We start from the raw sequence: 144179 nt of genomic DNA, 5'->3' as shown, positions 1-144179 counted from the left end.
TGAACACCGCCGCCTCCTCAGCTCATATGCCTCGGCAAACGTATCTTTTACTGCAGAGGAGAAATCTCGTCTTGCAGCGCCGCATACACCGACTTGTGTGTAATCTGACAGCAGCGCAATGCTTCTGTCAGAATGCACATCAGTGCTGCAGCTAGTCGATCGCTTGGTCCACCTAGAAGGTAAAAAAAAATAAAAAAAATAAAAACCAGGCCGCAACGCAATAAATTTATTAACATTAACTTTAGAGAACATTAACTTTTATAAACTTTTGAAACAGAACAATAACTTTTTTGCTTACCGGTGATTTTTTTTTTGTTTTTTTTGTTTTTTTACCTTTATAGGACAAACCTCTCCTTCCCCATGGGACAATGTGCAAAGCGCAAATCGCCCAGAGATGTGGCGAAGTACATTATGCACTTTGTCCCAGGTGAAAGGAGAGGTTTGTAGCAGCTCTGTGTGAAAGGGCCCTAATAGCCCTGTGTGCCTGTCCTGTGTGACGCAATCCCTACACTAATAGTGTACCTGAGTGTGGAACTTGCGGAAACACTCCCCTATGCATAGGGCAGGCTGGTCAGGACAGTCAGGACAAAAAAAGGTGGTGTCACGGCCTTATTCCACCCCTGCTGCAGACACGACATCTTTTTCTTGGGGAACGTTGAGTTGGGGTACCAGGATAGACAGACGGGAAGTGTCTGCCATGTAGCCGGCTCACTACATCAGGGCCTTGGGGCACGGACCCTCCTGGATACAGGAGTTCCGAAATGATCTCTTCCTGGAATTTTAGGAAGGATCCTGTTCTCCCAGCCTTACTGTAGAGAACAAAACTATTATACATCGCCAATTGAATTAAATAAACAGACACCTTTTTATACCAGCGTCTGGTGCGTCGGGAAACTAAATAGGGAGCCAACATCTGGTCATTGAAGTCCACCCCTCCCATGTAAAGGTTATAGTCATGGACAGAGAGGGGTTTCACAATGACTCCAGTTGCCCGTTCAATTTGGACAGTCGTGTCTGCGTGAATGGTGGACAGAAGGTAAACGTCCCTCTTGTCCCTCCACTTCACCGCGAGCAGTTCTTGGTCACACAAGGCAGCCCTTTCCCCCCGTGCAAGTCGGGTACTAACGAGCCGTTGGGGGAAGCCCCAGCGACTAGGTCGCGCGGTGCCACAGCATTGAATTCCGACTAGATGTAAGTGCCGAAAGAGGGCCACGCTTGAGTAAAAATTGTCCACGTATAAGTGGTACCCCTTGTGGAGTAAGGGTGACACCAAGTCCCAGACAATCTTGCCACTGCTCCCCAGGTAGTCAGGACATCCGACCGGCTCCAGTTTTGAGTCTTTTCCCTCATAGACCCTAAAACGATATGTATAGCCTGTGGCCCTTTCACAGAGCTTATACAGTTTGACCCCATAACGGGCGCGCTTGCTGGGGATGTACTGTTTTATGCCAAGGCGCCCGGTAAAATGTACTAGGGACTCGTCTATGCAGATGTTTTGATTAGGGGTATACGCATCTGCAAATCTGGATGACAAATGGTCTATGAGGGGCCGAATTTTATGGAGCCGGTCATAAGCAGGGTGGCCTCTTGGATGACAGGTGCTATTGTCCGTAAAATGCATAAAGCACATGATGGCCTCAAAACGTGCCCTAGACATTGCAGCAGAGAACATGGGCATGTAATGTATTGAGTCTTTAGACCAATATGACCGCAATACATTTTTTTTTGTTAGACCCATGCTGAGGAGAAGGCCCAAAAAATTTTTTAACTCAGAAACGGTGACTGGTTTCCACCGGAAAGGCTGGGCATAGAAGCTTTCCGGATTGGCGGTAATAAACTGTGTGGCGTAGCGGTTGGTTTCTGCCACAACTAGGTCATAGAGATCCGCGGTGAAGAACAGCTCAAAAAACTGAAGGGCCGATCCTAAATGAGCCGTCTCCACGCGAACTCCAGACTGGGCGGTGAAAGGGGGCAATACGGGTGCGGCGGAAGCAGGGGAGTGCCAATTGGGATTTGCCAGCACCTCTGGGAGACTAAGGGTTCTACGGGCCTGTGAACGCGGTGGCTGCGACAGGGGAGTTACTGCACGTGCCACCGTACCAGCTGGAACTGCCCTTCTGGTGCTCGCCACTTCACCAGGGAATACGGCAGTGCTGGTAGAAGGTCCAGGATGTGCTGCGCTGCTGGTGTATGCCGCACCATAAACAAGATCAGCGCTAGCACCACTCTGCTGCAAATGAGGGTCATCATGCAGGGTAGGCAGAACCCTGACATGGGATCGAGTACGTCTGGCCGTAGCAGGGACCTCTATCTCGTCATCCTCACTAGCGGTTAGAGTGCCACTGCTGTCTACAGGTTCATATTCTGAACCACTGCATTCAGCGGGTGAGTCGTCCCCATCGCTTTCATCCATCAGGGCCAGAATCCTGTAGGCCTCTTCAGCGGAATACCCCTTGTTTGACATTTTGGGTTCACTAAATTTAGGGGGTATTCCTCTGAGACTACCCAGGAAAAAGAGCAAACCTACCTAGTAAAAAGGAGTGCTTGCGAAGTAAAGCTGCAACCGCTAATAAAGATCCAAAAAGCTCAAAAGTGATCTTTATAGCGGCGCAGCGATTTTACGGTGTTTTTGCAGTGATCAGAAAAAAAAAATTCTGTCACTGCGGCGGGGCGGACTGAACGCAAGTGTGCGCACAAGATCAGGCCTGATCAGGCGAACACTGCGTTTTTTGTAGAACCTAAGGTGACCCTAATGTACTTATATAGATCTGATTGCGATCAGTATTGATCACTTACAGATACTATATAGTACTAGTGCTGATTAGCGACAGCGATGACGCTAATCAGCGACTAATCGGTGACTGCGGTGCGGTGCGGTGGGCGCTAAACTACCTAACAAGTGGCTAACTAACTGGCGGTGATGAGGGACCCTTACAGGGGGGGTGATCAGTGACAGGGGGTGGACAAGGGGGTGATCAGGGTGATCAGGGAGTCTAATATGGGCGATCAGGTGCTAAATAAGAGGTTAAATAAATGACAGGGTAATGTCTAATGTGTAGTGTGGTGATTTGGTGCTACTTACTGAGCTGCCTGTGTCCTCTGGTGGTCGATCCAAGCGAAAGGGACCACCAGAGGACCAGGCAGCACTTATATCAGACGCTATTTTCAAAATAGCTTCTGATATAAGCATTTCATTTGTCCATTCAAAAATCTACAGCCTGCCAGCCAATGATCGCGGCCGGCAGGCTGCAGAAGAACTTGTGCACTATGCGTTCCTGTGAACGCGCGCTCCTGTGTGCGCGCGTTCACAGGAAATCTCGGCTCACGCGAGATAACGCCAATCGGCGTTAGCGTAGCCTGGGGGAGCCGCCGCAATGACGCCTTTCGGCGTTACAGTTGCGGCAACTGGTTAAAGGGTTTCTACCACCAGAAATACTGTTGTGTAGCTGACTGATATAGCGATGCGCTAATGTCAGCACTACATAACAGTATGCTTCTAACATTTGTCCCTGCAGCCGTTTTTGTAAAAAAAAAGCACTTTTGTTATATGCTAATGAGCCTCTAGGTGCTATGTGGGCGTAAAATCAGCACCTAGAGGTGACGTCCACTCACCCATTATCCCGCCCAGGTCCCCTGTTCTGCCCGCCCCGCTCTCTTGATTGATGCCACGGTCCACCGCTTCATTGACGAAATCCCCCGCCTGCGCCGTTCACTTCTGTCTTTGGCGCAGGCGCAGTGAGTGAATGATGCGCTCCTGGTGCCGGATTCCTCACTGCGCCTGCGCCGACTACGTCACAGTGAGGAAGCCGGCATCAGGAGAGCGGCCTTCACTCATTGCGCCTGCGCTGAAGACAGAAGTGAACAGCGCAGGCGCGGGATTTCGTCAATGATACAGTGGGGCGTGCAGGGGACCTGGGCAGGATAAAGCGTGAGTGGACGGAGCCTCTAGGTGCTGATTTTACGCCCACATAGCATCTAGAGGCTCATTAGCATATAATAAAAGTGTTTTTTTTACAAAAACGGCTGCAGGGACTAATGTTAGAAACATACTGTGCGAATCGCTATATCAGTCAGCTACATAACAGTATTTCTGGTGGTAGAAACCCTTTAAACACTGTTACATTTACACACTTCAAATGTATTATATACCTTTTTAGAAGTGAATATCTAGGACAGGTGTCAGGACTTTCTTGGTCACACACAGGTTGAAAAAACACTCTGCAGGCAGGGCACAGTGGGCACTGGGCTGGGCACTACTTGGGCAGGCTGCTGGAGCTGGACTGGAGAAGAAGAATGATTTCTCCCACGGAGCTCCCTGCCTCTCTCTCTCTGATGTCACTTCCTGTGGACCTGACTTTCTTATCAGAGAGAAGGAGGGAGGGACTAGGAGGAAGGGAGGCAGGCAGAGGAGGAGCGAGGAGGAGTGAGGGAGACCGGAGACTGAACAGTGAGTGAGCACAGCGCTCTCCTCTGACTCTGAGGCTGCGCTGCCTGGCATCACATTCACTGTAGAGGAGGGAGGGACAGCTGATCGCTGCGCTCAGCTGATCACCCGGCCGCCGCAGTGACAGCTTATGCTATCGGAGTCTTGGTCGGACGTGCACACTGCAGTTTAGATTAATCCTGTGCCCGGGTCTAAGAAAAGCTTGTACCCGGGCACAGGATTACAAACCCGGACAGTCCGGGTCAATCCCGTACGGGTGGCAACCCTAACTCCAGGACCCTTCCTCATTCAATCCTCTTTTTTTAATTTTACCATTATATTGCGGGGCAACCCAAAGTTGAATGAACCTCTCCTCTGTCTGGGTGCCGGGGCCTAAAAATATCTGACAGTGGCCTGTTCCAGTGTTGGGTGACATGAAGCCTGAATCTCTCCTCTATGACATGAAGCCTGAATCTCTGCTATGGGACCTCTCTCCTCTGTCTGGGTGCCGGGGCCTAAAAATATCTGACAGTGGCCTGTTCCAGTGGTGCGTGACATGAAGCCTGATTCTCTGCTATGACATGAAGCCTGATTCTCTGCTATGGGACCTCTCTCCTCTGTCTGGGTGCCGGGGCCTAAAAATATCTGACAGTGGCCTGTTCCAGTGTTGGGTGACATGAAGCCTGATTCTCTGCTATGGGACCTCTGTCTGGGTGCCGGGGCCTAAAAATATCTGACAGTGGCCTGTTCCAGTGGTGGGTGACATGAAGCCCGATTCTCTGCTATGACATGAAGCCTGAATCTCTGCTATGGGACCTCTCTCCTCTGTCTGGGTGCCGGGGTCTAAAAATATCTGACAATGGCCTGTTCCAGTGGTGGGTGACATGAAGCCTGATTCTCTGCTATGACATGAAGCCTGAATCTATGCTATGGGACCTCTCTCCTCTGTCTGGGTGCCGGGGCCTAAAAATATCTGACAGTGGCCTGTTCCAGTGGTGGGTGACATGAAGCCTGATTCTCTGCTATGACATGAAGCCTGATTCTCTGCTATGGGACCTCTCTCCTCTGTCTGGGTGCCGGGGCCTAAAAATATCTGACAATGGCCTGTTCCAGTGGTGGGTGACATGAAGCCTGATTCTCTGCTATGACATGAAGCCTGAATCTCTGCTATGGGACCTCTCTCCTCTGTCTGGGTGCCTGGGCCTAAAAATATCTGACAGTGGCCTGTTCCAGTGGTGGGTGACATGAAGCCTGATTCTCTGCTATGACATGAAGCCTGAATCTCTGCTATGGGGCCTCTCTCCTCTGTCTGGGTGCCGGGGCCTAAAAATATCTTACAGTGGCCTGTTCCAGTGGTGGGTGACATGAAGCCTGATTCTCTGCTATGACATGAAGCCTGAATCTCTGCTATGGGGCCTCTCTCCTCTGTCTGGGTGCCGGGGCCTAAAAATATCTGACAGTGGCCTGTTCCAGTGTTGGGTGACATGAAGCCTGATTCTCTGCTATGACATGAAGCCTGATTCTCTGCTATGGGACCTCTCTCTGTCTGGGTGCCGGGGCCTAAAAATATCTGACAGTGGCCTGTTCCAGTGTTGGGTGACATGAAGCCTGAATCTCTCCTCTATGACATGAAGCCTGAATCTCTGCTATGGGACCTCTCTCCTCTGTCTGGGTGCCGGGGCCTAAAAATATCTGACAGTGGCCTGTTCCAGTGGTGCGTGACATGAAGCCTGATTCTCTGCTATGACATGAAGCCTGATTCTCTGCTATGGGACCTCTCTCCTCTGTCTGGGTGCCTGTCAGGGAACCATGAACCAGACGTACAACAAGAGATAAGTGAAAATAGAAGGCTTTATTGAAAATAAAGCTGTAAAGCAAAAGTCCAAACGGATGGTGAAACCGAGCAGAGTCTTTGCGAAGCCAGAGGTCAGGAACCAGAAGGGTAGTCAGACGAAGCCAGGATCAGGAACCAGCAGGGTAGTCAGACGAAGCCAGGATCAGGAACCAGCAGGGTAGTCAGACGAAGCCAGGATCAGGAACCAGCAGGGTAGTCAGACGAAGCCAGGATCAGGAACCAGAAGCAGCAGCAGTCTTAGAAGCATGTGAACACAAGAGGACCAAGCAAGGAACTGAAGCCACAGACCTCCTATATATATGAGCTAGGCATCCAGCTCCTCCCAGGGGAAGGAGGAGCCGCAGGGTGGAAGGCTACAAGAAACCCAGGACCCAAGATGGCCGCCAGCACATGTCAAACGAAGGAGAGCAGCAAGCAGGTAAGACCATGACAGTACCTCCCCCTCAAGGGCCCCTCCTCCGCGGAGCACAAAACGGTTTCTGAGGGAAGCGTGCGTGGAAGGCTCGGAGCAAGGCAGGAGCATGGACATCTGCGGAGGGAACCCAGGAACGCTCCTCTGGACCATAACCACGCCAATGGACCAAAAACTGCAACCGACCGCGGACCAGGCGTGAGTCCAGGATATTGCTCACCTCATATTCCTCACGATTGCCCACTTGGACCGGACGAGGCCGAGGAACCGAGGAAGTGAAACGATTACACACCAGTGGCTTCAACAGGGAGACATGAAACACGTTGGAGATCCGCATGCCAGGAGGAAGCGCAAGGGCATAGGCTACCGGGTTTACCCTGCGAAGCACTCGGAAGGGACCAACAAAGCGAGGCGCCAGCTTGGGAGTGGGCACTCGAAGGTTGAGGTTGCGGGTGGACAACCATACACGGTCTCCGACCTGGTAGGAAGGAGCAGGCGCTCGTCTGCGATCAGCCTGGAATCTCTGGCGCTGCGCAGAGACCTCAAGGGACTTCTGGATCTGTACCCAAGAAGCACGTAGGACGGAAAGGTGATCCTCCACAGCCGGAATATCCTGGGGAGAGAATACCTCCGGTAACACGGCAGGTTGGAACCCATAATTGGCCATGAAGGGAGACGTCCCAGAGGAAGAGTTCACCGCCGTGTTCCTGGCAAACTCAGCCCAAGGCAGGAGGTCAACCCAATTGTCTTGGTGATCGGAGACATAGCAACGAAGGAATTGCTCCAAGGCCTGATTGGATCGTTCTGCGGCCCCATTGGACTGAGGGTGGTAGGCCGAGGAGAAGGAGAGATGAATCCCCAACTGGGAGCAAAAGGCGCGCCAGAACCTGGACACAAACTGACTCCCCCGATCCGACACAATCTCCTTAGGCAAACCGTGCAACCGGAAGACCTCCCTGGCAAAAATCGTGGCCAACTCTTGTGCAGAGGGTAACTTCTTGAGAGGAACACAGTGGCACATTTTGGAAAACCGATCCACAATCATGAGAATGACCGTATGGCCTCGGGATGCAGGGAGGTCCACAATGAAATCCATCCCCAGGTGTGACCATGGGCGCTCCCCGGTGGCTATGGGTTGCAGAAGGCCCAACGGAAGGTGCCGAGGGGACTTACTCTGGGCACAAACGGAGCATGCCGCTACATATGCGGCGATGTCGGAACGTAGGGAAGGCCACCAGAACAGACGTGAAACAGCCCAGGACAGCTGATTCTTTCCAGGATGCCCCGCGGTCTTGGAGTTATGGTAGGTTCGCAACAACCGAGTGCGCAACTCCTCAGGCACAAAACATCTGCCGTTGGGTCTCCCAGAGGGAGCACCAGATTGAGCCGCCAAAATCTGCTCACCCAGGGGAGAGGTCAGGCTGGTGCGAATGGCGGCCAGGATCTGATTCGGAGGTATGACCGAAGTCGGAATCGACTCCTCCCTGGACAGCTCGGAGTACTGCCGTGATAAGGCATCCGCCCTGATGTTCTTGGAACCGGGTAGGTAGGAGACCACGTAATTAAAACGTGACAAGAACAGAGCCCATCTGGCCTGACGTGGTGTCAATCTCTTGGCCTCAGAAAGGTAGGTCAGATTCTTGTGGTCCGTCAGGATGAGAACCGGAACCACCGAACCCTCGAGCAAGTGCCTCCATTCTTTAAGGGCCTGCACGATGGCCAATAACTCCCTGTCACCAATCTGATAGTTGCACTCCGCGGAAGACAGTTTCCGGGAGTAAAACCCACAAGGAAGCAGAGGACCCTCTGGTGTTCTACGCTGAGACAGAAGGGCGCCTACTCCCGTCTCAGACGCGTCCACCTCGAGGACAAAGGGCAACCCAGGGTTGGGATGCGACAGAATCGGAGCCGACACAAAGGCGGACTTTAGGGCCTCAAAAGCTCGGATGGCCTCGAGCGGCCAGACCTGGGAATTACTGCCCTTCCTGGTCAGATCCGTGAGAGGCTTGGCCAGCATGGAAAAGTCCCTGATGAACTTCCGATAATAATTGGCGAAGCCCAAAAAGCGCTGCAGGGAACGAAGACCACTGGGCTGGGGCCACTGTAAGACAGCCGAAACCTTCTCAGGATCCATGGAGAACCCCTCAGCGGAAATGATGTAACCTAAGAAGGTTACCTGGGATCGGTGAAATTCGCATTTCTCAAGCTTACCGAACAGCTTGTTCTCTCGTAACCGTTGCAACACTCGTCTGACATCCAGAATGTGGGCCTCCATGGATTCAGAATATACCAAGATGTCATCCAAATAGACCACCACACACTGCTGCAACAGGTCACGGAAAACATCGTTGATGAATTCCTGAAAGACTGCGGGCGCATTGCACAACCCAAAGGGCATAACCAAGGATTCGTAATGACCGGTCCTGGTGTTAAACGCGGTCTTCCACTCATCGCCCGCCTTGATCCTTACCAGGTTATATGCCGCCCTCAGGTCGAGTTTGGTAAAGACCGTGGCCCCTTTAAGGCGATCGAACAGCTCGGAAATCAAGGGTATCGGGTAAGCGTTCTTGATCGTGATGCGATTGAGACCCCTGTAATCGATGCAAGGCCTCAACTCACCGCCCTTCTTTTTCACAAAGAAAAATCCAGCCCCTGCCGGGGACGAAGATTTGCGAATGTGTCCGCGTGAAAGCGCCTCCCTCACGTACTCCTCCATGGCCTCATTCTCCGCTACCGACAGTGGATAGACTTTGCCACGAGGAGGAACGGCACCAGATTGTAACTCTATGGCACAATCGTATGGGCGGTGCGGAGGTAGGGCAACCGCGCGCACCTTATCGAATACATCCCGGTACTCCTCGTATTCAGGAGGCAACAGAGAGTCCGAGGAAGTACACAGCAACTTGACAGACCCATGGATGCAACTAGCCCCACACTGCGGTGACCACGAGAGGATCTCGACCGATCTCCAATCGAAAGTCGGATTATGTTTCTGGAGCCAGGGGTACCCCAAGACCACCGAGTAGTGTGGAGACGAAATAACCTGGAGGCAGACCGACTCTCTGTGAACGGCACCAATGGCTATCCCCACTGGAAGGGTCTCATGAGTCACGTGTGGCGGCAGAAGGGGTCTGCCGTCTATCGCCTCAAGAGCCAGTGGGGAACCTCGAGCCTGCAGAGGAATGGAATTGGCGGCAGCGAACACACTATCAATGAACAAACCACCAGCACCAGAGTCCACCAACGCCTGGGTCGTCACCGAGCCCCCGACCCAGGAGAGGACAACAGTGATCAGTGGTTTGTCAACACGGGAAACCGGGGACGAGGAGACTCCACCCAAGATCTGCCCCCGACAGGATCTCAGGGTACGAGCGTTTCCCGGACGGTTCGGACATGCCAACCGAAAATGCCCACCGAGACCACAGTACATGCATCGGCCCTCGCGTCTCCGGAGTGCCCTCTCCCCCTCGGACAGGCGAGCAAACCCCAGCTGCATGGGTTCACCCCCAGACAAGTCATCCCCAGGAGGCGTGGGAGGAGAGGGAGGCACGGGTGGGACAGCAAACGTAGGCACCAATCTGTTAGAAGACCTCCGCAGGTTCTCCTTAAAGGAAGGTCTCTCCCTGAGTCTGGTGTCAATCAAAATCAGGAAAGAAATAAGAGACTCGAGCTCAACTGGTAGGTCCTTAGCTGCAACCTCATCCTTCAAGGCATCCGAGAGACCATGAGAGAAAGCAGCGACCAGAGCCTCATTATTCCAGCCCACCTCTGCTGCCAGGGTACGAAACTCAATGGCGTATTCAGCTACGGATCGTGAACCCTGTCTGATGGACATAAGGAGCTTCGCAGCAGAGGCAGCACGAGCCGGCACATCGAATACCTTCCGAAGAGAAGCAACAAAACCGGAAAACTCGGCAACCACCGGATTGTTGTTCTCCCATAAAGGGCTGGCCCAGGCCAAGGCCTTGTCCGAGAGCAGCGAGATCAAGAAGCCCACCTTTGATCTCTCAGTAGGAAAGGCATGTGGCAGCAACTCGAAATAAATGCCCACCTGGTTAAGGAAACCTCGGCACTGAGTTGGCTCTCCCCCAAAGCGCTGTGGAAGAGGGGCAGAACCGGTCATACCCCGAAACACCACAGGCGCAACAACAGGTGTCGGGGTAGACTCTGGCGCAACAACCGGAGCGGCAGTAGGAGCGAGCCCAGGAGCGACAACCGACCCATCGGCAACGGGAGCGAAATGAGCCGTGCGTTCAAGCAGGGTTTGCAACGCCACAGCGAACCGACCCAACAGGTGATCCTGCTGATCAAGTCTGGCAACCAGCGTGGGTAGCGAGGATGGCCCTGTACCGTCAGAATTCATGGCTTGGTCCTAATGTCAGGGAACCATGAACCAGACGTACAACAAGAGATAAGTGAAAATAGAAGGCTTTATTGAAAATAAAGCTGTAAAGCAAAAGTCCAAACGGATGGTGAAACCGAGCAGAGTCTTTGCGAAGCCAGAGGTCAGGAACCAGAAGGGTAGTCAGACGAAGCCAGGATCAGGAACCAGCAGGGTAGTCAGACGAAGCCAGGATCAGGAACCAGCAGGGTAGTCAGACGAAGCCAGGATCAGGAACCAGCAGGGTAGTCAGACGAAGCCAGGATCAGGAACCAGAAGCAGCAGCAGTCTTAGAAGCATGTGAACACAAGAGGACCAAGCAAGGAACTGAAGCCACAGACCTCCTATATATATGAGCTAGGCATCCAGCTCCTCCCAGGGGAAGGAGGAGCCGCAGGGTGGAAGGCTACAAGAAACCCAGGACCCAAGATGGCCGCCAGCACATGTCAAACGAAGGAGAGCAGCAAGCAGGTAAGACCATGACAGTGCCGGGGCCTAAAAATATCTGACAGTGGCCTGTTCCAGTGTTGGGTGACATGAAGCCTGATTCTCTGCTATGGGACCTCTGTCTGGGTGCCGGGGCCTAAAAATATCTGACAGTGGCCTGTTCCAGTGGTGGGTGACATGAAGCCCGATTCTCTGCTATGACATGAAGTCTGAATCTCTGCTATGGGACCTCTCTCCTCTGTCTGGGTGCCGGGGTCTAAAAATATCTGACAATGGCCTGTTCCAGTGGTGGGTGACATGAAGCCTGATTCTCTGCTATGACATGAAGCCTGAATCTATGCTATGGGACCTCTCTCCTCTGTCTGGGTGCCGGGGCCTAAAAATATCTGACAGTGGCCTGTTCCAGTGGTGGGTGACATGAAGCCTGATTCTCTGCTATGACATGAAGCCTGATTCTCTGCTATGGGACCTCTCTCCTCTGTCTGGGTGCCGGGGCCTAAAAATATCTGACAATGGCCTGTTCCAGTGGTGGGTGACATGAAGCCTGATTCTCTGCTATGACATGAAGCCTGAATCTCTGCTATGGGACCTCTCTCCTCTGTCTGGGTGCCTGGGCCTAAAAATATCTGACAGTGGCCTGTTCCAGTGGTGGGTGACATGAAGCCTGATTCTCTGCTATGACATGAAGCCTGAATCTCTGCTATGGGGCCTCTCTCCTCTGTCTGGGTGACGGGGCCTAAAAATATCTGACAGTGGCCTGTTCCAGTGGTGGGTGACATGAAGCCTGATTCTCTGCTATGACATGAAGCCTGAATCTCTGCTATGGGGCCTCTCTCCTCTGTCTGGGTGCCGGGGCCTAAAAATATCTGACAGTGGCCTGTTCCAGTGTTGGGTGACATGAAGCCTGATTCTCTGCTATGACATGAAGCCTGATTCTCTGCTATGGGACCTCTCTCTGTCTGGGTGCCGGGGCCTAAAAATATCTGACAGTGGCCTGTTCCAGTGTTGGGTGACATGAAGCCTGATTCTCTGCTATGACATGAAGCCTGATTCTCTGCTATGGGACCTCTCTCCAATTGATATTGGTTAATATTTTTATTTTTTATTTTTTATTCATTTCCCTATCCACATTTGTTTGCAGGGGATTTACCTACATTTTGCTTTTGCAGCCCTCTAGCCCTTTCCTGGGCTATTTTACAGCCTTTTTAGTGCCGAAAAGTTCTGGTCCCCATTGACTTCAATGGGGTTCGGGGCAAAGTTCGGGTCGAGTTCGGATCCCGAACCCGAACATTTTCAGGAAGTTCGGCCGAACTTCTCGAACCTGAACATCCAGGTGTTCGCTCAACTCTAGTCTCCTCGGCTCCCAGCTCTCTGAAGCTTCACGGCCCAGAGAAGCCATCATACACCTCAGGATCTAAACCAGGAAGACAGGAGGAGGGAAGTCTACCTTTATTCTTCAGGAGCAACAATTGAATTTCTTGTATTTAGTGGATTGAGACAAAGGAAGGACAAAGCCATTGTTATAGGCTCTAGGCGCCTTTGTAATTTGGTGAAGGACTTAATAGCTTCAGGCAGCCTCACCGTATTTCTTAAGACAGATAAGGATTCTGTCATGTCACTTGTGTAGAATATCAAGTTTGGGACTACCTCAACTAAGACTGAAGCAAGGCCAAGAGCTTATTCCCAGTGAGTACATAACTTATCACCCTTGCCTGACACAGTATCATCAGCACAGCCTGTTACTAGGATTTAACAGTTTACATCCAGCAATAAGACAGTCTCTGATACACATGCAAGTTGGATGTGTATCAGAGACTGTCTTATTGCTGGATGTAAACTCTTATCAAGAACCTGGTTTTAGTAAAGTTTTCCGTTGGATTTAAACCTGCCTCATTACTCTAATTCCATACCACTACCACTCCCAACATTTTGCACCACCAAGGTGGTGGCATCACGACATTACTTGAACCAGAGGCCCAGCCGCACAAGCACTCAGCATCCATCCACCATCAAGGGCACCTCAATCTCCACCTGGCCGGTGTCCCCTGTAATCGAGAGTGCCCCGGAGAATCCAGTGCTGTTCTCCCCTTCACTGCACTGCTGGTCCAGGGAGGCGACTGCTAAACCGTGAGTAACCGATGAACTGTATGTACATTCCGGCCCACCGTGCACCTCATGTGTTCTACCCCGGCGGACTGGCACGTTGCACATTACTATACCCATGTTAGTTAATGCATTTCCTTGCAAAAACTGCATTATTATACATGTGAACATATTGTATTACTTCACAATAACTTTCAGTTACAGCAAAAGCATTTTACTGCAAAAACTGCATTGCCATTGTAAATTGTTACCAATGGGCAGTGTGTTTGTAGAAGGTAAGGGACATTCAATTACTCCTCTGTCTTTAAATTACAGAAAAAAAACACTTGCAAACACACGCAACTGCTACGGGGCCCGTGGCAGAGGGGGGCCCAGAGTGGATGGAAGGCTCCGCCCCCTACAATGTATGCTGTATGGCTCTTCATCCGTCCCAAGTCCCTATCTGGGCCATGGGTGGGCCCTGCTTCTCCTGTGCTCAGACCCCCCTCCCCTCTTCTTTTACATACATTTTGTTGTGTGCAATGGAAACACAGTGCACGGACCGGGGGCCATGTCTTCAGCCAGGTGAGCATGACACTCGCTCTCCTCTGTCTGCTGGGCGTTGCACTGGCCAATCAGCTTTTAGCAGTGCTAGGCTCCTGCTGCTGATTGGCTAGTGTATCGCAGCAGCAGGAGAAAGAAGTGAGCTGGCGGGATGTGCTCACTGCCTGGCTCAGTCAGCCATCCGACTCCAGCCCCCCACAGAGAGAGTGAGTAACTCCTGGGCTGCAAATTCATGATCTGGTGGTGGGGGAGGAGGGGGACAGCGATTCCACAGTAGCAGGAATAGAGTTTATTTGGGTGAGGGGGAGGCACACTGTTCTCCATATAAGCATCAGCAGCAAGCAGAGTTCACAGAGTTCATGTTGCTGCTAATACATAGCATAGAGAGAACAGTGTGCCCAAGGACACCCCCCATAAACTCTGATTGCTGCTTATATAGAGGACAGTGTGTGCCCTAGGCAGCCCCCCAAGCAACAGAAGCAAGCAGAGTTCATATATAAGTATATATGTGTGTGTATGTATATATATATATATATATATATATATATAATATTACTTAAATTGTGCTTTATATTTGTGTGGGGAGGGAGGCTCCAAGATTTCTATGTACGCCCCTGGATGCTGCAGAAACGTTGTAATTATTAGAATTCTGTTAGTATAGTGCGGAAGTATTGCCGTATAGGAATAACGAATCAAACCATTAGTTTCGATTTCCCCCCGCTTGGTGGTGGGCCATATTTGTCTATGATTACAGGTCCTTCTAAAAAAATTTACATATTGTGATAAAGTTCATTATTTTCTGTAATGTACTGATAAACATTAGACTTTAATATATTTTAGATTCATTACACACAACTGAAGTAGTTCAAGCCTTTTCTTGTTTTAATATTGATGATTTTGGCATACAGCTCATGAAAACCCAAAATTCCTATCTCCAAAAATTAGCATATCATGAAAAGGTTCTCTAAACGAACTATTAACCTAATCATCTGAATCAACTAATTAACTCTAAACACCTGCAAAAGATTCCTGAGGCTTTTAAAAACTCCCAGCCTGGTTCATTACTTGTGGCGAAACCAACCTCGCCACTGGGTTTTGGAGAGGCCTGTTTACCAGCCTCTTGCCTCAGGATTATGGCCCATACTAACTTTTAAACCCCTGAACCTATTCAAGTGAATTTTGGATAGGTTTGTCCCCAAGTTATACTGTTTAAATTGATGTAAGTTATATGTATGGACAATGTAAACTCACAAAGTTGTAACAATTTATAATAAGTGTAACTTGTCAGCTTGGGAGGAATATGCTGGGTGTGTTTCTATTGTGCCATTGTCCCATTGTGTGTTTAAATGGTGATGTCTGTCCTGTTGTATCCACATGTGTATTGGCGATTTCCCTTTGTCCTGAGAGATAATTGGATTGCTCCTCGGTTGTCTCCGGGACAGAGAGGAGGAAACCATGATGCATTGTGGGGATATGTTGTATCTGTCCTGTGTTGCAGTCTCACTTCTGGTCCTCTGGGGGCGTGAACGATTGGTTGCTGTACTTACATTGTATGTGTTGTAAATTACTGACTGGTTGTATTTCAAAACCCTGTGGGCAGTACTATGTTTTTGGTTTGTGAATAAAAGAGGCTGTACGTGAAGTACAGTCAGACCACTGCTTGACCCTCAACACGGAGCCTTGTCTCGTTATTGGGGGGATCCGCTGTATGCGGTTAGAGACTGATTGCCAGGGGTGTAAGCTGATTCCTGTTCGTCTGCTAGCAGCTATTCGTGAGGTTCCAGTTTGGAGTGCTATTTTGTATCCAGTTCGGGAGGTTGGTGTTCTGCAGTAGCTGTGCCTGTCTCTCAGAAAGGGGCATATCGCCTAAACGGATTTTAACCCCTTGTCTGCTGAAACGGTCCGTTACATTGGTGGCAAGCAGCGGGATCGTTCCTACAGCCAGAAGGACAGCTACAGGAGACACCATTTCTTTGGATTTTACAACTTAAGGGCAACGCATGTCTCAGTACAGCGACCCTAAAAGCACCAGGATGGAACCAGCAGTGGAGTACAGATACTCTGTTGAGGAATTTGACCGTATGATGTGGTTGCGGCTGAACTTCTTCGGACCCAATCCAGCTGAGAAATACGTGAAGTTCGTGAGGAGTCTAGTGTTCAAGACCCTACTATACCGGGCAGAAGGTGATGGTCAGCTGCCACGTTGGGTGGACCTCCATCGGAAGTTACAGTTGCGGGACAGAGAGAGCTCAGTCTCCTCTCCCCAGCGGCAGAGTGTCCAGCAGGGAATTGGGAGCCCAGTCTCCATTCCCCAGCGGCAGTGTGAATTGCAGGGAATTGGGAGCCCAGTCTCCATTCCCCAGCGGCAGGCTGAGTTACAGGGGGAAGAGGTAGTTGTTCCTGCCCCCCAGCAGCAGAGTGATATGCCGGGAAGGCAGTGTGAAGTGCAGGGAGAGGAGAGCAGCGTCCTCCCTCCCCAGCGGCAGGCTGAGTTACAGGGGGCAGAGGTAGTTGTTCCTGCCCCCCAGCAGCAGGGTGATATGCCGGGAAGGCAGTGTGAAATGCAGGGAGAGGAGAGCAGCGTCCTCCCTCCCCAGCGGCAGGCTGAGTTACAGGGGGCAGAGGTAGTTGTTCCTGACCCCCAGCAGCAGCATGATTTTTTGGGAATTGGGAGCCCAGTCTCCATTCCCCAGCGGCCGAGTGACGTACACGGAATTGGGAGCCCAGTCTCCATTCCCCAGCGGCCGTGTGATTTATTGGGAATTGGGAGCCCAGTCTCCATTCCCCAGCGGCAGGCGGAGTTACAGGGGGCAGAGACAGTCGGTCCTGTCCCCCAGCGGCAGAGTGTCCAGCAGGGAATAGAGAGTCCAGTCTCCTTTCCCCAGCAGCAGGACACTGTATTGGGAGCGGAGACGGTCGGTCGCCCTCCCCAGCGGCTGGAAGTATGTATGGGAGAGGAGCTTGTTACCCCCTCTCCCCAGCGGCAGCTTAACGCACCAGGGGGAGACAGTAAGCCCCACAATAGTGCAGATGGGACCGTGGTCTCTGCACTTACAGCACAGGGGGTAGGGACAGTCGGTTTCCCCCTCCAACAACCAGACTCCAAGCCAGGGAGCAACACAGAGACCGGGAGTACCAGCTTCCAACATAACCTTGGTGGACTCACTGGACAGAGACAGGCTACCAAATTCAACAGGTCCAGTATTGGGTTGTGGGTGGACTGCCAGACTAACTCAGGTACCGACCGGCGTGAGGTCGGGTATCTGGTTAGTCTTCCCTGGGGGAGGGGGGGGGAGATGTGTGGCAAAACCAACCTCGCCACTGGGTTTTGGAGAGGCCTGTTTACCAGCCTCTTGCCTCAGGATTATGGCCCATACTAACTTTTAAACCCCTGAACCTATTCAAGTGAATTTTGGATAGGTTTGTCCCCAAGTTATACTCTTTAAATTGATGTAAGTTATATGTATGGACAATGTAAACTCACAAAGTTGTAACAATTTATAATAAGTGTAACTTGTCAGCTTGGGAGGAATATGCTGGGTGTGTTTCTATTGTGCCATTGTCCCATTGTGTGTTTAAATGGTGATGTCTGTCCTGTTGTCTGCACATGTGTATTGGCGATTTCCCTTTGTCCTGAGAGATAATTGGATTGCTCCTCGGTTGTCTCCGGGACAGAGAGGAGAAAACCATGATGCATTGTGGGGATGTGTTGTATCTGTCCTGTGTCGCAGTCTCCCTTCTGGTCCTCTGGGGGCATGAACGATTGGTTGCTGTACTTACATTGTATGTGTTGTAAATTACTGATTGGTTGTATTTCAAAACCCTGTGGGCAGTACTATGTTTTTGGTTTGTGAATAAAAGAGGCTGTACGTGAAGTACAGTCAGACCACTGCTTGACCCTCAACATGGAGCCTTGTCTCGTTATTGGGGGGATCCGCTGTATGCTGTTAGAGACTGATTGCCAGCGGTGTAAGCTGATTCCTGTTCGTCTGCTAGCAGCTATTCGTGAGGTTCCAGTTTGGAGTGCTATTTTGTATCCAGTTCGGGAGGTTGGTGTTCTGCAGTAGCTGTGCCTGTCTCTCAGAAAGGGGCATATCGCCTAAACAGATTTTAACCCCTTGTCTGCTGAAACGGTCCGTTACATTACTCAAAACCACAATCATGGGTAAGACTGCCGACCTGACTGCTGTCCAGAAGGCCATCATTGACACCCTCAAGCAAGAGGGTAAGACACAGAAAGAAATTTCTGAACGAATAGGCTGTTCCCAGAGTGCTGTATCAAGGCACCTCAGTGGGAAGTCTGTGGGAAGGAAAAAGTGTGGCAGAAAACACTGCACAACGAGAAGAGGTGACCGGACCCTGAGGAAGATTGTGGAGAAGGACCGATTCCAGACCTTGGGGGACCTGCGGAAGCAGTGGACTGAGTCTGGAGGAAGACTGGGGAGAGGGAAATGCCAAAATGCCTGAAGTCCAGTGTCAAGTACCCACAGTCAGTGATGGTCTGGGGTGCCATGTCAGCTGCTGGTGTTGGTCCACTGTGTTTTATCAAGGGCAGGGACAATGCAGCTAGCTTTTAGGAGATTTTGGAGCACTTCATGCTTCCATCTGCTGAAAAGCTTTATGGAGATGAAGATTTCATTTTTCAGCACGACCTGGCACCTGCTCACAGTGCCAAAACCACTGGTAAATGGTTTACTGACCATGGTATTACTGTGCTCAATTGGCCTGCCAACTCTCCTGACCTGAACCCCATAGAGAATCTGTGGGATATTGGGAAGAGAAAGTTGAGAGACGCAAGACCCAACACTCTGGATGAGCTTAAGGCCGCTATCGAAGCATCCTGGGCCTCCATAACACCTCAGCAGTGCCACAGGCTGATTGCCTCCATGCCACGCCGCATTGAAGCAGTCATTTCTGCAAAAGGATTCCCGACCAAGTATTGAGTGCATAACTGAACTTAATTATTTGAAGGTTGACTTTTTTTGTATTAAAAACACTTTTCTTTTATTGGTCGGATGAAATATGCTATTTTTTGGAGATAGAAATTTTGGGTTTTCATGAGCTGTATGCCAAAATCATCAATATTAAAACAAGAAAAGGCTTGAACTACTTCAGTTGTGTGTAATGAATCTAAAATATATGAAAGTCTAATGTTTATCAGTACATTACAGAAAATAATGAACTTTATCACAATATGCAAATTTTTTGAGAAGGACCTGTATATGTAGTGTTATAAAGATGTATAAGTGTGTGGAATAGAGGAAAAAATCTGATTAAGCAGTGTATCTGTGTCAGCTCTCTGAGTGCTCATAAGGACACTTCAATTGGGACACCGACAATTATAGAGGTAGGGGGTTTTGCCTCAACAAAACTTGGCGCCCAACGTCATGCTTGACTAAAGGACACTTCATTGATCTCCCGACAACTTAGATAATCCGGACCTGGACGGACAGATATAAAAGACAGCGCTGCAAGGTAAGAGACTTTATCTTACATTATATCTATGCCTCCCTGACCGGTTGCCTGGTTCGAGGGATTGTTGAAGGAACGTACGTATAAAGTCCTTTTACAGTCGAGTCCATATTGATAAAGAATATTGTTTGTCGAGCATCAAAGTGCTCGGGTGCTCTACTGAGCACCCAAGAACAATGGAAGTCAATGGGAGAACCCGAGCATTAAACCAGGCACCTCCTGCTCTGAAGAGGGGAGGGTTTCTGGTTCATAGGAAAATTTCTGAAATTGATGGAAACACCACTGAAATGGTTCGGGAACAGCATGGGGTGGATGTCTGGATGCATCTTGGACTCCCAGGTCGCTGTTGGGAATGATCTTGTCTGAGTAGTACGCCACTTTTACAGACTGACAATAATACGCACCAAACCAAAGATAAAATCTATTTTAGAGGAAAAATTGTTAGGAAACATTCTTTCCTGTATATTTACTTGTATATAAAGTGCAAGTGCTACCAAAAATTACAAGTAAGAGGCGCTCCAATACAACCTGTATATCACATAAAGGAGGGCCTCATTCACATTGTGATACAATTGTTCAGGTAGTGAGACTCCTACACTCATAAAGCCTATGTATTAAGGGAAAGGGCTGCCAAAAATTACAAGGAACCAGCCCTCCAATACATCCTTTATTACACAAAGGAGGCCATCATACACACCCTTGAAAAATTATGATTGATGGCCTGCTGGTGACCCTCACAAACATTAGGAGCAAGGGCCTGCTGGTGACCCTCTAAAACATTAGGGGCGAGGGCCTGCTGCTGAATTGACAATTGTGGAGATTTGCTCTGGTATGCAGGTTAGCGGACGCAGTATATAGGCAACCACAAAGTCTTTAACTTAAACGGTTCAGTGTTTATTCACACAAAAGGCAAGGCAAAATGACAGTTTGAAGTCTTGGTGTTCGTTCACACCACGGAAAGTCCACAGAACAAAAACATTTACATTGTTAGCAGGTTTTCAGCAGCGGTCCGCAGCAGGCTTCAGGGGCCTGTTTTTCAGCATGCGGCTCTCAGCCATTTAGCACGGCACACACCTTCAGATCCCAGAACACAGAGACAACTTTCTGCTGAGCCCAACAGTCTTTTAAGGACAGCTAGGTGTTGTCAAAACCCGGACCGGCACTCAAAATCCAAGATCTGTACAACTATGTCTGCACATGACAACTTCAGGGATCAAACTCGTATGGGTTTTGTTCCCTCAAGCTGCATTCTCACCATGCGATTTACTGACATGATTTTACATGATGAAAATCTGTTAATGAAACAGGAAGACCTGTACAACTGCACATGACAGCTTCAGGGATCAAACTCCTATAGTGCAACTTGTTGCAATATACTGATGAGAAAAATGGCTGATTATATATTTTTACACAATGTATTTAATTCATAATTTTTTATCTACTTCATTTTTTCTTGTGTCTCATTATTTTCAGCCATATCATTAATCTTTCTAAACCGATCCATGGGAACTTATTTTAGTGATTTTAAAACACTTTATTTCACATGGGTGTATACTTTCTACTATGTTTGAACAGGTGTCTGCTGTGTGGCTGATTGTAGGATTGCGCTCCCCTCCTCCCCTTTTCCTGGGGCTGATGGGAGTCCATCCTTCATAAACCCACAGCAAAATTGACACAGTGGATTATGACTAAGAACAGAACGGTTCGAAACGCGTTAATCTGGGGGAGTGAAGAGGGGTGCCACTATACTTGTATATACAATTTGGTGCAATAAAGACCGGGATTGACAAAACTTTACCACGAGTGCTGGAGCCTCCATTTTTCTACACGTTATGATGTTTGGACTGGCTTGGGTCTGCTCCGCGCATTGAATCACAGGATGAAATTGGGTGAGCTGGACAACTTATTATTTCGCACTCAAAATCCAGTCCGGTGCTTGACCCCACCTGGCTGCAAATCAGCCCAGCAGCACACACTGGTAGGAAAATACCTGTCCTCCCAGACAATACCCCTCACTGTGTCACACCATCTAAAACATTAGGGGTGAGGGTCTGCTGCCAAGCTGACCATCTAAAAAAATTTGTGGGCGAGGGCCTGCTGCTCAGCTGACCATCTAAAAATCCTAAAAATTTTGTGGGCGAGGGCCTGCTGCCGACCTGACCATCTAAAACATTATTGTCGAGGGCCTACTGCCGAGATGACCATCTAAAAAAATTGTGGGCAAGGGCCTGCTGCCGAGCTGACCATCTAAAAAATTTTGTGGGCGAGGGCCTGCTGCCGAGCTGACCATCTAAAGAATGTGGTGGGGGAGGGCCTGCTGCCGAGCTGACCATCTAAAAAATGTTGTGGGCGAGGGCCTTCTGCTGAGCTGACCATCTAAAAATTTAGGGTTGAGGGCCTGCTGGTGACCTTTTAAAAACATTATGGTTAAGGGCCTGCTGGTGACCCTCTAAAACATTATGGGTGAGGGCCCGCTGCTGAGCTGACCCTCTAAAACATTAGGAGCGAGGGCAACCTAATAAGCATGTTGATATGATGGAGTAGGAGGGGGACGAGAAAAGGAAGATTAAACCATATACTTTTTAGTGGTGGAAGGGGTGCATGGGAATACAGTGTATTCAATACACCATAAAAGCCACATTTAGAGTGCCTTTATGTTCAGTCGCTTTCCTCTGGTGGAGTAGAGAAGTCAGGGGCAATCCAGGTCTTGTTCATTTTTATAGTCAACCGGTCAGCATTTTCAGTTGACAGGCGGATGAGCTTATCAGTTAATATGCCCCCAGCAGCACTAAATACACGCTCTGAGGCCTTTACCTCCAAGGCGTAGAGCGCCAGCTTGGACACCCAATAGTTGTAAGGCACACAGGGATGACTGAGGACGCTGACACAGTCTGCTATGTACTCCTTCACCATCTTCCAAAAATTTTCCCTCCTTGTGACACTAGGTCGCGCATCAGGTTGAGGGTGCTGGCGGGGTGTCATAAAACTGTCCCATGCCTAGGAGAGTGTTGCCCTGCCTCTGTTGGAACTGCTGTGTGTTCCCCTTGTCTCCCCTCCGCGATTGGCCAAGGAACTAAATACTCTGCAGCCACAGTTGTCAGCTGGAAATCTATGGAGCAATTTTTCCACAAGGACCTTCTGGTATTGCACCATTTTGCTCATCCTCTCCACCACAGGAATGAGAGATGAGAAGTTCTCTTTGCAGCGGGGGTCGAGAAGGGTGAACAACCAGTAATCGGTGTTGGCCAAAATGAGTACAACGCGATGGTCACGGGAAAGGCAGTCTAACATAAAGTCAGCCATGTGTGCCAGAGACCCAATAGACAAGACTTTGCTGTCCTCATCAGGAGGATGACTCTCAATCTCCTCATCCTCTTCCTCCACTTTTACCCATCAACGCTGAACAGATGGAATAAAACTTCCATGGGTACTACCCTCTGTAGCGGCGGCAACCGTCTCCTGCTCCTCCTCATCATCCAATTCACGCTGAGAAGACGAACTGAGGGTGGTCTGGCTATCACCCTCAGTACTTTCTTCCCCCATTTCCACCTCTTCCACATGCAAAACGTCAGTCTTAATTGTGAGCAGCGAACATTTGAGTAGACACAGAAGTGGGATGGTTACGCTGATAATAGCATTATCGCCACTCACCATCTGCGTTGATTCCTCAAAGTTGCGTAAAACCTCACAGAGGTCAGACATGAATGCCCACTCGTCACTTTTGAAGAGCGGAAGTTGACTGGAAAGGCGACGACCATGTTGCAGCTAGTATTCCACTACTGCCCTCTGCTGCTCACAAAGCCTGGCCAACATGTGGAACGTCGAGTTCCAGCGCGCGCTCACGTTGCACAACAGTTGGCGAGCTGACCGGCGGAAGCTGTCGATGACTTGCAGAAATGGGCACACACGCGGCGCACCTTCACCAGTAGCTCAGGGAAATTGGGGTAGGTTTTTAGAAACTGCTGAACCACTAGGTTCAACACGTGGGCTAGGCATGGTATGTGTGTGAGCTTGCCGAGCTCCAAAGCCGCCACCAAGTTACAACCATTATCAGACACAACCATGCCTGGTTGTAGGTTGAGTGGCGAGAGCTACAGCTCAGTCTGGTCCCTTATACCCTGCCACAGCTCTGCGGCGGTGTGACCTAAGCAGATCAGTTTAAGATGGGCCTGTTGCCGCTTCCCCACTGCAGTGCTACACTACTTCCAGAGACTGACGGCTGACTGGTGCTGCAAGATGAAAATTCAGAGGTGGAAGTGGAGGAGGAGGCGAAGAAGGAGAAGGGGGGTTGCATCCACTAACGTAGATGGCGGCGGAAACCCTGATGGAAGTAGGGCTCGCAATCCTTGGCATTGGTAGCACCTGTGCCATCCCAGGGTACGACTCACTCCCGGCCTCCACAACATTCACCCAGTGTGCCGTCAGGGAAATGTAGTGTCCCTGGCCAAAAGCACTTGTCCATGTGTCATTTGTTAAGTGGACCTTCCCAATAACTGCATTGGTCAGGGCACGTGTGATGTTACGGGACACATGCTGGTGTAAGGCTGGGACTGCACACCGAAAATATTGGCAGCTGGGGACAGAGTACTGCAACTGGGGACAGAGTACCGCCATCAGGCTGCGGAAAGCCTTAATGTCCTCAAGCCTAAATGGCAACATTTCTAAGGCCAGCAATTTGGAAAGGTGCGCATTTAGTGCTATGGTCTGTAGGTGGGTGGCTGGGTATTTGCATTCGTTCAAAGGCCTGGGGTATAGACATATATGTACGCTGCACTGGGACACAGAAGTGGATGTGCTAGCTGATGGTGCTTGCGAAGGTCCAGGTGCATGGCGGGAGGCATCCGGGCCTGCATCTTGGACAGGGGATTGGCCAGAACGTAACACAGGGGAAGAGGAGGCAGTGGTGTGACCCGCAGACGCTGGTTGTGGACCCAGGCGTTCAGCCCACCTATTAGGGTGCTTTGATGCCATGTGGCCGTTTATGCTGGTGGTGGTGAGGTTGCTAGTATTCACGCCCCTGCTCATTTTGTTACGGCACAGGTTGCAAATGACAATTCTTTTATCATCCGCACTTTCCTAAAAAAAGAGCCAGACTGCGGAACACCTACCCCTTGGCAAGGGAGATTGCCACAAGGGGGTACTCCGGGAAACAGTTGCGGGCCTGTTTGGTGTGGCCAGCCTTCTCCCTTTTTCTACCCCACTGCCTCTTCCAGCCTGTTGCGGTGCTGCTGATCCCTCCCCCTCTGTACTGCTGTCCTCGCTCGGCTTGCCACCTTCCCAGGTTGGGTCAGTGGCTTCATCATCCAGCACCTGCTTTTCCACTTCCTCATTCAGGTCATCCTCCTGACTTATTGACCTAACAACATCCTCAGTTATTGACAACTGTGTCTCATCCTCATCATGAACCTCTTGAGACACTAATTGCGGTTGACTTTTTGGCAACTGTGTCTCATCATCATCAGCCACCTTGTGAAACACTAATTGCCGTTCCCCACCCTCATCTTCTTCTGACTGTAGATGCTCCAGAGTTTGGGAATCAGGGCACAAGATCTCCTCATGTCCCTCTTCAAGCGGGCTTGGCGAAAGGCCCAAATTAAGGAATGGCGATGAAAACAGCTCCTCTGAATATCCAAGTGTGGGATCACTTGTTTGCCAAGACTCTCCATGGTGAGTGGAAGGAGTATCAGGGTGAGGATTCTGTTGACCAGATTCTTGCTTACTGAGACTGGACTTTGTGGAAGACAGGGTGGTGCTTAACTGACTGGAAGCATTATCTGCTGCAATCCAACCGACCACCTGGTCGCACTGGTCTGACTTCAAGAGTGGTGTTTTGCGCCGCCCGGCAAACTGGGACATGAAGCTAGGTATCGTGGATGAGTGTGATTCTTGTGCTCTGGCAGCAAGCACAGTTTCACCACGCCCAGGGCCACGTCCTCTGCGTGCACCACTTCCCCGTCCATTACTGCTCACCTTGAGCATATTAAATGGTATATATGCTTGCAAGTATGTCACACGTACAGTAGCGCAGGTTTTGTAAGTGTATGCGCAAATAAAGTACACAGAATGTCACAGAATATTTTAGGATGCGCACATGTTAAACAGGAGGTATAGCGCAAGTAATGTCGCTGTCACCACCGCCTAATAAAAAAATTACACTGAATGAATGTCACTGATATTTAGGATGCGCACACGTTAAACAGGAAGTATAGCACAAGTAATGTCGCTGTCACCACCGCCTAATAAAAAATTACACTGAATGAATGTCACTGATATTTAGGATGCACAAAAATTATACAAGAGATGTAGAGCAGGTAATGTCGCTGCCACCAGCAGCAAAAAAATTTGACTGAATGTCACTGATATTTCGGATACGTAAACGTTATTATAGCTGGCCAGCTAAGACCTGTCCTAGGTTGCTAGTATAGCTTATATGTGTCTATAGCCAGACCTGTCAATAACCTAATACAGTTCCTATATTTATGTGTTAAAGACAAAAGCAGAGTTATTTACTGTGACATCATGTTTTGGATGTCATATAACTGTTATATTTTGTGTTCACAGAAGCAGAAAAAGATAATATGCCTTTAAGATTCTGTCACGGATGGTGTACAGGAAACAAGACAATACCATATAAACAATGTCTCTCTGGATCCACAACTAAGGAACAAAGGGAGACCCCTGCAATAGACCTGCCGCTCTCCCTCACTGCTCAGCCTATGCGAACACCCCAAAGGTGGATGGCCGCATATCCACGTTCCTCGGCTATCTATTACCTGAAGACCCTACAATAGTGAAGGGACACGACCACCGGCTCCCTACACTGACACGGAGGGAGTCAGGGTCACCTGGATCCAGAAAAGACAAAATCATAAATACATAAACAGCACTTATCTTGCAGACGACTGACGACTGGGAACTGGGAACTGGGAGCAGCATGCACACACACTCCAGGAAGTTGTATCAGCCGCACACTACTGCATTATGGGGAGGAACTTAAAGGGTAGCAATCAGTCCAACTGCATGACAGCTGAGATAGACTAACGAGATGAGAAACTAAACCAAAACAAAGAAATTCAAGGAGGAGGATCTGAGAAGCTCCTGTGAGCACTTCTCAGCTGTCTGGCTGTGACAGTACCCCTCCCTCTAGGAGTGGACTCCGGACACTCAGAGCCCACCTTCTCAGGATGGGACCTATGGAAAGCCCTGATGAGACGAGAGGCCTTAATGTCCGTCACTGGGACCCACATCCTCTCCTCCTCAGGACCATAACCCTCCCAATGAACGAGGTACTGGAGGGAACCGCGGACAAGACGAGAATCCACAATCCTAGAGACCTGAAATTCAAGATTTCCATCAACCATAATCGGAGGAGGAGGCAAAGGCGAGGGTACAATAGGTTGAACATAAGGTTTCAATAAGGACTTATAAAAAACATTATGGATCTTCCAAGTCTGAGGAAGATCAAGACGGTAGGCAACAGGATTGATGACAGACAGGATCTTGTAAGGCCCAATAAACCTAGGACCCAACTTCCAGGAGGGAACCTTCAATTTGATATTCTTGGTAGACAACCACACCAGATCACCAACATTCAGGTCCGGACCAGGCACACGTCTCTTATCCGCCACACGCTTATATCTCTCACTCATGCTCTTTAGATTATCCTGAAGACCCTACAATAGTGAAGGGACACGACCACCGGCTCCCTACACTGACACGGAGGGAGTCAGGGTCACCTGGATCCAGAAAAGACAAAATCATAAATACATAAACAGCACTTATCTTGCAGACGACTGACGACTGGGAACTGGGAACAGCATGCACACACACTCCAGGAAGTTGTATCAGCCGCACACTACTGCATAATGGGGAGGAACTTAAAGGGTAGCAATCAGTCCAACTGCATGACAGCTGAGATAGACTAACGAGATGAGAAACTAAACCAAAACAAAGAAATTCAAGGAGGAGGATCTGAGAAGCTCCTGTGAGCGCTTCTCAGCTGTCTGGCTGTGACAGATTCATTTTGTAATGTAAGGTAAGCTGAGTGACACAGCATAAACAACATAAAGTATAGTGTTAATCTGTTGTTATTGGGCAGAAGTCTAGACCAATCATAGCCAGTTTCTCACACAGCAAGAGTTTTCACCAATCACAGCCAGCCTTACAGTTTTATGGGAACAAGAGGCCAAAATAGGTATTTAAAACAGTTATATAATGTTCATATTGTTAGTATTGTGATTCGAACTGTATACTGAACGAGTAATATGTGTGTTTACTTACAGTTCCACCAAATTGCAAGATACAAATTGCAAGCATACAATTGCAAATTGCATACAATTGCAAACTACAAAGTTCACAATCCAAATTCAAATTCCATATTGCAATCCAAATTGCATACAACGATACCAGATCAAACTCAATCAATCTGCAAATAGTTACTTCTAACTGTATACTGCAAATTGTGACCAAATTCAGCAAGTACAACTATTCGTTAAATCTCAGATATACCTCTCAGAGAGATCATAAAGTGCTTAAATAACTTAAAGTGAGAGTACAGATACTCAAGAGAGAAATATATCCACCATTTTATGTTGAATGACAAGATTGAACAGTTGAACCACCATCTTAATCATACCGCCATTTTGTGATATCTTTTCAACACATGTTATGTACATGGACTATCTGCTGCGGAGGTGGCAGTGTTATATGAAGAAAAGTTTAAGTTAATAAAAAAAAGTAATTTCAAGCATTTGGTGTGCTCTTTAAACCTACTGTTTTGTCACGACTGAGGATGGGGGAAACCCTCAGCCGTGCGATGACAGAAGATGTTTGGTCGCTGCTCGACCAGGACGACAGAATTAGGGAGCAGGTCACCTCCTATCGCGTCCCTAATCTGACCCTGACTCCTAGCTGTATGAGCCGACCCTGATGGTAGGAGGGCTCATACACCGGAATCTTGGGGTCCCTACTAGCCCTCAGGGTGGCCCTGAACTAGGAGCAGGGTAAGACGACCTGTTCCTCCTAGATGCGGACGAACAGGAGTCTCACAGGCCAAGCTGCAATGAAAGGGGAACAAATACAATATATGGATATGGCAGGAGAACTAAAGCAGTTCCAAATCTACCTGCCACAGCCACGCTGACTGGAACCCGTGCATGACTACTGATGTCCACAAAACACTAAGGGACACAGCACACAACACATATCACACAGGTAACCAGGAGATCCATAGTTGTAATAAACAGATAGACCATAAAGACATCATCTAACATCAGACATAAAGTTTATGACCACAAGGGTGGCCCTCACTGGCAGATGGTATATAACCAGGAGGATGACATAAGCTAACCATGGCTGAAGTACCCCTCAGAGTCTGGCATCCAGCAGGAGCCAAAAATAGCCCAAAGTGGCCACACACACACACAGTGTTCACACACTAAGAAGGGAGTTAACCCTTCCTACACCAGGCAAGGGAAAAAGTCACTTAAAGGGGAAGTGTACAAACAAAAATCACACTGCAGCTGTTACCGCCGGCAACGACATGCGTGGGAACCATGTCCTGGGAAACTGTCATGGCGCTGTCTAGGAGGCGGGCACGTCCGGAGCGTGCGCGTCACCCGTGCTCCTGATAATACTATGTGTGCATCTATCTGCATTCATGCTAATGGTTTTAGGACTGAGCACCGAGCTGATCACTCGGTGCTCGGCTGTGTAGTCTGTTTGGAGTCATGTGACGCTGGTCACGTCACATGACCCCTCTAGCTCCCTATTTAAACAGGCAATCTGCTGGCCACAGATTGCCTGTTATTTAGGTTCCACCTGTGATTTTGTCTTTCCTGGCGTACTTACCTCCTGCTGAATTCCTGACGATCCTCTGCCTGCTCCTTGTGTACTTTGCTGCTCTCCTGGTATTCTGAACCCGGCCTCCTCCTGACGATCCTCTGCTGACTCCTTTGGTACTTCACGACTCTCCTGGTATTTATGACCCCGGCTTCTCCTGACAATTCTCTGCTTGCTCCATTTGTACTTTGTAGCTTTCCTGGTATTGACTCGGTCAGTTCACGTTCTGTTGTTTGTCTGTCTGTCATCCCTGCACTTATTCCAAGCTAGGGATTGCCGTCCAGTTGTCCCCTGTCATTAGGACTCGCGAGGCAAGTAGGCAGGGCCAGGGGTAAGGGTGGAGCGCAGTGGTCACTTCCCTCCCCTCTGTGTGTGTGTGTGTACGCGACCGTTACAGAATAACAGGCCTACTGAAACCACTGTACCATGAATCCTCTAGTGACCCTGACTGAGCATGTGTCAAACCTGACGCAGATGGTGCAGGAGCTAGGGGAGACGATTCTTCCCCTAGAAATAGGACAAGACGCCGCTGCTCCTCAGGCCTCTGGTCCGAACTTGAGCCCTCATATGGAGCCACCGATCAAGCTTCCAGAGCCCTTCTCTGGAGTTCGGAGGAAGTTTCACTCCTTTAAGGAGAGCTGTAAATTGTATTTTAGTTTACGCCCCTTGTCTTCCGGGTCGGAAAGCCAATGGGTGGGCATTGTTATTTCCCGCTTACAGGGGAATCCCCAGGAGTGTGTCTTTTCTTTACCCCCTGATGCTAGTTGTTTAACCACGGTAGAGGGGTTTTTCCAGGCTCTGGGTACCCTGTATGATGAACCAGACAGGGCCCTGGTAGCCGAAACTACGCTGAAAGCATTGGTTCAAGGCAACCTCTCTGCGGAGGAGTATTGCACCCAATTTAGAAGGTGGTGTGTTCCCTCAGGGTGGAACGAGACAGCTCTTAAGTGTCAATTCAGGTCAGGCCTATCTGATAATCTAAAAGACCTACTAGTGAGTTATCAGCTCCCTGAGACTCTTGAGGAGACTATGACCCTAGCAGTCCGACTCGACCGATGTGTGAGAGAAAGACGTCAGGAACGACAGTTCTCTTCTCAGGTACTGGTCCAGTCTGAGGGTTGCACCAGGAGTGGTGTTGAGGTCTCCTCTGAAGAACCTACGCAAATTGGGATGACTAGAGGGGATCAGCGCCGCAGACGTGGGATCTGTTTCTACTGTGGATATCCTGACCATTGGATCAATCAGTGTCCAAAGAGGATCCTTTCTGATAAGGCTTCCAAGACAAGACCACCAAGGGATCAGGTACTCCCTGTTATTACTAAGAGTAAGCTTTTAGTTCCTATAACCATTTCTCTGGGTTCTAATAAGTGGTCGGGTCAGGCCTTTATAGATTCTGGCTCAGCGGCCAGCTTTATTGACCAGGGGTATGCTACTAGACAGGGTATTCCAATTTTTGTTTTACCTACGCCCATCCATATCATGGCCATCGACTCCACTCCCCTGGTAGGGGGTACTGTGAGGTCATGTACCTCAGAGATTTCCTTAGCTGTGGGAGTGTGCCACTTAGAGAAATGTTCCCTGTTAGTCCTAGAGAACTTACCAGTCGAGGTGGTATTGCGGAGGCCATATTACACAATCCTACGATTGATTGGACCAGAGGGGAACTGGTGAGTTGGGGATCTGAGTGCGGCTCGTGTTTGTCTAGAATACGGGTTGGGTTCTCTGTGGAGTCTGAGGTATTACCCGCAGTCATAAAGGAGTCATAAAGGAGTATGCTGATGTGTTCTCGTCATCGTCCATGGAGGCTCTTCCTCCCCATAGACCTTATGATTGCGCCATAGTCCTGGAGAAGGGGGCAAGGTTTCCTAAGGGGCGTATTTACAATCTTTCCAAACCTGAACGTGAGGCCATGGAAGATTACATTAAGGAGAGTCTCATTAAGGGGCACATTAGATCCTCGGTTTCTCCCATGGGGGCGGGGTTTTTCTTTGTTAAGAAGAACGATGGTGGTCTTAGACCCTGTATAGATTACCGGAAATTAAATGAGATCACTATCCGGAATACTTATTCCCTCCCATTGATTCCGGATTTATTTAACCAGGTATTAGGGGCGGCCTGGTTTTCTAAGATTGATTTAAGAGTAGCATACAATTTAATCCGAGGGGGACGAGTGGAAAACAACATTCAATACCCCGGCTGGTCACTTTGAATATCTCGTTATGCCTTTTGGACTCATCAATGCCCCGGCTGTGTTCCAAAATTTCATGAACGATATTCTTAGGGAGTTCTTGGGAAAATTTGTCATTGTATATCTCGACGTCATTTTGATATTTTCCCCTGATTTTAAGAGTCATGTGTTTCATGTTAGACAGGTGTTGGAGGTGTTGAGAGAGAACCAATTATCTGCTAAACAGGAAAAATGAGTTTTTGGGGTGCAGGAGATTATATTTCTCGGACATGTTCTGACTCCCCATGCCATAAAGATGGATCCTAGCAAGGTTTTAGCGATTAAGGGATGGGTAAGACCATCATCCTTAAAGGCCTTACAACGTTTCCTTGGATTCGCTAACTACAACCGTAAGTTCATAAAGAATTTCTCGGTAATCGCTAGACCACTGACCGACCTCACTAAAAAAGGGACGGATCTGGAAAATTGGTCTACTGAGGCCTTAGATTCATTTGAAACCCTAAAGGAGGCTTTCAGTAGCGCTCCCGTTCTAACCCAGCCAGATCAGGAAAAGCCTTTTATCGTGGAGGTGGATCCTTCTGAGGATGGGGCAGGAGCAGTCCTCTCGCAAGGTCCTGCTACCCTCACTAACCTGAGACCTTGTGCTTTTTTTTCCAGAAAGTTTTCCCCCTCTGAGAGAAATTATGACATAGGAAATCGGGAGTTACTGGCCATTAAGTGGGCATTTGAAGAATGGAGACATTTTCTTGAGGGGGCAAAACATTATGCTACTGTTGTTACCGATAATAAGAACCTAATGTTTCTCGAGTCGGCTAAAAGGTTAAATCCCCTTCAGGCTAGATGGGCATTGTTTTTTACTCGCTTGAATTTTTCCATAACTTTCAGACCTGGAAGTAGAAACGTGAAGGCCGACGCACTCTCTCAGAGTTTCTGTGCGTACCAGCCTACAGAGACTCCACCTGAAACCATTTTACCAGCTAAGGTCTTCGTAGCAGCCTTGTCTCAGGACATCACGACTCTCATCAAGGCTGAACAACACCTAGCTCCGCCATCCACTCCTACAGATAAGTTGTTTGTTCCCGTACAGTTTCGTCTCCAACTGCTGGGTGAGTGTCATGACTCTGTTTTTTGTGGACATCCGGGCATTGAGGGCACTAAAGAGCTGGTTTCCAGATCATTCTGGTGGCCTACCTTAACTAGAGACGTCAAGTCTTATGTGTTGGCCTGCGAGGTTTGTTCGAGGTCTAAGACTCCTAGGACTCGCCCAGCTAGGGACCTACAACCCTTACCGATTCCCAGTAGACCCTGGTCTCATATCTCGATGGATTTTATCACTGATCTGCCACCTGCAGAGGGTAAGATTGTGGTTTGGGTAGTGGTTGATAGATTCAGCAAGATGGCTCACTTTATTCCCCTGCCTAAACTCTGTCTGAGATGCCGGATTTCTCTGTCCTTCTCATCTGCTTATCACCCTGAAAGTAATGGACAGACTGACCGCCTCAATCAGTCGGTGGAACAATTTCTCAGGGCATATGTTGCAGATGATCAACAGTTGTGGGTTAAATACCTTCCGTTAGCCGAGTTTGCTCTGAATAACCGTGTTAATTCCTCTGCTGGGGTCTCTCCTTTTTTTTGTAACTATGGCTTTCATCCTCATTTTCTTTCTGGGTCATCCTTCTCCTCGTGTAATCCCGAGGCGGATGAGATCTCCTCAAAACTGTGCACAGTATGGGCTCAGGTTCAATCAAACCTGGAAAAGGCTCAAGATACTCAAAGAGTCAAGGCCAATAGGAGAAGTTCCACGGGAGTGAACTTTCAGGTGGGTGATAAGGTGTGGTTGTCCTCTAAAAATCTTTCACTCAAAGTTGCTTCAAGAAAGTTTGCTCCTCGCTTTATAGGGCCGTACAAAATCACAGAGGTGATTAATCCTGTATCATTTAGGTTAGAATTGCTCGACTCGTTCCACAGTCACAATATATTTCACAAGTCCCTACTAAAAAAATACATCGAACCTGCTGTACCGTCACAAGCCGCGCCTCTGCCTGTAATGGTTAAGGATTCTGTGGAGTATGTGGTATCTAAAATTGTGGATAGTGCGTAATTCCTTGCAGTATCTGGTGCACTGGAAGGGCTATGGACCTGAGGAGAGGTCTTGGTTACCAGTTAGGGAGGTTCATGCCCCTAGACTGGTTAAGAAATTTCATGAGGATCATCCCGAGAAGCCGTCACCTGAGTCCTTGGGTCCGGTGGCCCCGCGTAAAAGGGGCGGGTACTGTCACGGCACCGTCTAGGAGGCGGGCACGTCCGGAGCGCGCGCGCATCATCAGTGCGTCCAGCGTCACTCGCGCTCCTGATAATACTATGTGTGCATCTATCTGCATTCATGCTAATGGTTTTAGGACTGCCAAAACATTGGTGAAGGAAAGAGGAGGTAAGGAAGGTCTGAAGAATGTGGACAGAGCGTTAGAGAAGGCAGGGATGAAGTATGGGAATCTTACCCTAGAAGCCTGGGAAAGATTCAGTAGGACACATTGTGGTTGGATAAAGGATCAAGGATGTGAAGAAGTGGTTGATATATGGATAAAAGTAACTTGTGAGGTTGAAACTGAGGGATGGAGAGTAGAAGTTGTGCAAGGTAGAATGTTGTATACTCAGAAACAGAAAGGCAGTACCATTCCTGGTTGATACGGAGGCAGCCAAAACAGTAGTAGACCAGAGTTTCTTGCGGCCACATCAGTTAACCCCTTGTTATGTACCAGCTGTGGGATTTACAGGAGAAACAGTTTTTGTCCGTGAATCTGAGCCAGTTAAACTAAAGATAAAAGACAGTAGGGTTGTTACCCAATTGTTAGTTAAAGAAAACCTGCCAGAACCACTTTTAGGGACTGATGTTTTGCAAGTACTGGTAGCCCACATAGATTTTGACCCCAACGGCACTACCCGTGTAGATTTTGGGGCCCCAGAGGAAGTATTATGTCCCTTAATTGTGACACTGGCTCTGCCTGAGACTGAAATGTCAGAATTAACCCTTGTAGACCAGGCTGTTCTTGAGGTGGTACCAAAGGATTTGTGGGCAACATCAAAAACAGACATAGGGAAACTCCCCGTGTCTCTGGTCACAGTGCATCTAAAGCCAGAATGTCAGCCCCCTCAAGTGAAGCAGTACCCCCTCAGTCATGTCCAGGAGATAGCAGTGGCCAGTCAAATTGATGCTTTTCTCCAGGCTGGTGTATTGATAAAAACAGTTTCTCCCACTAATACCCTGCTTTTCCCAATAAAGAAGAAACCAGTTAAGGGACAGCCTGTCAGTTACAGGATGGTTCATGATCTTAGACAGGAACGGCCTTAGGTGTTCAGGTGCCCTGTGCGAGCTAACCTTGTGGCGCCCCCCCACCCAAAAAAAAAAAAACACCAAAAAAAAAAAAACACTGCTTGTTGCTGGCATCATGGCATAGACTGGCTGGCTACCCAATCAAGTAGTTACCAGCCCGCACACCCCAAAGGCCAGCCCTGGTGTGCCATAATTAATTTACCCTACTTTTCCCTCCATGGGCACAACAATGTTAGCACCTGTGCCTATAACATAGTTCAGAAGGTGCTAGAAAACACAATGGGAAGATTTATCATTCCCCCTGCCCCAGAATTGTGGCACACATTTTTGCACAAGCTTTGTTTTGCTCAAACAATTGTGACTTTTTGCTCAATCTTGGCACTTTGCTAAATTGGGCAGGGTATGGATCCGTTTTCTAGTGCATGTAAATTACTATAAGGTAATTTACCTTATAGTCCGGTTCGACAGTCTCCGGAGCTGTCCTTCAGTCTGTCTGTGCTGGGGCAGGCTGTAGTCGGCAGACCGTGACACAGGAACGAGCGGGATGCAAGCGGAGCGCCTGCTGCTCCAGTCCTACACACTAGCCAATCAGCAGCAGGATCTTTGCGCTGCGAAAAGCTGATTGGCCAGTGTGAACTGTGAAATGGTGCAGACGTGCCAGACGCACGGCACGGAGGATCATCAGGTGACAGGTCAGACACAGGGGAGGGGGCATCAGGTCAGACAGGGGAGGGGGCGGTGGGCCTGCCCGATGCAGAACACAAGTGCCGCCTCACCTGTCGCATATTACACTGCGAGCTGTCGGGCTGTCGGCCGCCCCGCGCCCCTGTTGCTATGGCGCCCTGTGCGGCCGCACAGCCCGCATACCCCAAAGGCCGGCCCTGATCTTAGAGACGTTAACAACGTGACAGTTTTACAAACTCCAATAGTGCCAAACCCACATACCTTACTGTCACAGGTTCCATCCACTGCTACGTGTTTCACAGTGATAGACCTGGCAAATACTTTCATTAGTATCCCACTGCATCCTGACTGTCAGTATCTATTTGACTTTACATTTAGGGTAACAAGTATACTTGGACTGTCCTGCCTCAGGAAGCTCAGAACTCCCCGACCATGTATACACAGGCTCTGCAATATGTCCTTACAAACTGGGTACCGATCGGCTCAGTGGTCCTGTTACAATACGTGGATGATTTGCTCCTGTATGCTGAAACCAATGAAATTTGCTGTGAAGCAACTATATCTCTTTAAATTTTCCTACATCAGAACAGGTGCAAAGACTCAAAACAAAAGCTGCAGTTTTGTAAAAACAAGGTTGTATTTCTAGGACACTGCCTCTCCCATGGAGCTCGCCACCTAACCGCAGAAAGAAAGAAGGCTGTTGAAAGGATACAAGTGCCCAAAGGAGCACAAAGCCAAAGGGTGTTTTTGGGGCTGGTGTCATACTGTCAACCATGGATTAGACATGCCTCCATGTTAATGCAGCCTCTGTATGATTATCTGTCATCTGACCCATTTCACCTTACAAAAGAGGCAGTGAATAATTTTTATACATTGAAGCTGTGCATAACCTCGGCCCCAGCCCTGGGTATTCCAAAATACGACGAGGAATTTCACCTGTTCTGTGCAGGGTCACAGCACGGCTATACTGACTTAAACATGGTGACCACCAGTGGCGTACTTTTCAGCCAGATTAGATCCTGTTGCCAGAGGCGCCCCCTCCTGTGTCAGGGCGGTAGTGGCAGTGCAGGCAATGATAGAAAAAGCCTATGAAATTGTGTTAGACTACCCGGTGATTGTTCAAATACCTCATGACATACAGGGCATATTAACACAGGTTAAACCTAAGCATATTTCTATAGCTAGTCAACTCAGAATCCAGTGTGCACTCCTCATGCCCGCTAACATTTCTTTTAAAACATATACTCCTCTGAATCCTGCTACTTTGTTACCAATCACAGACTCAGAAATGGGGGAAGGAGGCATAGAAGGTACACGCAGCCTCCTAAATGACATGATGGAACATGACCCCCAAGATTGTGTACACTTAATGCAACAAAAAATGGCAGGATTTAATCATGCACATCAAAAGCCCCTTGATAACCCTGATTTTGAGCATTTTGTAGATGGAAGCAGGTTCATGGGAGAGGACGGCCGGTTCCACACTGGATATGTAGTGGTCACAGAGCATGAGGTAGGGATAGCTGAACCACTCCCACCTCACATGTCAGCGCAAGAGGCGGAGCTGAAGGCACTCACTGAAGCATGTAAATTGGCCAAGGGGAAGAAGGTGAACATCTACACAGACTCAAGGTATGCTTTTGGTATTGCACATGTCTATGGACCTATATGGCAAGCTAGAGACTTTCTAACATCAGCAGGCCAGCCAATTAAAAATAAAGACTCTGTACTTGAACTTATGAACTCTCTGTTATTACCAGAGGAGGTTGCTATTATTAAGGTAAAGGCTCACACAAGATGTGCCACGGTAGAAGCAAAAGGCAATGATCGAGCAAACAAGGCAGCCAAACAAGCTGCACTCCAACCACTAAATGCTGACACCACCCCGGTGAGAGCCTTGAGACCTGAGGACATTTCAGTAAGTATATTTCAAAGAATGCTCGAACAAGCCCCTCCTGAGGAAAAAGAACTTTGGGCAAAACAAGGAGCCAAACCGAATGAACGTGGAATTTGGAGAAACAAGGACAAAATTTGTATATCATGCCCTCTATACCTATCTATGGCTCAGGAGGTCCACGGGCCCACCCACCTATCAAAAGGTACCATGGTAAGTGTGGTTAATGCAAGGTGGATTGCTCCAGGATTTTCTACAGTAGCTGCTCGGTTTGTACAAGGATGTATTGGTCTGTGCATTGAACAATCCCGATCAAGTGGTGGAGACTCCACGCAAGCACACACCCAGGCCACTTTACCCGTTCCAGAGACTGCAGATAGACTATATACAACTGCCTAAGGTAGGAGTATATGAATTTGTCCTTGTGTGTGTTGATCTCTTTTCAAGGTGGCCGGAAGCCTTCCCAGTAGCAAAGGCAAATGCAAAGAACACAGCAAAGAAGCTGGTCAGTGAACTGGTGTGCAGGTATGGTGTCCCTGGAGTTATTGAATCAGATTATCCCCATTTGAGATTCTGTTTGGAAGCGCCCCCAGATTAGGATTGTATTTTCCACGACAGTTGCAAATGAACAATGATAGCCTAACAAGCTACATGCGGGCCCTCACAAAGAGGCTTGAGCACACCCATAAACAAATGTTTGCTTCCCTTCCAGATTCAGTAGAAGAAACACACAATCTGCAACCAGGAGACTAGGTGGTGATAAAAAGACATGTGAGGAAAGGCCTGGATCCCAGATTTGATGGTCCTTTCCAAGGTTACTTTCCTGTTGACTACTCATACAGCAGTAAAGATTAAAGGAAAGCCGAACTGGATACACGCTTCTCACTGCAAGAAAGTTCTGACGCCCGAGGATGAGGATCCTCCTGCTGATGGTCACCCTAATTCTGGGAACAATGGCCCTGTACCAACAACTGAAGTATAACTGGGACAATGCACTTATCCGACACCACCAGGTGCTGTTTAGAGGACTAAAAGACACTGACAGTAAAATTAAAGACTGTTGGATCTGTACTTACAGTCCCGTGAGTTCCAGAACTATGCCGTATCTGGCAATCCCTTTGACTTTCAAAGAACTTATTCATATGTCTTGTTGGCAGTTTCTCTCACAAAGAAGACCAGGGCCTGATAAACAAAAGTATAACTCCACTTTAGTCCCTCTTCCCATAGCAGGGTGGTTGGAGGCTCCCTGGTGGCAAGACACACAATAATGCAAGTAGTGTTGATTATAATAGTAGAAAAGGAATACAGCGGCTCACCCTCTCTCTATACGGAACAGGTGCTCACCCCCAGGTCCCACCCTCAGGACCGGTAGAGAAGTAAAATATAGCAAGTATGGGGGGGCACTCACAAAAGGGACCACCACGGCAGTGACAGTGATAATACACTTTAATTAATAAAAATTTTAAGAACATACCCCTAAAATCATACAAATACATAAACCACATATACAACCAGCGTATGCCCCACACTCAGTCTCTGCGTCAAAGCGTAGGTAATCACAATAGAACCGTGTGCAAAAATTATTGTGGTAATGACACCAGTTCTGTGATAGACTCTCCGTGGATAAATGAGCCAGCACCAGTGTACTGCTTTGGTGCAGTAATTCAATACACCGCTCCAATGTCCAGTGCACTAGAATAGTAAAGCACAAGTCCAAACACAATGCGGTATGGCCCCACAATCGTGGGTATATTTCACTTGCCTCTACAGTGCTCAGAATCGAGCCCGGTCTTACCCGTCTTCACTGCCTCATCCGCAGCGGCGATCCAGGCGGCCGCTCACCACACAGCGTCTCACGTGGTGTGCTCGGCCTGAACGTGGCGTCCCACGTGACCTGGTTGCCTTGGGGACCGGATACATGCTCGTATGACGTCACTATTGAGCGACTGCTTTGGAATCCGTACGGGATGCTTTGTTTGCTTTGCTTTGATTTTTATGTAGCCGGCTTCTTCTTTCTTTAAATGGATCCACGCTCACTTCCAACCGCCAGACGCGTTTCAGGGTCCTACACCCCTTCCTCAGTGGCCAACTGAGTGAGCGGATCCTCACTCCTTTTAAATGGGATAACCCCGCCCACATTTCTCCATATTCCTTATACCATTGTATTCTATGGAGTGGATTTACCCCTTATGGAGTGGGTTCCTATTCCTAATACATGGATCATACGTTCATATATCAATTCATTTTACATATTTAAAACAATAAATACCCCTATCATCATATCTACTACATATATATGAATAAAAATACATAAAATTGATACTGAAGAAGACTGCAAGGTCATATCTTCTATCCGCATAGAAAACGCAATAAAAACGCATATATGTATACTGCGTTTTACACATGAGGCAAACATACTCATTCGGGGGAACTGTATTATTCATCCCAAAGGACCGATGAGTGAGGTTGAGGAGCCTTCCGGCGAGGAGGGGAGATCACAGTGTCGATAAACGACAAAACTGCGATGTCCCATCCCCACCGGAAAACCCCCCTACAGGAACCCAAACACTTCCATTTCGGCGTTAAGGCCTCTAGGGATTGTATCATACTCAAAGATCCTTCGGGATTCTTGTCGTGACATATGTGCAATATGATTGCCCCCTCTCCATGCCTTTTTGACTCTTTCTATTGCTACAAACTTTAGGCCTGTAGGGTCACAGTTGTGTGTTGTTTTAAAATGCTTGGATAAAGAGTGCGTCTCTAGGCCTTTTTTGATGTTTGCCACATGTTCCGCTACCCTCTTTTTTAACGTTCTTTTGGTCCTGCCTATATATTGTTTCCTGCATCCACATTGTAACAGATATATAACATCTGTGGAATCACAGGTTAGGCATTCTTGTATGTCCAAACTAAATGTGTTAACTGTAGACTTTACTTCTGTAGTTTTTTGGGGGAAACTAGTTATTTTGCAATTAGCACATCTGCCACACTTAAAAAACCCATTTACTGCTAACCAATTTTCTTTTTTATGGTTATCTTTTCTCACCTTCACAGTTGGAGCTACTTTCCCGGCCAAGTTATTTGCCCTTGTGTATGTTATTTTTGGTGCTTCACTTAAGAGGGGGCCTACTATCTTGTCATTCAATAGGTGTCCCCAGTGCTTACGGATACTCTTTTCCACTAATTTAAATTGTGAATTAAATGGAAGGATAATCCTCAATGTTTCATCGCATGACTGGGGACCACTAGCTAGAAAAAACTCTTTTCTTTCCATTTTCTTTACTTTCTCCAGTGACCTATCTATCACTTGAACTGGGTAGTCTCGTTCTAATAGTTGTTGTTTCAAAACAGTCGCTTCTTCCTCGAATTTGTTGACATCAGTACAGTTCCGTTTGAGTCTACGGAACTGACTGGTTGGCACGTTGATCAGCCATCGAGGAAGATGACAACTGGCAAATCCAATAAAGCTGTTTTTAGCGACTGGTTTGAAAAAGGTATTACAATGTAGTTGGTTCCCCCTTACCCATATCTCCAAATCCAAAAAATCAACTTTCAATTTACTCACATTAGGGCTGAACACTAGATTCTTGTCATTGACATTGATATTCTGGAGGAATAAATCCAAAGATTCAGATGTATCCTGCCAAATGAATAAAATGTCATCTATGTAGCGCCGCCATAGCACCAGATCCGTCCCCAGCCTGGGCATGATGACCTCCTTCTCCCATTGAGCCAAAAACAAGTTGGCATAGCTGGGGGCGAATCTGGTGCCCATGGCGGTGCCGGTGTGCTGTACATAGAACTCCCATTCAAAAGAAAAATAATTATGGGACAGTATATATCTCACTCCATCCAATATGAACTCCAACTGTTCCATGGAGAGACCGGCATCTCCTGACAGTTGTTCTTGCAATGCCTGTATACCCTGGACATGGTCTATAACTGTATACAGGGATCCAACGTCCAGCGTCCCCAAGATCCATCCATCTGTCCATTTGATTGTTTCTAAAGTTTTAATGATGTCAGTGGTGTCGCATATATATGACGGCACTTTTTTCACATAGGGTTGAAGCCATTGGTCAATATATTTTGACAAGTTACATGATATGGATTCAATCCCTGACACTATGGGACGGCCTGGAGGTAATTGTAAACTTTTATGGATCTTGGGGATGCAATAGAACATTGGAATCCTCTTCTCAGTGTCCAAAATAAACCTAGCTTCCTGTTCAGAGAGAAAGCCCCTCTCTAATCCCTTTTCGCAGTATATCTTTAGAGTATTATAATACTCTTCTGTTGGGTCTCCTCTTAATTTCTGATAGGTGTTTTCCACCCCTAATTGCCTATAGCATTCCTTCAAGTAGTCCCCCGTATTCTGTATCACCACAGCCCCGCCCATATCGGCTGGCCTAATTGTGATGTCATTCATTTCTTGTAGTGATTTGATTGCCTTAATTTCTTCCTTATTTAAATTTGCGTTCATCCTACGGCCATTAATTCCCCTCAAATCTCGTTCTACATTATTTCTGAATGTCGCCATTTCATTACTAATCTCTTGCCTTGGAAATTTCTTTGATCTGGCTTTCAAATCAGTATGTAAATATTTGCTTACATTCCCTTCCATGTCCATATCTCTATTTATGGGATTTTTCAAAAAATACTTTTTGAGACATAACCGTCTGATAAATTTCTCCACTCCAATATATGTGGCAAATTTATCAAGAGGGTTTGACGGGGCGAATTTTAGACCTTTATTTAGTAATAGTACTTGAGTGTCTGTAAGTACAGTGTCACTTATGTTAATTATGTTGGTCGTCGGTGATGTGGGTTTCTGTGTTCCCTTCTTACGTGCGTGTCGTCCTCTCCTAATTGTGCGTTGTGTTCTTGCCGTTTTGACCTGGTCAATATCGGCGTGTGATAGTGTTCCGTGTTCTGGTGATATCTGTGTTCCTGTCTTTGTGACTGATGGTTCCCTCTGTCCCGTGCATACTCTATCGGACGATCCCTCAAATTGTAATCGTGTACATAATTGTGATTGTGTCTCCTCACATTCTGCCGTGATGGTGTGGGAGTGCGTGCGGTCCTTGTTCGTGCTTTGTGATGTGGTGGAGTATAATCTAAAAAATGAGGTGTTACAAGTGCTTCAAATCTATTTGAGGTTTTAACATTTTCATATTCTATGTTTCTCCCCTGTGTGCTAGTGTCATCGACCTCTTTGTGCAAATTAACCTCTGTGACCTCTTTCCTCTCCAGATAGTATAGCTTCCTAGACTTCTTCCCTATTATTACCCTTTCCAGGGAATCAAGATTTTTGCAAATCCTGTCGTGCCATTTTCGTACTACCTCACTGTCTGGGAACGCCTCCATCTCTCGTTTGAGGGTATCTATCTGCCCCGACATTTCATCTGACATCTGAATTCTCCTTTTTATGATCATTTGGACCAGGGTACCTGATTGTATTTTTAGAAAAGCGTCCCATTCTTTTTTGAATTTGTCATCCACTAGATCCATTGCTGGCATCTTAGTGAGTGTCAAACCCTTAGGGATAAGTCCCTTATCTAGATATTGTGTAAGGGACCTTATTTCCCATTTATTCCGCAACTGACGTTGCAGAGTCTTCTCCAGTACCTTAAAAACTTCATCAATTGATCTCTCAATCCCTGCCGTTTGTCGTTTATCGACACTGTGATCTCCCCTCCTCGCCGGAAGGCTCCTCAACCTCACTCATCGGTCCTTTGGGATGAATAATACAGTTCCCCCGAATGAGTATGTTTGCCTCATGTGTAAAACGCAGTATACATATATGCGTTTTTATTGCGTTTTCTATGCGGATAGAAGATATGACCTTGCAGTCTTCTTCAGTATCAATTTTATGTATTTTTATTCATATATATGTAGTAGATATGATGATAGGGGTATTTATTGTTTTAAATATGTAAAATGAATTGATATATGAACGTATGATCCATGTATTAGGAATAGGAACCCATTCCATAAGGGGTAAATCCACTCCATAGAATACAATGGTATAAGGAATATGGAGAAATGTGGGCGGGGTTATCCCATTTAAAAGGAGTGAGGATCCGCTCACTCAGTTGGCCACTGAGGAAGGGGTGTAGGACCCTGAAACGCGTCTGGCGGTTGGAAGTGAGCGTGGATCCATTTAAAGAAAGAAGAAGCCGGCTACATAAAAATCAAAGCAAAGCAAACAAAGCATCCCGTACGGATTCCAAAGCAGTCGCTCAATAGTGACGTCATACGAGCGTGTATCCGGTCCCCAAGGCAACCAGGTCACGTGGGACGCCACGTTCAGGCCGAGCACACCACGTGAGACGCTGTGTGGTGAGCGGCCGCCTGGATCGCCGCTGCGGATGAGGCAGTGAAGACGGGTAAGACCGGGCTCGATTCTGAGCACTGTAGAGGCAAGTGAAATATACCCACGATTGTGGGGCCATACCGCATTGTGTTTGGACTTGTGCTTTACTATTCTAGTGCACTGGACATTGGAGCGGTGTATTGAATTACTGCACCAAAGCAGTACACTGGTGCTGGCTCATTTATCCACGGAGAGTCTATCACAGAACTGGTGTCATTACCACAATAATTTTTGCACGCGGTTCTATTGTGATTACCTACGCTTTGACGCAGAGACTGAGTGTGGGGCATACGCTGGTTGTATATGTGGTTTATGTATTTGTATGATTTTGTGAGTGCCCCCCCATACTTGCTATATTTGATTATAATAGTAGTATATGCTATGATTAAGCTTATGTTTATGTCCGCCAACAGGTTCTGTACCAAAAGGAGAAACTACCAGGATTATTGAGAGGTCTTTGGAACTGCATCGATACCTGGGAGGGAATCTGGCCTCCGGCTGGCAGTTACACCTATCCCAACTGAAGTACAGGTACCTCTGGGTTAAGATGTCAATTCCAAGATATCTCAAGATGGGGGAATTGTGAGGGATGAGAATCAGTTTTGTTTAAAAATGTCCTCCATCTTGTGCATATGTGAAAATTACTGCGCCAGCTGTGAAGGATGAGGGAGGGGTGGGGGGGAATTCTTTGAATAAACCAAATGTTCTAGCTACAAGGCCAAGGTAAGCAGCTCCCTCGCTCCCCTTATCAGAGTTTGATGTCTAAGAAAGTTATGTTTTGTTTTCTCAGTTTCGGGATGTACTGCTGAAGAATGTCAACTTTGAGATAAGATGCTACAGAAATTTTTTAATTATTAGAATTCTGTTAGTATAGTGCAGAAGTATTGCCTTTTATGAATAACAAATCAAACCATTAGTTTTGATTTCCACCCCCTTTGGTGGTGGGCCAGATTTGTCTATGATTATCTGTAGTGTTATAAAGATGTATACGTGTGTGCAATAATGGAGAGAATCTGATTCAGCATTGTGTTTGTGTCAGCTCTCTCAGCGCTCATAAGGACACTCTAATTGGGACCCCGACAATTATAGAAGAAGGGGGTTTTTCCCCAACACTAACCCACAGTTCTGCCTGGGTTCTGATAGGTGGCACATTATTATTGAGGACAAAGACGATGAGATTGCCAACTGGATGGCTCACTTCTCCTCTTACTCACAGCTGGATGATGTTGAGGTGTCACAGCCAGACAGCTGAGAAGCGCTCACAGGAGCTTCTCAGATCCTCCTCCTTGAATTTCTTTGTTTTGGTTTAGTTTCTCATCTCGTTAGTCTATCTCAGCTGTCATGCAGTCAGACTGATCGCTACCCTTTAAGTTCCTCCCCATAATGCAGTAGTGTGCGGCTGATACAACTTCCTGGAGTGTGTGTGCATGCTGTTCCCAGTTCCCAGTTCCCAGTCCTCAGTCCTCAGTCCTCAGTCGTCTGCAGATAAGTGCTGTTTATGTATTTATGTTTTTGTCTTTTCTGGATCCAGGTGACCCTGACTCCCTCCGTGTCAGTGTAGGGAGCCGGTGGTCGTGTCCCTTCACTATTGTAGGGTCTTCAGGTAATAGATAGCCGAGGAACGTGGATATGCGGCCATCCACCTTTGGGGTGTTCGCATAGGCTGAGCAGTGAGGGAGAGCGGCAGCTCTATTGCAGGGGTCTCCCTTTGTTCCTTAGTTGTGGATCCAGAGAGACATTGTTTATATGGTTTTGTCTTGTTTCCTGTACACCATCCGTGACATTATCAGCCGCCAAAACCGTCTCAAGCATGGATCCAGTTTCACTTTTGGCTGAACGCCTCCAGGGTCTTTCATTGGAGGTAGCTGATCTCCGTAGGATTTTTTTCTCAGTTTCAAGTGACCGGTTCAGCTTGCGTTCATGGAGTTTGTGCTGAGCCCAAGGTCTCGCTCCCGGATACGTTCTCTGGGGGTAGTGAGAATTTTGTGCGTTTTAAAGAGGCTTGCAAACTCCATTTTCGCCTTCTTCCCCATTCTTCTGGTGATGAAGAACGGAGGGTGGGGATCATTGTATCGCTGCTCAGGAGTAACGCTCAGTCTTGGACCTTTTCGCTACCGGAGGGGGCACGGCCCCTCCGCTCAGTGGATGAATTCTTTTTAGCCCTGGGTCAGATATATGATGATCCGGATCGTATTGCTCTGGCTGAGTCTAGACTACGTCTGTTATGCCAGGGTAAACAATCCGCAGAGATATACTGCTCCGAATTTCGGAGATGGGCAGCTGATACTGGTTGGAATGATGCTGCACTCCGAAGTCAATTTTGCCATGGTCTTTCAGAGGGATTGAAAGATGCATTTTCCTTTCATGAGAGGCCTATCTCCTTGGACTCTGCTATGTCTCAGGCCGTTCGTATTGACAGGCGTCTTAGAGAGAGACGAGAGATCTCTCCTTCCTGTCCTACTCAGTCTCTGAACAGTGCAGCGGTCTCATTCTGTGCGCAGGAGTCTCAGTCGCTGTCAGCCCCTTCTGAGCAGGAGCCCATGCAGCTGGGGTTGATTGCCTCTGACAATAGAAGATTCAGCCCGCATGGGAGGGTTTGTTTTTGTTGTGGAGGTATAAATCATTTGGCAAATGTTTGTCCCTCAAGGAGATTCAGGCAGTTTTCTGGGAGTAATAAAGAGACAAAAAGGAAAAAATCTTTTAAAAATGTTCCGTCTGTTACTATTGGCAGGGTTGAGGCGGAAATTGAAGGTTTTCCGTTTGCTTGTAGTTCCCGTTTTGTCCTGCCTGCTAGGGTGGCGCTAGAGAGCAAGAGCATTTTTTGTGAGATTTTTGTGGATAGTGGAGCAGCTGTCAACCTCATTGATAATCAATTTGCAATAACTCATGGTTTCCAGGTATGCACTTTGGGAAGGGATATTCCTGTTTTTGCTATTGATTCAGGGTCCCATTTTGGCTGAAGGTGTGATGGTCTCTGCTCTTTTTCCTGAATTGGAGGCAGAGGTGCAGGCAGCCCAGTCAGAAGCTCCTGATCTTTGTCCTCCTGGGAGGTTGTTTGTGCCTCTCGCTTTGAGACACAAGATTTTTAAAGAACACCACGACACGGTCCTTGCTGGGCACCCGGGGGCAAGAGCCACACTGGATCTCATCGCTCGGAGATTCTGGTGGCCTGCGCTTCGTAAGTCGGTTGAGGGTTTTGTGGCAGCTTGCGAGACTTGCGCTCGTGCCAAGGTCCCTCATTCACGGCCATCAGGTCCTCTCCTTCCTTTGCCCATTCCTTCCCGTCCTTGGACACATCTGTCCATGGACTTCATAATGGACTTGCCTCGTTCCTCGGGGAAGTCTGTGATTCTGGTGGTGGTGGACCGTTTTAGCAAAATGGTGCATTTTATCCCTTTCCCTGGTTTGCCCAATGCTAAGACGCTGGCGCAGGCATTTATTGACCACATTGTCAAATTGCATGGGATTCCTTCAGACATAGTCTCTGATAGGGGCACGCAGTTTGTTTCCAGATTCTGGAAGGCTTTCTGTTCTCGCTTGGCGGTTGTCATTCTCTTCTGCTTTCCATCCGCAGTCGAATGGCCAGACAGAGCGCGTCAATCAGAATCTGGAGACATATCTGCGCTGTTTTGTGGCGGAGAATCAGGAGGATTGGTGTTCTTTTTTGTCCCTTGCTGAGTTTGCTTTAAATAACCGTCGTCAGGAGTCCTCTGATAAGTCACAATTTTTTGGTGCATATGGGTTCCATCCGCAGTTTGGGACTTTCTCGGGAGAGGGCTCTTTTGGTTTGCCTGATGAGGACAGATTCTCCTCGTCTTTGTCATCTATTTGGCAAAAGATTCAGGATAATCTAAAGAGCATGAGTGAGAGATATAAGCGTGTGGCGGATAAGAGACGTGTGCCTGGTCCGGACCTGAATGTTGGTGATCTGGTGTGGTTGTCTACCAAGAATATCAAATTGAAGGTTCCCTCCTGGAAGTTGGGTCCTAGGTTTATTGGGCCTTACAAGATCCTGTCTGTCATCAATCCTGTTGCCTACCGTCTTGATCTTCCTCAGACTTGGAAGATCCATAATGTTTTTCATAAGTCCTTATTGAAACCTTATGTTCAACCTATTGTACCCTCGCCTTTGCCTCCTCCTCCGATTATGGTTGATGGAAATCTTGAATTTCAGGTCTCTAGGATTGTGGATTCTCGTCTTGTCCGCGGTTCCCTCCAATACCTCGTTCATTGGGAGGGTTATGGTCCTGAGGAGAGGATGTGGGTCCCAGTGACGGACATTAAGGCCTCTCGTCTCATCAGGGCTTTCCATAGGTCCCATCCTGAGAAGGTGGGCCCTGAGTGTCCGGAGTCCACTCCTAGAGGGAGGGGTACTGTCACAGCCAGACAGCTGAGAAGCGCTCACAGGAGCTTCTCAGATCCTCCTCCTTGAATTTCTTTGTTTTGGTTTAGTTTCTCATCTCGTTAGTCTATCTCAGCTGTCATGCAGTCAGACTGATCGCTACCCTTTAAGTTCCTCCCCATAATGCAGTAGTGTGCGGCTGATACAACTTCCTGGAGTGTGTGTGCATGCTGTTCCCAGTTCCCAGTCCTCAGTCCTCAGTCGTCTGCAGATAAGTGCTGTTTATGTATTTATGTTTTTGTCTTTTCTGGATCCAGGTGACCCTGACTCCCTCCGTGTCAGTGTAGGGAGCCGGTGGTCGTGTCCCTTCACTATTGTAGGGTCTTCAGGTAATAGATAGCCGAGGAACGTGGATATGCGGCCATCCACCTTTGGGGTGTTCGCATAGGCTGAGCAGTGAGGGAGAGCGGCAGCTCTATTGCAGGGGTCTCCCTTTGTTCCTTAGTAGTGGATCCAGAGAGACATTGTTTATATGGTTTTGTCTTGTTTCCTGTACACCATCCGTGACATGAGGTCACCACAAGTCTGACATTGTGCTTTGGAGCCAGGAGCCACAGCTTTCCTCCTGCTCCTCTTTCTTGTGGCCTCAGAAAAGCCTTTCAGTTGCATCATCTATGTCTTCAGTGCCCCCTCCTAGTGAGGCGCCTTCTTTTTTCCTTACAAGAGGCAACAAATCTCAACACGCTATGGAAGATACTCAAGAGAGTCTCTCTGTTGATGACTTATGTGAGAACAGTTAGTGTTTGGACTGCCATAAGGAGGAGGTTCCGGGGAGATGGGGACCCCATGCATAGCTATATTGGTGGTGGTGGTAGTAGTAGCACTTGTAGCCAAAGAGATGGCAGTAGCGGCTATGGTAGTGACAGTGGCACTCGGGGCAAATATAAAGAAAGGAATCAGGACTGGGCCATTGAGCCCACAATGACATATCACAGTCTGATAAAAATGGCATAGAGGGTTAGGAGTATGACGTATCCTTCTCCCGGTCTCCTTTGCGGCAGCCAGGCTGCATCCACATGCAGTATAGTGTCCTTGTTATCATCAGTTACTGCTTCTCCAGGACCACCTACTTCGCCTCCTCCTCCTACTTCACTCGATCATCAGCCACCAGTAGGGGAATGTGTGGCCAAGAAACAACTCTACATGCCCAGCATTTCAATGGTGTGGAAGATTAACTACAACCTGGCCAAGTTGCATCTGTACCACTTGGTAGATTCTGCTGCCTTTAGGGATCTGATGGCATGCAGCCTTATTGAAAGATTCCTAGCCACCATTTTTTCTAAAAAATTAAAATAAAATAAAAGCCCTCCCTGACTTGTATTGTCACATAGAGGAGAACATAGGCCATTTTTTGCAATTGTCTCTGTCCTGCAAGGAATGGCCACCATTGACACTTGGAGCAGCTGTTATTGCAGGACAGGACATGTCTTTCATGGCCCACTAGGTCAATGCTTTTCGCAGCAGTGGCAACACTGTGCCGCAGCAAAGAGCTTAGATCGTATTGATACATCAACATTTGTGTCGGTCTAGTTTCCTCCTGGGAAATCCTCCTATGTCTAACAGAAGAAGAGCAGAGTGGTGCTCCAACTTGCCCTCCTTCCTACCATATGTGTAAAGTGAAGTGTTGCCATGCAGTGTTAGAGCTGATTAGCCTGTGCAAGTGTAGCCATGCAGTCGATCAGTTGCTAAAGTGCATCAATTATAGCATAAGCTGTATTACAACAGCTGAAATACGCTTTTTCCTCCTCCACATTAAATTGTTAAAACTTCACATTTATTAATTCACCATTAATACCTAAATCTAACAGATTGGTGAGAAACCTAAACGTTAAAAATTTCAGGGTGAGCTTGTGATTCAGCACTGTATGTGCTTATTATTCTCTAACAGAGATTCTGTATACACTTAAATGGCGTCTGTGGCTGTGCGCTGCCACCGGCGCTTGTATTCTTGTGAGCTCTACTATCTATATCCACACAATATTGCTCACTACCTGGGCTAAAACATAACTCAGAAGCTGCCCCCCGACATGTTTCGACGAATAACCGGCGTCTTCAGGGGCTGGGCAGTCTAAAGTGCATCAAGCAGCAAACATCCTGCTGGCTGTCTGCTCGTCAACTCCAAATGAGCAAGGTGGTCAGCAACATCAAGGCCATGCTGCATTTGTGGGAAATAACAGATGCGTACATGATAAATGTAGTGGTGCAATGTTTTTTGAAAAAATACCATGGTTTGCAGAGGGTGCTGGCCATGTCCAGGAGGCTGTCCTCACATTTCAGCCATTCTTATGTGTTAAGGAACTCCCTTCTGGACTTGCAGTGAAAAAATAGTCTGTCTTTGCACCACTTGATCCACAACAATACAGTTCACTGGAATTCCACCTTGCATATGCTAGAGCCTCTGTATGAGCAGCATAAAGCAGTGAATCCTTCAGCAGGAAGCATGTGTTGTTTTGAGGTCATGCAGTGGCAGCTCATTAGAGATGCGTGTTGCCTACTCATACCCTTTGAAGAGGCCATTAGATTTGTCAGTAAGGACAATTGCAGCATCAACAATATCATGCCCACGCTCATGCTAATGCAAGGGACAGCGGAAGAAGAACAGCTCCCGAATCTTCCTGGCTGCCGTGTAGTTGCTAGGAACCCACACGGACAAAGTCCCATGGATGAGGAAGTGGAAGATGAGGATGAGGAGCTACCACTGGAAAAGACGGTGGAAGAGCAGGAGTCATTGGTGGAGAAGCATGGGGCTGATGATGACAACGACACTGGCCATGACGACTTATCATCAAAGTCGGAGGCTGGAGCTAGAAAGAACTGGGCCCTAAGGCTTGTTTATGTATTGACAGGCGTATCGTTAGCATCAAGCAATCTGATGATTACTGGATAGCCATACTTTTAGATCCTCGCTATCAAAGCAAAATAGGAGAATGTTTTTCTGTTGCCAAAAAGGATCCCAAATTTCTGAATTACCAGGATGTGAAAGGATAACTGTAAAAACATAAAACACTGCGATACAGAAGTATAAAATAGGGATTCAAATAAAGCACAAATATATTTAATTTAAACAAAAAATTTTGTCACAAAAAAGGAATAAAAAAATGGTCTAAAGGTTTTATGTATCGCAAAATGGTTTCACCAACCAAAGAACAAGCCCTCACACAGCTCCGAGGTACAAAAAGTTATGGGTGTCACATAACTACATATACACAAGGGATGAGCAAATTGATTTGTCTTATTAACAAGAGTTCTCAACCTGTGAGAGTCTGTCTCCGCTGCTGAAGAAGCTCCCCCTACCTCTTGATTGACAGTCAAATGCCTCTGCCACTACTCCAAATAGTGATGCAGAGGCTCTGCTGCTGTTCCCATAGCAGAGACTGTGCATGTTCACTTCTGGGTAGCAGCACATGAACAGTTTCTGCTCCAGAAGCATAGGCACGTGATTGTCAGGACCAGGTGAGATGTCACTCAAGTGGCAGGCAGAGATTATTCAGCAGCGGGGGACAGCCCCTCACAGCCCCTTAATATAAGCCACTATCTAATGTATTGTTATTGTCCATATTGCTTCGTTTGCTGTCTTAATCAATTTTTCCATCACATTATACACTGCTCATTTCCAACAGCGGTGGTGATGCATGCACACTATAGGAAAAAATGCTGGCCTCTCTGGTGGCCGGGAACAGATTTTCCATGAATGTAAAATGGACACAAAAATGTGAACAAGGTCTTACTGTAGGCATACTGACTGAGAAACACTTCAGGGCCCTATTGCAAGGACATGGTGAATAGATTGGGGGTTGTGAAAGAATGGGGGCCCCACTTGGCCAGATCTGTAAAGGAAAGATTACTTGCCTGCTTCCAGGAGCTGGCTTCCCGCTCCTTCTTCTCCAGGCCTGCGATGCTCTGGAGCAGGAAGCATTGCTGATTCTTAATCCATGTACACAGTGCCCATCGAGCACTGTGTGTACAGCAATGGGGGAAGGCAGAGACGGTAAGAAACCATCCCTGCCTTCTCTATGGTGAGCTTCCTTCTCCTGCAGCTGCATGCTAATCGTTCAGGATATATATATCGCCCCAAAATATATAGTCAATGGGTAGTCTGCAAATGGTTAAATAATGTTACATTTTAACCAATAATAATGTTAAAAGGGACCTAAACTTTTGGTAAAAGCATTATCATGCATCAGAGCTTCTCAGTTTCATTGACTAAGAATTTGGTATTTCCAGCATAGCATGTGGTGAATGCATCCATAGAAAGTATATAAGATCTGTAATCTGCATACTGGAAACACAAAAACAAAGCTGATGAAACCCAACATTGCAAAGCACTCTCAGAAGCACTACAGCATGATTGTGCTTTTATCAAAGCTTTAGGTTCCCTTTAAATAATAACCTTTAAGAATATTAAATAATAACCAATGTATTACGGTCCACATTATACTGTACATATATGTCGGAACACTACAGAGAGACTTTCTATACGCTGTAATACTACAATATACGTGTCATTATATTCTCATGCCTTTTTATTACCACCCATGCGATTTAAATCATGTGCTTTTTTTCATTCACTCCATGATTGAATAAAAGCCACATTATACTGAAAGCTACCTCATGAGGACACCAATAGTATAAACTTGGACTCACAATTCCACCCAGTAGATTCTTATTGCTATATTTATTCATTTTATATGTATCTTTTTATCTATGTATTGCAATTTTATTGAACTGTATGATATAAATGTTATTAAATAGTGTTAACCATATTTTAGTTGTCCCACATTCAGGGCCGGTTCTAGGTGAAATGGGGCCCTGGGGCGGAAAACAATAAGGGCCCCCCCACATGACACTTGCTGACTTTAACGTCCCTTATTGTAAACAAATGCAAGTGGCAAAGCAAGATGTACAAGTAAAACTCCCCCTAAATGCACATTTCTCCAGTCCAACTGACTCCAAACAGAACCAGGGCGGGCTAGTACACTGGCACGGGTGAGATGGTGCCTGGGATGGATCCGACCCAGTTTAATCAACCAACCTACCAGACTGGGATGGATCCCGATCCATTTTAATCAACCAGTTACTGGTAGGTTGGTTGATTAAACTGGGTCGGATCTATCCATCCCAGGCACCATCTCACCCGTCCCAGTGCCAGTATGCCCCGCCAACCCTGGCTCCCGGCGGTGTTCAGCATATATTGACAAGAATCTGGGGCATTACATGATGTAATACCACCCAACTTTCCTACTGTCCAGCATGGCACATGCGCAGAGACATGAGAAAAGTGTGAGGAAGTGAGTGCCCCCCTCCCCCATCCCCTGTGTCATGCAGGACAGCTGGGAGACACTGACATTACTTGCTATTAGAGATGAGCGAACTTCTGTTTTAAGTTCGGCGTCTAAAGTTCGGCTTCCGGTTAGCGGAGGATCCCGATATGGATTCCGAATTCCGTTGTGGTCCGTGGTAGCGGAATCAATAATGGCCATTATTGATTCCGCTACCACGGACCACAACGGAATTCGGAATCCATATTGGGATCCTCCGCTAACCGGAAGCCGAACTTTAGACGCCGAACTTAAAACAGAAGTTCGCTCATCTCTACTTGCTATCCTGCATGACACATGTGCAGAGACAGGAGTCTCTGGGAAAGCTGGGTGACCCCCTCCCCCTGCCTTTCCATGTTCTTATTATCTGCATTTATGCCTTGCAGGATAGCAGGAAATCTGAGTGACATTACATGATGTAACAGCACCCAGCTTTTCTGCTGTCCTGCATGGCACATGTGAAGAGACATGAGAATAGTCTGAGAAAGCTGAGTATAAGGGCTACTTCCACACTAGCGTTCAGAGCGGGTCCGTCTGATGTCTGCCCAGAAGGATCCGCTCCTATAATGCAGACGATGGGATCCGTTCAGAACGGATCCGTCTGCATTGTATTTCAGAAAAAAATCTAAGTGTGAAAGTTAGTCAGACGAATCCGTCCAGACTTTACATTGAAAGTCAATGGGGGACGGATCTGTTTGAAATTGAGCCATATTGTGTCATCTTCAAACGGATCCGTCCCCATTGACTTACATTGTAAGTCTGGACGGATCCGCTTGCCTCCGCACGGCCAGGCGGACACCCGAACGCTGGCAGACGGATGCATTCTCAGCGGATCCGCGTCCACTCAGAATGCATTGGGGCCGTACGGATGCGTTCGGGGCCGCTTGTGCTCACAAGCGGAACCCCAAACGCAGGTGTGAAAGTAGCCTAACACAACTCCCACCTCCCCTCATATCTTCTCCTACCTCTGCACTTGTGCCATACAGGACATCAGGAAAGCTGAGTCACATTACATAATAGCACCCAGCTTCCCTCCTGTTCTGAATGGCATATGTGCAGAGGAATAGCCTGGGAAAGCTGAGTGACTCCCCCCCTCCCTCCACACATACACCTCTGCACTGTCCTCACCTACAAGTCGTCACTTCATTACTGGTGGGTTTGTGGCAATCCAGAGGAATCAGGCGGGAGGCGGAGCTAGGAGGCGGAGCTAGGAGGCGGGGCTAGCAGACGGGAGAAAGTTAGGAAGATAGATGGGGGGGGGACTCTCCTCCACTGGGGGCCCCCCTTCCTCACGGGCCCCATAGCAGCTGCGTGGTCTGCCTATGGTAGGTACGCCACTGCTTTGCTTCTCCTTCAATACAAGTTCTCTGCTCTGGGCAGGGGGGGGCGGAGCCTGTGGCAACATAACATACGTCAGCTAGACGTGCCTGCCTTGCCTGTGCTGTGCATGCCGCTGCTCCAGTCTCGGATCTCTTAAAGAGACAAGCAGCGCAGAGCAGCCGCCGGCGTCCGGCGGGGGGCCCCTCCACTCCAGCCTCCAGCCCAGTTTTAATTACATTACTGCGGCACGGCGCCACACAGGCACACAATAGAATTATAGATATAATAGTAGTTGCGTCCCTGCCCACATTACTCCCACTATTAGAGTGATGGTCGTTTTTTCCTTTCACATATCTGCTTTTGAAAGGGTGATTCAAATCAGACCAGAGCACCTGACCCTGATTACAAGGAGTGAGCCGTCTAAACTTTTCTATACACATTATACTGTACATTTACTAAAATAGACTATCCAAACCCTGCTGCTAGCTGCTGTAATTTTACTGGAGAAAGGTTGAATACTCGACAACTTAAAACAATTCTTTGAAGTTCAAATACGAAAAGTGTTTGAATGTCAACAATAAATAAAGAAATTCATTTTTAGAACCAATGGCAAGTTTCACTCCTTCCAGACAGTGTCAGTAAGTGTCCAAATCCTTCATTCCATTGTCCATTGCACTTCCTTTGGTTACTTGCACAAAAACGACTGGAGAATATTAAAAGGACAGTAGCATAATTAATGACTTTGGCTAATGACCTAACTTTCGATTTGTTTATTTAGTTATATATAGCGATTATATATTCTGTAGCACTGTACAGAGTTTATTATTACATGAGAACCTTTCCACACATTAAATTCTAAATGTATTTATCAATATTAGAGATGAGTGAACTCCTTGAAATTTGTTTAGTGCCCGATTAGTTGAATGTTAGATTTGTGGTTGTTTCAATTCTACATAAATCAAAAGTGTTCATTGAGCACTGTGTATATTGTTCAGGAATCAGCAATGCTTCCTGCACTGGTCATAGTGATAATGTGAATGCTGGTGGCTTGGTGTCTCCATGAGCTTCTGGGTCTTAGTAGACCCATATAAGCTCTACAGTGAAGCCGTACAGCCTTGAATAAGCTGGCTGGGGGCTGTATTCCCTCCTGTAACTGATGCTAATACATCAACCCTGATTCAGAAGAAATCCACAATTAAAAAACAAAATGAAATGTTAAATGTCTCTCAAAGGCAAGTCTTCTATGCAAAATAAAATACCATGCAGCTTCTAACCACACCTATGGCAAACATAACCCATACACTGACTATATCAAAATGATCATTATAGAAAGGGAACATACTGTAGTTTACAATTACAATTTTAGGTGCATGTTGTGCTATTAATAAATATATATATATATATATATATATATATATATATATATCGACTACCTTGCCCGTAGCCTGAGGAACTTATACCAGGATTTACCATATAGTGCTGCTGTTTTTTCTTTGTTGGAATATATATATATATTGTTATACAGCTGAATGGAATAAAAAACCCTATGGTTTACAAAGGCACGTGTACTAAAAAAAGGTAAATGCACCTGGTCAGGAAAATGTCCCAGTCTTAAAAAAAAAAAGGTATCAAAGTGACAAATGAGTATCAAACAGTAAGTCTTCTTATTGGCTTGTAGATTTTTTTTAATGCTGTCACTTGATAATTGAAGGCAGATAACGCTATAAATATGTCTGTCTACCGTGGTTTTGTGAATGCCGTTCATTATCAATGTCTAATTCCTGGATAATGTCTATGCTGGCCTGTGACTCCCTTTAAATTCTCTGCCTCTGCTATAATATTTTGCTGTTATTAAGCCTTCATGTCAGTGATGGTTGACGTAAAAGGCTCCATACATTAGTTACACTTACACAAGAAAATAAAACCTTCTCATTTGCGTGTTTTACACAGAAGTTCTTTCCTGGGAAGAGAAAAGCACATTATATGTGTCTCTGAGGTAAAAGTATTCAATCTCTGCATGGTCCTTTCATTAGTTTATCTTTGTAAGACCTATTTATGGCCCCCCCCCCCTATTAGTTCAAAGGGAGAGCAGCAAATAGCAGCGCTGAAATTATGTGTAATTCTTCTTTTCCGCATAGTAATTGTTTCCCCATGCAAATTACAGAAATCCGCAAACACTAAATGAACATTTTGTTTAAATATAAACTAACTTGGGATTAAGGGAGGAGAACTGTCTCCTCCAATTAGAGAGTGAACCACAAAGGTCTTCTAAGATGGTTCTACTGAGGCCTAGGAAAGGGCAAGCTCCCTACTAACAGTATAGCAACCAAGCCAAGTACATTTACATATTCATAAGGTCTGTAGCTGGGGCCCTCGTGAAAGGAAGTGTTGTACAATGAACAGTTTGTCAGTGGTAATGCAACACTGAATAAGAAGAAAAATAAGATTTTATGTCACGTTTTAACCCTTTAAAACTCATGCAGAATTTAGGGTTTGCAAACTATGATCTATGATTTGTGTCACTATCACTGGAAAGAGCCCCAATTTATAGAAAGTCAATGACAGAGGGCATTAGCTTAAAACTGATAGATATTTGTTGCTTATGCACATGTTACATGTGATTATCCCTTATGGCCCTTACATGTAAGAACTAAATTATAATAATCTTTGTATAGCCTCAAATATATTCCTACAGCATAGAAAGGGGAGCTCAGATAGCCTACCTCCATCTTGCAAGGGTCCTTAGAAATGATAAATAGAATACAGATGGTGGAGGAAGAGGGGAGACAAGGGACAGTGGATAATGGAATACAAAACCCCGAAATCCGAAGGGAGAAAAACATCATAATAATAATCAAAATGACACTTTCCAGAACCAGCTTGTTGCCCATTTCTGTCTTGATGCTGTGGGGCTCCATGCACAAGTTTATAAGTAGGGCCTCCCATGTTTACTTGTTGCAGCCCCAAGCAACATATAAGAACACAGTGCTGATGTGAGCATGAGGATACTGAATAATTATCTATTGTAAGGGATCGCCTCTTATTTGGGGGTCATTCTCACAGATATCTTCAGGACACCAAGTTTAGGATCCAAACACGGTGCTTTATTGCGGCACATCTGCATAAACATAAACAATAATACAAAATAATAAACACTCGCCTGGCTGGGCTCTAACTAAACAAACATATCCCTGACTCAACTAAGTCCCTGTTCACACCCTGTGAACACATGCGGCTTTCTGAGCCAATGTCCCACAGCCTCCTGGCTTGGAGAAGTGTCTCTTGGGGAATCGTGGTCTCTCAGCCCTTCTGGCTTGGACCACATTGACAGAGCCTCCAGGCCTCTGTCTACAGGTAAGGCTACTTTCAGACTAGCGTTTCAGAGAGGATCCGTCTGATGTCTGCACAGACGGATCCTCTCCTATAATGCAGACGTTTGGATCCGTTCAGAACGGATCCGTCTGCATTATAGTTTAGAAAAATGTCTGAAAGTTGTTTAGACGGATCCGTCCAGACTTTACATTGAAAGTCAATGGGGGACGGATCCGTTTGAAAATTGAGCCATATTGTGTCAACTTCAAACGGATCCGTCCTCATTGACTTACATTGTAAGTCTGGATAGATCCGTTTGCCTCCGCACGGCCAGGCGAACACCCGAACGCTGCAAGCAGCGTTCGGGTGTCCGCCTGCTGAGCGGAGCGGAGGCTGAACGCTGCCAGACTGATGCATTCTGAGCGGATCCACATCCACTCAGAATGCATTGGTAGCTGGACGGATGCGTTTGGGGCCGCTTGTGAGACCTTTCAAACGGAGCTCACAAACGGAGCCCCGACGCTAGTGTGAAAGTAGCCTTGCACAGTTCCCCCTTGCTGACACCCTGGGAGGTGCTTTGTGCCAGCCTGATTACTTCCAGCTGGTCTCGCCTGTGGTGGAATAGGGGTGTGGACCGAACTATCCACCCCTTCCTTGCCTCTAACCTGCGTGAGACCTGTCACTGTCTCACACTATATTAGGTTTCATATAGCTGTATTTTAATGTGGTTATTATGTGGCAATATGTTATATTTTGTAGTTTTTGTTATATTTTAGAGCCTATAAGCAATAGTTTCCACCTCTACATATGATCAAATCAAGAGAAGGCTCTCCATGCCGCTGACAATTGACCCTGACCGTGATATTCTCAAAATTCATAAACCAATAAAGTATTCCTTCACTATAGTGTAATTTTATGGAGAATACACACGCTGCAGCCTCTATCATGCAGCATTAAAAGTTGTCACCTATTGAGTTGGGTACAACTCTAGAACCAGAGTGTCACAGATGATGTTGCAGATAGCTGGAAGTTATGTATAAACATCCGACTGGCTTGATCCCAAACTAAGGAGCATAAAGGTGACCCCTATAAAACCCTAAGAGCTCACCCTGACAGCTAAACACATACAAGGGTCTCAGAGGTAGACGATTGCATGCCCTCGTACCTAGACTGTGTGACACCTGAAAACCCTATAATAGTGAGGGGACACGACCACCGGCTCCCTGCACTTAATACGGAGGGAGTCAGGGTCACCTAGAATCAAGCCAGCAAGGAAACACAATACATGAAAGGACTTATCTGAACAAGCAGTAACAGGAGTCTCTGCAGTGAACACTTCAATCCAGGAAGTAGTATAAACCGCAAAGTGAGGCAGTATGGGAGGGAATATAAAGGGAGGTAATTAGTGTAAATAGGTGACAGCTGGGAGAAGGAAAGGAGATGACAAAGTGAAACCAAAACAAAGAACATCATGCAAGAGGTACAGAAGAACGTCTGCCAGACCTTCTCAGAGAGCTGGCGGTGACAGTACCCCTCCCTCTACGGGTGGACTCCGAACACTTAGAGCCCACCTTCTCAGGATGGGACCTATGGAAAGCCCTGATGAGACGAGTGCCCTTAATGTCCGCCACTGGGACCCGCATCCTCTCCTCAGGACCATAACCCTCCCAATGAACGAGGTACTGGAGAGAACCGCGGATAATGCGAGAATCCACAATCCTAGAGACCATCAACAACAATCGGAGGAGGAGGCAAAGAGGAGGGTACAGTGGGTTGGACATAAGGTTTTAATAGGGACCTGTGAAAAACATTATGGATCTTCCAAGTCTGAGGAAGATCAAGTCGGAAGGCAATGGGATTGATGACGGACAAGATCTTGTAAGGCCCAATAAACTTAGGACCCAACTTCCAGGAGGGAACCTTCAGTTTGATATTCTTTGTAGACAACCACACCAGATCACCAACATTCAGGTCCGGACCAGGCACACGTCTCTTATCCGCCATACGATTATATCTCTCACTCATCCTCTTCAGATTACCCTGAATCTTTTGCCAAATAAATGACAAAGATGAGGAAAATCTCTCCTCATCAGGTAAACCAGAAGACCCCTCTCCAGAGAATGTCCCAAACTGCGGATGAAACCCATATGCACCAAAAAATGGTGACTTATCAGAGGACTCCTGGCGACGGTTATTTCAAGCAAACTCAGCAAGGAACAAAAAAGAACACCAATCCTCCTGATTCTCTGCCACAAAACAACGCAGATATGTCTCCAGATTCTGATTGACGCGTTCGGTCTGACCATTCGACTGCGGGTGAAAAGCAGAAGAGAACGACAACCGAACCCCCAGGCGAGAACAGAAAGCCTTCCAGAATCTGGAAACAAATTGCGTGCCCCTATCAGAAACGATGTCTGAAGGAATGCCATGCAATTTGACAATGTGATCAACAAATGCTTGCACCAGCGTCTTAGCATTGGGTAACCCAGGAAAGGGAATGAAATGCGCCATTTTGCTAAAACGGTCCACTACTACCAGAATCACAGTCTTCCCCGAGGAACGAGGCAGGTCCGTAATGAAGTCCATGGACAGATGCGTCCAAGGACGTTAAGGAATGGGTAACGGGAGGAGAGAACCCGATGGCCGTGAATGAGGGACCTTGGCACAAGCGCAAGTCTCGCAGGCTGCCACAAAACCCTCAACCGTCTTACGAAGAGCTGGCCACCAGAATCTCAGAGCAATGAGATCCACTGTGGCTCTACTCCCCGGGTGCCCAGCAAGGACAGTATCGTGGTGCTCCTTAAAAACCTTGTGTCGTAAAGCGAGAGGCACAAACAACCTCCCAGGAGGACAAAGATCAGGAGCCTCTGCCTGGGCTGCCTGAACCTCTGCCTCCAAATCAGGATAAAGAGCAGAGACGACCACACCTTCAGCCAAAATGGGTCTTCAAAGTTCCCCCCTCCCGGAAAACAAAAATCAGCCTTCACATTTTTAACCCCAGGGCGGAACGTGACAACAAAATTAAACCTAGAAAAGATTAAAGACCATCTGGCCTGTCTTGGGTTCAGACGCTTGGCTGATTCCAAGTAGGCCAGATTCTTATGGTCGGTAAACACGGTAATCAGGCTCTCAGAGATATAAGTACGCATAGCGACTCTTTCAGGTTGGGAGAGATTGTATAAACATGATTTTGGCAGCTTGGCGCCTGGGATGAGATTAATAGGGCAATCGTACTCCCTGGACACCACTCTCGGAAAACACATACGAAAATCCAGAGAGAAAAGATGGTACAGTCTTGGTAGAAACCTCTGAAAGAGACGCCGTGAGGCAATTCTCTCTGCAAAAGTCACTCCAACCATTTATTTGCCTTCCTTGCCAATCAATGGTGGGGTTATGTTTAGTGAGCCAGGGTAGCCTCAACACTAGAGGAGTAGGTAATCCGCTTAGGACGAAACATGACATATCCTCAACATGAGCATCACCCACAGTCAAACAGATATTGTGAACTATGCCCTTTAACGATTTTTGAGAAAGTGGAGCGGAATCGATAGCAAAAACAGGTATATCCTTTTCCAAAGTGCATACCTGGAAACCATGTGTTATAGCAAATTGATTATCAATGAGATTGACAGCTGCTCCACTATCTACAAAAATCTCACAAACAATGTTCTTGCTATCTAGCGCCACCCTGGCAGGTAGGACAAAACGGGAACTACAAGCAAATGGCAAACCTTCAATTTCCGCATCAACCTTGCCAATAGTAGCAAATGGAAAGTTTTTAGAGGGTTTTTTTCTTTTTGTTTCTTTATTACCCTCAGAAAACTCCATGAATCTCCTAGAGGGGCAAACATTAGCCAAATGATTTATACCCCCACAACAGAAACAAACCCTTCTCTGAGAGCTAAATCCTCTACTATCAGAGGCAAGCAAACCCAGCTGCATGGTCTCCTGCTCAGAGTGTATTGAGAGAGACTGAGGCCCCTGCACACTGAATGAGACCGCCCCACTGTCCTTGGACTGAATATGACAGGAAGGAGTGGTCTCTCCTCTCTATCTAAGACGCCTGTCAATACGAACAGCTAGAGACATGGCAGACTCCAACGAGGCAGGTCTCTCATGAAAAGCAAATGCATCTTTCAATCCCTCCGAAAGACCATGGCAAAATTGACTTCGGAGTGCAGCATCGTTCCAACCAGTATCAGTTGCCCATCTCCGAAATTCAGAACAATAGAAACATAGAAACATAGAAACATAGAATGTGTCGGCAGATAAGAACCATTTGGCCCATCTAGTCTGCCCAATATACTAAATACTATGGATAGCCCCTGGCTTTATCTTATATGAAGGATGGCCTTATGCCTATCCCATGCATGCTTAAACTCCTCCACTGTATTTGCAGCTTCCACTTCTGCAGGAAGGCTATTCCATGCATCCACTACTCTCTCAGTAAAGTAATACTTCCTGATATTACTTTTAAACCTTTGCCCCTCTAATTTAAAACTATGTCCTCTTGTAGCAGTTTTTCTTCTTTTAAATATTCTTTCCTCTTTTACCTTGTTGATTCCCTTTATGTATTTAAAAGTTTCTATCATATCTCCTCTGTCTCGTCTTTCTTCCAAGCTATACATGTTAAGGTCCTTTAATCTTTCCTGGTAAGTTTTATCCTGCAATCCATGTACCAGTTTAGTAGCTCTTCTCTGAACTCTCTCCAAAGTATCAATATCCTTCTGGAGATATGGTCTCCAGTACTGAGCACAATACTCCAAATGAGGTCTCACTAGTGCTCTGTAGAGCGGCATGAGCACCTCCCTCTTTCTACTGGTAATTCCTCTTGCTATACACCCAAGCATTCTGCTAGCATTTCCTGCTGCTCTGTGACATTGTCTGCCTACCTTTAAGTCTTCTGAAATAATGATCCCTAAATCCCTTTCCTCAGATACTGAGGTTAGGACTGTATCACTGACTTTATATTCTGCTCTTGGGTTTTTACACCCCAGGTGCATTATCTTGCACTTATCAACATTAAATTTTAGTTGCCAGATTTTTGACCATTCCTCTAGTTTTCCTAAGTCCTTTTCCATTTGGTGTATTCCTCCAGGAACATCAACCCTGTTACAAATCTTTGTGTCATCAGCAAAAAGACACACCTTACCATTGAGGCCTTCTGCAATTTCGCTGACAAAGATATTAAACAATATGGGTCCCAGAACAGATCCCTGAGGTACCCCACTGGTAACAAGACCTTGGTCTGAATATACTCCATTGACTACAACCCTCTGTTGTCTGTCCCTCAGCCACTGCCTAATCCATTCAACAATATGGGAGTCCAAGCCCAATGACTGCACTTTATTGATAAGCCTTCTATGTGGGACAGTATCAAAAGCCTTACTAAAGTCTAGATAAGCGATGTCTACTGCACCTCCTCCATCTATTATTTTAGTCACCCAATCAAAAAAATCAATAAGATTAGTTTGACATGATCTCCCTGAAGTAAACCCATGCTGTTTTTCATCTTTCAATCCATGGGATTTTAGATGTTCCACAATCCTCTCCTTAAGTATGGTTTCCATTAATTTCCCCACTATTGATGTCAGGCTTACTGGCCTATAGTTGCCCGATTCCTCCCTACTACCTTTCTTGTGAATAGGCACAACATTTGCTAATTTCCAATCTTCTGGGACAACTCCTGTTGCCAGTGATTGGTTAAATAAATCTGTTAATGGTTTTGCTAGTTCACCGCTGAGCTCTTTTAATAGCTTTGGGTGTATCCCATCAGGCCCCTGTGACTTATTTGTATTAATTTTAGACAGTTGACTTAGAACCTCTTCCTCTGTAAAGACACATGCGTCAAAAGATTCATTAGTCTTCTTTCCCAACTGAGGTCCTTCTCCTTTATTTTCATTTGTAAAAACTGAACAGAAGTATTCATTGAGGCAGTCAGCTAGTTCTTTATCTTCTTCCATATACCTTCCTTCTTTAGTTTTTAATTTGGTAATTCCTTGTTTTAGTTTCCTTTTTTCATTTATGTATCTGAAGAATGCCTTATCGCCTTTTTTCCCTGACTGAGCTAATTTCTCTTCTGCCTGTGCTTTAGAAGCTCTTATAACTTGTTTGGCATCTCTCTGCCTAATCTTATAAATTTGTCTGTCATCCTCGTTTTGATTTTTTTAATAATTCCTAAATGCTATCTTTTTGTTTTTAATGATTTTGGCCACTTCTGCTGAGTACCACAGTGGTCTCTTCCTTTTTTTGCTTTTACTGACAAGCCTAATGCAATCTTCTGTTGCCTTCAATAGTGCCACTTTTAAGTAGTCCCATTTCTCCTGGACTCCAATGAAACTGTTCCAGTCTGATAGGGACTCGTATACCACTAATCTAATTTTAGAAAAGTCAGTTTTTCTAAAATCTAAAACTTTTGTTTTTGTGTGGTGTGACTCAGTCACTGTACTTATAGTAAACCACACTGACTGGTGATCACTAGATCCCAAGCTTTCCCCTACAGTAATATCAGATACCAAATTCCCATTTGTGAATACTAAATCTAAAATGGCCTCCTTCCGGGTTGGCTCCTCCACTACTTGCTGTACAGATAATCCCAGTAGGGAATTTAGAATATCTGTACTCTGTCACGGAACCATGAACCAGACGTACAACAAGGGATAAGTGGAAATAAGAAGGCTTTATTGAAAATAAAGCTGTAAAGCAAAAGTCCAAACGGATGGCGAAACCGAAGCAGAGTCTTTGCGAAGCCAGAGGTCAGGAACAACGAAGCCAGGATCAGGAACCAGCAGGGTAGTCAGACGAAGCCAGGATCAGGAACCAGCAGGGTAGTCGGACGAAACCAGGATCAGGAACCAGAAGCAGCAGCAGTCTAGAAGCATGTGAACACAGGAGGACCAAGCAAGGGACTGAAGCCACAGACCTCCTATATATATGAGCTAGGCATCCAGCTCCTCCCAGTGGGAAGGAGGAGCCGCAGGGTGGGAGGCTACAAGAAACCCAGAAACCAAGATGGTCGCCAGCACATGTCAAACGAAGGAGAACAGCAAGAAGGTAAGACCATGACAGTACCTCCCCCTCAAGGGCCCCTCCTCCGCGGAGTAAAGAACGGTTTCTGAGGGAAGCGTGCGTGGAAGGCTCGGAGCAAGGCAGGAGCATGGACATCTGCGGAGGGAACCCAGGAACGCTCCTCTGGACCATAACCACGCCAATGGACCAAAAACTGCACCCGACCGCGGACCAGGCGTGAGTCCAGGATATTGCTCACCTCATACTCCTCACGATTACCCACTTGGACCGGACGAGGCCGAGGAACCGAGGAAGTGAAACGATTACACACCAGTGGCTTCAACAGGGAGACATGAAACACGTTGGAGATCCGCATGCCAGGAGGAAGCGCAAGGGCATAGGCTACCGGGTTTACCCTGCGAAGCACTCGGAAGGGACCAACAAAGCGAGGCGCCAGCTTGGGAGTGGGCACTCGAAGGTTGAGGTTGCGGGTGGACAACCATACACGGTCTCCGACCTGGTAGGAAGGAGCAGGCGCTCGTCTGCGATCAGCCTGGAGTCTCTGGCGCTGCGCAGAGACCTCAAGGGACTTCTGGATCAGTACCCAAGAAGCACGTAGGACGGAAAGGTGATCCTCCACAGCCGGAATATCCTGGGGAGAGAATACCTCTGGTAACACGGCAGGTTGGAACCCATAATTGGCCATGAAGGGAGACGTCCCAGAGGAAGAGTTCACCGCCGTGTTCCTGGCAAACTCAGCCCAAGGCAGGAGGTCAACCCAATTGTCTTGGTGATCGGAGACATAGCAACGAAGGAATTGCTCCAAGGCCTGATTGGATCGTTCTGCGGCCCCATTGGACTGAGGGTGGTAGGCCGAGGAGAAGGAGAGATGAATCCCCAACTGGGAGCAAAAGGCGCGCCAGAACCTGGACACAAACTGACTCCCCCGATCCGACACAATCTCCTTGGGCAAACTGTGCAACCAGAAGACCTCCCTGGCAAAAATCGTGGCCAACTCTTGTGCAGAGGGTAACTTCTTGAGAGGAACACAGTGGCACATTTTGGAAAACCGATCCACAATCATGAGAATGACCGTATGGCCTCGGGATGCAGGGAGGTCCACAATGAAATCCATCCCCAGGTGTGACCATGGGCGCTCCCCGGTGGCTATGGGTTGCAGAAGGCCCAACGGAAGGTGCCGAGGGGACTTACTCTGGGCACAAACGGAGCATGCCGCTACATATGCGGCGATGTCGGAACGTAGGGAAGGCCACCAGAACAGACGTGAAACAGCCCAGGACAGCTGATTCTTTCCAGGATGCCCCGCGGTCTTGGAGTTATGGTAGGTTCGCAACAACCGAGTGCGCAACTCCTCAGGCACAAAACATCTGCCGTTGGGTCTCCCAGAGGGAGCACCAGATTGAGCCGCCAAAATCTGCTCACCCAGGGGAGAGGTCAGGCTGGTGCGAATGGCGGCCAAGATCTGATTCGGAGGTATGACCGAAGTCGGAATCGACTCCTCCCTGGACAGCTCGGAGTACTGCCGTGATAAGGCATCCGCCCTGATGTTCTTGGAACCGGGTAGGTAGGAGACCACGTAATTAAAACGTGACAAGAACAGAGCCCATCTGGCCTGACGTGGTGTCAATCTCTTGGCCTCAGAAAGGTAGGTCAGATTCTTGTGGTCCGTCAGGATGAGGACCGGAACCACCGAACCCTCGAGCAAGTGCCTCCATTCTTTAAGGGCCTGCACGATGGCCAATAACTCCCTGTCACCAATCTGATAGTTGCACTCCGCGGAAGACAGTTTCCGGGAGTAAAACCCACAAGGAAGCAGAGGACCCTCTGGTGTTCTACGCTGAGACAGAAGGGCGCCTACTCCCGTCTCAGACGCGTCCACCTCGAGGACAAAGGGCAACCCAGGGTTGGGATGCAACAGAATCGGAGCCGACACAAAGGCGGACTTTAGAGCCTCAAAAGCTCGGATGGCCTCGAGCGGACAGACCTGGGAATTACTGCCCTTCCTGGTCAGATCCGTGAGAGGCTTGGCTAGCATGGAAAAGTCCCTGATGAACTTCCGATAATAATTGGCGAAGCCCAAAAAGCGCTGCAGGGAACGAAGACCACTGGGCTGGGGCCACTGTAAGACAGCCGAAACCTTCTCAGGATCCATGGAGAACCCCTCAGCGGAAATGATGTAACCTAAGAAGGTTACCTGGGATCGGTGAAATTCACATTTCTCAAGCTTACCGAACAGCTTGTTCTCTCGTAACCGTTGCAACACTCGTCTGACATCCAGAATGTGGGCCTCCATGGATTCAGAATATACCAAGATGTCATCCAAATAGACCACCACACACTGCTGCAACAGGTCACGGAAAACATCGTTGATGAATTCCTGAAAGACTGCGGGCGCATTGCACAACCCAAAGGGCATAACCAAGGATTCATAATGACCGGTCCTGGTGTTAAACGCGGTCTTCCACTCATCGCCCGCCTTGATCCTTACCAGGTTATATGCCGCCCTCAGGTCGAGTTTGGTAAAGACCGTGGCCCCTTTAAGGCGATCGAACAGCTCGGAAATCAAGGGTATCGGGTAAGCGTTCTTGATCGTGATGCGATTGAGACCCCTGTAATCGATGCAAGGCCTCAACTCACCGCCCTTCTTTTTCACAAAGAAAAATCCAGCCCCTGCCGGGGACGAGGATTTGCGAATGTGTCCGCGTGAAAGCGCCTCCCTCACGTACTCCTCCATGGCCTCATTCTCCGCTACCGACAGTGGATAGACTTTGCCACGAGGAGGAACGGCACCAGATTGTAACTCTATGGCACAATCGTATGGGCGGTGCGGAGGTAGGGCAACCGCGCGCACCTTATCGAATACATCCCGGTACTCCTCGTATTCAGGAGGCAACAGAGAGTCCGAGGAAGTACACAGCAACTTGACAGACCCATGGATGCAACTAGCCCCACACTGCGGTGACCACGAGAGGATCTCGGCCGATCTCCAATCGAAAGTCGGATTATGCTTCCGGAGCCAGGGGTACCCCAAGACCACTGAGTAGTGTGGAGACGAAATAACCTGGAGGCAGACCGACTCTCTGTGAACGGCACCAATGGCTATCCCACTGGAAGGGTCTCATGAGTCACGTGTGGCGGCAGAAGGGGTCTGCCGTCTATCGCCTCAAGAGCCAGTGGGGAACCTCGAGCCTGCAGGGGAATGGAATTGGCGGCAGCGAACACATTATCAATGAACAAACCACCAGCACCAGAGTCCACCAACGCCTGGGTCGTCACAGAGCCCCCGACCCAGGAGAGGACAACAGTGATCAGTGGTTTGTCAACACGGGAAACCGGGGACGAGGAGACTCCACCCAAGATCTGCCCCCGACAGGATCTCAGGTGCGAGCGTTTCCCGGACGGTTCGGACATGCCAACCGAAAATGCCCACCGAGACCACAGTACATGCATCGGCCTTCGCGTCTCCGGAGTACCCTCTCCCCCTCGGACAGGCGAGCAAACCCCAGCTGCATGGGTTCACCCCCAGGAGGCGTGGGAGGAGAGGGAGGCACGGGTGGGACAGCAAACGTAGGCGCCAATCTGTTAGAAAACCTCCGCAGGCTCTCCTTAAAGGAAGGTCTCTCCCTGAGTCTGGTGTCAATCAAAATCAGGAAAGAAATAAGAGACTCGAGCTCCACTGGTAGGTCCTTAGCTGCAACCTCATCCTTCAAGGCATCCGAGAGACCATGAGAGAAAGCAGCGACCAGAGCCTCATTATTCCAGCCCACCTCTGCTGCCAGGGTACGAAACTCAATGGCGTATTCAGCTACGGATCGTGAACCCTGTCTGATGGACATAAGGAGTTTCGCAGCAGAGGCAGCACGAGCCGGCACATCGAATACCTTCCGAAGAGAAGCAACAAAACCGGAAAACTCGGCAACCACCGGATTGTTGTTCTCCCATAAAGGGCTGGCCCAGGCCAAGGCCTTGTCCGAGAGCAGCGAGATCAAGAAGCCCACCTTTGATCTCTCAGTAGGAAAGGCATGTGGCAGCAACTCGAAATAAATGCCCACCTGGTTAAGGAAACCTCGGCACTGAGTTGGCTCTCCCCCAAAGCGCTGTGGAAGAGGGGCAGAACCGGTCATACCCCGAAACACCGCAGTTGCAACAACAGGTGTCGGGGTAGACTCTGGCGCAACAACCGGAGCGGCAGTAGGAGCGAGCCCAGGAGCGACAACCGACCCATCGGCAACGGGAGCGAAATGAGCCGTGCGTTCAAGCAGGGTTTGCAACGCCACAGCGAACCGACCCAACAGGTGATCCTGCTGATCAAGTCTGGCAACCAGCGTGGGTAGCGAGGATGGCCCTGTACCGTCAGAATTCATGGCTTGGTCCTAATGTCACGGAACCATGAACCAGACGTACAACAAGGGATAAGTGAAAATAAGAAGGCTTTATTGAAAATAAAGCTGTAAAGCAAAAGTCCAAACGGATGGCGAAACCGAAGCAGAGTCTTTGCGAAGCCAGAGGTCAGGAACCAGAAGGGTAGTCAGACGAAGCCAGGATCAGGAACCAGCAGGGTAGTCAGACGAAGCCAGGATCAGGAACCAGCAGGGTAGTCGGACGAAACCAGGATCAGGAACCAGAAGCAGCAGCAGTCTAGAAGCATGTGAACACAGGAGGACCAAGCAAGGGACTGAAGCCACAGACCTCCTATATATATGAGCTAGGCATCCAGCTCCTGCCAGTGGGAAGGAGGAGCCGCAGGGTGGGAGGCTACAAGAAACCCAGAAACCAAGATGGCCGCCAGCACATGTCAAACGAAGGAGAACAGCAAGAAGGTAAGACCATGACATACTCTTGGCAGAACTAGCTATTTTGGTTTTCCAGTTTACATCTGGATGTCACGAGGGTATCAAGAGCCACGTCTGACTCCGTTATACCCGGGGTCAGGAGGTCGCAACGGGTGGCTGCGCGCTCTATATCTAAAGATCACGTTGTTTCTTAGTGATTGTTTTCTGTGTTTGCCTTGCTATCCTTTTTGTCTCAATCAGGGATCCGTAGCTTCTCCTCCTCAGCTGTTTCTTGTCTGCCACTCCCAACCTCCTTATATTCTCCCCTCACTCTTCTCTAGTTGCCAGTTATAGAGCTTCCTGCCTGGACATCTATACTGACCCACTGGAGTTGTGAATCCTGGTTGTCGTTCCAGAGTGCTTCCCTCCGGATCCCTGTTGGGCTTCTTGTTGTCTCCTGTTGTCGCCCACCTGGGATTATATGTTGAGTTTGTATTGTCTGTCCTTCCCTTGGTGTTTTCCTTTAGAGCTAGTGGTGCGGACTAGTGTTCCCACCGCCCTGTTCACTATCTAGGGCTCAGCTTAGGGAAAGCCAGGGCTTTAGGCACGTGATCGGTGTACGGGTGAGGAACCCGTCTAGGGACGTCAGGGCAGCCAGGTGCCAGCCGCTAGGTGAGTCAGGGGTCACCACCTTCCCTTTCACTTGGGCAGGGCCTTCCTTGTTCCCTCCCTCTGTGTTACGTATGTGATAGTCACGCCGACCGTGATACTGGAAGATTGAAGTCTCCCATAATGATAACTTCCCCCTTCAATGTCATTTTAGCTATTTCCTCAACTAGTAGGTTATCTAATTCTTTGACTTGGGTAGGTGGTCTATATATAACACCTACACGAGTTACCTTATGATTATCAAGCTGCAAGGTAACCCAAACTGACTCTAAATTGTTCTCGCTAACTAGTATCAAATTCATTTTTATGCTATCTTTCACATACAGGGCCACCCCTCCCCCCTTCTTGCCTTCTCTGTCTTTCCTGTATAGAGAGAACCCTGGTATTGATATATCCCAGTCATTACTCCCCTTGAACCACGTCTCAGTAACAGCCACTACATCTATATTCTCAGATGCCATTTTAGCCTCAAGCTCATTGATCTTATTCCCTAGACTGCGAGCATTTGTAGACAAGACTCTGAGCTTGTCATTTCTTAACCTTTGTGCTACTGGCCTCTTCTGGCATTGTTCCGGGGGGCAGTCGGACTGCTGGACTCTTTTGCCCCCCTTTCCTAGTTTAAATGCTTCTTAGCAAATACTTGGAACTGTTCACCAAGGACATTCGTTCCCTTGAGAGAAAGATGCAAACCATCTTTCTTGTACAGTTCTTTTCCATTCCAACAAGAGCTATCATGAGACACAAAGCCAAACCCTTGGTTAAGACACCATTCACCAAGCCATACATTGAATTCCTTAATGCGCATCTTCCTGTCATGCTGAAGGTTATGCACAGGCAAAACTGCAGAGAATGAAACAGTTGATGCAACCTCCCGTATATCCTTCCCAAGTGTATGAAAAGCTTCTTTCACCTTTGAAACCTCATTGCAAGCCAGATCGTTTGTCCCAAGATGGAGAATAACATCCACTTCCCTTTCCTGCTTTGCTTGCCTAACTATATTTAGGATCAGTCGTCTATCCCTGCTAGTGGTAGCACCAGGGAGACATCTCACAACACCATTCTCCTCAAACTTCACACCTCTTATGATGGAATCGCCCACCAACAGCTGCTTACTATCAATCCTCACCTTCTCCTTTTTGTCTTTGGCTGCAGTCTTGCATACTTTAGGCATGGGAGATGATTGTTTCTCACCCACTGTGCTTGAGCCATCCTCCATGTTGCTCTTGCACTCTGAAAGTGCTGCAAATGAATTATGGAGAGCCACAGACTGTGGGACATGCCTTCTATCCACAACTCTCAGTCTACCTGAACCTACAGTAACCCATCTTCCATTTCTAGGGGGCCTCTGTGGCAGTGGCATTGCAATGTTCTTAGCCTGAGTTTGTTTAGTGGTTAATTTAAAAATCTCATATTTCAAAAAGGTAATTTCCTGCTGCATTATGGAGAGCTGTCTACAGATCAGACAGTATCCAAACCTTTGAAGAGTGGAACCTGAAATAAAAGCACAACAATTCCTGCACAGAACCAGATCTGCCATTGTAAAGAGGGGAAAGATTTTAAACAAACAAATCTTACTTGTTTAGATTGTATCCACCTCCAGATTACCTCCTGAGTATCTCCTGAATATCTCCAATGCACTTCTACAGCAACACTTGAACTAGCAGCCTTGGAAAAGCAGCAAGCTATGATATATCTCTGCGGACTGTTTACCCTGGCATAAAAGACGCAGTTTAGATTCAGCCAGAGCAATACGATCCGGGTCATCATATATCTGCCCCAGGGCTACAAAAAATTCATCCACCGATCGGAGGGGCCGTGCCCCCACCGGCAGCAAAAAGGCCCAAGACTGAGCGTTATCCCTGAGCAGCGAGATGATGATCCCCACCCTCTGCTCCTCATCACCAGAGGAATGGGGAAGTAGGGGAAAATGGAGTTTGCAAGCCTCTCTAAAGCGAACAAAATTCTCACTACCCCCGGAGAACGTATCCGGAAGCGAGATCTTAGGCTCGGAACAAACTCCATGAACGCAAGCAGAACCGGTCACCTGAAACTCAGACACAGTTTTACGGAGACCTGCTACCTCCAGTGAAAAACCCTGCATGCGGTCAATCAAGGCTGAAACCGGACCCATGCTTAAGACGGTAATGACGGTAATGTTGCAGATAGCTGGAAGTTATGGATAAACATCCGACTGGCTTGATCCCAAACTAAGGAGCATAAAGGTGACCCCTATAAAACTCTAAGAACTCACCCTGACTGCTAAGCACATACAAGGGTCTCAGAGGTAGACGATTGCATGCCCTCGTACCTAGACTGTGTGACACCTGAATACCCTATAATAGTGAGGGGACACGACCACCGGCTCCCTGCACTTAATACAGAGGGAGTCAGGGTCACCTAGAATCAAGCCAGCAAGGAAACACAATACATGAAAGGACTTATCTGAACAAGCAGTAACAGGAGTCTCAGCAATGAACACTTTAATCCAGGAAGTAGTATAAACCGCAAAGTGAGGCAGTATGGGAGGGAATATATAGGGAGGCAATTAGTGTAAATAGGTGACAGCTGGGAGAAGGAAAGGAGATGACAAGGTGAAACCAAAACAAAGAACATCATGCAAGAGGTACAGAAGAACGTCTGCCAGACCTTCTCAGAGAGCTGGCGGTGACACAGAGATCATGACCAGAGGTAACAGTAAGCCTGTAATCATCAGTAGAAAAACCACCAAGCCCTGTGCTACCATATTGCGTGTAATCATGAAGCTTATTGCCTCTAAAGAGATTCTTGGAACCACTAAAAGCACTATTACATGGGAAGATTATCGTTAAGATGATCAATAACGAGTATTCGTATGATTGTTCGTTAGCGATCATCTGGCAGTGTAATACTGCTGCCGATTACCCGATGAACGAGCATGTAGCAGTCAGATAAGGAAAAGACCACAGGTTTAAATACAGTACAGCAGACAAGGAGGCTGAAGCAGATATCGGCTTTATTAAAGAACAAAATATAACGGCCGGAAAATCAGATTAACAGTCTTGTGCAGATGCACCAGAGGCGCAATCGACAAATGACAGGAACAGTGTTAGCAGGTTTACATAAATTTACAGGAAGGATAACTGAACTTTGCATCCACAACAATGCGCTCCAAACAGCGAACAAATAAAAATGCAGGCTATTCTCCTCTAATATTTTCCTGTCTGCCCCTACTAACCAGGGCACGTATATACAATGCACTGACTAAAATTTCCTGCTCTATGTCCTACCACAGATTAGCACCGGTGCACACTCACAATTTTGCAGGTAGCTGCTTGTCTTGCTCTGGTATGTGTAGGCAGGTGCAGTCTGGCTTCTGATCCGGTTGCTTGCTTGTCCCAGCGTGGTCTTTTCCTCTCTCTGTCTGGACTGCAGGTACAGGCTTGACCATAGTTCAGCTCTGACAGGAGTAACCCGTCCTGTACTGGTCTCTGAATTGCACGATCTCACTATACTCGGACACACTTTACAGTCTCTGTTGATCTGTCCCACAGCAAGCAGGAAAAATCACTTTATAGTCCCTGTTGATCTGTCTCACAACAGCCAGTCTCTCTCTGTCCACCTCAGCAAGGTCACAGCACTCCTGCTCTTTCAGCCCAGGAACTTGAACTCCTCCTACATCCTCTGGGATCAACAACATTTCTTTCTTTCTTTCTTTTTTTAAAGACACAGTGGCCTCCTGTGGCTGGAGGAAGGCATTACAGTCTGTGTGAAACCTTATCACTACCAATACAGCGTCCTGTAACTTAGTGTTTCTAGGGGTTGACCCTTACAAGCAAACACTCGTTCTTTGGGTAATCTGGATCTTTTAACATATTAAGAAATCCTAGTTTGCTGGCAGCAGATAGGTGCTCTGCTGCTGGCAAACAATGAGACAGTATATGATGCATTAACAATCGCTTGTTCCTACACTGAGGAGGAGATTGCTGCATGTAATAGCATTGGTCTCCTCCTCTAGTGAGAAGGCGATTGACAGGAGGGAATGCTTCCCTCCCGACAATCGTCTGTTCTATCTGCCCGTGAAATAGGGCCCTAAGCCTGTTGCCTCTTTTGAGACTGAGTGCCAACCAGCCCAGGAGAGGCAGAGTGGAGGATGGAAGTGTTAGTGGCTCTGGCTGTAATAGTCAATCACAGGGGCAATCCTTACACTGAAGCTCTCTAGGGTCAGAGCAGAGGGTGCACCATTTCTTCCCTCAGGGCACACCCTGAAGTTGGGGCTCCTGCCTGATGGCAGTTGGAGTGTCCTTGATGTTGTAGGTCTGTATAGGAAGTGTAAGGATGCAATGGCCAGTGTATGGTCCAGGAGTCAATAACCATGCTGCAATGAGCCGGACCGTGGTACGGTTACACAGACGCCAAATTATGCAGTGGGTCAGGATATGGGTATAATAGTCTATAGTTTTGTTCGTGACGCCTATGGCAGCGTGCGCAGGGTACTAACACAGGGCCCTTTAAGGTTTTATAACTCACGCACCAGGTTAGGAATGCCAGAGTAGTGTAATGTCTCTGTATGGTAGTAGTAATGGTGTCAACGGTGTCTCCTACCTGAGTACGGCTGGACTCCTGGATCCTGGCTCACTTGCAATAAAATGAGTGTGGTGGTAGTAGGAGTAATAGAGGGATTTGCAGCAGAAATTGAGATCCAGATCTTTGGTAAAGTCCAAACTTGTCTTTAGGGGTTGTAGCTTTCATCCAAGCAAGATACAGCATTAGTCTTTGGTCCCAGCAGGTATTGGCAATGTGTGGCAGGAATATATCTTCTGCTCTATCATGTATCTGGAGCTTGCAGGAAAAGACATCTGCTTTGTAGCTCTATACTGTGGCAGGAATGTAGCTTCTGCGCTTTCTATCTTCTGCTGTCTGGGGACTGACTAGCTGAGGAGGAATATGGCTTCTCCTGGGTCTCTGGACTTTGACTCACAGTTAGCTTCACAGGGTATGGTTCTTCCTGGAATTGTCGTTGTCTGTAACTTTCTGCTTGCTTCTTCCAGCTGAGGCTGCAAGGCCCAGGCTGGGGATGATGATCAATGTCTCAGCCGAGACAAGATCCTGGCTTTGGATCCCTATATCTGGGAGCTCCTACACACACAGCCTTCCCCTAGCAGGGGTGGCTGGCACACTAACTCTAACTTCCTTCCCTCCCCATGAGGCAGGATGTGGGCGCAACCCACTTTGCTCACAGAGAGGGAGCTGAACTGGAATGAACTTTTCCAGTTCAGAAACACTAAACTGACTTAAGTCCCTGCTAACACATTGCTGCCACCTTCTGGTGAACATGAAGAATGACAACAATATACATTTAAGGCTACTTTCACACCTGCGTTAGGTGAGGATCCGTCTTGTATCTGCACAGACGGATCCGCACCGATAATGCAAATGCTTGTATTCGTTCAGAACGGATCCGTTTGCATTACCATGAAAAAAAAAATATATATATATTTTTTTTTGTTCATGATAATGCAAACGGATCCATTTTGACTTACACTGAAAATCAATGGGAGGCGGATCCATTTTTAATTGCACCATATTGTGTCAGTGAAAACGGATCCGTCCCCATTGACTTACATTGTAAGCTTTCAATGCACATTGGTGAGAATATTATGTGAAATTACATCTGATGACAAGGCAAATACTCTTAACAGGTTGTAGCGGGGTAAAAGAGTTTCGTAACACGACTCTGGGGTGTTACAATGCCAGATGTAGAAAATGAATGCCTCTATTTACAGAATGGGAGTTGTAGTACATCCAACGGTATCGAAACACAGTTTCAAGAAATCACAGTGCAAATCTCCATAGAAAGCAATGTATGAATTTGAGCAATGATGGGAAATGTAATAATCTTTTCTCTGTAATCTCTCCAAAGTCTCTTTCTGCAGAATCTATGGCTGGCAATATTATTATTTTTGCAATGTTGGCTATAACTGAGGGATACAGAGTCAAGATATGACTGGCCAGGTCGTGTCCAAGTGTTAAGGTTGTTTAAACAATGTCTAACAGCTTTGATCAGCAAATACCTATCTGACTGACTCCAATGCTTGGCCATGCAGATTCTGGACCTTTATTGTTCCTTCCTTTATCTCTCTCTCTTTCCTGACTACAGTAGAAATGGTGAGGTCTTTTACTCAGTCCTATGAGGAGTGAAGCACATGGAACTTACTTTCTCTTGCACTGCTAACACTAGATTGAGCTAGGGTGGATTGAGAATCACCAAGCTTGTTGCACCATTTGAGTCCAGTAAAACTATTGTTCCAGGTTATAACTATATCTGACTAGCAGCGGACTGACCATTCGGGCACTCGAGCATGGACCGAGGGCCCGCGGCCACTAGGGGGCCCCGTGAGAGGCTCCTCCTGCAGGGCCGGCAGCTGCCCTGCCGGGTCTACCCTCTACTAGTACTACTCACTATCAAAGTAGCACAGCAGGCAGGCCTGGCCGGAGGGCAGGGTAAGAGTAACGTAGATTGAAGCCCCTGACCATGCCCCCGGACAGGAGATGTCACAGGGTGATGAGCGCGCTGCCCTTGCTGCAGTCATTCTGCAGGCTGAATGGAGGAGAACTAGGGGCTTCCCCTCCTTCCAGCCGAGTTGTGGGCAAGGTCACTTGGGCAGCTGCAGCCGTGCCCGCTGCTGTCACCCAGGCGGAGATAAGGCTGTGAAGGGGCTGTAATTGAGGGTCACTATTTGAGGGTCACTATTTACACAGGGACACTGTTATGGGGGATCTGTGGATGACACATATATAGCATAAGATGCTATGTGTCATCCACAGATCCCCTCCGTAACAGTGTCATCCACAGATGGCCCCATAACAGTGTCATCCACAGATGGCCCCATAACAGTGCGTCATACATAGATGCCCCTATAACAGTGTGTCATCCACAGATGCCCATAACAGTGTGTCATCCACAGATCCCCCATAACAGTGTGTCATCCACAGATCCACCATAACAGTGTGTCATCCACAGATCCCCATAACAGTGTGTCATCCACAGATGCCCCATAACAGTGTGTCATCCACAGACTCCCTATAACAGTGCATCATCCACAAATCCCCCATAACAGTGTCATCCACAGATGCCCCCATAACAGTGTGTCATCCACATATCCCCCATAGCAGTGTGTCATCCACAGATCCCCCATAACAGTGTGTCATCCACAGATCCCCCATAACAGTGTGTCATCCACAGATCCCCCATAACAGTGTGTCATCCACAGATCCCCCATAACAGTGTGTCATCCACAGATCCCCCATAACAGTGTGTCATCCACAGATCCCCCATAACTGAGGAGAGACAGAAAGGAGAGGAAAGAATCTGCGGAAGCAAGCAAAGGACGGCACAGCAGACGACTGAATAGCTTCTTTTGTAAGTACATTTTTTATTATAAATGTAGTTAAGTTTAATGTCTATTTTTGTCTTTTATTATATTCTGGCTTTTGCTTAAAGGGACAGTAAAAAATGTTTTATTTTTAGTTATGTATGATGCTTTTTGATAATAAATAAATGTAAATCTAGTGGTGCTATAATGTGGACCCCAGGCCTCTCTGATGTCCTGCAGGCTGTGCTGGCACTGTGGCAGCATACGGTTGGCCAGGCAGCAGAAAGGTTCTGGGGCTGTCATTGTGTGCTCTGGAACAAAGTGTAGGTGATGTGGGTGGTGTGATATGTGGGTGGGGCTGTGTGTGGGTGTGGCTTGAGGGTGGGCTGGGGCACAGGAGCCCCATAATCTCCTATTGCCCGGGGGCCCCATGAGTTGTGAGTCCGTCCCTGTTTCTGACTACTTCCATCATCCTTGAGTGGCGAACCCATGTACACCGCTCACTGGCCAAAAAGATCTGGGTTAAGGTCTGAGAGACCAACTCCTTTAGATCCATCATTATTTCCTTATTTCATAACATCCTACCTTTCTTCCTTCATTTCTTTCCTTTCGTCACCTTCCTTTCTTTCTTCTTTTTTCTAATAAGATTAGTATCTATCCTGCCCTGACAACATACATCATATGCCTTATCAGTGAGACTATGTAGTTCCCAGTGAAGGGAAACAGTGTCCAGCATAAAAGACAGTTTCAGAAGCTTATGGACAGTTAACATGAGGAAATAATTAACTTCATCACAAAGCTGCATGACTCCATTTTTATGGTCCATTCATAAACACAGGCAGCTTGCAGGCTACTGGTGAAGTCATATAGTAAACAAGGCGAGTTTATGGGTAGGAAAATAAAAATGACCTGGCCCTCTCCCAGAGTCAGGATAGTGTTATCTTCTTACAATGTCAGCACAGATCTCAATATACAGCAACAATCATTATGGCAGATGCAGAGCACTTCACTTTAAGAATAATATGGTTTAAACAGGGTACTTGCTCTCTATAAAGAGACCAGCTGTGTATGAAGACCGACTGGCAATGATCCATGGCAAAATAATATGCAAAGAAGTAACTGCAGGGAAAGAGACCCATTTTGCTAGTGCCACCTTTTAGAAGAGGCTCTCTATGAGTCTGGGAGATAACTCTTTGCATATTAATTTCCAATGGAGCATTTCCAATAAGTCTCCATATACAGCTGGTGTCTATAAGGAGAGCCACTACCCTGCCAAGACACTGCATTCAGCCAACCAGAGTCCTACTATGTACTGATGAGGGTCAAGCACCCCAAAACAGCTAGCTGTCTACAGATGGATATTAGTCTTGGCTGTTTCTCCTTGGCATGTCCCAAGGCTTGTTAAAATGTTTGATCCATAGGAAGCCACTTCCAAAATGTGGCATTAGCAAAATCATTCTCTTTCCCTGGGAGATACATCTTTGCACATTAAATAATACATGATTGATGCCTGTTAGACATCTCAGGTTTTATAGGCTATTAATACAGTATAACAGTCCATAAAAAACTTCAATGAAAGCATTAATTAAACACATTGGGGGATATTTCATAAGCAAAATAAACCAGAAATATTTCACCAATTGTGCTAATCCATAAGAAATTTACCCTATTAGGGTTATCTTGCTGAAATTTCACAGCCATTATTGTGCCAGAGACTAGGCCCACCAGAGGATCTGGACACCCAATACACAAATACACAATCTTTATACACACACCATTTTTAAACTATGTTTTCTCTGAAACGGTCCCCCAATCAAAGTGCCACTGCTGAAGCCTATGGTGAACAGCAATAATCTGTGTAGGATCCCAGTAGGTCTTTACTACCCATGCAGTGCCACCATGGAGGTCAACAACACTTCCACAGTTCACAGTGAAATACATGTGATTTCCAAGTGTACATATACAATATATTCTGAAATCCCAGTGAAAGATCACAGGCTGCGGTTGACATTTCTTTACATAAGCATTTAAAACCTTTGTTCCTCTATAAAAAAAATAAGCAATACTAATAAAAAGCCACAGCCCTGTAAATGTTTTATTAGCAACTGAACACCAGGTAAGTGTGAGAAAACGTGATACAATATTCAAGTTTAAGGACTAAGAGGGAAATTTATCACGCCCTGCACTCCAGAATTCTGGCTTAAAAAAAGTAGCAAAATAAGTTTTGCAACCTTTTGGTGTTACATGTGCAAACATCTTGTAACTGCGTTTTTAAACAGCTCTCTCCAGTTTTTAAAAGTGGGTGGTGAAGTAGATGTGTTTAGCTATGTTTATTAGTTTCCAAATTTATTACTGCAACTTAAAAAAAAAGTCCTCCAGTAGGGCGATGGTGTAAAATATACTGGAGTGACATTTCTAGATGACGGTGTTAGGTTTAAAGATGCACAAAAATTGCAACATTTGATAAATTTGGTGCAGTTTAAGTAGATGCATGAGAGACAAGCTCCTCCACATGATCAAATATGGCGAAGACCGAAAGTCTGAAGCTCCTAGTGCACAACAACCCCAAAAACACTCGTCAGACATCCATAAATTCCTGCAACAAAAGACCTCGTGCCCCCAGCCGAGGTCTCCCAAGATGGTGCCCGGAGACTTAGCTGCAGCTGGGAGCGAGGATGACTCAGCTCAGTGGTGGAGCAAGTGAACAAGGTGAATCGGACCTGGCCACTACCTCCAAAGCTTTCTTCAAGGCGACCATCACCCAGGCCCTACGCCCTGTTCTCTCTGAACTGTGTGAGATTAAAACCGAAATCAAACATGTTGGAGCAAGAGTGGAGGGGTTGGAGACCACATATGCTGCCATCATAGCGCACTCTGCGGCCCTCGAGTCCCGATCTACGGATCATCTCGCCCACATTAACAAGGCATTATGTCCGCATAAAAGGCCTACCTGAATCCTGGTCAATTGACTCACTACAGAAGGCCGCCCTTGAAGTTTTTGCGGGGCTGATTGGTGAAGCTGCAACCGAGGGGGTTATTGTTGAAAGAATGCACAGATTCTCCCTTAGGCCCAAGCTGTCTCCGTCCGAACCCCCCCCCTCCCCCCGAGATGTGATATGCATCCTGCTCTCATTCGTGGACACAGACAAGATCCTAAAAGCGGCGAGAGAGAAGGCCCCTGTGATATATGCGGGTGTAGAGCTTGCGCTCTATCAAGATGTGGCCCCATCCACACTCACTAAGTGGAGAATTCGGCCACTACTAGAGCAGCTAAGTCAGAAAAACATCGCCTACTTCTGGCTCTACCTGTTCAGCCTCTCCATCATGCACAATGGTCGACGTGTACGCATCCACACCCCAGAAGATCTCACTAAAGCATGGCCACTGCTGGACATGGAGCAGATCAAAATTCCATTTTGGATGCCGGCAGAAACTACTGCCACCCTGCCTTCTTTACCAACTCAGGAACCTTGGCAACCGGCCCCCAAGAGCAAACGCCAGCGTCTCGGACCACTCGCGCCTCAAAATGCCTTCGACCCGGCCTGATGGGACTATATGTTACCCCAAGGTATCTAACAGTAACCAGGCCTGATTGAGACCTAGGAGTTTTCGTTACTCCCCTGCTCGGGGCACTTGCACATACAAGCAAGTACTCAGATCGCTGTCACCACATGTTACCCTATTGTTATTGTCATGGGCCCAGACACTATACCTTGCCGCCCAGGCCTTGCATCTACAACCCACTTTGCATAAATGTGTTTTAGTTCTCATATTTGTTATTCATATATTTTTTTCTTTTTTGCTATGGTTTTTTCTTATGGCATTGGTTACTTCCCTCTTATCTAGAGCACACTGAGCCTGTGCCCATAGGTCCTCTGTTCATGGCTCGGTGACCAGCAGGACCCCCTTTTTACCATGATGTTCACAGTCTCCCTGGACTATATACAGTACAGACCAAAAGTTTGGACACACCTTCTCATTCAAAGAGTTTTCTTTATTTTCATGACTATGAAAATTGTAGATTCACACTGAAGGCATCAAAACTATGAATTAACACATGTGGAATTATATACATAACAAACAAGTGTGAAACAACTGAAAATATGTCATATTCTAGGTTCTTCAAAGTAGCCACCTTTTGCTTTGATTACTGCTTTGCACACTCTTGGCATTCTCTTGATGAGCTTCAAGAGGTAGTCCCCTGAAATGGTTTTCACTTCACAGGTGTGCCCTGTCAGGTTTAATAAGTGGGATTTCTTGCCTTATAAATGGGGTTGGGACCATCAGTTGCGTTGAGGATAAGTCAGGTGGATACACAGCTGATAGTCCTACTGAATAGACTGTTAGAATTGGTAATGGCAAGAAAAAAAGCAGCTAAGTAAAGAAAAACGAGTGGGCATCATTACTTTCAGAAATGAAGGTCAGTCAGTCAGCCAAAAAAGTGGGAAAACTTTAAAAGTAAAGGCTATTTGACCATGGAGGAGAGTGATGAGGTGCTGCGCCAGATGACCTGGCCTCCACAGTCACCGGACCTGAACCCAATCGAGATGGTTTGGGGTGAGCTGGACCGCAGAGTGAAGGCAAAAGGGCCAACAAGTGCTATACATCTCTGGGAACTCCTTCAAGACTGTTGGAAGGCCATTTCAGGGGACTACCTCTTGAAGCTCATCAAGAGAATGCCAAGAGTGTGTAAAGCAGTAATCAAAGCAAAAGGTGGCTACTTTGAAGAATCTAGAATATGACATATTTTCAGTTGTTTCAGACTTGTTTGTTATGTATATAATTCCACATGTGTTAATTCATAGTTTTGATGCATTCATAGTCATGAAAATAAAGAAAACTCTTTGAATGAGAAGGTGTGTCCAAACTTTTGGTCTGTACTGTATACGTTTATATGGCTCTCAGACAACCTATTTCATTGCCCTCATCCTACTCTACTGACTAAGAGCTCAATAGATAGTTTGGTTTGCTGCCCCACCACCCTGGTATTTCTGAGTTTGTGCCCTCGTTGTTCCTAGCACAAGAGACCATTCGCCGCCTATTTAGAACGTCTAACTGTAATTTCTCAGGCTTTCATGTTATGCCATACTTTGTATTAACATGTATTGTTCTTAGTTATCATGTCTACTTTTAAGTAGGTAATGTTTGTATACTGTTGGTCAGGACAGTTTATTATTTTGCTCCCTCTTCCACTCCTTTATTATCCCCCCATCTCCTTTACGCTCCCACAATCACCGACATAAAGGTTATTGCCTTCCCCCCCCCCTGAATCTTACTCCCTTCTCGGCCTTAATATCTCCCCTCCCCCTCTTTCCACCTTCCTACCTAAATGGACTGCACAATAACTACCCTCAATGTGAGGGGATTCAATTCTCTCGATAAGAGAAGCCAATATTTCTGTTACTCCGCAAGTTGAAGTCCCACATTCTCTTTCTACAAGAGATTTGTCAACGTGAAGACAGGACAGCACCACTTGTTAGTCGATTTCAATAAAAAAATGGCGGTGGTGCTCGCAGTGTCAGGCCCTGACCTAAGGGCCCCCTTGGTAAACAAAGAAGATATGAAAAACCGCAGCACTCTCAGTCTTGAATCCAATCTTGTGTTTATTAACACAGAAAAAGAAACTAATTTCAGAAAAAACGCATCCCCAAACTCCCTAGATCCCCTTTCACACACTGGCTCCACAGTAGTCATGCTTCCTCAGCCTCCAGAGGAGTGTCCATTGCTATCCATAATTCCATCCCATTTATCTTGAAACAAAAGGTTCAATGGGGGGATATGTACCAAGACAGTACACAACTGTGATACCTCTTGGCGCAAACACGACTCCAGTAGATATTATTACAACATTTTTTATTTTGATTTCTTTTTTAAAGTGGAGTGACAACGCGTTTCGGAGTGGATGTACTCCTTTTTCAAGTCTTTTGGGTCCATGCTAATGCAGATGGTGTGGCTTCTCACATATGGATAGTCCAAGCTGTAAGATCCAAGCAGCTGCAGGCAGATACCGGCAGCACCGACCCACTGATCTCACGAGTGTGGTGCCTTTGATGCACAACACAAAGGTGAGCACATTCTTTGGCACCCTCCGTGTTTGTTTCACCCTTTTATTTCATACTATCCTATGAGCGCCTTTCCCCCTTTTTTCGCCACAATGACACAGAAGGGAGACTCTTATTGGTCAAAGGAGAGATAGGATCGCAGATGTACAAGCTGGCTAATTTTTATGCGCCCTACTTAGGCCAAGTCCCATGGCTGCTGAAAGATTTAGACATCCTGCAACTGTTTGCAGAAGGCACATTAATTCTGGGATCCAATTCGAATGTTACTTTGAATCCGAATATAGACTCCTCTACATCCAAATCTCATATCCCCATTAGATTGATAGGCAAACTCCAGGACAAATTTCATGATCTGCGTTTAGTAGATATTTGGAGATACTGCAACCCATCCACGAGAGACTTTCCACTCCATCCCTCATAACTCTTTTCAACGTTTAGATTACATATTTGTCTCAGCACCTGCTCTTTCCTTCTTCTCTTTGGCTCCATCACTATCTCAGATCATGCTCCTTGTTTTGTGACGTGTCATCTATCCCAGCTCCCCCGTGGGGAGTGGCTATGGCGACTCAACGAATCCTTGCTTGACTCAGACAACATCTTCAATAGTTTTTTGGGAATAACTCATCTCCACAGACCTCACCCTCATTACTATGGGAGTCTCATAAGGTCTATGTGTGTGGAGTGTTTGTCGCAATAGGGATGAGAGTTAAGAGGGAGAGACAGCAAAAGATAGATTTGCTTTTGGACCAAATAGCCACAGCTGAACAACTTAATAAGACTTCTTTCTCACAGGCTAGGCTGGAAGAACTGGTAACCCTTAGGCAACAGCTTAAACAAATCCTTGATCTCCGTCATGCCAAACAACACTTATATTTCAAGCATAAACTGTATGCCCATGAGGACAAAGGAGGTAAACTCATGTCCTCCTTGATCAAAAAGACAAAAGATAGGATAGTCAGGGATCCCTGCACACCCAGACATCGCCAAAGCTTTCCATTCTTAATACTCTGGGCTATACAACTTACAAAACACCTCAGATCCCTCTCTCACACTGCTTATACGGTCCTTCTTAGACTCCCTATACCTTTTCACTATTTCCCCAGTTGAAGCCTCCAACCTCTTGACTCCGGTCACAGGTGATGAACTACTGTCCATACTACGTAGTTCCCTCCCCCCCTCCCCCGGGAAAAGCCCTGGTCCAGACGGCCTTCCGCTTCCCTACTTCAGGAAGTTTGAAGATGTATTATTACCCCATCTAGTCACCCTCTGCAACCATTTACTCCAAGGCGGCACCCTCTTCTCACAATCACAAGAGGCACATATCACATTAATCCACAAAACTGGGAAAAACCCATAACTATGTGGGAATTATAGCCCCATCTCATTACTGAACCTTGACTTAAAAGTGTGGGCTAAACTATTAGCTATCCGCATTAGCTCATTGCTCCCGTGTCTCATTGGAAAGGAACAAGCAGGCTTTGTTAAGGGCAGAGAAGGCAGAGACAACTCCTGTAAACTGTTCCACGTTATACAGTACAGACCAAAAGTTTGGACACACTTTCTAATTCAAAGAGTTTTCTTTATTTTCATGACTATGAAGGCATCAAAACTATGAATTAACACATGTGGAAGTATATACATAACAAACAAGTGTGAAACAACTGAAAATATGTCATATTCTAGGTTCTTCAAAGTAGCCACCTTTTGCTTTGATTACTGCTTTGCACACTCTTGGCATTCTCTTGATGAGCTTCAAGAGGTAGTCACCTGAAATGGTCTTCCAACAGTCTTGAAGGAGTTCCCAGAGATGTATAGCACTTGTTGGCCCTTTTGCCTTCACTCTGCGGTCCAGCTCACCCCAAACCATCTCGATTGGGTTCAGGTCAGGTGACTGTGGAGGCCAGGTCATCTGGCGCAGCACCCCATCACTCGCCTTCATGGTCAAATAGCCCTTACTTTCAAAGTTTTCCCAATTTTTCGGCTGACTGACTGACCTTCATTTCTTAAAGTAATGATGGCCACTCATTTTTTTTTACTTAGCTGCTTTTTTCTTGCCATAATACCAATTCTAACAGTCTATTCAGTAGGACTATCAGCTGTGTATCCACCTGACTTCTCCTCAACGCAACTGATGGTCCCAACCCCATTTATAAGGCAAGAAATCCCACTTATTAAACCTGACAGGGCACACCTGTGAAGTGAAAACCATTTCAGGGGACTACCTCTTGAAGCTCATCAAGAGAATGCCAAGAGTGTGCAAAGCAGTAATCAAAGCAAAAGGTGGCTACTTTGAAGAACCTAGAATATGACATATTTTCAGTTGTTTCACACTTGTATGTTATGTATATAATTCCACATGTGTTAATTCATAGTTTTGATGCCTTCAGTGTGAATCTACAATTTTCATAGTCATGAAAATAAAGAAAACTCTTTGAATGAGAAGGTGTGTCCAAACTTTTGGTCTGTACTGTACATCTAGAACATAAATGTAAACTACCCTTTGCACTATTGGGAATAGATGCTGAGAAAGCATTTGATTGGGTCAGTTGGATTTTTATGTAGGCCACTCTGTGCAAGTTTAATTCCCCCACCCCCCCGAGCTGATCACTGCCATTTTTACCCTTTACGCACAACCCTCTGCCCGTATCAAAATAAATGGCACCCTATCTCCCTCCTTTCGAATCACAAATGGGACAAGACAGGGTTTCCCCCTTTCCCCCTCCCTCTTTATCTTAGTAGTAGAAACTCTCCCTCAGAGCATCCGCTAAAACCCCTCCATTGTAGGCTTCAGAATTGGCCCTCTACAGCTCAAATGTGTCACCTTTGCAGACAATTTCCTGCTCTCTAATCCTGTCTCTGATCTCCCACTTTTCACGAAAATCCTGGAAGACTTTGGCCTTCCATCCAACTTCAAGGTGAATTTGACAAAATCAGAAGTGATTAACATCACCACCCCTGCACGAGAAGTCTCTATAGCCAAACAACACTCCCCTTAACCATAGGTCTCCACTAAAATACTTAGGTATCCAACTCCCGAACCAGCTCACAGAACTATACAGACTTAATTTTCTTCCCCTTTTAACAGAGTTTAAGCGCCTCTGACAAGACTATGACTTCCCTTATGTCTCGTGGATGGGTCGCAAGAATCTACTCAAGACATATATTGTGCCGACAAAATTATATACACTCTCATTTCATATTTACTTACCTGCAACTTTCTTTAGCTCCAATAGATTCCTACTCTCTAAATTCCTCTGGAAAGGACGAAGATCCAGGCTACCTTACACCTTGCTTATGAAAAGGCAAGAGCATGGAGGAATGGGATTACCCAATATCATGTCATACTACAAAGCCGTACATCTCAACAGATGGCCAGAAATACTCAAACCTAGCAAACAGCTAGACCTGGATGGTGTGGCGCAGCAATCTCTGGGCTCCTCGTTACCTAAAGTCCTTTGGCTGCCGGCGGCAGGGGTCATTAGACATTCTGACTTCGACCCACTACTGAAAGGTACATGCGCAGTCTGGCTATCCCTGAAAGACACCCTAGCACCCTTTCCATCTCCACTACTCCCCTTAAGCTTACTGCTGAGAGCCCTCACTAAACTAAATTAAACTATCAACTCTCCCTACGCAGACTTCTGGGAGAAATTCCATCTTCACTGCTGACCTTTTTCATTAAGATAAATTACCATGACAGAAGGCACTACGAGATTTACTACTGCCTGCACAAATTACCCCTCTTAACCTGGAACATTTCCAGAGAGTAGCAGGGAGATTCATACAGGCCTTTCCCTTTAAAAGACAACTTACCCCATTTCAAGTCACTCTGTCTACTGCCTTACCGTTACCTAGGAAGGTGAGAAGAATCTATTCCCTACTCCTCACTCCCCAGACCCCATCTAGACCCACTTTCAATTTCTCTTGGGAGAGGAAGCTGAACATATCCCTTGCAGATGATGAAGTTCGGACAATTCTAAATAAATCTCATGGTTTCTCCTCATGTGTAAGATTGCAGGAGAATCACTATAAGCTACTAACTCGTTGGTAAAAAACCCCAGAGTTTCTTTTCACTCAAACTCTCTCAATCTAAAAACTGTCGGAGATGTGGGACACATGTCGGCTCCCTCTCGGCGCAGGCGCAATATGACTAGTGGTTCCTCTGCCCATAATGGGCAGAGCAGTGCGCATATACGGGTTAACCATGGAACGGTGCACAAGCAAGATCTGGTAGGCAGAGGAGGACGTGATAGTAGGAAAGAAGAGCGGGCCATAGAGCTGAAAGAGGTGTGGTTTTCTGGGCACATCGGTGAGGGGCCTGGGCACTTACCGAAGCTAATTTGCATAAGTTTATAAAGTGTATTTTTCATGATCTCGACGAGGGTGTCACGGCTGAGGATGGGGGAAATCCTCAGCCGTGCGTGCCGGATGATGTTATGGCTGCTCAGCCAGGAGAACAGGATAGGGAGCAGGTTACCTCCTAACAGCGTCCCTACCCTGACCCTAACTCCTAACTGCATGGGCCGACCTTAAAGGTAGGAGGACCCATGCGCAGGAACCTCGGATCCCTAACTCACCCTCCGTCCGGTCCCTGCGCTAGGAGTCAGGGTAAGACGACCTACTCCTCCTAGGCACGGAGGAGCAGGAGTCTCACTGGCCAAGCTGTTGGGAAAAGGGGAACAAATGCAAGCCTATGTATATGGCAGGTGCTGCACTAGTTCCAGCCACCTGCCACAGCCCTGCTGACTGGATCCGTGTGCAGGAAAGCTGAAGTCCACAAATAGCAAACAGAAGTCAGCACAAACTCATCCACACACCGGAACCCAGATACATGACAGCACTGAATAATACAGGAAAACATAAACCGAACATCACACAGACTTAGCTAAACTTAAACTTATGACCACAGTGGTGGCTCTCACAGGCGGATAGAAAAGACAGGAGGCTGCTCCAGCTAGCAAGACTGAAACAACCTACTGAGCCCTGCTAAAGAGAGGGTCTATATAGGCCCAAGTGGCCACACCCAAGGGTTGGACACACCCAGTGACATCACACACACACTGGGAAGGAAGTTAACCCTTCCAGTACCACAGAAGGGAAAGACACATAAAGGGGAAGTGCACACAATACATAATACACCGTGCACAAAACACACACACCTAACATAAAGAAAGTCAGGTGAGACCGCATGCCAGGGCAGCAAGCTGCCTAGCGACGCTCAGGCTGCTCTGCTGCTAAATACAACACTAGTTGCCCGTGGCAACCACAAGTGAGGCCACAAACAAGCGGCCCTCACCCGTGGTTGAACACCCATACAAAACCGCAGGCAACTGCATGCGGTAAAGAAGTCACGGTCATGGGCATGGCCGTGACAGAGGGACACAGACAAGAGAGGTACCATTGTAATGGGGGCCAAAGAGTCTATAACCTGATCTGAGCAGTCTAAAACACTCAGATTAAGTGACAGACTCCCTTTAAACTGTCGATCCAGAATAAGGCAAAAAACCTGAACATTTTTGACCACTTTGTGCCACAGAAAAGGTGGCAAGAAAAGGTAATCATTTCTAGAAACCTGGATCAAAGATTTTCATACAACTGATTACACATTAATAACTATCACATGTTCTATTTTACAGTAAGTTATTGAGTTATGTATACAACAGATCCAAGGCCGGGCCGACACAGAGGCTGGGGAGGCTCCAGCCTCAGGGCGCAGGCCAGCTCCCCAGCCTCTGGGCGGCCGTCGCTACTGCTGCCGCGAATGCCGGGCTGCCGGCCGCGCTGCCTGGAGGACGGAGGGAGTAGTGAGCACTGCACTGACTTACGTGCTCCCTCCCTGCTCCGCCTCCTGGCTCAGCCGCTCCGCTGCTCTGGTCTCTGCTGTCTGGTTAGTCTACGCTTACTGGCTGCGTACAGCGCGCGTACTTTGACCTGCCGCGCTGTACGTAGTCAGGTCACATGTGCGCGGCGCCCTCTGGAGACCAGGAGCAGCGCGGGCCAGGCAGCAGCAGGCAACAGCACACCGGGAGCGGGCACCTGCTCTGGCAACTGGCATCTCCAGGGTGTAGAGGTGAGCGGAGCTGTAGTGTATATTATATTACCGTTATGTGCGGCCACTCATACTACACTCAGTTACTGTAATGATGGCATTTATTCCCAGCATTATAAGAGCCATCACTTTCTCAGATTACAGAGTGGGCAATGCTGCCCAGCTGATGGTGCCAGGTTATAACATGCCAATGCCAGCCTGATGATAGTCATCACTTTCTCAGATTACAGAGTGGGCAATGCTGCCCAGCTGATGGTGCCAGGTTATAACATGCCAATGCCAGCATTGCCCACTCTGTAATCTGAGAAAGTGATGACTGTCATCAGGCTGGCATTGGCATGTTATAACCTGGCACCATCAGCTGGGCAGCATTGCCCACTCTGTAATCCGAGAAAGTGATGACTGTCATCAGGCTGGCATTGGCATGTTATAACCTGGCACCATCAGCTGGGCAGCATTGCCCACTCTGTAATCTGAGAAAGTGATGACTCTAAATATAATGCTGGGAATGGATGCCATTATTACAGTAACTGTATGCTCTGACTGTGTATTACTTCTCAGTGCACTGCCCAGTTTATTCTCAGTGCTGCTTCCTTTGACATTGGCATATGGCTAGGATATGTCGGCGCCGGCCACTCATACTACACAGTCATCAGGCTGGCATGTTATAACCTGGCACCATCAGCTGGTCAGCATTGTCCACTCTGTAATCTGAGAAAGTGATGGCTCTAAAAAATTTAGAGCCATCACTTTCTCAGATTACAGAGTGGGCAATGCTGCCCAGCTGATGGTGCCAGGTTATAACATGCCAATGCCAGCCTGATGACAGTGTAGTACACTGTCATCAGGCTGGCATTGGCATGTTATAACCTGGCACCATCAGCTGGGCAGCATTGCCCACTCTGTAATCTGAGAAAGTCATGGCTCTAAATATAATGCTGGGAATGGATGCCATCATTACAGTAACTGTATGCTCTTACTGTGTATTACTTCTCAGTGCACTGCCCAGTTTATTCTCAGTGCTGTTTCCTTTGACATTGGCATATGGCTAGGATATGTCGGCCATGACTGTGATAAGACAATCATTTACAAAAAAAGGTGATTTACAGTGTAAATCTGTGGTCGTCGACGACGCTTGCCTGACTGGCTGAGTACAGCGTGCACTTTGACCTGACGCGCTGTACGCAGTCAGGTCACATGTGCGCCCTCTGGAGACCAGGAGCAGCGTGGGCAGCAGCAGGCAGCAGCACAGCACTGTGTCACGACCCAGCCCAGGCCCCAGCAGGGACAGAGCGTGAGAGTCTGCCCTGAAGTGAAGTAAGATAGTTCTTAAATAAAGATAATATTCTTTTCCGTCTGATCTGAGGTCTGATGGGGTTCTGGATGGGGTAAAATTACAAAGAACGCCCGGGAAAGGTGGGGGGGGGGGGACTTGCACTTGGGCAGCTCAGCCTCTGTTGGTGGTGGACCTTGTCCCAGCCCTGAACAGATCCAAAACCAGTTTATCTCCATCATGTCCCGATATCATGCAGGCCGCTCTTCTGCATATTAGACTCCAGAATTTATAATGCAACTATGGTCATCACTGCTGGTGAAAGAAAAAGACAACATTGCCTCTATGTCACGGGATTAGGCCATTTCCATTATACCAGGTCCCATACATGACAAAATGCAACTAGCCAACCCCAGAAGGCCAGAATTAAGCCTTTATTGTTTAGCTCTGCAGCTGGAAGACATTTTTGACACAACCAACTTTTTAGAGGCTATGGGAACCTTAAAGACTCTTTGCAGAACAAGTGCGACCCAGGGTCAGAGAATTACCAATGTGGATGTACCATGGCCTTAGGTTCTGCAGCAAAATACATGTATAGCATTTTTACACCTTCAATCAAATTAATTGATTCGCAATTGTGTGTTGTGTCTTCTGTCTTTGAGGGTTGTTTTGAATCCCCCTACCAGGCCACCGTTAACATGAAATGACCTCCTTCCCAGTTTGTACCTTCTAGTGTATAAAGCAAATGACATATTTTGCTGGACATCTGGGCAAACACTTTTCCGCATTACTCCAGGATAGACCACTTGCTTTGCTCCACCTCCACTCTGTTACATGGACCACTGAAACCTGGTCAGCCTCTAACCAGACCAAATAAGGCCAAGAGTCTTTTGGCATATTCCACACCACTTTTACAGATGTTATCATCACTTGCTGTCCTCAATGGAGCTCACAATCTAAGTTCCCTATCAGTATGTCTTTGGAGTGGGGAGGAACCCAGAGTACCTGGAGGAAACCTACACAAACACCAGAAGAACATACAACCTCAATGCAGATAATGTCCTTGGTCAGATATAAACGTAGAACCCAATTGGTGCAAGGCACCAGAACTAACCTCTTAACCAGAAGATCTCTGTTCCCAGTTCATCTCCACAATTTCCCAATATCATGCAGGCCTTTCCCCCACAGATCAGACTCAGGAGCTCTCAGCATAAATGCGGTCATCACTGCTGCTGCTGCTTCTAGGCCATTATATCTATCATTATATATACAATCATCATCACTGCAACCTATATAACCATCATCACTGCCCCCTGAGGAGCCAGTATAGAGGATAGGAGTGGTAGTGGCCCTGATGAAGAGTTGTGTCACGTTGAAGAATCCTGTATCAGAATAAGGAGCTGTGCAACTTGTTTCCTCTCCAGTATGAATAATAGGAGGGCACTCAAAATATCCGGGACCACCAGGAAACAAATGTCTATTACCACATTTAATTTAAAAAGTTACTAACATAAAATAGTACATACATGAGATAAAATATAATACGGTACAAGCCTGGTATGAATGTGCCCTCGTGGGCATAAAACGCCTGGATGGCACCAAGCAAGCAATGCGATGGTACCACACAGGTAATATAGTAGCCGCTCTTACAAGCTGTGGGCTAAGTCCTGAGTAGTTAATCTGGATCCCAATGTAATGTCCTCTGGGAATCTATATTGCTGTTGGTCTATAAATTAGACTGCACTGCCATAGGTAGCGTAGCGATGGTATATTGATAAATATAGCCCCATGGGGCAAGGTACATTACCCCTCTTCTTTTACTTGGCAGAGATGGAAAACAGTCTTTACTTCGCCGCCCAGACTCACCTCGGCGTCCCGTGTGGTCTCTAGGTCTGATACGCGGCGTCCCACGTGACCTGGCGGCACACCACGTGATACACGCGGCTCGTTAGGGAACAGCTCGATTAGTGCTATGTTGGGTCCTAGAGTCCAGACCATGCGATTGTCCACAAATCCAGTCGATAGAGATCCAGGGGGCTATCTGTTGGTATCAGCACCTTAGGAACTGGACAGGGGGACTTGAGAGAAAAAGAAGAACTTTTCTGTCTCAAACCGGACGTGTTTCAGGGATCACACCCTTTCCTCAGCGGTAATGACAGCATCTAGATCCAATACACCTTATATACCCTCCATTATTACAATGAGGGATTCTGGGAACTCAGTGGAGTAAAACACGCGACATGGAACATTTGTATCTTTCACTTGCTCATGTGGTATTGGTACATTTGACATTATGACAAACTCTTCAAATACATAAGTTGCTGGGCTAAGACCAAAATAACAACATAATACAACATACATCAACTTTGTTTCCCATCCATCTACATCCCGGGATGTCCATATTACTTTGTAGTAAAAAAACGCACCTACGGTAGAGGTGTGTTTTTTGCAATATGGATGGGTTTATTAGGGCCATCAACTTGGAGCAATAGTCTTCAATATATCTGGCTAGAGCAACCTTGGGAAACATCCAGAAGTGTACATACGAGACCTTAGACCATGTCCGTGCTCAAACCCTGTCACACCAAGCACGGACAACGCCAAGAACCACAGCGTTATTTAAGCAAAAAAAGAAAAAGGTCACCTTTATTTTTCAGTGCAAATAAAAGCCAGTTACAGTCCAGTCTACATGTTTCGGATCAGAGACAATAGCAATCCTTCCTCATGACATACACATACTGAGGAAGGGGTTGGATATATAGCGCCTCCACTTGAAAGCAGGTGGACGCACTAACTACAAGCCCCTCCTTCAAATGAAATTGACAACATGTGCTAAAAAGCATGGTTGATTAAAACAAAAGAACACACACAAGTCATGGATCAAAAATTCAATAATGTAATATCAGGTCATGTTTCCGATTGAGTCCACCAGGTGTAGTGGACCCCATTTTAAAGATCCAAAAAGACTCACGATTCAAAAGCTTATTCTTGTAATTACCACCCCTAGGTGGTGGAGTAACCCTTTCCAGGCCTTGCACTGTTAAACCCTCTGTGTTGCCACCATGCACCACTGAAAAATGCAGGCTAACTGCAGACACATTCCTGGCATGTGAATGAGGAATGTCAGAGATGTGCCTGCACAGTCTGACCTTAAGGCCATTGGTGGTGCAACCAATATACTGGAGGGAACCTAGGGGTTGTAATTACAAGAAGAAGCTTTTGAATCGTGAGTCTTTTTGGATCTTTAAAATGGGGTCCACTACACCTAGTGGACTCAATCGGAAACATGACCTGATATTACATTATTAAATTTTTGATCCATGACTTGTGTGTGTTCTTTTGTTTTAATCAACCATGCTTTTTAGCACATGTTGTCAATTTCATTTGAAGGAGGGGCTTGTAGTTAGTGCGTCCACCTGCTTTCAAGTGGAGGTGCTATATATCCAACCCCTTCCTCAGTATGTGTATGTCATGAGGAAGGATCGCTATTGTCTCTGATCCGAAACATGTAGACTGGACTGTTACTGGCTTTTATTTGCACTGAAAAATAAAGGTAACATTTTAACCGAGCTGGACCTTTTTCTCTTTTTACTCTGTAACTCCTCTAGTGCCGTTCTATGGAAACAGTAGGTTAAAAGAGCACACCAAATGCTGGAAATAACTTCTTTATTAACTTCAACTTTTCTTCATATATAATACTGCCACCCCCGCAGCAGATAGTCTATGTACATAACACGTGTTGATTGTTGAAAAATGGCAGTATGCATAAGATGGTGGTTCAACTGTTCAATCTTGTCATTCAACATAAAATGGTGGATATATTTCTCTCTTGAGTATCTGTACTCTCATTTTAAGTTATTTAAGCACTTTATGATCTCTCTGAGAGGTATATCTGAGGTCTAACTAATAGTTCACTTGCTGAATTTGGTCGCAATTTGCAATATGCAGTTAGAAGTAACTATTTGCAGATTGGTTGAGTATGATCTGGTATGGTTGTATGCAATTTGGATTGCAATATGGAATTTGAATTTGGAGTGTGAACTTTGTAGTTTGCAATTGGTGGAACTGTAAGTAAACACATATATAACTGGTTCAGTGTACAGTTCTAATCAATATATTAACAGAAGGAACATTATATAACTGTTTTAAATACCTATTTTGGCCTCTCTGCTTCCATAAAACACAGCTATTAGTGGAGTGAATGTCTGTCTATTCAGCTTCTCTCTCTGGTGAATAATAATTTCTAGCAGCTCCTGCTAGGGAATTTCCCACACAGGCTGTGTGTGAGGCTGGCTGTGATTGGCCAAGACTCCTGCTGTGTGTGAGGCTGGCTGTGATTGGTCTAGACTCCTGCTCAGCAACAACAGTTTAACTCTATGCTTCCTGTTGTTTCTGCTGTGTCATTGAGCTTACCTCACATCCATATAATGAATCTTAAAGGCATATTATCTTTTCTGCTTCTGTGAACACAATATACAGTATTTTTCTCCCCATAAGACGCACCTCCCCCCCCCCCAAATGGGGGGAAAATGCCCCTGCATCTTATGGGGCGAATGCTGACTGTTTTACATCGCAGGCTGCGATGTACGAGCGAGCGGGGAGGGACTGGGAGGAGGAGCTGGGGGCCGGCAATAGCGGCGGGGCGGTGCAGTCACTGTACTATAGCCCCGCCACTCCAGTGCTGCACTATACAAATATAAAATGTCTCATTCAATTAAAAGTGATTAAACATGCCCCCCCACTCCTAATATTACCGTACATCCTAACCGCTTCTGTAGAATGCAGGCCGGGCGGGCGGCAGCAAAACTCCCTGATGTCACGCGCCTGCGCCGCCTACTTTATGAATGAAGCAGGCGGAGCAGGCAAGTGACATCAGTGAGTGACGCGCCGGCCGCCCGGCCTGCCTGCCTGCATTGTACAGAAGCTGTTAGGATGTACGGTAATATTAGGAGTGAGGGGGCATGTTTAATCACTTTTAATTGAATAAGACATTTTATATTTGTATACTGGAGCGGCGGTGGATCTGTGGATGACAGTTTTATGGGGAACATCCGTGGATGGCACAGTTAAGGGGTGGGGGGTCTGTGGATGGCACTGTTATGGGCTGGGGGGTCTGTTGATGGCACTGTTATGGGGTTGGGGGTCTGTGGATGGCACATATATAACAGTGCCACCCACAGATCCCCCTGTAACAGTGCCAGACACAGATCCCCCCTGTAACAGTGCCAGACACAGATCCCCCTGTAACAGTGCCAGCCACAGATCCCCCCTGTAACAGTGCCAGCCACAGATCCCCCCTGTAACAGTGCCAGACACAGATCCCCCCTGTAACAGTGCCAGCCACAGATCCCCCCTGTAACAGTGCAAGCCACAGATCCCCCCATAACCGTGTCCATCACAGATCCCCCCCATAACAGTGTCTGTCATCCACAGATCCCCCCATAACATTGTCCGTCATCCACAGATCCCCCCATAACAGTGCGTCATCCACAGATCCCCCCATAACAGTGTCCTTCACAGATCCCCCCATAACAGTGCCATCCACAGATCCCCAGTAATAGTGCCATCCACAGACCACCATTAGTTCCAAACCCACCAAAAGCACACCTTTTGGTTAAAAATATTTTTTTTCTTATTTTCCTCCTCAAAAACCTAGGTGCGTCTTATGGGCCGGTGCGTCTTATAGGGTGAAAAATACAGTATATAACAGTTATATGACATCCAAACATGAAGTCACTGTAAATAACTCTGCTTTTGTCTTCAACACACAAACATAGGAACTGTATTAGGATTATTGGCAGGTCTAGCTGTATAAACATATAAGCTGTATTAGCAACCTAGGACATGTCTTAGCTGGCCAGCTACACTCCCTTAAACATGAATTTGATGAATTTTCCATCATGTTCTCAACTCTCAAGTGTCTTTTATCACTCTCAAGTAGAACAACTAACTTTTGTATAGGACGTTCCAACTTGAGTGGAGTAGTGAGACGTTTTCTATCCAACTCTCCCACCTTGGCCTCAAATTTTCAGGTATGGGTTCATCCCATTCTAACTTCTGTCTGCATAATTCTTGTAGTATTTCTTTTGCTCTGAGGATTACTAGGGCCAAGAATCCCAATGGATCATATATAGAAGCCACTGAAGAAAGAATGGTGCATCTAGTTGCAACTTTCTCTTCAATAGATACTTCAAAGAAGAACTTGTCATTCTCTACATTCCATCCCAATCCAAGTACGTTCTGAACTGGAAGATGATCATAATTGAGATCAACTTTCTTCATTGTTGCTGCACGTTCAGAGTCACTAATTGATTCCACTACCTCTCTGTTGTTTGAGATAAATTTGTGAAGACACAGTTTTCCTCTTGCGCATAACTCTTGGCTTTCTTTCACTAGTTTGATTGCAGTTTCTGTGGACTCTAGACTTATAAGACTATCATCTACATAAAAGTTTTTCTTCAGAAAATTTGCTGCTGATGGGCAATCCTTTACATTCTGATTGGCCAGGTACTTCATACCATAATTGGCGCAACCTGGAGACGATGCTGCTCCAAACAAGTGTACTGTAATTCTGTATTCTGCTGGCATGGAATCTGTATCTCTGTCCGCCCACCATAGAAACCTTAGGAAGTTTCTATCTTCATTCTTCACATGAGACTGGTGGAACATCTTTTCAACGTCACACATGACTGCTACGGGATACTTTCTGAATCTACAGAGTTCTACGGATTCAAGGATCTTGATTACTTTTGCTGGACTTACAGTTGGTAACTTTTTGACAGATATTCGATGACACAATCCTGTCACCTGTCTTGAGTTTGCGATCTGCTGTTTTCCTCCAACAACACCCCATCCTAGATCAGTTTGAACAGCGTAGGGTTCACCCTTTCCTCCTGTGATTAGCTTTCGTGGTACCAAGGCTTTGGGACAATCGCAACCTATCAACAGTCCAACACCAAACTCCTTCAGCGGGGACATTTCATGAGATATGACAGATAGGTGCTCCCATTTATTGGCTGTTTCACAGGTAGATATGCGATCTCGATCTAGAGGTATATCGTCTTTTGTATAAGCTGGAGGTAGATCTAATGTGAAGTTTGAATGAAGTCCTCTAAACCTCAGTCCTTTTACCCTTTGACTGTTCACTAATGTGTCTCATCCCGTCATTGTGGTGAGTTTGAGCTTCACTGGTTCTGTAGCCATTTGTAATTTCTTGCAGATTTCTTGATCAATGAAGGTGACGTCACTCTGAGCATCCAGTAGCGCATAGGCGTATACCTTCTTTTTCCTCCGTTTAGGATTTGAAATGCACACTGGTACAACCATTGATGTGCCGTTGCTTTCTCCTTCCCTCACTCTGCAAGAGAATACCGATACTTTCTTTCCTTCTTCAGTATCTTTAAGTATTGAGGATTTATCTTTCTTTGGACGTTCTTCATGTAGTGGTGTAGGATGGTGTCCTTTGCAAACGCTGCATGTGGACTTTTTCTTTCACTCCTTATTAACATGGACTTTTCTTAGACATCCGAAACACAGTTGGTTATCCAGTTCAAATTTTTCTTTTCTTCTGGGGACTTCTCCTTCAATTGTTGGCACTTGTGTATGGAGTGGTTCACTCCACAGAACGTACATTTGAAGGTAGTCTGAAGATTTGTCAGTTCTGTCTCTCTACTGATCCCAGTAGTGACTTTGAACTTGCTCTCATAGGTATCTGGACCTTTAGCTGCTGCGTTGGTTGCAAAGCAAGTTGCTCTGGCACATCTTATCTCTCTTGCAGGCCTTTCTTCTAAGGATTTTAAGACGTAAGATGATGTTACTGGATTACATGCTATCCATGCTTCCTCATTGACAAACTCAGATAACTTCAAAACTTGGGAAGTTCTTACCTAGATCTAACTGTTTAGTCACATAGCGATTCCATCTAGAAGCCACTTCTTCAGGTAGCTTAGTTAGCATCCTGTGGTTTTTTAGATAATCGTTCAGTACTTCCAGTCCTTGAACATATGGGTGTCACGGCCTATGGTGTGCGCTGTGACACTGTTGCTACACTTGCAGTTGCCTGCGACAACGTGTAGCTTTTCATGCTTGTGTGTGCACATCCCCTTTAAGTGGCTTCCTCCTCTTGTCTGGTGTTGGAAGGGTTAACTCCCTTCTAGTGTTTTAACACTGGGTTTATGTGTGTGCGGGTGTGGCTGCTTGGGCTATTTAGCCTCTACTGGATGCCTGAAGCTGAGGGGTACTCCAGCCATTGTGTATGCTGGAGTTATCCTCCTGGTCTTCATATGCCATCTGTCCAGTGAGGGCCACCCTTGTGGTCATAGAAGATAGAAGATGTTTTTATGGTGTCTTATGTTTATTGCAGCTATGGGTGTCCTGGGTCCCTGTGTGGTTTGTGGTGTGTGCTGTGTCCTTAATGTTTGTGTGGATACCAGCACTTGTGCACGGGTTCCAGTCAGTGTGTCTGTGGCAGGTAAGTGTGTTACTAGTCTCGCTTACCTGCCATCTCTATAGCTGTATGTGTTAAACAGAGGAGAAAACAAAACGAGCGGCATAAAGTGCAGATACAGCCGAGAGCAAGCAACAGCCGTTTCGCGCGTGTGTGCGCTTCTTCTGGCAAAGCCGGAGCTGTATCTGCACTTTATGCACCCCCCTCCTGCCATGGAATAAAGTTACCTGCCTACAATCGGTGAGTGCCGCTCGTTTTGTTTTCTCCTCTGTTTAACATATATGCTCACTGCTGCCTTAGGCTGAGCACCTCCGTGAGGCATCACTCCTCGGTATTCGCATCCTAATCACCATAGGTTTGGTGTAGTGCCACCGGTTTACCTGTTCTACATTTGAGATGATCTATAGCTGTATGTGTTCCCCTCTCCTTGCAGCCTGGCCTCAGATAGAGACTCCTGTTCCTCCATTACTGGGATGAACAGGTTGTCTCTCCCCTGCTCCTAAGTGAGGGATTACCAGGGCGACTTAGGGTTTCTAGGTTCCTGTGTATGGGCATCTCTACCATCAAGAGGTGCCCATACGGATAGGAGTTAGGGCCAGGAGCAGGGTTTTATAGGTGGTGACCCTTTTCCTTCCCTAGCGGTGAGGCCTAGTGTATTTTCCCTTCCTTCTTGTTGTCCTTTGGTGTTCTCCCCTACAACATCCGTGACAGTGGGTTGGCATTGCTGCATGCTTGCAGGAAGTCACCATACTTTTGGAGTCTGAAGTGTTCTTTAGGACCTATTTTAGGCCAGTTATTCAGTTTCTCTCTAAAGGCTCTTTGTACTAAAAAAAGGATGACCATATCTTGCATTCAATTTTTCCCAATCTTGCTTGTAGGCTTCTTCGTTTCTTCTATAGAAGTTACCTTCAAGAACTTCCTTGGCTTCTCCACCAACATATTTCTGAAGGTAGAATAACTTGTCGACTGGACTGAAGGAATGATGCTCAATGATCATTTCAAAGTTTGCCTTCCACTATCTGAACTTCAGTCTGTCTCCTGAAAATACAGTAGGTTCCAGAACGGGAAGTCTTGCGAGGACTGTTCTCTGTGGTCTTGCTGGGACAATGGTTGTAACATTCTCCTGACTGTTGCAGTGACATCTAGGAATAGAATCATCCAGTTCTATTTTCTCATTTAGTTCTGAAATAGGGGAGTCCTCTTCTTCATTTTTTCCGTTAGAGATAGAAAGTAAGTTCACGCACCTTTTTCCTAACACTGGTCTAGGTCTCTCTTTGTCTTTCTGAGCAGGGATGGAAGGATAATGACTTATTTCCTCACTAAGTGCTGGAGATTTCCTTCCATTCTCCTGGGTATGGAGGAAAATAGGAGTCCATTTCTTCACTTAGTACAGATTTGAACCTAAGACTACTCTGATTCATATCCTCTTCGTGTACTCTGAGTCTGGCTTCTATGATCTTAACTTCTCTTTGCCTTTCCAGACTTTTCATCTGTTGGCGCTGTGCCTCAATTTCAGCTTCCTTTTCATCCACCAATTGGTGCTGTGCCTCGATGGCAGCTTCCATCTCAATTTCTGCTCTCTTGACAGAAAGTTGTTCAGCTAATTCCTTTCTTTTGGCTGAAGTACTTGAGGATTCTGATACGGGGGCGGCACTTCTGCTAGCAAAGGAAGTCCCACTTGTCATTGTGGTTCCACCTAAGGACCTAGCATAGTCTCTCATAAAGAGCTTGTTTTTTCTTCTTCTTGCTTTAACTTCATCATAGTTTTCTGCAGATGATAGTTCTCTCATAAGCTTTACTAAATCTTTAGTGACCGCAGTGCATGTGTCCATGTTCCTTACAATGTCCTGGGAAGGTATCGTAAGCGACCGTAGGTTGACATATGCTGCTATAAGCTATGATTCAGATTCTTCTACCATCTCTACCATATCACTCAAGTTCCCTTTTATACTTTCTTGTTTAAGCTTTCCATGAATGCCTCTAATGTATAATTTCCACTTCTCATACATTCTGGCGAACTTTTTTCCTTTTAATGCTGCTTCTTGCTCCAAATTTTCCAGCATCTTTAGGGTCAGTTTTCTGGCACGTGATGAACATCTTAGTTCATCTGTTTGGGCTATATTTGTTTGAGGCAAGACTAATGCTGCATCAGACTCTTCTAACTCAGACAGGTTCTCTTGCTCTTCCCCTTCTACTCTATCTATCTTTGAATCCTCTAACAGTGGCATAGTAATATCGGGTTCAGACATTTTACTTTAAATGCTATAACAATCAATAGGAATATGAAAGAACCTTTCACTTTAAATGCAATACTGACAAATGCAGAAATAAATGACATTCACTTTAAATTCAATAGCAATAGATGCAGGCAATAAATGACTTTCGCTTTAAATACCTTAGAGTCCATGTAATATAAACTGTCCTTTGTTTTACTTTATTCCTAAACACGAAAATGTCTCTTTATGCCAATGCCTATATGCAATGATAAGTGATAAAAATAAAGCTCTGACCTTATTCAGAAGAGCAGGAACAAATGTCAGTCTTAAAGGAGACTTGTCTTTTCTTGATGTGTTGCGATGCTTGCGCTGACTTGCGTGCTCTGTGCTGACTTGTGATGCTCTGCGCTGAGTTGCCATGCTCTGTGCAGACTTGCAATGCTTTATAAAGACTACCGATGATCTGTGATGACTTGTGATACGCTGGCTTGGTTACGCTGCTTGCAGGCTTTGGTCCTAGTGGCGGTAAAACTAGCTGGCTGCAGTATGTGGTCCCTCCGTGGATAGCAGTGCGGGCACTCTAGCTCTGGACTTTGGCCTCCCACCATGCGTCTCTTTCTCTCTCTCTAGGCATCGCAGGAGGGTTGGCACTCTTTCTCTGACTATTTTACCTTTGCCATTCTGCCACTTTAAGAGTCGGCTGCAGTTTGACTAATGCACATGTTCTATGGCCTCTATGGTAGCTCTGCTGAGGTGTCCTTGCTTCCTCACTCAGGGAACAGTTGCTGCGCAGCGGTATATGCTGGTGCTCCACTGCTCTAATGCGCTCTTTTCTGTGCAAGTTGAGGAGCGCTATCGCTTCACCCTTTGAGGATAATAGTTCCACTGTGGCAGGCGCAGCACTATGAAGTGCCTTTTACGCTGTGGCATTAGAAGAATTTTGATATCTCTGACTTTTTAGTCTAACCAGACTGTCTATTACTCTTTAATTCCTCTAGCGCCGTTCTATGGAAACAGTAGGTTTAAAGAGCACACCAAATGCTTGAAATAACTTATTTATTAACTTCAACTTTTCTTCATATATAACACTGCCGCCTCCGTAGCAGATAGTCCATGTACATAACACGTGTTGATTGTTGAAAAATGGCAGTATGCATAAGATGGTGGTTCAACTGTTCAATCTTGTCATTCAACATAAAATGGTGGATATATTTCTCTCTTGAGTATCTGTACTCTCATTTTAAGTTATTTAAGCACTTTATGATCTCTCTGAGAGGTATATCTGAGGTCTAACTAATAGTTCACTTGCTGAATTTGGTCGCAATTTGCAATATGCAGTTAGAAGTAACTATTTGCAGATTGGTTGAGTATGATCTGGTATGGTTGTATGCAATTTGGATTGCATTATGGAATTTGAATTTGGATTGTGAACTTTGTAGTTTACAATTGTATGGTATTTGCAATTGGTGGAACAGTAAGTAAACACACATATAACTGGTTCAGTATACAGTTCTAATCACTATATTAACAGTAGGAACATTATATAACAGTTTTAAATACCTATTTTGGCCTCTCTGCTTCCATAAATCATAGCTCTTAGTGGAGTGAATGTCTGTTCGTCTTCTCTCCCTAGTGAATAATAATTTCTAGCAGCTCCTGCTAGGGAATTTTCCAGACAGGCTGTGTGTGAGGCTGGCTCTGATTGGCCAAGATTCCTGCTGTGTGTGAGGCTGGCTGTGATTGTGTGTGAGGCTGGCTTGTAATGAATCTTAAAGGCATATTATCTTTTCTGCTTCTGTGAACACTATATATATATATAACAGTCATATTACATCCAAACATGAAGTCACTGTAAATAACTCTGCTTTTGTCTTTAACACACAAACATAGGAACTGTATTAAGGTTATTGGCAGGTCTAGCCGTATAAACATAAGCTGTATTAGCAACTTAGGACAGGTCTTAGCTAGCCAGCTACAGTTATACAAGCTGTACACTGACTAGTTTACATTGTATCAAAGTGTCATATCTTCAGTGTTGTCCCATGAAAACATAATAAAATATTTCCAAAAATGTGAGGAGTGTACTCACTTTTATGAGATACTATATATCAATCTTCTCAGCTCATCCTGCTCTATAACATGCTGCCTGCCATTCAGACTTCATGTTCAACCTGGCAAGTTACTGTACCTTTAAATACATTTTTGTCATGTGTTTATTAGTGAGTAATCCAGCACCTGGGCTGGGTGGACATGGATTATATGATTATCTTTATAGTGGTTACTGGCTCTTGTGGTGTCCACTTTATAAAAACAATTTTCATACATCATATTAGGAAATTCTGAGTTAGGGCTCATTCACACAAACGTATGGGTACCATTCCATGTGCATTCCGCATCATGAATGCGGACCCATTTACTTCAATGGGTCCGCAAATCCGGAGATGCGGAACGGTGCGAAACGGAAGCACAGAACAGAACACTACGGAAGCACTATGGAGTGCTGTCACGGCCACGGTTTTGGCCGTGACTCCTTGGGAGCCGCATACAGTTGCCCGCGGTTTGGGTTGTAGTGTCAACCGCAGCTGGAGGCATAATGTTGTTGGCCTCAGGTGCGGTTGCCGCGGACAACAGCTTTGTGTGCGGTTCCCTTGGAGTTTGCGTGTATGTATGCACTGTCGTTTGTCTGTGTGCACTCTGTGTAGTGTGTGGTGTGCACGGACACCTTTCCTGCACTGTGGTTGCCCGTGGCAACGTTTGTCGTTGTGTACATGTGGTGGCAGTGTCCCGGCCTTGGGGCTGACTCCCAGGACACGGTTGCCACCCATGTCGTTGCCTGCGGCAACAACCACAGTGTGTTTGTTGTGTCGGTCACTTTCCCTTATAGTTGGTGTTTTCCCTTTCCTGTGGTTCTGGAAGGGTTAACTCCCTTCCCAGTGTGTGTGATGTCACTGGGTGTGTCTGACCGTTGGGTGTGGCCTCTTAGGCCTATATAGCTTTGATGTTTGGCAGGGCTCAGTAGGTTGCTTCAGCCATGCTTAGCTGATAGCAGCCTCCTGTGTTTACCAACTGCCAGTGAGAGCCACCCTTGTGGTTCATAAACCATATGTCACATTTTAGTTTATGTTAAGTTTATGTGTGATGTCTATTTGATGTTTTCCTGTCCTATGTTGTTTAGTGCAGCTTATGGATCTGGATGCCTGTTTGCACAGGGATCCAGTCAGCAGGGCTGTGGCAGGTAGGTGGAACTCGGATAGTTCACCTGCCATATCCGTAAGTTTGTTTGTGTTCCCTTTTTCCCTGCAGCTTGGCCAGTGAGACCCCTGTTCCTCCGTGTACAGTAGGAACAGGCCGTCTTACCTTGACTCCTAGTCCAGGGACCGGTCGGAGGGTGAGTTAGGGATCCGAGGTTCCGGAGCATGGGTCCTCCTACCTTAAAGGTCGGCCCATGCAGCTAGGAGTTAGGGTCAGGTTAGGGACGCTGTAGGAGGTGACCTGCTCCCTAATCCTGCTGTCCTGGCCGAGCAGCCAAAGCATGTACGGACATCGCACGGCTGAGGATTTCCCCCATCCTCAGCCGTGACAAGTGCTTCCTGTGGTTCCGTTACGTCCCTCCGCACCACAAAAATATAGAACTTGCTTTATCTTTTTGTGGAACGGAGGGATCGCTGACCCATTCAAGTGAATGGGTCCGCGATTCCCATGCACCTGGGCCACGGTCGGTGCCCGTGCATTGCGCACCGCAATTTGCGGTCCACAGCACGGGCACGGGCTTCAGACGATCGTAGTGTCCATTCACACGTAGGGTCCATTCACATGTCTGTAGTGTATTACGGATCCGCAAATTGCAGATCCACAATACACCCGGCTGGCACCCCCATAGAATTGCCTATTCTTGCCCGCAATTGCGGACAAGAATAGGACATGTTCTATTTTTTTCCGGAGTTGCGGACCGTAAGATTGGGGCCGCGCTCTGGAAATGCGGATGCGTAGAGCACATAGTGTGCTCTTGTCATCCATTCTTGCCCCATTGAGAATAAATGGGTCCACACCAGTTCCGGATATTGCGGAACGGATGTGGACCCATTCCACGGACATGTGAATGGACCCTTATTCTGAGAATTCTGTTCTGGATATTTATCCAGAAATGACAGTGGTTACAAAGAGCGTTTCTCAACCGGAGGAGCAGTCTTGTGATATATTACATAGGCAACCCACTGATTTCAATGGACATTAAGGGAATTCACAGAAACTGCTGTAACTGCCACAATTATCTTAATGCGGAATACAGAAGTCAATGTCGAAACAACAGTTAAGATGGACAGAGCTGACTTTCATTCGCCAAAAAAGTCTGCAACAAATCTACCTTTAGTGAAATCATTGGCTGCTTAATTTCCCCTGTGATAGTATTGCAGGAAAGTTGAACACTTACTGCCAGGTTACCTAACAGATTACAGCTGATTAATGAGAGTCCCAGCCGAGGACACTTTCTGATCAGTTTAATGTCAAGGGAGCTTTCTAACAAGTAGAGATTGCCCAAAATCGAGAACCCATACCAGGGGGCGTAACTATAACTCGTAAGGCCTCACACCACCTAGTTTAAGATTTTTTTTAAAAAAATTCTAAAAACACAGAAAAATGGGGCAGGAGGATTTATGAAGACTATAATATGCAGTCTTAGGCCTCATGCACACGGCCGTTGCCGGCTGTGGCCCGTATTGCAGCCTGCAAACAGCGGGTCTGCAATATGCGGGCACCGACCGTGTGCTGCCCACTTCACGGATGCAGACCCATTCACTTCAGTGCTTCCGTGGTATTTCTGTCCGTGCCTCCGCACCGCAAAGAAATAGAACTTGTTCTATTTTTTTACGGTGCGGACAAATCACGGACCCATTCAAGTTGAATTGATCTGAATCTGTCGAGGCTGCTGCACAGATGGGACCCGTGCAAACTGCGGTCCCCAATGCACAGAACGGCTGGACAATGGCTGTATGCAAGAAGCCTTAGGCCTCTTTCACACGGGCGTTGCGGGAAAATGTGCGGGTGCGTTACGGGAACACCCGCGATTTTTTGCGCGCGAGTGCAAAACATTGTAATGCATTTTGCACTCGCGTGAGAAAAATTGCGCATGTTTGGTACCCAAACCCGAACTTCTTCACAGAAGTTCGGGCTTGGGATCGGTGTTCTGTAGATTGTATTATTTTCATAATAGCATTCTGAATACAGAATGCATAGTAAAACAGCGCTGGAGGGGTTAAAAAAAAAGTAAAAAAATTTAACTCACCTTAGTCCACTTGATCGCGTATCCCGGCATCTCCTTCTGTCTCCTTTGTTGAACAGGACCTGTGGTGAGCATTAATTACAGGAACAGGACCTTTGATGACTTCACTCCGGTCATCACATGATCCATCACCATGGTAAAAGATCATGTGATGTACCATGTGATGACCGGAGTGACGTCATCAAAGGTCCTGTTCCTGTAATTAATGCTCACCACAGGTCCTATTCAACAAAGGAGACAGAAGGAGATGCCGGGCTACGCGATCAAGTGGACTAAGGTGAGTTAAATTATTTATTTATTTTAACCCCTCCAGCGCTGTTTTACTATGCATTCTGTATTCAGAATGCTATTATTTTCCCTTATAACCATGTTATAAGGGAAAATAATAATGATCGGGTCTCCATCCCGATCGTCTCCTAGCAACCGTGCGTGAAAATCGCACCGCATCCGCACTTGCTTGCGGATGCTTGCGATTTTCACGCAACCCCATTCACTTCTATGGGGCCTGCGTTGCATGAAAAACGCAGAATATAGAGCATGCTGCGATTTTCACGCAACGCATAAGTGATGCGTGAAAATCACCGCTCATGTGAACAACCCCATAGAAATGAATGGGTCGGTATTCAGGTCGGGTGCAATGCGTTCACCTCACGCATCGCATCCGCGCGGAATACTCGCCCGTGTGAAAGGGGCCTTAATCGGAAGTTTTCTGGAGTAACATGTGCAAAATTTACTAAGGGGAGTAAGCATCAAATCAAATTTGCCGCATCCTCAGGAAATCAGCTTGTTGATCTACACTATGAATTGTGCCAGTTTCTGGCATAAATTACCGGATAGTACATCTGTTGGTTTTACACTGCCTTGCAGTGTAAATTTAAAAATATGAAAATTTTTACTGAAAACCAGCATGCACTAGAATGTGTTGGGTTTTTTTTTTTTTTACAGAAAAAAGGAAAGTGGTGAGTTTGAACGGAAGGTGCATGACATGATGATACTTGAAAAAGGGGTGTATGTGAAGAGAGGGTGTCCTCAAAAGTTTGATAAAATGTGGAGTGATTGGTTATCTCATACCCACGTGGTTATATAGGCTCGTGAAGGTCAAGACTAGTTGTCAGGGAGGGGGGTGTTAGGGCAAGGTGGGGGGGGGAGGGGTTTAGATATTTATAATTCTTTGTTTCAAATATTTGTTTTAACATGTGTACACGTTATGTACAGATACTGGATAAAACTGTGTGTTGATATTTGTACGGTTACTGTTGTACTCTGACTCCACATGGTGGATAAAGCAAGAAAAAACAACGCATTGATTTTTGTAATACTCTGTATTTATTGATTCAATAAAAATGATTTGATTTAAAAAAAAAAGGAAAGTGATTTGGTCTTATTTAAAAAAAAAATACACTGGAGCACATTTACTAATGTGAATGTACTTAGAGCTTGTCATAAAATGGCCAAATTTTGGTGCAGTTTGGCACATTTTTGCACTAAAATTTATCACAAAATTATGTTGCAAAGTAAGCCAATAAAAAGGTGATACAAAGTAAGGCCTCATGCACACGACCGTTGTGTGCATCCGTGGTCGTTGGGCCGTTTTCCGTTTTTTTTCGCGGACCCATTGACTTTCAATGGGTCAGTGGAAAAATCGGAAAATGAACCGTTTTGCAGCCGCATCCGTGATCCGTGTTTCCTGTCCGTCAAAAAAATATGACCTGTCCTATTTTTTTGACGGATAACAGTTCACGGACCCATTCAAGTCAATGGGTCCGTGAAAGAACACGGATGCACACAAGATTGGCATCCGCGTCCGTGATCCGTAGGTTACTTTCGTGAAAACTCATATCGGACAGTATATTCTAACACAGAGGCGTTCCCATAGTGATGGGGACGCTTCTAGTTAGAATATACTACGAACTGTGTACATGACTGCCGCCTGCTGCCTGGCAGCACCCGATCTTTTACAGGGGGCTGTGATCCGCACAATTAACCCCTCAGGTGCTGCACCTAAAGGGTTAATTGTGCATATCATAACCCCCTATAAGAGATCAGGGGCTTCCAGGCAGCAGGGGGCAGACCCCCCTCCCTCCCCAGTTTTAATTTCATTGGTGGCCAGTGCGGCCCCCCCTCCCTCCCTCTATTGTATTATTTTCATTGGTGGCACAGTGTGCGGCTCCCTCCCACTATTGTATTATTTTCATTGGTGGCACAGTGTGCGGTCCCCCTCCCTCCCTCTATTGTATTATTTTCATTGGTGGCACAGTGTGCGGCCCCCCCCGGCCCCCCCTCCCTCCCTTTATTGTATTATTTTCATTGGTGGCACAGTGTGCGGCCCCCCCTGGCCCTCCCTCCCTACCTCTATTGTATTATTTTCATTGGTGGCACAGTGTGCGGCCCCCCCCCACCCCCCCTCCCTCCCTCTATTGTATTATTTTCATTGGTGGCACAGTGTGTGGCCTCCCCTCTCCCCCCCCCCATCATTGGTGGCAGATGAGAGTTCTGATCGGAGTCCCAGTTTAATCGCTGGGGCTCCGATCGGTAACCATGGCAACCAGGACGCTACTGCAGTCCTGGTTGCTGTGGTTACCTAGCAATATTAGAAGCATCATACTTACCTGCTGCGCTGTCTGTGACCGGCCGTGAGCTCCTCCTACTGGTAAGTGACAGATCATTAAGCAATGCGCCGCACAGACCTGTCACTTACCAGTAGGAGGAGCTCCCGGCCAGTCACAGACAGCGCAGCAGGTAAGTATGATGCTTCTAATATTGCTAAGTAACCATGGCAACCAGGACTGCAGTAGCGTCCTGGTTGCCATGGTTACCGATCGGAGCCCCAGCGATTAAACTGGGACTCCGATCGGAACTCTCCGCTGCCACCAATGATCGTGGGGGGAGAGGGGAGGCCGCACACTGTGCCACCAATGAAAATAATGCAATAGAGGGAGGGAGGGGGCCCGCACACTGGCCTCCAATGAAAATAATACAATAGAGGGAGGGAGGGGGGGAGGACGCACACTGGCCACCAATTAAAATAATACAATAGAGGGAGGGAGGGGGGGCCGGGGGGGAGGCCGCACACTGGCCACCAATGAAAATAATACAATAGAGGGAGGGAGGGGGGCCGAGGGGGGTCTGCCCCCTGCTGCCTGGCAGCCCCTGATCTCTTACAGGGGACTATGATGAGCACAATTAACCCCCTTCAGGTGCGGCACCTGAGGGGTTAATTATGCAGATCACAACCCCCTGTAAGAGATCGGGTGCTGCCAGGCAGCAGGGGGCAGTCATGTACACAGTTCTTAGTATATTCTAACTTGAAGCGTCCCCATCACCATGGGAACGCCTCTGTGTTAGAATATACTGTCAGATCTGAGTTTCACGATCTAACTCATATCTGACAGTATATTCTAACATAGAGGCGTTCCCTTGGTGATGGGGACGCTTCAAGTTAAAATATACCATCGGATTGGAGAAAACTCCAATCCGATGGTATAATAGGGACTCCTGACTTTACATTGTAAGTCAATGGGGGATGGATCCGTTTGCAATTGCACCATATTGTGTCAACGTCAAACGGATCCGTCCCCATTGACTTGCATTGTAAGTCAGGACGGATCCGTTTGGGTCCGCACGGCCAGGGTGCAGATTAATGGGCGAATTCTTTTTACTGAATTTCCAAAGCAAACAAATTTGGGCAATGTAAAGGGAAATCGGAGTTCCAAGTGCCAAGTGCCCTTTGTCTTGCGTAGAACCGAGGTTGCCTGGCTCGCACATGCTGTATTTATCATTGAGGTCACTGGCGCACAACTGGCCTGTATGTATTTCTACTTGCAGGGATGATATCTTTCTGTCTATACATTCTGATACCCTGAGGCTGTGGCTTTCTCTCTGGTGATGCAGTAGTCACTACCCAGATGTAACGCATAATAACTATGCAGGACGCACTTTAACACTTGTTGGCTGTTTTATACCCCTGCTCTACATAGCAGACAGGGAAATAATTTTAAAAAATTCATCTGTTACATTGGTGAGTGACATTAACCCATTTTTGCAGTTTAAAAACCCCTGCTCTGCATAGGTGACAGGGACAGAAATTTCTAAAATTCGTCTGTTCCATTGGGGGGTAACATTAACCCATTTTTGCCGTTGAAAAACCCCTGCTCTGCATAGGTGACAGGGACTTAAATTTCTTAAATTCGTTTGTTCCACTGGTGGGTGACATTAACCCATTTTTGCGGTTGTGCCAGCTACACGCACAAGTGAAACCCCTTCCTCAGGTGCGAGTAGGCGACAGAACCATCAGCGTTATTTGGTAGGCCAGAACAAGTACAGGCGATAGTAGATTGTGTGGCTGACAGTGCCTCCAGTTCCTTCGCATTGTCTCCCACCCAGTCCCCAGTTCCTTCACATTGTCTCCCACCCAGATCAGAGTTGGCACCTGCAGCCCATAGCCATCAGTCTTTCACCTCACCCCCTTGCAAATCAGCCAAGCAGTCTGAGCCCCAAGTCATGCAGCAGTCTCTTTTGCTTTTTGATGACTCTGCTAGCAGGGTTTCCCAGGGACATACACATAGCCCTGCCCCAGAAGTGGAAGAGATTGAGTGCACCGATGCCCAACCACTTATGTTTCAGGATGAGTACATGGGAGGACGACCGCAGCACGTCTCGGATGATGACAAAACACAGGTGCCAACTGCTGTGGCTTTCTGCAGTGTGCAGACCGACAAGGAGGGCAGGGGTGGAAGATGATGAGGAGGACGATGAGGTCCTCGACCCCACATGGAATCAAGGTCATGCAAGTGACCTGTGTAGTTCGGAGGAAGAGGCGGTGGTCGCACAGAGCCACCAGCACAGCAAAAGAGGGAGCAGGGTGCAAAAGCGGAGCGGCCGTCCCCTAGACAGTACGCCTGCTACTGCCCACCGCACCAAGGGACCGAGCACACCAAAGCCAGCTCCAAGGAGTTCCCTGGTGTGGCAGTTCTTCAGACAATGTGCTGACGACAAGACACGAGTGGTTTGTACGCTGTGCAATCAGAGCATGAAGCGAGGCATAAACGTTCTAAACCTGAGACCCAACCTGCATGACCAGGCAGCTGGAGTGGAGTAGACACCTCAAAAACCAAGAAAGGTCTCTGGCTCCTCCTGCTTCCTTTTCTACTGCAGTCTCGGCCTCTTTATCCCCCTCCGGAGTGACAATGGCACCTGCCACCCTGCAAACAGAGGATGTGCCAGCAACACCACCACCTTGGTCACCAAGCATCTCCACAGTGTCCCATGGAAGCGTTCAGCTGTCTATCTCCCAAACACTGGAGCGAAAGAGGAAGTACCCCCCTACCCACCCCCGATCCCTGGCCCTGAATGCCAGCATTTCCAAATTCCTGGCCTTTGAAATTCTGTCATTCCGTCTGGTGGACACAGACAGTTTTAAGAATCTGATGGCGGTGGCTGTCCCACAGTACGTCGTACCCAGCTGCCGCTACTTTTGCAGGCGAGCCATCCCTTCCCTGCACAACCAAGTTGGGGACAAAATCAGGTGTGCACTGCAAAACGCCATCTGGGGCAAGGTGCACCTGACTACGGATACATGGACTAGTAATCCCGGTCAGGGACGTTATATCTCCCTAACAGCACACTGGGTAAATGCAGTGGCGGCCGGGCTTGAGGCGGATAGCAGTTTGGCACATGTCCTTCCACCACCGAGGATTGCAGCATGGATTGGCGGATAAGGACGGAGATAAGGAGAGGGCAGGGACTGGAGATAAGGATGGGGAAGAGCTGCGAGTTGATGACGCAGCTAAAGGGGAGGTTTATGTGTGTTTTAACCCCTTAAGGACTCGGCCCTATTTCACCTTACGGACTTGGCCATTTTTTGCAAATCTGACCAGTGTCACTTTAAGTGCTGATAACTTTAAAACGCTTTGAATTATCCAAGCCATTCTGAGATTGTTTTTTCGCCACATATTGTACTTCATGACACTGGTAAAATGAAGTAAAAATACAAAATTTACAAAAAATTTGTAACAAATTGCAAATTTCCAAGTTTCAATTTCTCTACTTCTATAACACATAGTAATACCTCCAAAAATAGTTATTACTTTACATTCCCCATATGTGTACTTTATGTTTGGATCATTTTGGGAATTATATTTTATTTTTTGGGGATGTTCCAAGGCTTTAGAAGCAAATCTTGAAATTTTTCAGAAATTTTCAAAAACCAAATTTTTAGGGACCAGTTCAGGTCTGAAGTCACTTTGCGAGGCTTACATAATAGAAACCACCCAAAAATGACTCCTTTCTATAAACTACCCCCTCAAGGTATTCAAAACTGATTTTACAAACGTCGTTAACCCTTTAGGTGTTCCACAAAAATTAATGGAAAATAGAGATACATTTTCAAAATTTCAATTTTTTGGCAGATTTTCAATTTTTATATTTTTTTTCCAGTTACAAAGCAAGGGTTAACAGCCAAACCAAACTCAATATTTATGGCCCTGATTCTGTAGTTTACAGAAACACCCCATATGTGGTCGTAAACTACTGTACGGGCACACGGCAGGGCACAGAAGGAAAGGAATGCCATACGGTTTTTGGAAGGCAGATTTTGCTGGACTGTTTTTTTTTTTGACACCATGTCCCATTTGAAGCCCCCCTGATGCACCCCTAGAGTAGAAACTCCCAAAAGTGGCCCCATTTTAGAAACTACGGGATAGGGTGGCAGCATTGTTGGTACTAGTTTAGGGTACATATGATTTTTGGTTGCTCTATATTACACTTTTTGTGAAGCAAGATAACAAGAAATAGCTGTTTTGGCACAGTTTTTTTTTTGTTATTTACAACATTCATCTGACAGGTTAGATCATGTGATATTTTTATAGACCAGGTTGTCACGGATGCGGCGATACCTAATATGTATACTATTTTTTACACAATGATTTCTTTTTTGAAGCAAAAAAAAATCATGTTTTAATGTTTCCATAGTCTGAGAGCCATAATTTTTTCAGTTTTTGGGCGATTACCTTGGGTAGGGTATGATTTTTGCGGGATGAGATGACGGTTTTATTGGCACTATTTTGGGGTGCGTGTGACTTTTTGATCGCTTGCTATTACACTTTTTGTGATGTAAGGTGACAAATTTTTTTTATTAAGCACAGTTTTTATTTTAAATTTTTTATGGTGTTCATCTGAGGGGTTAGGTCATGTGATATTTTTATAGAGCAGGTCGATACGGACGCGGCGATACCTAATATGTATACTTTTTTTTATTTATGTAAGTTTTACACAAAAATATAATTTTTGAAACAAAAAAATCATGTTTTAGTGTTTCCATAGTCTGAGAGCCCAAATTTTTTAGTTTTTGGGCGATTACCTTGGGTAGGGTATGATTTTTGCGGGATGAGATGACGGTTTTATTGGCACTATTTTGGGGTGCGTGTGACTTCTTGATCGCTTGCTATTACACTTTTTGTGATGTAAGGTGACAAAAAATGGTTTATTTAGCACAGTTTTTATTTTTTACGGTGTTCATCTGAGGGGTTAGGTCATGTGATATTTTTATAGAACCGGTCGATACGGACGCGGCGATACCTAATATGTATACTTTTTCTTATTTATGTAAGTTTTAGACAATAATATAATTTTTAAACAAAACAAACAAAATCATGTTTTAGTGTCTCCATATTCTGAGAGCCATAGTTTTTTCAGTTTTTGGGTGATTATCTTAGGTAGGGTCTAATTTTTTGTGGGATGAGATGACGGTTAGATTGGCACTATTTTGGGGTGCATATGACTGTTCGATCGCTTGCTATTACACTTTTTGTGATGTAAGGTGACAAAAAATGGTTTATTTAGCACAGTTTGAATTTTTTTTTTTACGGTGTTCATCTGAGGGGTTAGGTCATGTGATATGTTTATAGAGTCGGTCGATACGAACGTGGAGATACCAAATATGTATACTTTTTTTTTTATTTATGTAAGTTTTACACAATAACAGCTTTTAAAAAAAAATATTATGTTTTAGTGTCTACATATTCTGAGCCATAGTTTTTTTATTTTTTGGGCGATTATCTCAGGTAGGGGCTCATTTTTTGCGGGATGAGGTGACGGTTAGATTGGTACTATTTTGGTGGGCAAACGCCTTTTTGATCGCTTGCTGTTGTACTTTTTGTGATGTAAGGTGACAAAAAAATTGTTTATTTAGCACAGTTTTTATTTTTTATTTTTTACGGTGTTCATCTGAGGGGTTAGGTTATGTGATATGTTTATAGAGCCGGTCGATACGGACGCGGCGATACCTAATATGTATACTTATTTTTTCCTATTTTTTCCTATTTTTTTTTACTTTATTTGGGGAAAATGACTTTTTTGTTTATTTTTACTTGAAACTTTAATTTTTTGGGGGGAAAACTTTATTTTTTCAACTTTTTTTTCACTTTATTTTTTGTCCCACTTTGGGACTTGAACTTTTGGGGGTCTAATCCTTTACAATGCATTCCAATACTTCTGTATTGGAATGCATTGGCTGTATGAGTAATACTGTGTGTATTACTCATACAGCTTCCGTCCTGTGAGATCCAGGGGGCTGGATCTCACAGGCTCGTCACCGGAAGGCAGCCCAATGCCTTCCATGCCATCGGGTCCCACCCACAGCCGCATGGAGACCAGATGGCACCGCCCACCGCCGCCGCAACCGCAGGTAAAAGCCGCAAACCGCAGGTCTGAATTGACCTGCGGTGCCGATACGGGGGGGTCACATGACCCCCCTGCGTTGTGACAGGATGCCCGCTGAATGATTTCCACGGGCACCCTGTTACTATTAACCCCCGCTGCGCTGCAATCTACTTTTAACTTAGGACGTACCGGTACGTCCTGAGTCCTTAAGGACTCGGCAAACATGGCGTACCGGTACGTCCTAAGTCCCTAAGGGGTTAAAGGGCCCCTGGGGGCCCACTTGAAACATGAGGTTAAGGAAAGAATTTGGAAAGGGGAGTACATGGACATATTTTTGCTACTCCCGCTTGAGCATTTTAATTTGGACCGGGATGGGAAGAAGGAGAAGGAGAACAAGCGGTGGTATCGTTTGATTCTGCAGACCTTCTCTAACTGGTTGCAGACGTTTGTTATCCTGGGCAGTGTTATTGGGGAAAAAGCGCCGGACAATTGTTTAGCGCTTTTCTGTTACCGGGACGCAATAGGGGAGGCATATCGAGTGTATCGGGGGCCGGGGTGGTTAAGGTACGATGAGCAGTTTCGGCAGCGAAAGGCAGTTCGGCCTAGTATGCGCTGGGACCATAGGGACATTGATCTTTGGATGCGGGCAGCCCTTTCCAGGAGGCGCCGGGGTTCTGGGCAATCGGAGCGCTCGGCAGCCTCGCTTAAAGGGTTATGTTTTCTGTTCAACGAGGGAGGTTGCAAGTATGAGGACAAGTGCAAATTCAAGCACGAGTGTTCCTCATGCGGTGGGAATCACGGGACACAGAGGTGTTTCAAATGGCAAAGAGGGAAAAGTTGGGGCGATGCGGCGGGAAAAGGGGCTGACGCCAATCCGGGTAACCGAGATGGAGCAGTTCCTAAATAGGTACCCTAATGCGGAGGCGGCAAAATTCCTGTTGACAGTTTTAAGGAAGGTCTTCGTATACCGTTTGTGGAGGGGGTCGTTGGGAAAGGGGGGAAGAATTTGCGGTCAGCGACGGAGCTTCCTGGAGTGGTGATGGAAAAGTTGTGGAAGGAGGTGAGGTTAGGTCGCATGGCAGGGCCCTTTAGGGAATTGCCTATGCAGGATTTGCAGGTGTCACCGTTAGGGGTGGTGCCGAAAAGGGAGCCTAATAAATTTTGCCTTATACATCACCTTTCGTTCCCAAAGCGGGGCTCGGTTAATGACGGGATTGCGTTGGAATTGTGTTCAGTCATGTATACGTCATTTAATGAGGCGGTTCGGTGGGTACAGTTTTATGGGCGAGGAGCTTTGTTGGCCAAGGTGGCTATTGAGGCAGCGTTTCGGATTTTGCCAGTGCATCCGGAGTGTCAGCATTTGTTGGGGTATTTTTGGGACGTGTTTTTTTTTCGTGGATCAGTGTTTGCCCATGGGTTGTTCAGTTTTGTGCGACTATTTTGAACAGTTCAGCACTTTCTTGGAGTGGGTAGTACGAGAGTGGTCAGGTTAGGGTTCCATCATTCATTACCTGGATGATTTTTTGTTCATAGGGCTGGCAAGTTCAAATGGCTGTTCTGTAATGTTACATTCGTTTGAAGCCATGTCTTACCTTTTCGGAGTTTCTTTGGCATCTGAGAAGACGGAGGGCCCTACGACACAGTTGAGTTTTTTGGGAATAGTCATTGATACTGTGGCTATGGAGTGCTGATTGCCAGAGGATAAAGTTATAGATCTACGGCGGGGGGTGTCGGCGGCGTTCGGTCAGCAAAAAATGCAGCTTCGCGAGTTACAGTCCTTATTGGGGGAACTTAATTTTGCGTGCCGTATAATGCCCATGGGGAAGATTTTTGGTAGGAAGTTGGCGCAGGTGACGGCGGGGGTCCGGGCCCCCCATCATTTTGTTTGGATTAATTGGGAGTTGCAGGATGACTTGAGGGTGTGGGTGTCCTTTTTGGAGAAGTACAACGGGCGGTCTTTGTGGATGGCGGACGGGGTGGTGGCAGCTGATTTGGATTTGTTTACGGATGCGGCGGGGGACCTGGGTTTCAGGGCATATTTGGGGGGTAGTTTTTGTGTGGGAGAGTGGCCGGAGGAATGGAAGGATGAGGGTTTGGTGCAGAACTTGGTGTTGCTGGAGCTTTTTCCCATTGTGGTGGCGGTTTCCATTTGGGGTGAATTTTTTCGCAGCCTGAAGGTGTGTTTTCATTGCGACAACATGGGGGTGGTCGAGGCCATTAATCGTAATTCAGCTTCAATGCCGCCGGTCATGCGTTTGCTTCAGCATTTGGTTTGTGGTTGCTTATCCTTCAACGCATGGGTGGTAGCGTCTCATGTCCCTGGGGTTAGTAACTCAATTGCAGATGCTTTGCCTTGTTTCCAGTGAGAGTGTTTTCGGGCGTTGGCACCGGAGGCGGAGATGGAAGGAACAAGCTTTCCCCAGGACCTGTAGAATCTGCCGTTTGGTCGGTTGAAGATCTGTTGAGGGGTTCCTTGTCGGCGGGGACCTGGGCGGCTTATGCGAGGGCATGGGGCTTATGGGAGGTCTGGAGGCACCGTTTTCAAGGAAGTGGGTTGGATGATGGAGCTTTGATGTTGCTTTGGGTGGGGCACTGTAGGGAAGAGGGTTGGTCATTTTCCAGATTGAGCAAGTTTATGGCAGGAGTGGCTTTTGGCTGTAGGTGCCAGATGTGGCCAAATCATTTTGGGTTACACAGGCCCTAAGGGGTTGGAGGAAGCGTCGGGGGTTCAGTGGGGGTGGATCGTCAACCGGTTTCGTTCGCTTTGTTGGTGGATATGATGGAACAGTTAGAGTGTATTTGTTTGTCGGCGGGGGAGGTCGGGCTGTTAAAGCTGGCTTTTTTGCTCGCTTTTTTGGGGGCATTAAGGATTGGGGAGTTGGTTAGTCAGAGTAAGAGTCAGGCCGGGGGTCTGTGCGGTTATTTGTGGAGTTATTGGATGATAGGTTGTAGTTTTGCATCAGGAGGTCAAAAACAGACCAATTGAGGCGGGGTCGTCGGGTAGTGTTGTATCAGGTGGCAGGGTCGAATACGTGCCCAGTCTGCTGCCTTCAGTATTTTTGGGGAGGGAGAGAGTTTGGGGGGTTGGACCATTGTTGGTTCATGGGGATGGGTCGTTTCTTTCTCGGTTTCAGTTTATAGTGGTTATGAGAGCCTGCTTGAAAGGGTTGGATAAGGATCCCTCATTGTATGGGGGTCATTCTTTTAGGATAGGCGCGGCTATGGAAGCGGCTGAGAGGCGGTTGGGGGAAGAAGTGATTTGGCGCATTGGCCGTTGGGAGTCTATTCGGTTCCGGTCTTATGTTAGACCCATGTGGGTCTAATGGGGGGAGTTTTGTTTGGACGGAAGGTGGATCTTAGAGGTGGTCATTGATTGATGTGTGTTATTTTTTCAAGAGAGGCGGCGTTGATCCGATGTTTGGGGATGAGAGGCATGCTGTGGAGTCGGGTTCTTCCGGGGTGCACCTAAATGCGGTAGGGATTGATCTCTGATGTTCAGGCTTGCAGGATGGGATCGAATTGGCGTTGTGGGTGTGGCAGGATGCAAGGAGGTGAGGTGTTCACCTTCTTGTGTCGTGGGCGGTGGTGGGTCCTTGAAGTTGGTGGTTATGGTGGCTCTGGCATGGTGGGGAGGGAGCCAAAGGTATTGGTTTTGTGGTGTGATTTGGCGGGCAGCGGCCCACGTTTGTTGCTCTTGGTTACCGTTTTTTCTGCCTCTGAGCTGGCGTTTATTGGCTAGAGTTAAGTTAACTAAGGGTGGGGCAGTTATACGTCAATTTTACGGGGCTCCAAGGACCCTCCCCATGCTGTTGTTTTCCTAGGTTCTTGTTAAGGTCCTTGGGGTGGGGCCTTCGGGTGGAAAGGCATTGGGTTAGTTATTATTTATGGTATTTATTGTATTTATGTTATTAATAAAAAGGCTGCTGTGGCCTATAAATCCACTTGCTGAGTCTGTCATTATTGGGTTTGGAATGGGGAGGTAAAGGGGGAACGACTCGACAATACGCCGGTCATGTCATCCATTGGTGAGTATATTTGAGTACATTGTTGTCTGCCACAGTTGGTACATGCATCACACACGTTTCTTGTGACTGTCCACTTTTTGTTCAGTTCCACCTTCAGTTCAGTCTGTGGGATATCTGTGTACCAAAAAACACAGTTAGAGCTTGTAAAAGGCGAATGCTATAGGTGAAGTCCACTTCTGCAGGGTTTCGTACCGCTGGGTCGTTACAAGAGGAAAACTTTTCATTAAATTCAAGTCATGTACAATCATGTACAGAAATGTATAGATGTCAAATGAATGATGGTAGTCATGTAACTCAATATCCATTCTTTGACTACATAAAGTTCACATGTCAGTTTCTAAATTTACAGTATTACGTATTTGTACACACAATCACTTTAGCTTCTGAATATAGTCAGTGCTGCTTTGACTGGTCTATGTTCTTGCTTTGTTATAATGCTCACAAGTTACAACCCTTAAATTCATTACTTTATGTATAGAATGTTATATTACACAAGTTAAAAGCTTTTTATTAATGTTTATTTTAGGATTATAACACTATTTCCATTACTTTATTATATTTTCTGTATTTCACTCATCCCAAGTTGCCTGTATCCATCCTAGGGAGACTCATATTAACAATATGGTACATGTAATATATGAATTATACAAGGCGAATTAAAGAGATCAGAAGTCAGCACCACCATTTACAAGCATCCATGCCACATTCCTACTAGTAGGGTAATTGTGTTAGACATAGGTCAGCACCAGAGTTTGACCTTCTATGTATTAAATAAGATTAGCTGTTCGCCCTTGGAAACCCTAGCTCTGCCATAAGTTGTTAATTCTTCCTCTTTAGAAAGTTCATGCGGCACTTATTCTGCGAGAAAAAGCTTAGCTTTTTCAGGAAGTAAGACTTCCTTCAAGGCAGAGAATTCAGAAAAGTCTTCTAGTTAACAGTTATTGATTTATACTTCCAAATTGCAGGAAGTGATTGCACTAAGTACAGATAATTTGGGCCTAAGTAGCACCATTAGTTGTAATTCATTGTGGGTCCATTCTTTACCTAGTTTGACAGTAGAAGGACTAGATCAAAACTTAATAGTCACAGCACTTGGATGCGTTTTTTTTTACTACTAGGAATAATGCATGTTTATTAAACAGGTTGTCCGCTTTTTACTATTGATGACCTATCCTAAGGATAGCTCATCAGTATCAGATCACTGAGGGTCTGACTCCCAGCACCCCCGCCGATCAGCTGTTTGAAGAGAAGGCAGCGCTGTGCTCGCTACAGCAATTGCAGTAGTGAGCAGGTGTAATTACAAGTATGGCTTCCCCATTCACTTCAATGGGACAGCTATACTTGTAATTACACCTGCTCACCACTGCAATTACTTTGACGAGCAGGTAAACAGACCAGAGAAGGCTCTTCTCTGCCTTCTCTTCAAACAGCTGATCGGCAGGGGTGTCGGGAGTCAGACCTGATATTGAGGGTTAACAGTTTTTTATTGTTCAAATACTTTTATTGAAAAGGACCAAGAAAAGAACAATATATAACATCTTTGAAGTGCATCAAGTTACTGTCATGGTACAGCATTGTATAAATACTATCTGTTCAGAATAAAAAAGATTATGAATATCTTACATGAAGGGTAACATATTGTACATAGTAACATAGTACATAAGGGCGAAAAAAGGCATTTGTCCATCCAGTTCGGCCTGTTATCCTGCAAGTTGATTCAGAGGAAGGCAAAAAAAAAATATGTGAGGTAGAAGCCAATTTTCCCCACTTTAGGGGAATAAAAAATTCCTTCCCGACTCCAATCAGGCAATCAGACTAACTCCCTAGATCAACGACCCCTCTCTAGTAGCTATAGCCTGTAATATTATTACGCTCCAGAAATACATCCAGGCCCTTCTTGAATTCCTTTATTGTACTCACCATCACCACCTCCTCAGGCAGAGAGTTCCATAGTCTCACTGCTCTTACTGTAAAGAATCCTTTTCTATGTTTGTGTACAAACCTTCTTTCCTCCAGACGCAGAGGATGTCCCCTCGTCACAGTCCTGGGGATAAATAGATGATGGGATAGATCTCTGTACTGATCTCTGGACTGCTCCCCCAATGAGAAACACGCTACAGTGTTTGGGGTTTGAACAGTTCCCCCATATTTGCCACTATATTTCAGTGATTTTGTTTTATATGTATTAAATGTGCCTTTACCTGGCATTTAAACATTCTTTTGCACCTGGTAACCTCCATCACATGGTCTGATATGGGTGTGGCTTACAGTCTTGCTTTATTCACATTGCATTAGTTGTCCTGCTATGCGGTTGTGTGGAAGCTTGGCTGTGAGCTGGATTTCATCACCTTCAGACCGTGTTCACACCATAGTTAGCGTAGTGGTAGGACCCTTGCCATGCTGAGAGACCGTGACGTGGTTCATGATGGGCTCCGATGTGTTCCTGACAGGAATATATTGGCAAAAGTCTCAGCTTTTAATATCTGCTTGTATGACTAGCTAGTATAGTCAGTGGCATATCCGTTTGGTGCATTTTTTCTGTGATTTATATAATTATATTTTCATCCGCACAATGCTCCGTTTTGTGTAGGATGCCTTTGTGGTGCATGTGGACCGAGCCGGCATCCTCCATTGTACGCATTTTCTGCTGGGGATGGTCGTTTGCTGCGGTCCACATGCGGTGGGACTGCTCCCCCAATGAGAAACACGCTACAGTGTTTGGGGTTTGAGAAGTTCTCCTATATTTGCCACTATATTTCTGTGATTTTGTTATAGATCTCTGTACTGACCCCTGATATATTTATACATATAAATTAGATCTCCCCTCAGTTGTCTTTTTTCTAAAGTTAATGACCCTAATTTTGATAATCTTTCAGGGTACTGTAGTTGCCCCATTCCAGTTATTACTTTAGTTGCCCTCCTCTGGACCCTCTCCAGCTCTGCTATGTCTGCCTTGTTTACAGGAGCCCAGAACTGTACACAGTATTTCATTTGTGGTCTGACTAGCGATTTGTAAAGTGGTAGGACTATGTTCTTATCACGGGCATCTATGCCCCTTCTGATGCAACCCACTATCTTATTGGCCTTGGCAGCAGCTGCCTGACACTGGTTTTTGCAGCTTAGTTTGCTGTTTATTAAAATTCCTAGATCCTTTTCCATATCAGTGTTACCAAGTGTTTTACCATTTAGTATGTACGGGTGACTTGCATTATTCCTTCCCATGTGCATAACCTTACATTTGTCAGTGTTAAACCTCATCTGCCACTTATCTGCCCAAGCCTGCAATCTATCCAGATCCCTATGTAGTAGTATACTGTCCTCTTCAGTGTTAATTACTTTACAGAGTTTAGTGTCATCTGCGAAAATTTATACTTTACTATGCAAGCTTTCTACAAGATCATTAATAAATATATTGAAGAGAATAGGGCCCAATACTGACCCCTGAGGTACCCCACTAGTGACAGTGACCCAATCTGAGTGTGTACCATTAATAACCACCCTCTGTTTTCTATCATTGAGCCAGTAACCTACCCACATACAGACGTTTTCTCCCAGTCCAAGCATTCTCATTTTATATACTAACCTTTTATGTGGTACAGTGTCAAATGCTTTGGAGAAGTCCAGATATATGACATCCATTGATTCGCCGCTGTCAAGTCTAGAACTTACCTCCTCATAGAAACTGATTAAATTAGTTTTGCATGACCGATCCCTCACGAAGCCATGCATAATTATCATGCAGGAGAGGATTATGAAATATAAGATCATACACTTTGTTGTGGGGGAGAGAGAAAAGTGGAAGGGGAGGGAAGAGGGGGATGTACTTCCTGGCATACTGTATCTTCTAGAAAGAAAAGGAAAAAAACAAAAACAAAAGCATAGGACTTACGTCCGAACATCAGCCCGAGCCAACCAATTGCGAAAGGCTTGTGAACCTTTAAATAGAATCCAAGGGGTCAAAGTTTTAAGGTATCTCTCATCTACTCCCTCATCTTCCACTGATAGTTCCTCCATTCTACGGATCATCTCAAATGTGTCTAGTCACTCTCTAAGGGGTGGTGTATCGGGGGTTTTCCAGTATCAAGGTACAACCAAGTGAGTAGCCTCAGGAGGCCCTTTTTCAGGGTAGAGATGGAACCTAGAAGAATAGATAGCGCAGCTTCCTCAAAGGTCCACTGCAAGGCGCTGCCACTCATCTGGTTGTACAAATCATTTAAGGCCCTCCAGAAGGGTGTCACACGATCACTCTGCCACCAGATGTGGGACATAGTACCCACCTCCTTGCTGCAGCACCAACGCAGTTCCAGACATGAGGGGAAGAATGAATGAAGGAGCGCAAGGGTCCTGTACTATCTGGATAGGATATTAAAGTTCTTCTCCTGGAGTCTACAGCTAATGGAGGACTTGTGTGACAAAATGAATGCTTTCTCCTATTGGTTCGAGGAGAAATATCTCCCCCATTCCCTGGAGCAATCCGTAGACCAGAGACACCTGATGCATTTGTGGAGTGGATTGAAGGCATATAGATTCAAAAGGGGTGAGGTCTCTAGATAGAGTCGAGAGGGGGCCCAGAAAAGAGAGAAAGCTTTTGAGTCTGGCATATTGATACCATGCCCTACTACCGCTCCCTCCAGGTAATGAGTCAAGGAGGCGCACGGCTGAGTCCCTAAGAAAGTGATGCACCCAAGGATTGTCCCCTTTCAGAAGACCCAAGATCGCTGGTTGCCCTACTCAGAGGGGGAAGTCAGGGTTATGAAACACAGAAGTCATGTGTCCTGGACGGGTAGTAAGACCTAGAGACACCGCATATCTATCCCAGACTTGCACTATTCCCGTTGTCAGCGTGGGGAGGTGTGGGGGTCTGTTTGTCCTCGTGTCACACAGCTCCTGATAGTCTTCAGAAGAGCGGGAACCTTCATGTCGCCTCTCCAGTACAAATAAGGAGTGTTTGAATCTCTGCAGACAGCATTTTCTAAAAGAGGATATTTCACCGATCCTGACATTGTGAACTAAGTATCATGACATATACAGCGGCGCCCAGGGATTTCACTGTACTTACTATTATCCCTGGGCGCCGCTCTGTTCTCCCGTTATGTCCTCCGGTATGTTCGGGGACTTAGTTATAGTAGGCGGAGTCTGCCCTTGTTCTGCGGGCGTCTCCTTCTCCTAGGCTGTAGCGCTGGCCAATCGCAGCGCAGAGCTCACAGCCTGGGAGTTTTTTTTCTCCCAGGCTGTGAGCTCTGCGCTGCGATTGGCCAGCGCTACAGCCTAGGAGAAGGAGACGCCCGCAGAACAAGGGCAGACTCCGCCTCCTATAACCAAGTCCCCGAACATACCGGAGGACATAACGGGAGAACGGAGCGGCGCCCCACTGCTAATTTATTCACTCCTCATCACCGACCTCATATGCCTGGTGCGCCGTAATCTTGCGCATGCGCCGTGGATAGACCTGTCAGCGCCCACGTGTATGCGGTCCAGTTCAATAGGGAGCAGCACTGTGCCATTTAGCAAGGGATCAAACAGAGTCTGGATCGTGGGCTCTAGGCCTGGACAGTTTCAGTGACCTCTCTTATCCGCAGGTTATTCCTGCAGTAGCGATTGTCTATATCGTTCAGGTGGGACAATAGCTGAGATATACAGTCAGGTCCATAAATATAGGGACATAGACACAATTATAAGATTTTTGGCTCTATACACCACCACAATGGATTTGAAATGAAACGAACAAGATGTGCTTTAACTGCAGACTGTCAGCTTTAATTTGAGGTATTTACATCCAAATCAGGTGAACGGTGTAGGAATTACAACAGTTTGCATATGTGCCTCCCACTTGTTAAGTGAACAACAGTAATGGGACAGAATAATAATCATAAATCAAACTTTCACTTTATAATACTTGGTTGCAAATCCTTTGCAGTCAATTACAGCCTGAAGTCTGGAACGCATAGACATCACCAGACGCTGGGTTTCATCCCTGGTGATGCTCTGCCAGGCCTCTACTGCAACTGTCTTCAGTTCCTGCTTGTTCTTGGGGCATTTTCCCTTCAGTTTTGTCTTCAGCAAGTGAAATGCATGCTCAATCGGATTCAGGTCAGGTGATTGACTTGGCCATTGCATAACATTCCACTTCTTTCCCTTAAAAAACTCTTTGGTTGCTTTTGCAGTATGCTTTGGGTCATTGTCCATCTGCACTGTGAAGCGCCATCCAATGAGTTCTGAAGCATTTGGCTGAATAAGAGCAGATAATATTGCCCGAAACACTTCAGAATTCATCCTGCTGCTTTTGTCAGCAGTCACATCATCAATAAATGCATCAAAGAAGAAAAAGAATACCGCAACAGGAGCCGCACATCTACAAAATTACAATTTATTTAGAAAACAGACACAAAAAAGAATTAAAATCGTTGTATACAACAGGTCTGGGCCATGTAAGCCGTGTGTCAGCGCATGCCCATCTGAATCACCACAAATTCATGTATAAACCCCCACATATATCAGCATATAATAATATAAAGTGCATGAGATCCATCAACAATGAATAAGAATAAAAGTACTTATCATAAAAATGGCATGATGGGGGGTGTCTGTGGCGATCAGAACAGAAGCCCAACGCGTATCGCCAGACTTGCTGTCTTCCTCAGGAGTGCCTGATGTCTAATGGCCAATAATCAAATATATATATACAAAGTAATCATATAATAATATGTTGTACCTGTGAACTGATCCCAGGTGGAGAGGAGGGGGCGGTGACCGCCTCATCGTCCTAGAGAGACAGAGGGGCGCATGGGGAATTCTCCCACAATGCATATATGAAATAGTTGTAGAGAGCGGACGGCGTCCGGATGTGCCGTCTGCGCATGCGCCCGTCCAAGCCTGCCCGTGCTGCGTTCCAAAGACCGGATGTAGCAGCACGCGCCGGCTCACAGGGCTCCCACTGCGTGTCAGCAGTCGGAAGTGACGTAGAGCACAGGGTATGCCGCGGCAGGGAGAGCTGCGGATGCGCACAGAGCAAAATGAAAGGAGAGAAAGAGAAAGGACAAACTTACTAAAATAAATGCAACATATAAGTTACAATAGACAGTGGATCAGAGAGAAGAAATCGGGAAATATGGCCAAAACCACACAAATGGGAACAAAAAAGAGAAAACAACTGTCAATCCAGAGAAAGACATGGTGTGAACACAGAGTGTAAAAATAAATAATTTAGAACCCAAAATAAAATATAATATTTTTAATTATATTTCTTGATACCTATAGTTTGTTGTGTTTATTCATTTTTTTATATTTTTTTGTATATTATTAATTTTTATTTTGATTTTTATTTGTTATTTTTTGTTATTTATATAAATTTTTTAATTTTATTGTATTGGTAAGTGCATAAAGGGGCAATATAGATGCCCTAAAGTGGAACCCATATCAAATGTGCACAATTAGATCATGTGCAAAATTAACCACCTGTCAAAGAGACTTGGCACGTTAATTCGGCTACATGATACCACACCAAAAAGTGTCTAGATGGACATTTTATCATTTTTATCCCTCATTTTTTATATTCTCAATCGTCCCCTATTTTTATCTACTTTAGAAATTTTTTAGATGTATAATATATATCCATTAATGTCCCCAATATCAGTTTCAGATATACGTATTGAAATATTTGATTATTGGTTTATTATTTAAAAAAAAAAAAAAAAAAAAGGGAGAAAGAAAGATAGAGTATCCATATAAAAAGAAAAAAAGAAAGAAAATTTGCTCCGTGCCATAATACACAACACCCCACGTCGAGGTCCCAGAGTCAAAAAAGGGGGGTCATTCAATTAAGTGATATTACAGGGGGTTCCAGCATCCAGCAACTATCCACATCAGATAATCATGGGACATACAAAAAATAGTCATCACAAGTCCAAGACAAATGAAGAAATCCTCTTAAAAGGTGGTCCAATAAAATTCCATTCGGTGAAGGATGATCAGGTGATTCCCCAAACGAAGTCCGCTCTATACAACTATTTCATATATGCATTGTGGGAGAATTCCCCATGCGCCCCTCTGTCTCTCTAGGACGATGAGGCGGTCACCGCCCCCTCCTCTCCACCTGGGATCAGTTCACAGGTACAACATATTATTATATGATTACTTTGTATATATATATTTGATTATTGGCCATTAGACATCAGGCACTCCTGAGGAAGCCAGCAAGTCTGGCGATACGCGTTGGGCTTCTGTTCTGATCGCCACAGACACCCCCCATCATGCCATTTTTATGATAAGTACTTTTATTCTTATTCATTGTTGATGGATCTCATGCACTTTATATTATTATATGCTGATATATGTGGGGGTTTATACATGAATTTGTGGTGATTCAGATGGGCATGCGCCGACACACGGCTTACATGGCCCAGACCTGTTGTATACAACGATTTTAATTCTTTTTTGTGTCTGTTTTCTAAATAAATTGTAATTTTGTAGATGTGCGGCTCCTGTTGCGGTATTCTTTTTCTTCTTTGATACATTGTATAATTCATACCGTGGGCCGGCACTCCCCCTTTTATATTGTTGGATGTGCCCCTATCTTTTTTGATTACATGATCATCAATAAATGCAAGATAAGCAGTACCATTGGCAGCCATACATGCCCACGCCATGACACTACCACCACCATGCTTCACTGATGAGGTGGTATGCTTAGGATCATGAGCAGTTCCTTTCCTTCTCCATACTCTTCTCTTTCCATCACTCTGGTACAAGTTGATCTTGGTCTCATCTGTCCATAGGATGTTGTTCCAGAACTGTGAAGGCTTTTGTAGATGTCGTTTGGCAAACTCTAATCTGGCCTTCCTGTTTTTGAGGCTCACCAATGGTTTACATCTTGTGGTGAACCCTCTGTATTCACTCTGGTGAAGTCTTCTCTTGATTGTTGACTTTGACACACATACACCTACCTCCTGGAGAGTGTTCTTGATCTGGCCAACTGTTGTGAAGGGTGTTTTCTTCACCAAAGAAAGAATTCTTCGGTCATCCACCACAGTTGTTTTTCGTGGTCTTCCGGGTCTTTTGGTGTTGCTGAGCTCACCGGTGCCTTCCTTCTTTTTAAGAATGTTCTAAACAGTTGTTTTGGCCACGCCTAATATTTTTGCTATCTCTCTGATGGGTTTGTTGTGTTTTTTCGGCCTAATGATGGCTCGCTTCACTGACCCATATTGTTTAATATCTTTATCAGCGAAATTGCAGAAGGCCTCGATGGTAAGGTGTGTCTTTTTGCTGATGACACAAAGATTTGTAACAGGGTTGATGTTCCTGGAGGGATACACCAAATGGAAAAGGATTTAGGAAAACTAGAGGAATGGTCAAAAATCTGGCAACTAAAATTTAATGTGGATAAGTGCAAAATAATGCACCTGGGGTGTAAAAACCCAAGAGCAGAATATAAAATCAGTGATACAGTCCTAACCTCAGTATCTGAGGAAAGGGATTTAGGGGTCATTATTTCAGAAGACTTAAAGGTAGGCAGACAATGTCATAGAGCAGCAGGAAATGCTAGCAGAATGCTTGGGTGTATAGGGAGAAGCATTACCAGTAGAAAGAGGGAGGTGCTCATGCCGCTCTACAGAGCACTAGTGAGACCTCATATGGAGTATTGTGCTCAGTACTGGAGACCATATCTCCAGAAGGATATTGATACTTTGGAGAGAGTTCAGAGAAGAGCTACTAAACTGGTACATGGATTGCAGGATAAAACTTACCAGGAAAGATTAAAGGACCTTAACATGTATAGCTTGGAAGAAAGACGAGACAGAGGGGATATGATAGAAACTTTTAAATACACAAAGGGAATCGACAAGGTAAAAGAGGAGAGAATATTTAAAAGAAGAAAAACTGCTACAAGAGGACATAGTTTTAAATTAGAGGGGCAAAGGTTTAAAAGTAATATCAGGAAGTATTACTTTACTGAGAGAGTAGTGGATGCATGGAATAGCCTTCCTGCAGAAGTGGTAGCTGCAAATACAGTGAAGGAGTTTAAGCATGCATGGGATAGGCATAAGGCCATCCTTCATATAAGATAGGGCCAGGGGCTATCCATAGTACTCAGTATATTGGGCAGACTAGATGGGCCAAATGGTTCTTATCTGCCGACACATTCTATGTTTCTATGATAGTGACAGCTCTTTGGATCTCATCTTGACAGTTGACAGCAACAGATTCCAAATGCAAATAGCACACTTGAAATTAACTCTGGACCTTTTATCTGCTCATTGTAATTGGGATAATGAGGGAATAACACATACCTGGCCATGGAACAGCCGAGAAACCAATTGTCCCATTACTTTTGGTCCCTTAACAAGTGGAAGGCACATATGCAAACTGTTGTAATTCCTACACCGTTCACCTGATTTGGATGTAAATACCCTCAAATTAAAGCTGACAGTCTGCAGTTAAAGCACATCTTGTTCATTTCATTTCAAATCCATTGTGGTGGTGTATAGAGCCAAAAATGTTAGAATTGTGTCGATGTCCCAATATTTATGGACCTGAATGTATGCTGAGAGTGGGCCTGCAGTACCTTCTGGTGGCCTCCTGTGTCTTTTCTGAGGCTTCTACACGGTGGCCCAAATGCTGTATTTCCCCCTTTAATACCTCCATCTCCACGCAGTATGTCTGCTCCAGCCAAAAAACATATTTCTCCAAGTCCTCTTTTGTAGGCAGAGCCTGAAGTTGGGCCCAAAGGTTCCATCCTGCAGCAGAATTGCACGAGGAGGGGCTCCCTGGGTCTCTTTCGGGAGACGAGGAGCGCTTGCTATGATCTGATGCCGGGGAAGTCGTGCTGGTGGCCATCTTGGGTGAAGCTAGAGGCCCTGTTGCAGGCGTCTGGGATCCAAAGAACTTCTGGATACTGGCATTGTCGGGCTGCCGGCCGGTGTCAGGGGGGTCCTTGGCTGTTTTGCGACCCATCTGGTCGGTGTGCTGGTCAGGATAGGAATGGTAGCTGGATAACTGTAAAGGCAGAAGTGGAGGGAGAGCTGCATTTCCACACGTCCTACTCCACTATGAGGATCAGCTCTATGTAGCTGCCAGAGATAGTACTGTACTTGGCTATCTCTGGGGATGTTAAGAATGATGGCACTATCTATACTACTCATGGTGAACTTGGGTGACTGGAGTGTTACTCTAGTCTTAAAGGGGTTGTCCGCTTTTAGCAGTCATCCAAGTTCACGAGTATAGATTGTGCCATATTCCTTTATATCCCAGAGATAGCCAGGTGCTGTACTCTGCTATCTCTGGCAGCTACAAAGAGAATGAATAGAGCAGCAGTGCAAATACTCAAACTGCTGCTCCATTAATTCAAGGGTCCAACCTATGGGCCCTCACCGATCAGATGGGGATAAGTTAAAATCATTGCACAACCCATTTAAGTGTAAAAAGAATGTGTGGCCACCATAGTAATGAAATTTGGGACTGGAGCAGGTCCCATTCATCCTCTAGTCTAAAACTTATCACGTATCTTATTGATGGCTGAATATTGCCAGGTGTGGATAATGTTGGGTTCAGATTTGTTTACACAGTAGGGAAAATTTACTCATCTTGAAAGTGGCGTAGACTAATGATGTGTCAAATCTATCACATTGGCTCATGCTAGATGGCAAATTTGGTGCAGGGCCAAACACTTTTGTCTAACTTATACTACCTATTGGTTGCCTTACTTTGCAATTTGTGCCACAATTTTGGTGTTATTATGGCAGAAAATGTCATATGTCAGGCGGCCTGAGATATGACATTTTCTGCCATAATAACACCAAAATTTTGAGAAGTGACTTAGTGGGAAAGGGAAGTGGCCTGACTGTCAGGCCACTTCCCTTTCCCACTAAGTCACTTCTCTTCAAAGACAGATCTCCTTGGAAAGCTAAATGCAGTGGATCTAAAACTATATGCATCAAATTTTGGCGCATGATAGACAAATTGCAATCACATTACTTAATGTGGACCAATGTCTTTACAACATGGCTGTACTGTTGAGGCAGATGCATGGAAATTTATTCATTTATACAGGACGGTGACTGTAAGGGTACATGCACACGTTCACGATTCATGTGCGGAGAATCCACACTGAAATCCGCAGGTGTTCGCAGGCAAATCCGTGCGGTCAATCCGCATCAATTGCTGCGTATTTGCCTGCGAACACCTGCGGATTTCATTGCATTTGGATCCCCCCCTCCCCACATAGGTCTATATACAAGAAACACCCTCTTTTACATCATTTTCTGTGACATAATCTTGTCCCACCCTTCTTCTTTGCCATTCTCCATTTTGAGTACCATTGAAAAGCACATTGTCACAATGCCAGAGTGAAAAATGGATACAAATGCTACTGTTCGACCTCTGCGCCTACACAAACCATATATGCGACTCTTCATCCAGACAATCATTTTTGTGAGATGAAGTCACCTGAGAGAGGTTAGTAAAACTATTATTAATGAAATATATGGATGTGATAAATTAATGTGGTTATTAATTTCTTAAACTTTTATCAGCATCAAGCCAGACAGAGACAAAGAATGTGGGTCCATCCGCTTCTTATTCAGCATGAAGAGAAAGGACACTGTGTGCTGTATAGAGATTTGCGAAGGTATGTATATTATCATCATCTCAATAACCAAATCCCTTTGCAAGAACTCCGTACTTTCTGTAAGGAGGCAAAAGTTAAACATGGCCTGAATGATATGATAGTAATGATATACCCCTTATTTTTTATTTATGTTTTGAAAATCTTTTTTAGATACCCTGAGAAATGTATCTCATTTTGTCGCTTACCAATTGATGGATTTGATTGCTTGTTGTCCATTGTGAGACCTGCACTGATGTTTCAAAATACTGTTATGAAGAAGGCAATCTCTGCAGAGGAAAGGCTGCTCATCACCTTGCGGTAAGTTAATAACTGATTTTAAGCTGGGGCCACACTGCATCTTTTGGCTGCAGCTTTTGGCAAACAAGTGTTATCGCAATTCATGCGATTCTCATCTTCTTTGTGTGGTGCCAAATCAATTAGAAGTATAAGTATGTACGTACCATACTACTTTCATAATGAGACCAGACACACAAGTTGGTTTCATAAAAGCATCTTCTTATCCCCCTGAGCAAGAGACCTTTATTCAAGATACATTCATTTAAATAGCAGACATGATATCACAAAAGGGGTGTTTCTTAAGAAAAGTCTATTGGCTCTTTGACAAAATGGGAGTAGTTTGCCAATTGTATCCCTGAGTTTCATTGGCACATTCAAAAATGGCAACCTAACTCCCCCTCCCCCGGTGACCTTAAGACAAAGAAATGCACATGAGGCTCACACATCTGGTTTGCTGCCATCTTGTGGACAGAAAAGAATAATACAGTACATATATATAGAGAAATAAAACCTATCTCTCACAAATCCCTCCTTTTGGGGGAAATAGACCAAAGGTGAACAGGCAAAGTGAGGTAATCTCCCAACGCCCTAAACAGCGAAGAGCTGGACTTTCCTTATTGCTTCACCAGGTCCCCTCAACTTCCTTTTGGGTTTGTGAATTAAATAGCACTGTGACCTCCAATCACAAATAAGTGATGGAGTTGCCAAACAGCACAGTGATATTCGGATGCATGACAAAAGACGCAGCCAAAATTGCAATGTAGACCTACCTTTTATTATATATCAAGTGCAGCGTGGTTTCTTTGGCCACTTTCTGTGCCAATTGTGATGCTGATGAACCATCCTCTGGATTTTTAGAAATCTTGGTTCTGAGCCCTGTGTAGTTGCAGAAGACTGCTACTGCAATGCTGTTTGGTCACTTCACAGTGCATTTAGAAAATGTCTTGCAGCTCCTTGAACTGTGTAGTAAAAAGCAGAACACCAGGTTGCCGGGGGTCTCTTCCTTTGGATGGATTGTTAGCATCTATAGGCACCAAAGCTGACCAAAGTGTACAGTGCCTTGCAAAAGTATTCACCCCCCTTGACTTTTTTTGTATTTTGGTGCCTCACAACCTGGAATTAACATGGATTGTTTGAGGATTTGCATAATTTAATGTACAGAACATGCCCACAACTTTGAAGATGTTAATTTTTTTTTATTGTGAAGCAACTAATAGGACAAAATAACAGAAAAAGTCAATGTGCATAACTATTCACCCCCCTAAAGTCAATACTTTGTAGAGCCACCTTTTGCGGCAATCACAGCTCCAAGTCTCTTTGGATATGTCTCTATGAGCTTGCCACATCTTACCACTGGGATTTTTGCCCATTCCTCCTTGCAAAACTGCTCCAGCTCCTTCAAGTTGGATGGTTTGCGCTTGTGAACAGCAATCTTTAAGTCTGACCACAGATTTTCCACTGGATTGAGATCTGGGCTTTGACTAGGCCATTCCAACACATTTACATGTTTCCCCTTAAAACACTCAAGTGTTGCTTTAGCAGTGTGTTTGGGGTCATTGTCCTGCTGGAAGGTGAACCTCCGTCCTACCCTCAAATCACGCACAGAGTGGTACAGGTTTTGCTCAAGAATATCCCTGTATTTAGCACCATCTATCTTTCCCTCAACTCTGACCAGTTTCCCAGTCCTGGCTGCTGAAAAACATCCCCACAGCATGACGCTGCCACCACTATGTTTCACTGTGGAGATGGTATTGTTTGGGTGATGTAATCTGTTGGGTTTGTGCCAGACATTGTGTTTTCTTTGATGGCCGAAAAGTTCAATTTTAGTCTCATCAGACCAGAGCACCTTCCTCCATACATTTTGGGAGTCTCCCACATGCCTTTTCGCAAACTCACAACGTGCCTTTTTGATTTTAGCTGAAAGTAATGGCTTTCTTCTGGCCACTCTGCCATAAAGCCCAACTCTATGGAGCGTACAGCTTATTGTCGTCCTATGTACAGATACTCCAGTTTCTGCTGTGGAACTCTGCAGCTCCTGCAGGGTTACCTTAGGTCTCTGTGCTGCCTCTCTGATTAATGCCCTCCTTGCTAGGTCCGTGAGTTTTGGTGGGTGGCCGTCTCTTGGCAGGTTTGCTGTTGTGCCATGTTCTTTCCATTTGGTTATGATAGATTTGATGGTGCTCCTGGGGATCATCAAAGATTTTGGATCTTATTTTATAACCTAACCCTGACTTGTACTTCTCAACAACATTGTCCCTTACTTGTTTGGAGAGTTCCTTGGTCTTCATGGCAGTATTTGGTTAGTGATGCATCTTGCTTAGGTGTTGCAGCCTGGAGCTTTTCAAAAATGTAATGACAGATCATGTGACACTTAGATTGCACACAGGTGGACATCATTTCACTAAATACTACTACTACTACAGAGCGATCTGGATAGACTGGAGGCTTGGGAAGATAAGTGGCAGATGAGGTTTAACACTGACAAATGTAAAGTTATGCACATGGGAAGGAATAATGCAAGTCACCCGTACATACTAAATGGTAAAACACTCAGTAACACTGACATGGAAAAGGATCTAGGAATTTTAATAAACAGCAAACTAAGCTGCAAAAACCAGTGTCCGGTAGCTGCTGCCAAGGTCAATAAGATAATGGGTTGCATCAAAAGGGGCATAGATGCCCGTGATGAGAACATAGTCCTACCACTTTACAAATCATTAGTCAGACCACACATGGAGTACTGTGTACAGTTCTGGGCTCCTGTGAACAAGGCAGACATAGCAGAGCTGGAGAGGGTCCAGAGGAGGGCAACTAAAGTAATAACTGGAATGGGGCAACTACAGTACCCTGAAAGATTATAAAATTAGGGTTATTCACTTTAGAAAAAAGACGACTGAGGGGAGATCTAATTACTATGTATAAATATATCAGGGGTCAGTACAGAGATCTATCCCATCATCTATTTATCCCCAGGACTGTAACCTGCGGATAAGAGAGGTCACTGAAACTGTCCAGGCCTAGAGCCCACGATCCAGACTCTGTTTGACCCCTTGCTAAATGGCACAGTGCTGCTCCCTATTGAACTGGACCGCATACACAGGGCTTTGGGCCCCAGGCCAACTGATGCATCTAGACCTAGAGTCATAGTATTCTGGATGCTCGCCAGTCAGAGAAGTTGGAGGTTGGGGGCGCATCTCTCCAGATCCTGCCTGATCTATCTAGAAGGATACTGGAGCTGCGTAGGGCGGTGAGGCCCGTTTTTACTCTTCTGAAGGAAAATGATATTACATACAGATTGGGCTATCCATTTCAACTGCACGCCTGGAAAGACAGCAGATCAGCGATATTCAAATATCCGGTCGATCTCCCCAAGTTCTTGGAGACTTTTGCACTACCAACGGTCCCCCTTCCTGACTGGCCATTCGTGCCATCTCCGCTTGCACTACCCTCGAGAGAGCAGTGGTCTCAGGTGTCCCCGCGCTCATCTAAACAGCGGAAGACCCCGTGAAATATGTTCTATTCTTTACAATGTTTTACTTCACTTGCTGCCTATACCTCTCAGTTAGAGGTTTGGTTTTTGTTCCTCTATGAAAGTAGGCCAGTATGGGGACTTCCTCTGTTGGGCGGCGCTGGGGGGAGGTGAACCTCTCTCACCGTTTTTTTTGGTCACCCCAGGGAACCTCTGTCTTGCAGATGAATATAGGTGTGTACTTTATTTGCTTTATTTGCTCCAGGCGTACAAATCACTAGTCAGACCACACATGGAGTACTGTGTACAGTTCTGGGCTCCTGTGAACAAGGCAGACATAGCAGAGCTGGAGAGGGTCCAGAGGAGGGCAACTAAAGTAATAACTGCAATGGGGCAACTACAGTACCCTGAAAGATTATCAACTTTAGGGTTATTCACTTTAGAAAAAAGACGACTGAGGGAAGATCTAATTGCTATGTATAAATATATCAGGGGTCAGTACAGAGATCTCTCCCATCATCTATTTATCCCCAGGACTGTGACTGTGACGAGGGGACATCCTCTGCATCTGGAGGAAAGAAGGTTTGTACACAAACATAGAAAAGGATTCTTTACGGTAAGAGCACTGTGACTATGGAACTCTCTGCCTGAGGAGGTGGTGATGGTAAATACAATAAAGGAATTCAAGAGGGGCCTGGATGTATTTCTGGAGTGTAATAATATTACAGGCTATAGCTACTAGAGAGGGGTCATTGATCCAGGGAGTTATTCTGATTACCTGATTGGAGTCGGGAAGGAATTTTTTATTCCCCTAAAGTGAGGAAAATTGGCTTCTACCTCACAGGGTTTTTTTTTTTGCCTTCCTCTGGATCAACTTGCAGGATGACAGGCCGAACTGGATGGACAAATGTCTTTTTTCAGCCTTATGTACTATGTTACTATGTTACTAAATATGTGACTTCTGAAGGTAATTGGTTGCACCAGAGCTTTTTATGGGCTTTCTAACAAAGGTGGTGAATGCATACGCACATGCCAATTTTCTGTTTTCTATTTCTAAACAAAAGTTTTATTTATATATTTTTCTCATTTCACTTCACCAACTTAGACTATTGTGTTCTGATCCATCACATAACATTCAGATTAACAAAACATTGAACTCAGTGGCGTACATATAGGGGTCGCAGTTGCGACCGGGCCCGGCACCCCAGGGGGCCTGGCCGCCTGCGGACCCCTGGCCCCTGCGCTAATCTGTTTTGCAGTCAGCCGTCAGCGCCGGGCCCGGGCAGGAGAGAGAACGGCGTCTGCGTCAATCCCGTGAACTGCCTGAACTCACGCAGCAGACGGGACCCGGACGGGAGAGAGACGGAGAGCAAGGACCGCCGAGCCGAGGAGACAGCACAGTTCACTTCCCCTAGTGCAGCGCGCCGCAGCAGCCGGTAAGTAAGGAAAAAGCCGCACTGACTGGAGTAGTGAGGGGGCCCCCCTGGCCCTGGCAGATGACCGGGGGGGGGTTTGAGCTGGCCGAGTAGTGGGGGCCCTGGCCTGCGATGGCCAGCCCGGTTGGGGAGGGGGGGGCTGAATTTATTGATGGGATGGGGGTCTTTTGGGGCCTGGGCTGATGCTGATCTGAGGGGTCTTTCGGCTAATGATTGATCTGGTGGCTGATGGGGGGGGTCTTTGGGCTGATGATCTGGTGGCTGAGTTGGGGGGTCGTTAGGCTGATCTGAGGTCTTATGGGCATGGGGGGCTGAGTGGGGGTCTTTGGGCGGATCTGAGGTCTGATGGGGGCTGACTGGGGGTCTGATGGGGGTCTGGGCTGATCTGAGGTCTGATGGGGCTGACTGGGGGTCTTTGGGATGATCTGAGGTCTGATGGGGGTTGACTGGGGGTCTGATGGGGGTCTTTGGGCTGATCTGAGGTATGATGGGGGCTGACTGGGGGTCTGGGCTGATCTGAGGTCTGATGGGGGCTGACTGGGGGTCTTTGGGCTGATCTGAGGTCTGATGGGGGCTGACTGGGGGTCTTTGGGCTGATCTGAGGTCTGATGGGGGCTGACCCGGGGTCGGATGGGGGTCTTTGGGCTGATCTAAGGTCTGATGGGGGCTGACTGGGGGTCTTTGAGCTGATCTGAGGTCTGATGGGGGTTGACTGGGGGTCTGATGGGGGTCTTTGGGCTGATCTGAGGTAGGATGGGGGCTGACTGGGGGTCTGGGCTGATCTGAGGTCTGATGGGGGCTGACTGGGGGTCTTTGGGCTGATCTGAGGTCTGATGGGGGCTGACTGGGGGTCTTTGGGCTGATCTGAGGTATGATGGGGCTGACTGGGGGTCTTTGGGCTGATCTGAGGTCTGATGGGGGCTGACTGGGGGTCTTTGGGCTGATCTGAGGTCTGATGGAGGCTGACTGGGGGTCTTTGGGCTGATCTGGGGTCTGATGGGGGCTGAATGGGGGTCGGATGGGGGTCTTTGGGCTGATCTAAGGTCTGATGGGGGCTGACTGGGCGTCTTTTGGCTCATCTGGGGGCTGACTGGGTGTCTGATGGGGGTCTTTTGGCTGATCTGAGGTCTGATGGGGGCTGACTGGGGGTCTGATGGGGTAAGAAACTAAGATGTCTGTCTGTCAAACTCTGCAGAGATGAGAGATGGCTGAAAGAAATCATCATGGTGGTCCGGTCTGAATGGAGAAGATGAAGAAAGAGAACATCTACTGTACATCAAAGGAGACGTCACTGGATCTAAGAGGTATGGGCGCGATATATAGGTAGGGCTGTGCGTGGGTGTGGCTTGAGGGTGGGCGACTGGGCGGGGACACAGGGGCCCCATAATCTCCTATTGCCCGGGGAAGTGCCCCTCGCGAGACCAGGCTCTGGATCCGCCACTGGGGTGGCGGCGGCGGGGGGGGGGCCCATGGATCAGTTTCGCACAGGGGCCCCATGGATTGTGTGTACGCCACTGATTGAACTTAAGGCTGTAATGTAACAAAATACTAAAAAAGTCAAGGGGGTGAATACTTTTGCAAGACACTTCATGCTGTAAATAAATATAGTTTTTTCTTTTATCTTTCAGATATTTGGCCACAGAGAGTTTTGCATCTCTTCATCTCCAATTTCGGGTTGGCCACTCAAACCATTTCCCAAATTGAGGAGCACATGCAATCTGGCAGAAATTGCAGCCCATAGTGATGCCTACAGCTACTGAAGAGACATGGCATCAGGTCGCAGCAGGTTTTCAAGCTGTTGCCAACTTCCCAGACTGCATAGGCGCATACATATACGTATACATATACATATACGTAAACATATACGTGTGCAGCACCAACCACACTCAGGATCACGCTTCTTTAATTACAAGAAGTATTTTTCTGTGGTGTTGATGGGGGTGGCTGATGCACACTACAAATTTGTTGCCATTGATGTTGCACTGGGGACTCTCAGGTGCTGCAGACTTCACAGATTGGACTGCAAATTTCTTTGAGAATGTGTTTCGCTCCCAGCCCCTCAACCACTTCCGGGAACCACGCATCCAGTCACCTTTGTGATGGTATCGGATAAGGTTTTTCCTCTAATGCCAAACCTGCTGAGCCCATACCCACGAAGAGGATTTAATGCCCGTAAGAGGATTTTGAATTTTCGGCTGAGACGGGTAAGAAGACTCGTGGAATGCACCTTCGAAATCATGGTCAGTCAGTGGAGGGTCTTTACCACGGCCATTCAATTAGACCCAGCCACAGTTGATTCTGTGATTAAGGCATGCTGTGTACTTCACAACTATGCTCGAGAATATATACAAGACATAGACATGGAGTCACAGCTACCAGTTATTAACACAGCAATCAACTGGGGCCCAGGACGTCCAACCAATTCAGGTGTCTGTGTATGAGATACCTTTGCTGACTCATGAAGGTGCCGTGCCCTGGCAATACTCTTGTGTCAGTGGTGTGCAGGCTGTCCAGCGGATTTTGTCTTCTCAGCCTTGAGGCTCTTGACTCCAGAAGACTTCTTTTTTCTTAAAGTGACCCTTTTTTTTTTATAAAGTATTCCCTTTGATTGTTAATTGATTACATACAAGCAAACTAATTTAAAATTGAATATTCTGTGTCTGTGATTATTTTCAAATGCAAAAGCAACTGGTAATCAAGGTTGCAAGGTTCATCATACTCCCTGTGAGCCTCTCTCAAGGCAGCATGTGCATTAACTGCCTTGAGAGAGGCCCTGTGGAACTCTACTAGCAAGGCTATAATATTGTTTACATCAATGATTTATTAAAAATTAAATTGAAGACACATTTTTGGAGTTTTCAATGAAATTTACTTGCCAAAATTTTCCAATACAAAAGCAGTCAAAGTATTGCTGTAAAGAAGTGCTTTCACAATTTTTTTTAGAACTTTTCAAAATACTTAAAAATTATAAATACAAATTTTCACTTAGAAAACAAAAATGTAAAACTGAAATGTTTCAATACAAACACATTAGTGCAAATTTCAATATCTAACATGCCCCCCAAATACTTTAATCCAGGCATGCTCAAACTGCAGCCCTCCAGCTGTTACAAAACTACAACTCCCATCATTCCCTGACAGCCTACATCTATCTTCCTACAGAAAGGCATCGTGGGAGTTTTAGTTTTACAACAGCGTGAGGGCCGCAGGTTGAGCATCACTGCTTTAATCAAAAGTATGTAGACGAGGAGCTGAGGTATACTCAGAGCTGCTAGAACTTCCTGTTGAGGGAGTTGAATTGACAAATGCTGACTGACTAGAGCTAGATGGAGGGGGAGTCATTTGGAGGTATGACATGAAAGATGAGGAATAGGAAGTATTGCCAGGCTGATAAGTTGCAGAATGCCTATGAGCATGTTGAGTTATACCATATGGTTGACTGGGTGGGTTAGGAGGAAGAGCAGGATTTGAATGACAGACAGAAGAGTATTCAGTAGGTGGAGGAGGATGAAAATACTGTTAAATCGCAGATACAATTGCAGACACACTGGCTAATGGAGAGGGGTTCTCTTAGTCATCTAACAGGGTACACAGGACTGCCATCAATTATGGTTGCCATTGCTTTGGTAAGCTGCAAATACGGTTTGCCAGTGAAACGCCAATGTGGTCAAATTCATCCTCCTTCTCCACCCTCTGGATCATTGTTAGAGCCTCAATCTTAACCGATGGCTCAGTTGCGTCTGCGTTTTACCTGACGGCAATCCACCTGAGTGGTTGATGTATTGCTTTCCTGAGATTGTGATGCAGCCTGTGTTGCAGATTGAGATGTGGATGGACCGGGCTGGTCATCACTAGTTTCAAGTAGACAAAAGAATCTTGGGTGTCCACATCGCTGATGTCCCTTCACATTCCTCTGAAGACATCTGCCTAGCAAGCAGAATGTTTCCTTCAGACCTATATTATAATAAGGTTTAAATATTAAGATTCCTCCAGGGGCACATTTTTAGCCAGTGCAAACATGTTAAAAAACAAGATCCTACTTACTCTCTAAGTTCACGACTACTAAGCCAAAACAGCAATTTGTCATAGTATGGGCACTTCTTATTGCTAGGTGATGACCCACTCTGCTCATGCTTGTTAAGACCTTTCTTAAAACGGTCTTGACAGTTCGCTAACGATTTTTCACATCCTTAATAGAGATGAGCGAATCGAAGCTGACGAAGTGGAATTCGATCAGAATTTTATGAATTATTCGATGCGCATCGAATCTGAATTTCCTCGCGATTCGTGGTAATGAATTGCATTTTTTCCTTAAATGGCTGCTGCATGTGTGAGCACATGGAGCAAGGAACTCTGGGAAGACGGGATCACCTATAATGCCATGCATTCAGCCAATCAGCAGCCGGCCCTGTGATGTCACAGCCATATAAATAGCCTCAGCCATCTTGGATTCTGCCATTTTCCAGTGTACTTAGTGCAGGGAGAGACATCAGCAGGCGGTAGGGACAGTGCTCGAAAAAACTTCATTGTGCTAAAAAAACGATTTACAAGTTTAGGGAAAGATTATTTAAGGATAGGGAGGAATCATTCCACAGCATTTATGTTGAACAGGGTTCAGTAGGGGAGGTTACAGCCTGGGTAATAGGAACAATCCTATTACACCTTGCTGCACTGACTCGGGATCCAAATTGCTATTATACTGCTCTGTAATTCCAGCAAACCGTTCTTGTTAATGGGGTGCAAGTGGAAATATTTCTACAGTATGTCTTATTTGCCCTTATGTGGTGCAGTTATATGTTGTAAAGCCCGTTTTACCGTGTATTAGTGGCAGAAAATAAAAATATATTTGCCGTTCAGCGGTGCAGTTATATGTTGTAGTGCCATAGAGAAGTGCCAGGCCCTGCACAGGGGAGTGGCAGAGGCCGAAATGTTTCTGGCGCAGGCACAGGTCGCAGCAGAGTAAATGGGCGTGGCAGCAGGGGTCACTTCTAGAGATGAGCGAATTTTTCAAAAATTCAATTTAGCCTATTCGCCGATTTTTTTAAAACAATTTGGTTCAATTTGAATTTATTCACGGTGAAAAACAGCTATTTCCTGGCTGCAGGGAGCTTTTATAGTGGTGTAGAACACTGTGCCTTGCAGTAACACGGCACGGATAGGGAGTGTCATGGTCCCTCCCATGACAGAGGTGAGAAGATCGGATAGACTTGCTGCATGTGAGGCTATCTGACAGGTCTCTCTGTTTTCCTCTTTGTATGTTGTTGTTTGGCAGGATCTCACGTCTCCTCAGGTTCTGCTTGTTATCAGTGATTAGGCTCTATTTAGGTCTGCCTCACACTGCTGACCATGCAGTTGAAATTTCTTCTGGGAGTTGCTAGAGCTTGTTTGTCTTGGATCTCCTGCTTCTCCATTCATCTCAAAGCTAAGTACAAGTTGCCTGTTCTGTTTGTTGTTTTCTGGTGTGTTTTGGTTCTAGGCCTCAGGGAGACGCGGGTTTCTTCATCTGGGAAGGAACCAGCTGTCTCGTCTCCTGCTAACTATCCTAGGGCTCGTCAGTTTTAGCAGGGCATAGGTATCCGGCGTATGAGCATTTCCACCATCAGGATCTGCTCATACTGGCAGGAGTTAGGGAAAGGCCTAGGTATTAGTAGGAGGTCACCATCCCTCTTCCTTAGCTTTTGAAGCCTAGACTGTTGTCTCTTTTTTTTTTGTGTGTATCTGGTGTTTTCCCCTTCCCCATTACCCCTGACAGGGAGTCTGCTGTGGTAGTGAAATAATACTGTGAGTCTGTATGACATGCAGATGACAGGCGTCGCTCTTAGAATCACTGCACACTTCACTGATTTGGGCAGTCATGGGGCCAAAATTGACCAAATAACTCAAGTATGAACTCAGCCTTACAAGTCGATGTTAGCGTCAAGAAGAAGCGCACTCCTTTTACACCGTCGTCAGCTAATTCCACATAGATGTCTACAGAACCTGTTATTAAACGCTTATACAAGTAGGCCACAGAGTGGCACAATGACAGAGTGTGGAGGTGGCAGCAACATCAGGAGACCTCAAGTGGCAAGGTTTCATAGTGTAGAGGTGGTAGCAGCAGCATCAGGAGGAGGCCACAGAGTGTCACAATGACAGAGTGTGGAGGTGGCGACAGCATCAGGAGACCACAGAGTGGCACAATGACAGAGTGTGGAGGTGGCGGCAGCAGCAGCATCAGGAGGAGGCCACAGAGTGGCACATGGACAG

This window comes from Bufo bufo, chromosome 1 (genome assembly GCF_905171765.1).
Source record: "Bufo bufo chromosome 1, aBufBuf1.1, whole genome shotgun sequence".
Taxonomy (NCBI): domain Eukaryota; kingdom Metazoa; phylum Chordata; class Amphibia; order Anura; family Bufonidae; genus Bufo; species Bufo bufo.
This window is presented reverse-complemented; position numbering follows the sequence as displayed.